Consider the following 144,179-nt stretch of genomic DNA (forward strand, 5'->3'; position numbering starts at 1 on the left):
ACACCTCCCTGCCCCTGTACTCAAATCCCCTTGCTATGAAGGCCAACATGCCATTTGCTTTCTTAACCGCCTGCTGCACCTGCATGCCAACCTTCAATGACTGATGTACCACAACACCCAGGTCTCTTTGCACCTCCCCTTTTCCTAATCTGTCACCATTCAGATAATAGTCTGTCTCTCTGTTTTGACCACCAAAGTGGATAACCTCACATTTATCCACATTATACTTCATCTGCCATGCATTTGCCCACTCACCTAACCTATCCAAGTCGCTCTGCAGCCTCACAGCATCCTCCTCGCAGCTCACACTGCCACCCAACTTAGTGTCATCCGCAAATTTGGAGATACTACATTTAATCCCCTCATCTAAATCATTAATGTACAGTGTAAGCAGCTGGGGCCCCAGCACAGAACCTTGCGGTACCCCACTAGTCACTGCCTGCCATTCTGAAAAGTACCCATTTACTCCTACTCTTTGCTTCCTGTCTGACAACCAGTTCTCAATCCATGTCAGCACACTACCCCCAATCCCATGTGCTCTAACTTTGCACATCAATCTCTTGTGTGGGACCTTGTCATGGGTGTCATTTTAGCCACTTTGTTTTGGATTAAGGAAGAGGTGTGACAGGAGCAGTAGCTCAGCAATCAGCAGGACCAGCAGCTGAGGCTATTTTAGAAGATGGCAGGTGAAATGGCTGCTTGTAGGAGCCCATACCCAGCCCACCAAGTTTCTAGGCCGAATCACTATTCTGGATCTATCTTGAGAGCCAATGCATCAGGAGCTTCTCCAGGAAGGTGACCTCTGAAGCCTCCTGCAACAAGACCTGTTGTCTACTGGACCAGGTGGCCATGTTTTGCAGTAACTGTCAAAGTCATCATAGCCCTTAACTTTTTGCCACAAGCTCATTCCAGGCCGCTGCAGGGGACATCTCCAACATATCCAAGTTGACAGTACACAGTTGCCCTGTCTGTCAAGCTCAACAAGCGCATTGTATATTGACTCCAACAGTCAATAGGGATTTGCAATAGTGCTGTCTTCCCTTGTGTCCATGGCATGATAAATGTGCAGAAGACCAACCAGCAGCCTTCATAAATAGGAAAGGCTATCACTCGATTAATGCAAAGCTCATCTCCGATCATAGCAACAGGATCTTGCAAGTTTGTGCAAAGTTCCCAAGCAAGTGTCACGACATGTTCATTCTGTGATACTCAACTATCTCCCAAAATTCAACCCTTCCAGGAACGTGGGCTGCTGGGGAAGAAGACATAGCCCTTACATACATGGCTCACGACACCCCTCTGGAACCCGACCACACTTGAACAATATAGGCAAAGCCATGAAACCAAAAGGATCATATTTGAGCACACTATAGCAAATGAAAGAGTTTCCCACATCATGGTGATATGCTCATCCTGCACAGCCTTGGCATACAGAGAGGCCTGCATTTGGAGGAGGCACAGCAACAGCAGTTGTCCTCCTTGGATGAGGAAGACCAGGGTGAAGGCAAGGAATCAGCAGAAATAGATGGATCACCTCAATGCCTTGCTACAAGAGATATGAAGGATGAGTTAACTGCATAGTGATTCCAAGGACCAGTTCATTCCTTTGCCCTGAAAACTTACACAAAGCCTCTCTGCATAACAGTTCTTGTGACCCCATTCACCACTTCATTAATACTGCCTTAAATAACATTGAAACTGTTCAGCCAGTTTCTATATCAATGACATACCAACAATATTGTAAAGTCCTTACACAATACCACAAATCCACATGAGGCACATTCTATGGACAAGGTCACTCTGTGACCTGCACCTTTATTCATAGGACCAAGAAGTGATGACCCTGCATGGTATCTCCCTTTATATACCTGGATGACCAGGTGAGGACTGTCTCCCACAAGTTCACCCACTGTGGTCAATGTGTGCATTTCTCAAGTATATACAGTATTGCAGTGTTGTTACATGAAGGTTACATACATGACATCACCTCCCCCCCAACGTCTTATTGGGATCACAGGTTAAGTCTTTCGGGGGTCTGCACTCCCTCGTGGAGTGCCGCAGTTGGGGCTCTGGCTGTTGAGCCTTGGCCTGCATGTCTGTCCCCTGTGGTGATTCCGGCCTGTCTGGGCTGACCGCAGGGAATGTGCAAGCTGCTGAATGTTCTTGTTGCTCGTTCACTGGCGGTGGTGTGAATGCCATCTCACGATCTTCCTCAGGTTCCTCAGAGTCCATACTGAATCTTTTTTTTACTTGGTCCAGATGCTTGCGGCATATCTGCCCATTGTTAAGTTTACCCCTCTTTGTCTATTACAGTACCTTCAAGCCACTTGGGCCCCAAAGTGTGATTGAGAACAAATATAGGGTCACCAATTTCTATACATCTCCCCCTTGAATTACGGTCATGGTACTCATTTTGGGACTGGCGCTTGCCTTCAACAATGTCGGACAAGACAGGATGAATGAGGGACAGCCGAGTTTTGAGTGTACGTTTCATAAGGAGCTCTGCGGGCGGGACCTCCGTAAGCGAGTGCCCTCAGGACCTATAGGCCAGCAGGAGGCGCGATAGGCGGCATTGAAGGGAGGACCTTGAATCCTGAGCATGCCTTGTTTTATGATTTGGACCGCACGTTCCGCCTGGCCATTGGAGGCCGGCTTGAACGGTGCTGTCCTGACATGGTTGACGCCATTACCCAACATGAACTCCCGGAATTTGTAGCTAGTGAAACATGGGCCATTATCGCTAACATGGATATCTGGCAAACCGTGGGTCGCAAAGACTGCACGTAGACTCTCCACAGTGGTAGATGTCGTGCACAAATTCAAAATGATGCACTCGATCCATTTCGAGTATGCATCAACCACGATGAAAAACATTTTCCCCATGAACGGACCCACGTAGTCTAGGTGAATGCATGACCAAGGCCTGGTGGGCCAGGGCCACGGGCTGAGCGGGGCCTCCCTGGGGGAATTTCCCAGCTGAACACACGTCGTGCACCTGCGAACACAGTGTTCCAGGTCTGAATCAATTCCCGGCCACCAAGCGTGTGACCGGGCAATGGTCTTCATCAGCACGATGCCTGGGTGCTCGCTGTGGAGTTACCTGATGAAAGCTTCCCTGCCCCTCTGGGGCATGACTACCCAGCTGCCCCATAGTAGGCAGTCGGCTTGGATGGAGAGCTCATCCATCCGCCTGTGAAACGGTCTGATCTCCTCAGGGCATGTTCCGTGTGCGGGCGCCCAATCCCCAGTCAGGACACATTTCTTAATCAAAGATAGGAGGAGATCTCTGTTTGTCCAGATTTTGATCTGGCGAGCTGTGATGGGGGAGCCTGCGCTGTCAAAGGCATCAACGGCCATGACCATCTCAGCCAGTGGAAGTCTGCTGAGTGTGTCAGCGCAATTTTCAGTGCCAGGCCGGTGCTGGATGGTGTAGTCAGACGCAGCCAGCGTGAGAGCCCATCGCTGTATACGAGCTGACGCATTGGCATTGACAGCCTTGCTGTCTGACAACAGGGATGTTAACGGCTTGTGGTCCGTTTCTAATTCGAATCTCCTGCCAAAAAGGTACTGGTGCATCTTTTTCACCCCATAGACACATGCGAGTGCTTCCTTCTCAACCATCTCATATCCACATTCTGCTTGAGAGAGCGACCTGGAGGCATAAGCCACAGGTTGGAGTTGCCCCTCAGCATTGTACTGCTGCAACACGCACCCAACGCCATAGGACAATGCATCACATGTCAGAACCAATTTCTTACAGGGGTTGTACAGGGTCAACAACTTATTTGAACAGAGTAGGTTACGTGCCCAATTGAAAGCCCATTCCTGACAGTCCCCCCAAAACCAATCGCAACCCTTACGCAGGAGCATGTGTAGTGACTCCAGCAATGTGCTTAAGTTCGGCAGAAAGTTCCCGAAATAGTTCAACAGTCCCAGAAATGAACACAACTCCGATGTGTTGCAGGGCCTGGGCGCTCATCGAATCGCCTCTGGTTTGGATTCGGTAGGCCGAATCCCGTCTGCAGCAACCCTCCTGCCCAGAAACTCAACTTCGGGAGCCAAAAACACACTTAGGTTTCTTGAGTCGCAGGCCTACCCGGTCCAGTCGGCGTAGCACTTCTTCCAGGTTGTGGAGGTGTTCCTCGGTGGCCCGACCCATGATGAGGATATCGTCCTGGAATACAATCGTTCCAGGAATGGATTTGAGCAGGCTTTCCATGTTTCTTTGAAAAATCGCGGCCGCTGATTGAATGCCAAATGGGCACCTGTTGTAAACAAACAGTCCCTTGTGCGTGGTGATTGTGGTCAGTATTTTGGATTCGTCGGCCAGTTCTTGGATCATGTAGGCTGAAGTGAGGTCCAACTTGGTGAACAGCTTGCCGCCTGCCAGCGTGGCAAAAAGATCCTCCGCTCTCGGAAGCGGGTATTGGTCTTGTAGGGACACCCGGTTGATAGTGGCCTTGTAGTCGCCACAGATCCTGACCGAGCCATCCGCTTTTATAGAAACATAGAAACATAGAAAATAGGTGCAGGAGCAGGCCATTCAGCCCTTCTAGCCTGCACCGCCATTCAATGAGTTCATGGCTGAACATGAAACTTCAGTACCCCCTTCCTGCTTTCTCGCCATAACCCTTGATCCCCCGAGTAGTAAGGACTTCATCTAACTCCCTTTTGAATATATTTAGTGAATTGGCCTCAACTACTTTCTGTGGTAGAGAATTCCACAGGTTCACCACTCTCTGGGTGAAGAAGTTTCTCCTCATCTCGGTCCTAAATGGCTTATCCCTTATCCTCAGACTGTGACCCCTGGTTCTGGACTTCCCCAACATTGGGAACATTCTTTCTGCATCTAACCTGTCTAAACCCCGTCAGAATTTTAAACGTTTCTATGAGGTCCCCTCTCATTCTTCTGAACTCCAGTGAATACAATCCCAATTGATCCAATCTTTCTTGATAGGTCAGTCCCGCCATCCCGGGAATCAGTCTGGTGAACCTTCGCTGCACTCCCTCAATAGCAAGAATGTCCTTCCTCAAGTTAGGAGACCAAAACTGTACACAATACTCCAGGTGTGGCCTCACCAAGGCCCTGTACAACTGTAGCAACACCTCCCTGCCCCTGTATTCAAATCCCCTCGCTATGAAGGCCAACATGCCATTTGCTTTCTTAACCGCCTGCTGTACCTGCATGCCAACCTTCAATGACTGATGTACCATGACACCCAGGTCTCGTTGCACCTTCCCTTTTCCTAATCTGTCACCATTCAGATAATAGTCTGTCTCTCTGTTTTTACCACCAAAGTGGATAACCTCACATTTATCCACATTATACTTCATCTGCCATGCATTTGCCCACTCACCTAACCTATCCAAGTCACTCTGCAGCCTAATAGCATCCTCCTCGCAGCTCACACTGCCACCCAACTTAGTATCATTAGGACGGGAACAATGGGGCTCACCCAGTCACTGAATTCAATGGGCGAGATGATGCCCTCTCTCAGCAAACAGTCCAATTCGCTTTCAATTTTCTCCTGCATCACATACGGCACAGCTCTGGCTTTGTGCTGCACTGGTCTGGCGTCCGGGGTGATGCGAATCACTACTTTGGTAACTTTGAACGTCCTGACGCCAGGTTGGAATAGCGACTCAAATTGCTGTAGGACCTGTGAGCATGAACTTCGCTCCACAGATGACACTGCGTGCACATCCCCCCATTTCCAGTTCATCTCAGCTAACCAGCTCCTCCCCAACAGTGCAGGACCATTGCCCGGGACAATCCAGAGCGGTAGCCCGTTCATTGATCCATTGTGTGTGACAGCTAACGTTGCACTGCCTAGCAGTAAAATGATTTCTTTGGTATACGTCCATAAATGAGTCTCAATGCGTTCTAGTTTGGGTCTGCTGGCTCTGAGTGGCCATAGCTTTTCAAATTGTTGAATGCTCATGAGTGACTGGTTGGCCTCCGTGTCCAGCTCCATGCGTATCGAGATGCCGTTTAATAGGACCTTCATCATCATAGATGGCGTTTAGGTATATGAGCTGTGAATGTTTGCCACATGAACCCGCTGAACTTCAGCGTCCATTGATTTGCCCCACGCGTCATCCTGCCTCACAGACCCCTCTTCTGGTCCATCCGCCTCGTAAATTAGCCTGCGCACAGGCTTCCTGCACATTCTGGCTAAATGGCCACTGAGGTTACAATTTCTGCAGGCGAACTGTTGAAACCTGCAAGTCCTAGCACCATGTCTGTCCCCACACCTCCAGCATGAACTGAGATTCCCATTGTTGTGAACAAAAGAGCTGTTACCAGGCATTCCTTGCTGATTGTCCCTTTGACTGCTCTTGAGCACCCTGTTAGTGGGTGTCAATGGCCCCATCCCAGAACGCATTGTCCACTGGGATGGCATAAATGTCTGTTCAGCCTGCCATTGTCTGTGTTGAAAACCTGTTCTAGGGTCTATTGCTGCCTGGGGTGTGTCAAACTGCCCTTGCCTGCCTGCTGGGCTCTGAGTCGCGTTTATGATATTGACCCCCTGCTCCATCGCCACGTTGGAGTCAGGGTTGCACGCGTATACTATCTTGGTTTCCTCCTCCCCCGCCATAAAAGTCTGAGCCAGCAACGCCGCCGCTTCCAAGGTCAAGTCCTTGGTCTCGATTAACTTTCTGAAAATCCCGGCATGACCGATGCTCTCAATAAAGAAATCCCTTAGCATTTCCCCCCTGCAGGCGTCTGTGAACTTACAGAGGCTTGCCAAACGCCGGAGATCCGCAACGAAGTCCAGTTTGCTCTGTCCTTCCCGACGTCGGTGGGTATAAAATCTGTGTCGGGCCATGTGTATGCTGCTCACCGGTTTGAGGTGCTCACTGATTAGCTTGCTGAGCTCTTCAAAGATTTTGTCCGCCGGCTTCTCGGGTGCTAGCAGGTCTTTCATGAGCATGTAAGTCTTAGATCCACAGCTGGTCAGTAGATGAGCCCTTCGCTTGTCGGCCGCTGCATCTCCCAGCCAGTCCTTCATGACAAAACTCTGCTGAAGCCTCTCAATGAAATCGTCCCAGTCCTCACCAACACAGTACCGTTCCTCTGTGCTACTGGTGGCCATTCTCATGGGTCGTTGATTCCCATTTCTCGTCGCCACTGTAAAGTCCTTAAACAATACCACAAATCCACACGGGGCACATTCTATGGACAAGGTCACTCTGTGACCTGCACCTTTATTCACAGGACCAAGAAGTGATGACCCTGCGTGGGACCTCCCTTTATATACCTGGATGGACAGGTGAGGAGTGTCTCCCACAAGATCACGCCCTGTGGTCAATGTGTGCATTTCTCAAGTATATACAGTATTGCAGTGTTGTTACATGAAGGTTACATACATGACAAATATAGATTCAGAAGCTGCTATCAAACCGCACTGCAGACCAAAGTGCCAAATGTAATAAAGGGTGATTAATTTAATGGTGAACATAATTACCTTGAATTCTTTTCTCACCCAAATGTTAACTTTATAAAAAGGTTTACTAGCTCTACTACTCCTATGAGGTGCTCCTCTCGTGGTCTCAGTGAAACTAGTAGAAGGCTGCTCGTGGCCAGCAACCTTTGGGTGCTTGCGCCTGTAAGGACGTGGCTGTAGACTGGTGAACCTTGGTTGCTGCAAGGCAAGTTAGCTCAGCAAATGTGCTGCCACTATGTCAGGTATTGGTTGAAGGGCTGGCAAAGGAGCAGACATGCTGGCATCCAGAGGGCAACACGTGGATGGGCACTTAAAGTGCCGTAACCTGCAGAGATACAGACCTAGAGCTGGTAATTGGGATTAGACTGGATGGCCAACGCGGTATTAATAGTAAGTACTGCAGGAAATCGAATACGGCCAGGGTGATCTGCTGGACTAGTTTCGATCGCCTGGATGGGTGGAAGAGGAATTTTCCCAGATTTTTTCTCCTTAAATTGGTCTGGGTTTTTATCTGGTTTTTGCCTCTCCCAGGAGATCACATGGCTCCAGTTGAGGTGGAGTGTAGAATGTTTCAGTATAAGGGGTGTCGTAGTTGTGTGAAGCGGACTGGTTGGGCTGGGTGCTCTTTGCCTTCTGTCATTGTTTATAGGTTTATATGTAACCTTCAGGGCTGCTGACCAAGGGCCGTGCGGCTCTTTGTCGGCCGGCATGAACATGATGGGCCGAAATGGCCTTCTTCTGCACTGTAAATTTCTATGTTTCTATCAATTCTACCAATTGCAGAACAGCAGAATTGACGAAGTAAGCAATGCCTTGAAAGCCCCTATCAATTAATTCACCAGTCTTTCCAAGGAGGAGCCCAGAATGTGGGTGGCAGCCATTTGAGCTTCCACTAAAGCTGAAAAGTAACAAACTTTTGTTGTGAGGGTTTGGCTACAGCATCCTTGGAGGTGGCCACAAGCTCCTGTCTATATCTGCTGAGAGTTGAAGAAAGAGCAAGATAGAATCAGGATGAATGGAAAGTCAAGTGGCTGGAATGTGAAGTGAGGAAGGAGTCCCGAGAGGAGTTGCTGGCTCCACAATGACTACCATGTGAGAGTGCTGTTAGTGCCGGGTATGAAGAACAGCAAAGAGGTGAGTGTGTTTGGAATGACAATGAGAGGTGGTACAATGCATATCATCTTAAAAGGGCAATCAAATTACTCCTAAGTCTACGGGGCTCTAAAGTGTAGAGTCCCAGCTCTTTGAGCCTACCATTGATAACCAAGCTGCTTCAAACCACAAATTAATCTCATGGCCTTCATCTGCTACCTGTCCAAAGTCTCATTATCACTCACCATGTGTGGAGCCCAAAACTGGACATGGTATTCCAAGTGCGGCCTAATGAAGGTCTTGTACAAGAACAAAGTAGTATGCTTTGTCTTAGTCAATTGTCCTATAAATACAACCCAGCATCCTATAAGCATTGGTCATGAACCTTTAGATATCTATGCACTAGAACGTTCAGATCTCTTTCTCCACTGGCTTTGGTACTTTTTCTTGAAAGGGTCCTGCGTCTCTTCATGCAATTTTCCATTCTTACCCCGACCTCTTCCATCAAAACTTCCAGGGAGACATCAGAAAACTTGGGGGCAGCCCTCCTAATCCTTCTGCTAATGATCCTTTTTCAGAAAATCTGACATCAGGGAATCGAACCTCCCATAAAGAGGCACATTGCGGTTTTAAATTGACCTCGGAGGACCAACCATATATTGCGCTGTGCAAATGAGGAGGCTGCCCATTTCTCAATGTTATCGAGAAGGCAGACCATCAATCATATTTAAATGAGACCTGGGAGTTTAAATTGTTTGGACCTCCTACTTTTGATGGTGTGCATTTTTGTCACTCATCCTGAATTGTACTACCCGTTAAAATTCCTCTATGAGGTAACGGAATTGGGACTACAACTGGAAAATTTAATCCAGTGTTTATAACCTTTGTCCATACATTTCCAAATATATTTTAATACTTTTGCCACAGGGTAATTTCTCAAATTTATATTTTGGTCAAATTCTGTGCCCATTTGGATGTCAATTTTGGGTAATAGAACTATCTTAACTCCCCCCCCTAGACTCAACATCAAACATCAGAACTGTCATATGAGTAGAGATTGGTTCGACTAGGCCTGTATTCATTAGAGTTTCGAAGAATGAGAGGGCAACATATAAAATTCTGACAGGGTTGGATAGACTGGATGCGGGGAGGATGTTTCCCCTGGCTCGGAAGTTTAGAACAAGGGGTCACAGTCTCAGGATACGAGGTAGGAAATTTAGGATTGAGATGAGGACACATTTCTTCACTCAGAGGGTGGTAAACCTATGGAATTTTCTTCCACAGAAGGCTGTGGAGACCAAGTCACTGAATATATTTAAGAAGAAGATAGATTTCTAGACACAAAAGGCATCAAGGGGTATGGGGAGAAAGCGAGTATATGGTGTTGAGATAGAGGATCAGCCATGATCATATTGAATGGCGGTGCAGACTCAAAGTGCCAAATGGCCTATTACTGCTCCTATTTTCTATCAAACACCATCACAATTAGGTGTAACATCATATGCAAAGTAAAGCTCCCTGCTATAGATCAACAATTTATCTCAAACCCAGCCTCAAGAGAGATCTTTACTGCACCAGTATGATTCTTCACAAGCTATCACTGTAGGTAACCTACATTTCAGAGGGGATGAATATTGAACTGTAGGCAGAAATGAATGCTATTGTGTCCTCTACGCCACAATCTCATAGCAACATACCAAATTAACAAGCAGGAAAAAAAAACAGCTGGTCCAAGCCTGCCTCACACCCATGATAGCTAGAGTATTATGATGAGACACTTCCTCCCCTCTCAGAGCCATGTAATCTCCCGGGTAATAATTTCCATCTCTATTGGTTCGGGCTGAATTTAAACTCGGATGTCAGAGAGGATTTGTCTATGCGGTAATTCACTCAACCATCCAGTTTGAATTAGTTCAGATTTCTGGCTGCACTAGTCCTGATTGTGAATATGTAATAGAAAAAATAAAAGTAGGTGCACAGCTTTCTAAATAATAAAGTGCATTTAGTGCATTGCAAGAAGATATGAATATTTATTTAAATATCATTGAATGTCCAGCATTTCAATTAATTAAAACAAAGTCCCTTAAAAAGCCACTAAAAACAAAAATATATTTACAATAGATGCACTTCAAACAAATAGTTTAACAAGTTTAATAATAATTGTTTTTTGCAACTTTGAACAAGTGTGCAGGGATTGATGTGTGAAAATAGCAAGCATAAGAACAATGTCATTCTGCAAGAATGATTGCCAAACGATTATATTTGGGTATTACATATTGCATGTACCATCCAGGTGTTAAAAGTGGACATTCATTTTGACCCTTGTCGCCTCTTGGAAATGCTTTCTTCAAAGCAAGGCAATTTCAAAGTAAAACAATTCTAATAAACAGTTCGATCTTGAATCGGTACAAAATAAGGAAACCATCATTTTGTGAAAGCAAGGGCAGCGTTTTGCACAAATTGTGCAAAAATTAGCTCCCGCATTCATAAATTGATACAATCTGCATTGGTTGAAAATTCATTTGCACTTCTAGTTAATCATGCTTATATGGTGAATTCTTGAAGTCTGACCAAGGTCAGCTGTTGCTTTTACTACATTTCTAATTTGGGAGCAAATGCGTATTACCCAGAACTGCCAAACATCACTCACTAAATGTAACAATCAGCTACTTTCGGGCCTTAAAATACGATGCATTTGACACGTCGCTCTTAAAAATAACAGCTTCACATTGCTTTACGATCATAAATGTCACTGATAACATTCTCCTTGAAGTCGGAACTTCCGATTATCGCGCAGGCATGCGGGCATTCCCCGGGGTTACACTGACATTTGCTGGTGCTGCTTGCTGGTGGTACTTGCTCTTGGTGCTGCTACTTCTGCTGGTGGTGGCGCTTGTTGTCCTTGCTGCTGCTTGCTCTCGTTGCCGCCGGGTTGTGGAGTCGGTACTACCACTGCCGACCCTGCCTTTGTGGAGGTGCTGGGTTGTGGAGTCGGTGTCGGGTGCGGTGCTGCTGGGTTATGGAGGTTGCTGCCTGCTCTCGATGCCAGGTTGAGGTGCTGCTGGGTTGTGGAGGTGCTGATGCCTGCTCTCGGTGCCGGGTTGAGGTGCTGCTGGGTTGTGGAGGTGCTGCCTGCTCTCGGTGCCGCGTTGAGGTGCTGCTGGGTTGTGGAGGTGCTGATGCCTGCTCTCGGTGCCGGGTTGTGGAGGTGCTGATGCCTGCTCTCGGTGCCGGGTTGTGGTGCTGATGCCTGCTCTCGGTGCCGGGTTGTGGAGGTGCTGATGCCTGCTCTCGGTGCCGGGTTGTGGTGCTGCTGGGTTGTGGAGGTGCTGCCTGCTCTCGGTGCCGGGTTGAGGTGCTGCTGGGTTGTGGAGGTGCTGATGCCTGCTCTCGGTGCCGGGTTGTGGAGGTGCTGATGCCTGCTCTCGGTGCCGGGTTGTGGTGCTGATGCTTGCTCTCGGTGCCGGGTTGGAAAGATGCCACCACCCACCCTGTCTTTGTGCCTCTCCCACTCGCAGTGCGCGGGCTACCCGGGTTACTGCACATGCGCAGTGCGCCTCCCCTGTCCTGACATGTCGCGAGAGCAGGCAGACAATCGAACCGAATCACTCCTCGGTAACGCGCCGCCGCTGACTTCCTTTCTGGGCCGAGTGTGTCGGGGGGAGGGGCGCTGCTGTTCTCGGGTGTTTGTTGTAAAAAAAAATCAATCCGATTAAAGAAAAGAGAGAATTAAAAAAAAACACCCACACACAGCCAGAGATACGCAGACGGAGAAGTTAAGAGCAGGCGATAAACCCCAGCAAGAGGTGTCTGGAGGCGAAGTGTGGACGAGGTGCTGTGTGTTTTTTTCTCTCTCCTCCTCCCTTGCAGCGGGCGGACGGATACACGGGGACTACTTTAAAGCGGCCGGTCCCTTCCATTTTCTCGGCTTCTCCGAGCGGACTCGGCAGCTTTTCCGGGTTCGCTTTTAACCCTGTTATTATCACCGGAAAAAAACACCGCAACCACCCCACCCCGCCCGCCCGGCAGCCCGGCACACCGAACATGGCTCTCAAAAGAATCCACAAGGTAAGCGGCGGCCCCTAGGCCGTTTATTGCCTGCTCTGTGTGTCTTGAGTGTATGTTATATATTTAATTACAGGTTCCCCCCCGGCTCTACACGGCGGTGGTGGTGGAGGGCGGCCGATTATTTGCTGAATTGTTTCCTCCCTTCCTCTTCCCCCAGCCGCCATTTGCTGTAATGGCCTGGCGCCCGGTACGGTTCGCTATGTTTGTGTGTGTGCCACCTTGCCCTGTGGGCACGTTTATTGGGCATGATCCTCCTTTTTATAGGTGTGGAAAGGAAGGAGGATTAAAAGAGGGGAAAAAAAACAGGCACCTCCGGGTGTGCGTGGATCCGCTCTCTCTTTTCCCCCTCCCCCCTCCTCCACCGCCCCAGACCGAAGGGAGGAAGTCGCGCACAGACAGACAGAGAGAGAGGACACGGCGGCGGCTGGGCCTCTTGTTTCCATTGCAGGTCACCCGGGGCGGAGGGGGAAGCTTGGGCGGCCGTGCCGTTTGAAAATGTCACGGTGCCGGGCCGCAAGCCCCTTGACCCCCCTCCCGAGGCCTTGGTTGGTGCAAGAAGGATGATTGCACTGACTCTTGGCAAGGCCCGACGGAGCCTCGCTGGTGATGCTGCGTTTCGGGAAGCAGGCCGAGGGCGATGGTTGCGGACACCAGGCAGGCCCCTGGGTGATTGAATGCTGACTCTGGCAGTGCATCCTGTTTCCATGTGCGCTGTTTGCTTCTCTTCCTTCCTTCCCCCCACCCCCATCTGTCAGTTTCACAAAATTCAAAAATCGATCTACATTCTTCCTGTCTAATTGGGAAGTGGAGGAAATAACTTAAATGAATAGTGAATTGAGTTTTGTTTTAATGTGATAGAGGGCTGAGAAAAAAATGTCATTGATTTTGGGGGAAAGCCGATCAAGTGGCGTTGGAGTTGCAAGCTTCAATTAGTGACGCCGTACGTTTAATGTTTAGATTCTACTAATTGAAAAATTAAAACAAACCGAATAAAAAATGAACTCGACGAAAAAGTTCAACTCTATTCTATAGCTAATGTGTCCTTGTCCCTACCTCCATTTTCCACTAGATAATACAGTTGGAAAGCAGAAGGCTACAGAAAGCTTCTGGTTCGTTTTTTTTTCTTGAACCAAACATTATTAGTGATAGTTAATAATAATACTTTGCATTTTGTAATTGAAAACGAAATCAGGATTTTTTTTTTTACTTCAAGATGTTCATGTATGTGGTAAATCTCTCAAATTGATCTCTTCTAAAGTATGATTGACTATCCATTGGCTATGAGAGTAAGTTAGGTTTCGTAACATTTTGTTTAATAAAAACCATCCAGCAGTTGTGTTTTAACACGCGATCTATTTCACTGTGAAATTTTGTTTGGTGATAATTGGACTTGAATTGCCTTTAATTGAGTTCAGAACTGCTGCAATAAGAGCTAAATTTTTTTTTTAAATGTGAAGTAAGCTGGTTTTGGATTGTGTTCTGCGAAACCTTTGATTTTTGACTGTCCGGTTGAATGTTTCTTTAAAATAAAATCTGGGTAAATGATGAGTTTTTGACTTGGTGAACTGTGTCAGTGTAAGCTGTGGCTCAGTGGGTAGCACTCACTCCTGAGTCAGAAGGTAGTGGGTTCAAGTCCCACTCCAGGAACTTGAGTGCATAAAGCTAGGCTGATAGTGCAGTGGATGAGATGCTAAACCGTGGCCCCGTCTGCCCCCTCGAGTGGAAGTAAAAGATCCCATAGAACTATTTTTGAAGAAGAGCTGGGGAGTTATCCCCCGGTGTCCTGGCCAATTTAAAAAAAAAAGCGATTATCTGGTCTTCATCACATTGCTGTTTTTTGAGAGTTTGCTGTGTGCAAGTTGGCTGCTGCATTTCCCATGTTACAACAGTGACTTTTTAATGTTCAAACCAGGTCAAAATGGGTTGATACAGAAAAGTTGCTGATGTTTCTAGTATATTAAAACACTCATTGTTACTCTGTTTGATCTGCACCCTAACTTTGCACCAAGTCCCATTCACCTATATTGGCTGTCCAGCAGCATGAATTTAAAATTTTCATTCTTGTATTCAAATCCCTTGATCCTCCTTACCTCTAACCTCTTACAACCCTTTGAGAACTTTGTGTTCCTCTTGTGCATCCTGAGTTTCTTCATCCTGCCATTGACAGGCATGTCTTCAGCTGTCTGGGCCCTAAACTCTGCAATTTCTTGCTCTGCTCTTTCTTTCTCTCTTGTTCCCCCCCCACCCGGGTGTCAAGCTCTCTGCTTTTCCACCCCCTCCTCCTTAAAACTTACTTCCTTTGACCAAGCTTTTGTCTGATAACGTGCTATGAAGCACCTTGGGACATTCTGCAGTGCCTTTTACATAATAAAAATGCAAGTTTAATCTAATCTAATCTAAATTGGTGCTTTCAGAACTGGCTAGTTTTGCTGGCTGCTACATAAAGTTCTGATTCTTTTTTGCAGTGGTTATTCCCATTGTTCAAGATCGTAAATGCAGTACTGAATTTTCATATCTTCTGCTGCTGCAAGCTACTTTAGAAGTCAAAATACTTTGCATTCACTTTGAGAATTTGTTGGTTGTGTCCCAATTGCAGTAGTATACAATTGTAATTACTATTGAGGGACACGAGCATGCTTTGAAGAGGGTGCAGTGAAGGGCAATTAAATTAATAGTTGTGATTAGGCACCTGAGTTTCTAGGAGAAGCTGGAAATGTTTACTCTGAGAACACAGGTAATCGTAACATCTCAAGTATTGAAGATCCTATGACGGACACAACCATCAATGTTTAACAAAGTCACAGATTGTATAGAAAATAGGCATAACCTTAAACTTAAGACGAGGGAGGCTTGGGGGCTGAAAATTGAGTTTTGATTGAACCCCTTTATGCAGTGGATGGTAAATGTATAGAATGGACTGTCAAGCAAAGCATGGGGGTTGCTGTTTTATATCCGCAAATTTGAAAGTTGGAAAATTACCTGGAGAAAAATTGATTTGTGGGTTATAATCCATATCATGGCATGATATTTCCTAGCCACAGGGACTGACCAAGTGACAATGGTCTCTTCTCATTCTGTACATTCTTGTGACGCCTTGTAGTTTAATGATCTCTTAGCAGCACCCATAACATAAAGGAACTATGAGTACATCTTTTTAAAATCAGAGATGTGTTCTTTTTCACATCGCATTAGGTCCCGTTCTCCCAGAACCCTCTGCTTGTTAAACTACATTGGCTCCCACTCCAGCAATGCCTCAGATTTCTGTTCAAATCTTCCATATCCGAGCCCCTCCCTCCTCCAGTCTGACAACACGCCGAGAACTCTTTCCAATTCTGGCCCCTTGTGCATCCCTGTTTTGCTTCGCCCCACCATTAGTTACTATGTATTCAGTTGTCTAGGCTCCAAGCTCTGGAATTCCCTCCCTAAACCTCCTTTTTAAGACATTCCTTAAAACCTACTTTATTGACCAAGCTTTTGATCAGCTGTCGTCTTATCTCCTTTTATATGGCTCAATGTTAAATTTTGTCTGCTACCGTCGTCGTGAAGCATTTTCCGACATTTGTTATAGTTGCTATATAAATGCAAGTTTTTAATAGATGAAGTATATATAATTGCTGCATTTAAAGTATTTAAAATGCCTTTCCATTATAGTTAAAAACACAATGTAATCTACAGTTTTTGCAGAATACTTAAGTGTGTAATGGCATATTTCAAATATCTTTATGGCGCTTTACTGTTACAAATGCACTTCAATTGTTCCTTTCAACTGTTATGGACACTAGAGTACATATTCCACTTGGCACTGTTTTATGACTTTGTAGTGAGTGGATTACAGAACTCTTGACCTGGAAGGAGTCTGAGTGCTACATGTTCCTGGGTTTAGCACATTCGGCTATGTTACAAGTATTTCCTTGCAAAAATGTAATGAGGTATTCTTGAATTTGGAAATGTATCTAGTCCTCTTTTTATATTTGAGGTGATTGTACATCTATTGAATGTTATAGCACTGAAGCTGTCCATTTAGTTCATAGTCTGTTAGTATATTTCTCCATGCGCCACAAAATCTAATCACACTTTTCAAGTGCTTCCTATTGTGTTCCTAACACAGATGAGGCTGCACACAGGGAAGTTAAAGTAACACTGACCTCAGTCTTTATTAAGACACTCCAGAGTGAGGAACAGGCCTTAGGGGCCGGCTTATATACAGTGCTGGGATCCCTTGGGACTTCAGGGGATGAGCTCCCTGGTGGCGGAACATGGGAGTGCATGCTTTACAGGAAGACAACATCACTCCCCCCACACAGTCAAAGTGAAAACTTTACAAAGTGAGGCTGTCGGGAGCCTTTCTTTCCCTGGTGGACCGCCTCGGTACAAATGTCTGTTCTGGTGTGTTGGCTGTGCCCTGGCTGGGCTGGCGTGTTGCTGGCCCTGCAGGGCTGCTAGGTGAGCCTGGCCTTGCTGGGCTGTTGGGTGTGATGGGTTCGATTTCTTGGTCCGGTGTGGTGTCGTTGATCCTTTGGGTGTGTGTTGTGGGCTCAAAATATGGTGTCTGCTGTGGGTTGCTCGGGGCAGTCTGTGAACCACAGCCTCGTTTGGTCTCGGTGCTTTCTGCAAATTTGTCCATTGTTTAGTTTGACTACAAACACCCTATTCCCTTCTTTAGCTATCACCGTGCCCGAGATCCACTTGGGACCATGTCCATAGTTTAGCACATACACAGGATCATTCAGATCAGTTTCTCGTGACACAGTAGCGCGACCATAGTTTACATTTTGTTGCTGCCGCCTGCTTTCTACCTGATCATGCAGGTTGGGGTGAACCAGCGAGAGTCTGGTTTTAAGTGTCCTTTTCATGAGTAGCTCAGCCAGGGGCACCCCTGTGAGTGAGTGGGGTCTCGTGCGGTAGCTGAGCAGTACTCAGGACAGGCAGGTTTGGAGTGAGCCTTCTGTGACTTGTTTAAGGCTCTGTTTGAAGGTTTGTACTACCCGCTCTGTCTGCCCATTGGAGGCTGGTTTAAACGGTGCCGAGGTGACATGTTTGATCCCATTGCGGGTTATGAGTTCTTTAAATTCGGCACTGGTGAAACATGGCCCGTTGTCACTAACCAGTATGTCAGGCAGGCCGTAGGTGGAAAACATGGCCCTCAGGCTTTCAACGGTGGCGGACCACAAACTTAGTGGTGCATCTCTGGGCGCGTTGCTCAACTGAGCACATACACTGCATTGCTGTACACAAGACTCTGTCAGAGTCGATACTGGGCCACCACACGTGGGATCTGGCTATTGCTATCGCTATATTACTATACCTGGGTGTGTGCTGTGGAAATCCGAGATGAGCATCTCCCTGCCCTTTTTGGGTAGCACTATGCGGTTACCCCATAACCGGCAGTCTGCCTGAATGGACAGCTCGTCCTTTTGCTGCTGGAATGGCTTGATTGGCTCTTGCATTTCAACGGAGATGCTGGCCCAGCTCCCATGCAGTACACAGTTTTTTTACTAGGGACAGCAGAGGATCTTGGCTGGTCCAAGACCTAATCTGGCGGGCCGTGACAGGTGATTTATCATTTTCAAACGCTTTCATGACCAACAAATCTGCGGGCTGCGCCACCATCAACAAGTTTGCAGGCTGTGCCATTTCCACCCCTGTGGTGGGCAATGGTAGCCAACTGAGAGCACCCGCATAGTTCTCAGTGCCTGGCCTGTGGTGGATGGTATAGTTATATGCTGATAGCGCGAGTGCCCACTTTTGTATGCAGGCTGAGGCATTAGTATTTATCTCCTTGTTTTCAGCGAGCAGGGATGTGAGGGGCTTGTGATCGGTTTCCAGCTCAAATTTGAGGCCCAACAGGTACTGATGCATTTTCTTTACCCTGAACACACACGCTAATGGCTCTTAATCATGCTGCAGGCCCTCTCTGCCTTAGACAAGCTCCTGGAAGCATAGACGACAGGTCCCGCAACGTTAGCTTGTTCTAGTACACACCCGACTCCGTACGACGACACGTCACATGCTAGCACAAGTCTTTTACACGGGTTATACAATACAAGCAGCTTATTGGAGCATAAAATGTTTCTGGCTTTCTCAAAAGCAATTATGTTTTTTTTTTCCCATACCCAGTTCTCACCTTTGCTCAATAACACATGTAGGGGCTCTAAAAGGGTGCTTAACCCCGGTAGGAAATTACCAAAATAGTTGAGTCCCAGGGCAGCTCCAAGACATTCTGTGGCCTGGGCGTGTTCCTGATAGCCTCTGTCTTGGCGTTTGTGGGCTGAATGCTGTCCACCACGATCTTTCTCCCCAAAAACTCCACTTTTGCCATGAAGACGCATTTCAACCTCTTCAGCCACAACCCGACACGATCCAGTTGCTGGAGACCTCCTCCAGGTTTTGTCGGTGCTCGGCGGTGTCCCAACCCGTGACCAATATGTCATCCTGAAAGACCACAGTGTGTGGTACCAACTTGAGTTGGCTCTCCATGTTTCTCTGGAAGATTGCTGCAGTCGACCGAATTCCAAACAGGCATCTGTTGTAGATGCAGTCCCTTGTGCGTGTTGATGCAGGTGAGGCCCTTCGAAGACTCCTCCAGTTCCTGCGTTATGTAGGCTGAAGTCAGGTCGAGCTTGGTGAATGTCTTGCCTCCTACCAGCATCGCAAATAGGTCGTCTGCCTTGGGTAGTGGGTATTGGTCCTGTCGCGAGAAACAATTAATAATTACTTTATAATCACCGCAAATCCTGACCGTGCCATCACTTGAGTACTGGAACAATCGGCCTGGCCCACTCGCTGAATTCCACTAGGGAGATGATGCCCTCACGTTGCAGCCTGTCCAGCTCGATTTCCACTCTCTCCTTCATGAGGTACCGCTTGCGCCTTGTGGTGAATGGGTCATGCCTCTGGGACCAAGTGGATCCGTACCTTCGCCCCGGAAAAGTTTGCAATTCCTGGCTCAAAAAGGGAAGGAAATTTGTTAAGAACCTGGGTACATGAGGCCTCATCGACATGTGCTACCGCTCGGATGTCATCCCAGTTCCAGCGGATTTTGCCCAGCCAGCTGCTTCCAAGCAGTTTGGGGCCATTTCCCGGGACAATCCAGAGTGGCAGTTTGTGCACTGTGCCCTTGTAGGTGACCTTGACCATGGCACTGCCCAGGACAGTGATAAACTCTTTGGTGTACATTCTCAGTTTTGTGTGGAGGGGGCTCAGGGCTGGTTTGAATGCCTTGTTGCACCACAGTCTCTCAAACATCTTTTTACTCATGATGGATTGGCTAGCCCCAGTGTCCAGTTCCATGGCTACGGGTAAGCCATTCAATTTTACGTTCAGCATTATAGGTGGACATTTCGTCGTAAATGTGTGCACCCCGTGTACTTCAGCATCTGCCTCCCCTCTCTGAGGCTTGAAATTGCTTTGATCCACCATGGACCGATCTTCCTCTGCCACGTGGTGGTTTGCAGGTTTTGCAGAGCTTGCAGCTTATTTGCAAGCTTGTTGGAGGTGCCCCATTGTTCCACAGCTCTTGCAAACATATTATTTGAAGCGGCACGAATAGGCTGAATGGAAGCCTCCACTATGCCAACAAGGTGTGAATTGCCTTGCATTCATCCTTTGTTGGGGATTCTGAGTCATCTGGGTCACCTGAGGCCTGCTGCCAGTTACAGACTCGTGGGTTCTGCCCTGTACATTTCTGCTCGCAAACACGGTTCCAGTTAATTTATGAACATTGCTAGCACTTGTGTGCTGAGATTTGTTTGGTATTATCACTGGTGGACATAAACGCCTGTGCTATCGCAATGGCCTTACTGAGGGTCGGTGTCTCTACAGTCAAAAGTTTTCGTAGGATGGTCTCGTGGCCAATGCCCAGTACAAAAAAGTCTCTGAGCATTTGCTCCAGGTAGCCATCAAACTCATTGTCCTGCAGTCGCCTTAGCTCGGCGATGTAGCTCGCCACTTCCTGACCTTCAGATCGCTGGCACGTGCAGAACCGATACCTCGCCATCAGCATGCTCTCCCTCGGGTTAAGATGCTCCCGAACCAGTGTACACAGCTCCTCATACGACTTATCTGTGGGTTTCACCGGAGCCAGAAGATTCTTCATGAGGCTGTAGGTTGGTGCCCTGCAGACTGTGAGGAGGAGCACTCTCCTTTTTGCAGTGCTCTTCTCCATCCAGCTCGTTGGCTACAAAGTACTGGTCTAACCGTTCGACATAGGCTTTCCAGTTCTCACCCTCCGAGAACTTCTCCAGGATGCCCACAGTTTGCTGCATCTTTGTGTTGGATTTGTATTCTCATTGCCAGTTAGTGTTCCTAACACAGATGAGGCTGCACACAGGGAGGTTAAAGTAACAGTGACCTCCAGTCTTTAATAAGATACTCTAGAGTGAGGAACAGGGGGGCCAGCTTATATACAGTGCTCCCAAGGGATCCTGGGATCCCTTGGGACTTCAGTGGATGAGCTCCCTGGTGGCAGAACATGGGAGTGCATGCCTTACAGATGCACAACACTTTTTTTATATTCTTCAAGTATTTAAATAAGTGCTGAACTTTGCTTCAATAATGGCTAATTCTAGCCACCTGACAAATATTTTCTAACCTTGTGCTTTAATGAAGAAGGGAATGAAGCTAGGCAGGTTGAAGGGGTATTTGTGGGGGAGCACTTGGGTGCCAGTGACCATAATTCAGTCAGATTCAAGTTGGTTATGGATAAGGACTAGAATAGGCCTGGAATAAAAGTTCCGAATTGGGGAAAAGCTAATTTTGCTAAATTAAGGAATGATTTGGCCATAGTGGACTGGAAACAGCTACTTGTGGGTAATTCAGTGTCGGAACAGTGGGAGGCATTCAAGGAGGAGATCCGGAAGGCTCAGGCCAAACACGTGCCCTTAAAGAAAAAGGCTGGGAAAAATAATTCTCGAGCCCCCTGGATGTCTAGCGACTTATGGGGAGGATTAAGGAAAAAAGGGACGCTTATGTCATACATTAACAGCTAAATACTTAGGGTCTTTAGAGTAATATAGAAAGTTAAGGGGCAAAATTAAAAAGGATATTAGGAATGCTAAGAGAGAGCACGAGAAATTCTTGGCCGGTAAAATTAAGGAAAACCCTAAGATGTTCTATAAATATAATGAGTAAGAGGGTAACTAAAGAAAGGGTGGGGCCTATTAGAGACCATGGGGGTAATCTTTGTGTGGCGGCGGAAGATGTTGGTTGGGTTCTTAACAAATACTTTGCATCTGTTTTCACAAAGGAAAGGGACAATGCAGATACTGCTATAGAGGAGGAGTGATATTCTGGATGAAATAAATATAGTGAGAGGAAGTATTAAGGGGCTTAGCAGCTTTGAAAGTAGCTAAGTCCCCAGGCCTGGATGAAATGCATCCCAGTCTGTTGAGCGAAGTAAAAGAGGAAATAGCAGAGACCTTGAGCATCATTTTCCAGTCCTCTTTGGATATAGACATGGTGCCGGAGGATTGGAGGACTGCTAATGTAGTACCTTTTGCTTAAGAAGGGAAAAAGGGATAGGCCAAGTAATTACAGGCCTGTCAGCTTAACCTCAGTGGTGGGAAAATTATTGGAAAAAATCCTGAAAGACAGGATAAATCTGCATTTGGAAAGGCAAGGATTAATTGGCGACAGTCAGCACGGATTTGTTAAGGGAAGATCGTGTTTGACTAACCTGATTGAATTTTTTGAGGAGGTAATCAAGAAGGTCGATGAGGGTAGTGCGTATAATGTAGTATATATGGACTTTAGCAAGGCTTTTGATAAGGTCATGCATGGTAGACTGGTCATGAAGGTTAAAGCCCATGGGATCCAGGGCAATGTGGCAAGTTGGATCCAAAATTGGCTCGGAGGTAGGAAGCAAAGGGTCATGATTGGATGTTTTTGTGACCAGAAGGATGTTTCCAGTGTAGTTCCATGGGGCTCAGTACTGGGTCCCTTGCTTTTTGTGGTTTATATCAACGATTTAGATTTGAATATAGGGAGTATGGTTAAGAAGTTTGCAGGTGACACTAAAATTGGCTGTGTGGTTGATAATGAAGAGGAAAGTCATGGGCTGCAGGACGATATCAATCTACTGGTCAGGTGGGCAGAGCAGTGGCAAATGGAATTTAATTGAGAAGTGTGAGGTGATGCACTTTGGGAGGGCTAATAAGGAAAGGGTATACATGTTAAGCAATAGGCCACTTAATTGTGTAGAACTCTTTTGGGAGGAAACGAAAACATTAAATCGTGGCCTCCTGATCTGGGGGACGCACCAAACATTTACACGGCTCTTTTTTGTTTTTTTGTATTTTTTTTAAGTTTTTTATTGGGCATTAAAAACACCGGCAATTAAAACAAATGAAACTTTAAAACGAAATCAAATTAAAATTTGGTTGCCGGGCGTGATGATGCACTCCAGTCCCTCCGGTGCCCACCTCTCGTGGAAGGCCGCGAGCGTACCGGTGGACACCGCATGCTCCATCTCCAAGGACACCCTGGTGCGGATGTACGCACGGAAGAGAGGCAGGCAGTCAGGTTGAACGACCCCCTCGACTGCCCGCTGCCTGGACCGGCTGATGGCACCCTTAGCCGTGCCCAGAAGCAGTCCTACGAGGAGGCCCTCTGACCTACCCACTCCCCTCCGCACAGGGTGCCCAAAGATCAGGAGTGTGGGACTGAAGAGCAGCCCCTTTAAATAATAAAACAGGGGCTGCAACCTTGTGCATTCGATAAAAACATGGAACAAAATTTCACGCAGTGAGCGAAGTCGACTGCGCCAGGACTCGAACCGGCAATCTTCTGATAACTTCGCGGTTATAATCGAAGTCAGACGCCTTATCCATTCGGACATGTGGCCTCTGCCTGTTTGTCCACAGATCCCTTAAAGTAGCAGGCCAACTGGATAAAGTGGTTAAGAAGGCATACGGAATGCTTGCCTTTATTGACGGAGGCATAGAATATAAGAGCAGGGAGGTTATGCTTAAATTGTATAATATTTTGGTTAGGCCACAGCTGGGGTACTGCGTGCAGTTCTGGTCGCTGTATTATAGGAAGGACGTAATTGCACTAGAAAGGGTGCAGAGAAGATTACTAGGATGCTGCCTGGAATGGAGAATCTCAGTTATGAGGACAGACTGGATAGGCTGGGTTTGTTGTCATTGGTACTGAGGAGGTTGAGAGGAGACCTCATTGAGGTGTGCAAAATATTGAGGGCCTGGACATAGTGAATAGTAAGGGTCTATTTCCATTGGTCATGGGGGCATAGTTTTAAGGTGGTTGGTGGAAGGTTTAGAGGGGATTTGAGGGGGAGCTTCTTTATACAGAGGGATGTGGGGATCTGGAACTCGCTGCCTAGAAGAGTGGTGGATGCAGAAACCCTCAGTACTTTTAAGAGATGGTTGGATGGGCACTTGAAGTGCCATAACGTGCAGGGTTACAGACCTAGAGCTGGTAATTGGGATTAGACTGGATGACCTTTTGTTGGACGGCGTAGATATTCCCTGCAGTACTTGCCATTATATCTACGCCGTCCAACAAAAGGTCGTCTGGGAGAGGCAAAAACCAGGCCAATTTAGGGAGAAAATAAATCTAGGAAAATTCCCCTCCGACCCATCCAGGCGATCGAAACTAGTCCCAGGCGATCACATGGCTCCGGTTGGGGTGGAGTGTGGATGTTTTCGGTGTCGCAGTTGTGAGGTGGACTGGTTGGGCTGGATGCTTTTTGCCTTTCCGTCATTGTTCATAGGTTTATATGTAACCTTTAGGGCTGCTGACCAAGGGTCGTGTGGCTCTTTGTCGGCCGGCGCGGACACTATGGGCCGAAATGGCCTCCTTCTGCGCTGTAAATTTCTATGTTTAATTCTTTGTGGATAGTTTTAAATTTGTGACTTCCTTACCATCTCACTGACCATTTTGGTACTAAATAGCTTCATGAGTCTTGCAAACTAAAATTTTGTTTGCTTAATCTAGAGACTTTTTAAATTTCATCATAGGCAGTCCCTCGGGCTCGGATGACTTCTCAGGTGACTGATGAACTCATTTTAAATGGTGGAAGATGCCTGTGTGTGAATTCTTTTGCACACCAACCACCACACCAGTGGCATGGGGATTGAATTCGACTGGAGACCAGGCTCCACCATATTCGGTAGGCATGAGCAAAGCATAAATCATACCCATCACTACAGGCTTGCTAGTTTCTTGTGATATTCTGTCCTTTCCTCTACAGCTAAATGACCTAGACCTTTTAAGGGATTACTCAATGTATAGTTCATCAAACTTGCATTTCTGCAAACTCATTCATGAAATTTCATTACTAAAATCTAAGGGTACTGGTGTGCTAGATTGGCTTCACCCTTCTGAGGAAGGGAAGGAAAAGTGATCAAGGTTCCGACTCCAAATTGATCGTGATCTTTCATAGATGTCATGAAGGGCGGAGTCAATGATGGTTTTGGAACCCAGGTTTAGCAGCTTTCTGATTCTTGCTGTTCAGGCTTGTGGTAAAGAATATCCATTTGAATGAGGTACCCGAGGGGTAAAGCCATTACAAATGGTTGAAGGAGAAAATAATGTTTGCAATGTCCTGTTTAAAATTTCCCTTCGGAGGCCCCAAGTGTCCCGTTAACCTCTTCTCGCCCTAATATGTCGGAATACACCACATGTAAAGGTGATGTAGCTGTCCTTGATGCAAAGTTTCTGCTCCTCTGATTCCACTATATAATGGCTTGATGGACATGGGCTTTTGCCAGTAAGAATCTGGGTGCTGTGTGTAATGGCAGCTGCCTGCTTTGTTGCTCCATTTTGTTCCTGGTTCTGTTTCATCTTTGAAATTGAAAATTCTCCCCTGTGGTGGAAAATCCTCTCGTATGCAACATGTTTGAGATCGTGAGAGAATATTCTTCACTCAAAATCCCAAACTCGCTGGAGTATCAAAGAAATGGTGTGGTAATTCAAGATTGGTTGTTACGGTGTGTTTTGTTCCATGTCACTTTACACTCTCGCCCAATCCTTGGTCTGCAAATATGTGGACAAAAGTAAGTGACTTTGGAGCAGCTTGAACTATTGAAACTTCCAAAATAGATTTGATGTATTTGAACATTTACAGTTCTGTTTGCACTACCCTTGGCCAAAAAGACTCTCGTGCGAGTTTAGGTAAAGTGCTACTCTGTATAGTTTGCTTCAACTGCCAATATTATCAAATTCTATCTGTTTCAAAACAAATACAGTTGTAATGCTTGATGCCAATTTGAGTTTACCTGACAGGTGAATAATGCAAAAGCTGTAAATCTGAAAGAAATTTTAGTTTGTGAGGCCTGCATCTGTAGGGTGTGTACCCTTGTATGTTTGGAATCTGTCATGGTTCTAGTGAGATCCAATGCTACAATCAAAACTCCTTCAAATCCATGTGAATTAAGTTGTCTTGCGCTAGTGCTGTCCTTTAATATTTCTGGTCCATGTGTGAAATTGTTTTGGCCCAGGAAATAGCAGGTATGTTAACATAGTAGGCAGGGTTTCCCAAGGCACATGACACTAATTCTGCTTGAATTGCTGTATAAGGTGTATATGAATTGCTCAGTGTGGGTTTTTTTTAAACAGACTTGTATGGAATTCATAAACCATGCTTTTATAGAGGTCTCATCTGATCTCTGAAATATAATCTGTAATGCTGTTGTGCTACCACTTTTGTATCTTTCGCTATCGTTTGTTTAGACATAACAATTGCCAAATAGCTTAAAATTATAAAGAAAAATACTTGCATTTATAAAAGTGCCTTTTATGACCACCGAACATTTCAAAACGCTATGCAGCCAATTAAATACTTTTTGAAGTGTAGTCACTTGTAATATATAGGGATAACTTTTGAATTTGAGATTTGCAAACTAGCGGTATCAAATCAGTTGGCCTGTTTTGCATCCCGTCTGATTTTTCCTTTCCATTTCATTGACTTCGATGGAAAGAGAAATCGAATGTGGTGTATAATGGGTGGCTGATCCAACACTGCCAATTTTCCACCCTTGCTGAAAGTTGCCCCCATTGTCTTTACTGTGGGGGAGGGGTGGGGGTAATGCCAATTTGTACTTTGTGAGCAACTGCATACAGATGAGGATCACTGTTGTTACTGGTCCTTTCAGGTCTCACTAAAAATAGCCTCTGCACCCAGTGCATTCTAGTGCTGTTGATTGGATTCTCAATGGCCTTTCTGTCTGGTGGAATATGAAGTGGTATTGTAATGCAGGCTACCAGAAATTTGATTTGCTCAGCTGACTTTGTGTGTGAAAGCTCTTTGTTAAATGGAATATAATATGTCCTTTCCAGGTGAGTGCAGTTTAATGGTCAGTTTGGGAGCAATTTCCCCCCTGGATCAGCACTTATGTCACTTTGTTTTGATTTCTGCAAAATATTTTGTAAAGTGTACTGTTTTAAAAAATAATTGAAATTTTCGGTTGGTTTTGCTGATTTTGTGTTTGACAGTGAAGAACCATACAGATGGTGTGATTTTTGTTTTTTTTTTAGAAGTTTGACTATCCATTCACACTGGCTTTTATTCAATTTGAATTTTCCATATTTTAAGAGCTTCAAAAATCCCAGAAAAGGATGTGCTGAAGCTCTTGGGAAAATAGGCTGGGAAGTTTCCTGCAGTGTTGAGCAATGGAATTTAATCACATCAATATACATTCTTTGACTTCGTGCAACAAAATGAAACTAAAAATGTTACCTCTAAGTATGTGAGCTAATAGTGAAACCTGTCGATTTTATCGTAGATTCCTGGCTTGTGACTCGTCATGATTGTAAACAAAATAATCCATTCTGAACTCCTAAACTGTTCGTCTTTTATTTTATTCCCCCCTGTCCATCATTGTTAAACGTGACTTGCAAATGGCACTAGAACCATAGATATTCACAGCACATATTTGGTCCCTTGTGTATGTGCTGGCTGTGTGCTAAAACAATCCAAAACTAGTCCCACTGCTCCAATCCCTCCATAGCCCTGTCATCCTCTGCATCAAATCTTTAACCAACTTTCCATTTTAAAAAAAAAAAGTTTCTGGCTCAACCACTCCATGTTCGAATAACTTCCTGAACAGACATTTCTCTTAATTTCCCTTATCACACTTAACAACAATTTTTGAATGGATGACCCCCTCATTGGGGTAAACAATCGGAGAAATAGTCATTCACCATATCAAAACACTTAGGAAAAAAACTCAATGAAATGTTCTCTTGGCCTTCTCTGCTCCAGTGGAAATAGTCCCAGTATTTTGTCAATTTTCCATCCCTGGCATTATCATAGTGAATCTATGCTGTACACTGTCTTTAATATGCTTTCCATAATTGGGCACCATGAACTCTAGCCAAATGATTGCCTATAGCACTTTATCATGTATTGTACACCCCTGAAATCCAAAATGCCATTGGTCTTTTTTTATGGTTTATTTAGCTGCATTTGCTCTTTCACAAAATGCATACGTAAAGGTGTAATAGGAGAGAATTGTTAACCAAGAATGCAACAAAATATATTAGAAATCAAAATGGAGCTCTGCAAATAATCATAGCTCTTGTCTTCTAAAGTGTCAGCCAGTGGATAGCGCACACTCTTGAGTCAGAAGGTTGTGGGTTCAAGTCCCATTCCAGGGGCTTGAATACATAAATTGAGACGTGACACTCCAGTGCAGTGCATTGTGGGAAGTGGTGTCTTTCGGATGAGATGTAAAATCGAGGCCTGTTCTCTCAGGTGGACGTAAAATATCCCATGGCACTATTTTTGAAGAGCAGAGGAGTTATCCCAGAAGTCCTGGCCAATATTTATCCTTCAATCAAAACACAAAGATTATTTGGCCATTATCACTTGCTATTTGTGAGGGCTTGCTGTGCGCAAATTGGCTGTAAAGTGCTTTGAGACGTCCGATGGTTGTGAAAGGTGTTATATAAGTGCAAGTCTTCCGCCCCGCCCCCCCAAAAGTTACAATTCCACAAGGGATCATCAATTTAAAGTTATTTATGAAGGAGAGCTTGGAAGACTAGAATTCTTAGAATACTCAAATATTGTGCATACAATGATTTTTGTGTTCCAGTGAAGCAATTCTAATGCCGAATAGATGCTCTCCAGCTTTTTGCTATGCATGTTGCCCAACGTTTCTCTGCAAAAACATATGATTACTTTCTAATATGTTTAGTGAACTGTACAAGTTGTTGTGGCAGTAGAAGGAAACAATTCAGAACAGCTAATGAGAAAATGTATTTTCCTTGTCCTCAAATGTTACAAAATGATGCAATTGGTGTGAAGAATCATAGGGCCCAAGTTTCCACACGATAAAAAACGGGCGCCCCTCCGAGCTGGGCTCCCGTTTTTCGCGCCTAAAAAAAAACTCGCAATTCTGGAGCGTTCTGCAGCTCCGTGTCTGCCTGGCGTGGCGCCCAGGGGGGCGGAGCCTACACCCGCGCCAATTTTGTAAGTGGGAGGGGGCGGGTACTATTTAAATTAGTTTTTTTTCCTGCCGGCAACGGTGCGCGTTGGAGCGTTCGCGCATGCTCAGTGTGAAAAAACATTGGCACTCGGCCATTTTTGTAGTTCTTTGTAGCTGTTTAATTTTTGAACATTATTTAAATAAAAGCACATTAGCACTTGCAGCCTTCTCACTGTCTCCTTCCCCCCTCCCCCGCGGGAACGAAACAGCTTTTAAATTCCCCCCCCCCCCCCCCCCTCCCCTCCGCGGGGACGAAGCGGCTGTTTAATTCCCTCCCCCCCCCCCCTCCATGGGGATGAAGCGACTGTTTAATTCTCCCCCCCTCCCCTCCACGGGGACGAAGCGACTGTTTAATTCTCTCCCCCCTCCCCTCCACGGGGACGAAGCGACTGTTTAATTCTCCCCCCCCCCCCCTCCATGGGGACGAAGCGACTGTTTAATTCTCCCCCCCTCCCCTCCACGGGAACGAAGCGACTGTTTAATTCTCCCCCCCCCCCCCCCCCTCCCCTCCCCTCCACGGGAACGAAGCGACTGTTTAATTCTCCCCCCCCCTCCCCTCCACGGGGACGAAGCGACTGTTTAATTCTCCCCCCCCCCCCCTCCACGGGAACGAAGCGACTGTTTAATTCTCCCCCCCCCACCTCCACGGGAACGAAGCGACTGTTTAATTCTCCCCCCCTCCCCTCCACGGGAACGAAGCGACTGTTTAATTCTCCCCCCCCCACCTCCACGGGAACGAAGCGACTGTTTAATTCTCCCCCCCTCCCCTCCACGGGCACGAAGCGACTGTTTAATTCTCCCCCCCCCTCCCCTCCACGGGAACGAAGCGACTGTTTAATTCTCCCCCCCCCCCTCCACGGGAACGAAGCGACTGTTTAATTCTCTCCCCCCCCCCCCTCCACGGGAACGAAGCGACTGTTTAATTCTCCCCCCCCCTCCCCTCCACGGGAACGAAGCGACTGTTTAATTCTCCCCCCCCCTCCCCTCCACGGGAACGAAGCGACTGTTTAATTCTCCCCCCCCCCCTCCACGGGAACGAAGCGACTGTTTAATTCTCTCCCCCCCCCTCCCCTCCACGGGAACGAAGCGACTGTTTAATTCTCCCCCCCCCCCTCCACGGGAACGAAGCGACTGTTCCCTTTTCTCCCCCCCCCTCCCCCCCGCGGGAACGAACGCCTGCAGAATTCTCCGTGCCTGAAGCACTTTCACACAGGTAGGAAGATGGTTTATTTAATCTTTTCTTTGCTTATAAATGTTTATTCAGGTTGGATTTATTTGGATAATATTTGTAGAAGTATAAATAAGGATTTATTGTAGAATTTAATGACTTCCCTTCCCCTACCCCCCCCCCCTCCCCCCCACCTCGTTCTGGACGCCTAATTTGTAACCTGCGCCTGATTTTTTAATGTGTAAAACAGGTTTTTTCAGTTCTACAAAAATCTTCACTTGCTCCATTCTACTTTAGTTTGGAGTACGTTTTCACTGTGGAAACTTTCAAATCAGGTGTCAGTGGCCGGACACGCCCCCTTTTGAAGAAAAAATTCTGTTCTGTTCTACCTGACTAGAACTGCAGAAAAAAAAATGTGGAGAATTGCGATTTCTAAGATAGTCCGTTCTCCACCAGTTGCTCCTAAAAAATCAGGCGCAAATCATGGTGGAAATTGATGGGATTGAAGGCCGATAAATCCCCAGGGCCTGATGGACTGCATCCCAGAGTACTTAAGGAGGTGGCCTTGGAAATAGTGGATGCATTGACAGTCATTTTCCAACATTCCATTGACTCTGGATCAGTTCCTGTGGAGTGGAGGGTAGCCAATGTAACCCCACTTTTTAAAAAAGGAGGGAGAGAGAAAACAGGGAATTATAGACCGGTCAGCCTGACATCGGTAGTGGGTAAAATGATGGAATCAATTATTAAGGATGTCATAGCAGTGCATCTGGAAAATGGTGACATGATAGGTCCAAGTCAGCATGGATTTGTGAAAGGAATATCATGCTTGACAAATCTTCTAGAATTTTTTGAGGATGTTTCCAGTAGAGTGGATAAGGAAGAACCAGTTGATGTGGTATATTTGGACTTTCAGAAGGCGTTCGACAAGGTCCCACACAAGAGATTGATGTGCAAAGTTAGAGCACATGGGATTGGGGGTAGTGTACTGACATGGATTGAGAACTGGTTGTCAGACAGGAAGCAAAGAGTAGGAGTAAATGGGTACTTTTCAGAATGGCAGGCAGTGACTAGTGGGGTACCGCAAGGTTCTGTGCTGGGGCCCCAGCTGTTTACACTGTACATTAATGATTTAGATGAGGGGATTAAATGTAGTATCTCCAAATTTGCGGATGACACTAAGTTGGGTGGCAGTGTGAGCTGCGAGGAGGATGCTGTGAGGCTGCAGAGCGACTTGGATAGGTTAGGTGAGTGGGCAAATGCATGGCAGATGAAGTATAATGTGGATAAATGTGAGGTTATCCACTTTGGTGGTAAAAACAGAGAGACAGACTATTATCTGAATGGTGACAGATTAGGAAAAGGGGAGGTGCAAAGAGACCTGGGTGTCATGGTACATCAGTCATTGAAGGTTGGCATGCAGGTGCAGCAGGCGGTTAAGAAAGCAAATGGCATGTTGGCCTTCATAGCAAGGGGATTTGAGTACAGGGGCAGGGAGGTGTTGCTACAGTTGTACAGGGCATTGGTGAGGCCACACCTGGAGTATTGTGTACAGTTTTGGTCTCCTAACCTGAGGAAGGACATTCTTGCTATTGAGGGAGTGCAGCGAAGGTTCACCAGACTGATTCCCGGGATGGCGGGACTGACCTATCAAGAAAGACTGGATCAACTGGGCTTGTATTCACTGGAGTTCAGAAGAATGAGAGGGGACCTCATAGAAACATATAAAATTCTGACGGGGTTAGACAGGTTAGATGCAGGAAGAATGTTCCCAATGTTGGGGAAGTCCAGAACCAGAGGTCACAGTCTAAGGATAAGGGGTAAGCCATTTAGGACCGAGATGCGGAGGAACTTCTTCACCCAGAGAGTGGTGAACCTGTGGAATTCTCTACCACAGAAAGTTGTTGAGGCCAATTCACTAAATATATTCAAAAAGGAGTTAGATGAGGTCGTTACTACTAGGGGGATCAAGGGGTATGGCGAGAAAGCAGGAATGGGGTACTGAAGTTAAATGTTCAGCCATGAACTCATTGAATGGCGGTGCAGGCTAGAAGGGCCGAATGGCCTACTCCTGCACCTATTTTCTATGTTTCTATGAAACTTGGGCCCATAATTTCTAGAGAAATGCATGTCCCCAACCATTAGAAAATTTTCACATCAGAAACCTTTTTTCTTGCTTTTCTGATCAGTAGGGATGGATCGATAAATTATGACCATGTGATGCTTTAAAATCATGCCATTCATTATGCAGAGTAATAGCTAGACTGGCCTCGAGTATAATGCTAACTGATTTGAACATGCATCAGCCCACATCTGTACAATTTCCCCACTAATAATCGCTAAAAAAACTTACTTTTCATTCATGTTCATCTGTTGTGGGAAGGGGGTAGAACTAGTCAGAGCAGAAATAGATATAGACAAATAAGTAAATTAGAACTTAATATTTATATTCTACTTTATGACCAATTAGGGTAGGGATTTTGTCACCTCCAAGTTGTGCAATTTAAACTTAAAACTTGGCTAGCCAACAGTTTTTTAAAAACAAGTTATTGCATTTGTATCTGGTCAGTATTGCAATGCAGAGACAAATAAGTTACTGAAATGGCGGGCGTTTGTTGTATTTTCTGTTGAAAGTTTAATTAAATTTTAAGTCATTAGATTCTCCAATAATTAATTGTAGATGTGATTGGGAAAGAAATGTTGTGATTTGGTTGGCTACAGAAAATAACTCTGTAATCTGACCTGACCACAATGTCAGTTATATGGGGCCCAAGTCTCGGGCCGTGCCTAGAACGGCGCAGCCCCGACCTGGACGCCCGTTTTTCGCGCCATAAAGTGCACCTTAAAAAAAAACTTAGATTCTCCGGCTCCCTGCTGGTCCTCTGGAGCCGGGCGCAGCTCAAGCTGTAGGGGGCGGAGCCAGGTCCCTGCACTGAGAACAGTGCCGGGACCTCTGCACATACGTGCATGTGCAGTAGCTCCAGGCGCCCAAAACTGTGTGAAAGGGGCCCGAAGCACGCAGCCCCTAGCCCTGGCCGAATGGTCTCACTGGGGCTGCGTGCATAAGGCTGCCTCCCACGCCCAGCTCCTGCTTCCTCTCGACCCCCCCCCCCCCCCCGACCCGACGAACCAACCCCCGGCCCGGCCTGACCTCCCGCTCCCCGGCCCGAACCAATCCCCGGACCGACCCGACGCCACCTACCTGTAAATCTGGTGCTGGGGACGGGCCCTGCCCGAAGTCTTGGGCCCGGCCCGTTCAGCCTTCCCCCCCCCCCCCCCCTTCTCCTTTCCCCCCCCCTTCTCCTTCTTCTCCTCCCCTTCTCTCCCTCTCCTCGCTGTCAGAAACACAGACACTGACAGACAGAGAGTGAGAGAAACACACATATACACACAGAGAGACAGAGATGGAGATACTGACAGACACACTTGGGGGGGGGGGGGCATTCCAGCACGCTGTTGGAGGGCTCCCAATGCTGCAGTCGGTAAGTAGAAAATGTTTTTTTTTAATTTTTTGATTTGGTTGATTTATTGATGTTTTTATCATTTATTATTGATGATGGCTCTTTATTTGTAAAACTGAAATGTTTGTAAACTTCCCTTTAAACCCCCCCATTCCCTACGCCTGATTTGTAACCTACGCCTGATTTTCTAAATTGTAGACAAGGTTTTTTCGAGTGTACAAAAATCTTCACTTGCTCCATTCTAAGTTAGTTTGGAGTAAGTTTTCACTGCCGAAACTTTGAAAACAGGCGTAAGTGGCTGGACACGCCCCCTTTTGAAAAAAAATTATCTTCCAAAGTGAAACTGTTCTAACTGACTAGAACTGGAGCAAACTAAATGACGAGAATTTGAATTTCTAAGATACTCTGTTCTACACCAGTTGTTCCAAAAAATTAGGAGCAACTGAGGCTGAAATTTAGGCCCATGGATAGGCTGGAGACTTGTTCTCCTTGGCAGAGAAGGTTAAGGGGAGATTTCATAGAAGTAATCAAATTTATGAGGGGTTTCGATAGAGTAGATGGGGAGAAACTGTTTCCACTCACTATCAGTAACCAGAGTACACTTAAGACAATTAGCAAAAGAACCTGGGGAGATAATGTTTTTATGCAGCAAATTGTGATCTGGACTGCACTGCCTGAAAGGGTGGTGGAAGCAAATTCAGTAGTAACTTTCAAAAGGGAATTGGATATATACTGAAAGGGAAAACATTGCAATGCTCCCTGTAATTTTATGGGGGCCAACTGGCCCTTTTAATTGGCTCCACGGCCCATTCAGAATTCCTTGCATGTGCGTTTTTTCTATTTTAAAAGCCAGCTCGCTGGCTCCGCGGGACCTTAAGACGGCCGTGCAGCTTCAAGGAACATTAGCTATGGGGAAAGAGCAGCAGAGTGGGACTAATTTCAAGGAGCTGGCACAGGTATGATTTGCACAAATGGCCTCCTTCTGTGTTCTGGTACAATGAAGGTTGGCACACCACCCAACACTACAGTTATGTATAATTAATATCAATGTGGAATTGATGGTGAATTAGAGTCCTCAACCCCAGGAAATAAACACTTAATTCCCTTATGTTAAGCACTAGAACGATTCTCGCCCAATAGCGGCTTCAAATCATACCAGATCAGATGTTCACAGTTGCTTTTGAATTAACTTTTAGCAATTCAATTATAACTGAATTAAATTCACTTTGCTAACAAGGTGGCAAGATCTGCTAAATCCTAATTTTGAAAATGAATACCTTTTTCATTTTGCGTGTACAAGGTGACTAAATGTTTGTTCTAGGAAATGCAGCGCTTTGCATTTCACTGTTGATGTTGATCACTCCCAGGTCACAGTGCGAGTAGACCACCCTCTTTCACCAATGTGACACCTCTTTCTCCAAATTTCCCACATCTGGTCATCAAGTGGCTTGAGGGAAAATCCCAGTTCGTGCTGAATTAGGGATGATTTTGTGCTGCAGAGCCATTCCCACAAGGAACTCTAAAATCATTTCACATGATCCTTACGGCCAGGTGAAAGTTTGACCAATATGTACCACCCAGCTTCCCTAACAAATATTAATGCATCATTTTTTAGGATCACAAACTACAGCTAAATCATTAATGATCGGAACATTCAGTAAAACTGCAAATGTGGTACAACTGTTCCACTATACCCATGCTTATCAAGTGACAATGGAAAGAAATGACAGAAAAGACATGAAAAGTTGGTGGCACTGCCCCATCTCGGGACACCCTAGCATCTTGCATCGTATTTTTCTGGATGTTCCCTGACCATGACGAGGTGTATCCTACACCGCAAATTATCCCTCCCAATACCATGACATCACCAAATCTTATCCCTTTATTCCATCGTCATTCCATCTCTGATCTGATGGGAGTTTTCATCTTTCCAGTTTTGTTTTCAGGATACATTTACTGATTGGCTGTATGTAGGTAGCTCTCGTGCAAGACAGGGCCTTTGCAGTCCCAATAGATCCTGCATGAACACTATGAAGCTTTCTATTTTAGGATCAGTACCAATAATTACAATTCTGCATGATTCTATAACCACAACACCCTAGAAGTAGAAATTTTCAGGCAATGCCACGATAAGACAAGAATACCTCTGAGTCAACAATGCAACACCGACATGCCAGAGTGTTATAGAATCCATGGAGGATTGTCAAACTGAATCAATTTCATCTGTATGCTGCTTAGATGCTGAATGTATTAAACTGGGGACGTCCAACACACTACCTGTAGGCCATAATCCAGCCCGTGATCTCCAGTTCCTGGCCAGAAAGTCCCTAGCAGTTCCCTTTCCTTCATTTGGGACTTGGCAATCTTTTTACTTAAATCCGTAATCTGCTTTGGTCCTCCAGGCCCAGTATAAAGTTAAAGCTCAAATTTCTAGGAGGACTTGAATCTTGTGCATGGTGGGCTTGAAACTTGTGTGTGGGGCTTGCATTTCTACATGATCATATGCAACTCACTCAATGGTTGCAAAGTGCATCTAGGCTCTTGATCCAAAAGGTTGGATGTTACTGCAGTAGACTGATCTTGACCAGCTCAACTGTAAATTCCAGCCTAAAATCCTTTTCCTGCAAATTTTGGGTTCTATTTGTTTCCCATCTTGTTGAATCAGAATAGAATTTTACTCTGTGTAATTTTTTGTTTTCTTTGCTTGATAGTTTAAGCTGCAAGTGATCCGAAGCCTATCATCCTGGAAGTCCTTCAACACCCCCTGTGGGCTACAAAGAATTTGAAATTGCTTGCAGGGCAGCTTAAATTGCTGATTTATCTTTTGGAATAATTTGAAACCCCTCCCTGCTGATTCCTGCTTTCTCAGATGCAAAAAATCCTTGGTCTGCGATTATAAGCTTTTCCATTTTTTTTTGTCTTCCACAATATGAAAAGTCAGTCTAAAATCAGCGAAGATATAGTGGGATATTCAGTTAATAGTCGTGCTTGTGGTCAAAGCATAAAGTTACATTGAGATGTGACTTAAGGTACTACACCCCTCTCCAGCTCCAGCTGACTCTCATCCTTCATCGATCACAACAGTTTGAATGCCCAGTCATATGATTTTGGATCTGGCTCCAGTCCATTCCTCTTTTTTGGTTAACTTTAACCTTGGGGTTTGCCTCTCAAATGAAGTTTGGGAACATCTGATCTTTCTAAACCAATCTGTGTGCACCTCCAAGGGAATCGTATTAAACATGGCTTATAGCCTGATCATTATGTTCATTTTGTGTTATCTTTACTGGGTAAATTATGGTGAGAAAGTTCTACCCCTCCATCTTTCTTAATAACCAATAAGTCAGTCTAGGACAATGATTATGCCTAAGAAGACCATTCATTTACGTGACCAGTTGAGGTCATCAAACACAATTTCACTTAAGTACTTGCCACTTAACAAAAGGGCCCCTTGACTAACCCACCCTTTATTCTGAAATTCCACCATAAAACTGATAAACCCAGATAGAGCCGAATTACTGCAGGGTTTAGAATGATACCTTCATTCTAATTGTCAGCTCTACATCCAAAGAGAGATCTTGTTTGAGTACTTAAGAATCTGAAAATGTGCATGTGTATTCCTTCAGTGAGGAATAATGGATTCTTAGAAATCCTACCTGTCTCATGTGGAATCATTGATTTCCGTATGCTGTACCTTCACTAATATTTTGCAGTCGATGCTGAACAGTTTATCTTGCTATTGTAGTAGGTGGCGCCCTCCCCGTTGCCAACACTGAAATAACACTACTGCATCTATTGAAGAATTACATCATGGTACTCTTGATTCCAAGGCTTTCAGTAATAATGGTTTAACTTCAGCAGGAATACTATGTTGAATTCTCCTGCATCCATCCAAGTCTAGTGTCCTCTATCTTCTATTGTTGGTTCCACTTTGGCTACTTCTATGGGTACTCCATTTGAACAAGTAGAGATTTGTCCAACATTGGAATCTGCAGAAGATGTACTCTGGGGCTACCATCTATGATTTAACTAGTACTGAAATCTAGCATTCATGAAAATCCTGGCTAATTTGAATCGAACTGTAGATCCCTTTACTGCTACTAATCACTGGATTTGCTGCACCTGTTTCTCTCCTTCGTATAAAGTTTGGGTTGAACAGCAATCGGTGACTTGGCCTCGAGGATCAAATGTAGGGCAAGTTCATACTTAATGGCCTAGCTATCTCGTGATAATCCAAAACTTGTCATTTCTTAACAGCAGGTCATGATCAGAAAATAACACAATCCTGTGAGGAGATGTTGCCCCCATATATTTATCGCAGCGCATCTGTGCCAAATATTAAAGATCCTTCAACTCGGTCCTTCAAGAACCAACCGACACATGATCTGTCACAATATTAAAATATCCATTTATTGTCATAGAATTTATAGCGCAGAAGGTGACCATTGGTATCTCAGGACTTTCTGGAAAATTAATACTTTAACCAAATCTGAAAAATGACCAATTACACCATGAATTTCCAGTGCCTGTGTAGCTGAGCTTGCACCTGCTTGGTTTCATTGCAAAGGAGGGTTTGAAGGTATGAAACCTAATGACGTGAGATGGTATTTATTTTATTTTTACATTGTGTGAATGTACAGAATGACTAATCAAAACTCATGTAATTTGTGACTGGCCTTGAGCTCAAGGTGAGCAGATTTATGCTTGCGAGACCAGGCTCCCTTCTAGTCCAAGCTGGACTGAATGACCCCTAACATGGTTTTCTGCTGTACATCCAATTTCTTCCCTATTCAGTGACTTGCCAGTATTGATTCTTGGCAGACACCCCTTTGTGCTCATCCAATACGAAAAGGAGTGGGTGTTTGCCGGTTTACCTTGGCTAATTTCCATTGTCTAAAGCACTCTGGTTCAGACACTTCTGAATCTTACCAATTTAAATTTCCTGGCTCTGTTCTGCAAATTTAATTCCTTGAGCACTACATTTAGTAGCATTTTTTTAACACGAATTGCATCAAAATCCTCCCATTTCAGTATTAATAGACTATGATCCTTAAATGCTTTTTAGAAATCTGGTGACTGGTCCTGTTTTTAAACTTGTTTCTTCAAAATTTTTAGATTCAAATACAAGGTGAGATTAATAGTGTAATAAGAACTGAAGGAGGATTACCTGGCCTATAACTTCCTGACTTAACCCTGCTTTCTTTTAAAAAAAAAAAAAAATTACTACATTTTTTTTGTCTTTCCATAGTGTTGGAAAATCAGCTGAGCCTCTAAAATTTTACCCATAACTTCTCTCAGAATCCTTTTGTAAATCAAATTTGTGATTTATCCACCTTTTAAGTTTGAGTGATTTTATTTTGTTCCATTTCTTGAATCATAAACTCCAGTAACTTTTCCAACGCTGCTGGTTCAATGATCCTAATAGCAACCTTTTGGTGACAAAGGTGCAAAGTATGTAGTGGGTATATCTGCTATTCTCTTGCTCCATTCCAAGCATTGCTGTTTTTATTTTGCTATTCTCTTCTTTCACATCTCCCTCTTTGTAGTTTTCCTATATATTCTTGTCCTGGTTTCACTTTTTATATACCCAGTAATGTTAAAATTTTGAACACTCCTTCCTTGGCTGCAATCATCTTTATACCAGCTGATAGTGTGATTAGTCCTGTACGTTTGGAGGGTTTTGAGTAGGGTTAGAACCCTGCATCTTCTGACTCTGAGGCAGGAATGGTACCACAAATCTGAAGGCTCACTCTACCCCCTTTGATGTAAAATAATAAAGAATAACACATACACCTTGTTTTTATTTGTAGGGTGACTACATATACAATTTCAATTCGAAATCTTTAAGCATTTTCAAAGTGACCAGTAATAATAACATGATGTGTGTACCTACCTTTCTCTTGCATGCTGTCTGATCTGTTGTGTTTCCAGCAACTTTTGTTTTCCAGACAAGTAAAACGTGCTAAGTTTACTTGTGTTTAAAAGAAGCAAGAGATTCAGCTGGTAAACTGAAAGTTTGGCATCTGTTAGAAATAACTCTTTATGGCCATCTCTGGTCACTTTATAAAAAAAAAAATCAGGTTTGAGTGCAAACCAATATGGTGGGTATTGTGTTTTAATCAGAGTTTAAGACTGAATATAACACACGAGTTATGCAGCAAACAGCAAAAACATACAACCGTGACAAGTAGCCTATACCAATCCGATCAGACAGATGATTGGCAGGGTTTTTCCTTTTGGAATTTGTCTTCTCTATCTGGTCCCTATCTTCAGGTATACTAATACAAGGCCTAGCCCTGTACCCCTTCATTAATGAGGCCCAAACCAGAGCCGTCTTATTTCAGTCGGTCTTACTTGCTTTATGCCCTCGGAAATTACTCCATTCTGAGATCAGTTTATCTTAACCAAATTCCTGCCATCCTAAGTGTTTCTATACTCATTAACTTTTAATCATCTTCGCAAGCAGTTCTGTTAAGCTAACTCCAATTCCTACTGTAGCATTATAACTTGATAGTAATAATATAGAGCTTAGTTGATTTTAAATTAAAGATACATAAACAAAGTTGAAATGTTAACTTGAAAACAACAGATAATGGCTGACATGGTGCAGAATGCTATAACATCCACTGGAAACAAACATTTGCGCATTCCAAGCATCTATCCAGCCTGAGGAGACTGTCTCCAGCCCCAACACAATCATGTAAACACAGCATTCTTCGCGTCACAGTTTCATTCGCATAACCATATGTTTTTAGGTCTCTTACTCGTTTCCAACACTCAGTTCTTAATGTGAAGGGGAGACCTATCAGAGGTATTCAAAATTGAATGGTTTTGATGGAGCAAGAGAAACTAGAGAAGGCCAGGAGGAGATGTGATTTCAGGTATTTAAAATCCTGAAGGGTTTAGATAGACTAAATAAAGAGAAATAGTTTTCAATGGCTGATGGGTCGATAACCAGAGGGCACAGATTTCAGGTGATTGGCAAAAGAACCAGAGGCGACATGAGGACAAAACCTTTTACGTAACGAGTGGTTGGGATTTGGAATGCACTGACCAATGAGGTGGTGGAAACCGATTCAATAGTAGCCTTCAATGGCTCTATAGTCACTGCAGTTTAGAAGAATGAGGTGATCTCATTTGAAACGTATAAAATTCTTAGAGGGTTTGACATGGTAGATGCTGAGAGGTTATTTCTCCTGGCTGGAGAGTCTAGAACTAGGTGTCATTATCTCCGGATTAGGGTTCAGGCATTTAAACTAAGAAATCTTCACTCGAAGGGTTGCGAATCTTTCAAATTCTCTACCCCAGAGGGGTGTGGCTGCTCATTGAGTATATTCAAAGCCAAGATCGATATATTTTTCGATTCTAGGGGAATCGAGGGATATGGGGATCGGGCAGGAAAGTTGAATTGATGTAGGTCAGCCATGATATTGAATGGCGGAGCAAGCTCAAGGGAGATGAATGGCCTATTTCTATTTCTTGTTATCCCTTTTCTCGTTTTTCTCCTTTGTCTCTCTCAAAGAAAGACTTACGACCACTGGACGTCTCAAAGTGCTTTACAGCCAATTAAGTGCTTTTGGAATGTAGTCACTGTTGTAATGTGGGAAATACGGCAGCCAATTTGCGCACAGCAAGCTCACACGAACAGCAATGTGATGACCAGATAATGTGTTTTAGATGTTGATTGAGGGGTAACTATTGGCCTGGATACTGAGTATAACTCCCCTGCTCTTCAAAATAGTGCCATGGGATCTTTTACGTCCACCTGAGAGCAGACATGGCCTCAGTTTAACCTCATCTGAAAGATAGCATCTTTGACAGTGCAGCACTCCCTCAGCACTGCACTGGAGTGTCAGACTAGATTCATGCAGTTACAGAATATGTGTCGAGAGTATTCTTTCCTTTTTGTTTGTTTGTTCTCCACTGCTGGCAACTAACACTAAGCAAATAATGACCCTGCATATTTGCCATCATTCTGGAAAGATGGGATGTTGGAAATTAGTACATGTAATCAATCTCTCGTTTATTCAGTAGAAAATCACCACCTAAACTGCATTTCTGCTAGTTAATCCATTTCAAATTTAACGCTGGTGCCTTTTTTGAAATGAAACTTTATGATCAATGGTCTACGGATTGTTTACAGATAAGTGGTTTGGACTTGCAACTGCTGTAGAAAATTGTGCTTGAATCATAGAAATTTACAGCATGGAAGGAGGCCATTTCAGCCCATCGTATCGGCGTTGACCGACCAAGAGCTCTCCAGCATAATCCCACTTTCCAGCTCTTGGTCCGTAGCCCTGTAAGTTGCGGCACTTTAAGTGCACATCCAAGTATTTTTTAAACGTGGTGAGGGTTTCTGCTTCTACCACCCTTTTAAACAGCAAGTCCCAGACCCCCACCACCCTTTAGGTGAAGACATTTCCCCTCATATCTCCTCTAAACCTCCCCCCAATTACTTTAAATCTATGACCCCTGGTTGTTGACCCCTTTGCCAAGGGCAACAGGTCCTTCTTATCCACTCTATCCAGGCCCCTCATAATTTTATACACCTCAACAATAAGGTCTCCCCTCAGCCTCCTTTTATTCCAAAGAAAAAAGACCTAACATCTCCAATCTTTTCTCAGTGCAAATTCTCCAGTCCAGGCAACATTCTTGTAAATCTCCTCTGCACCCTTTCCAGTGAAATCATATCTTTCCTGTAATGTGGTGACCAGAACTGCATGCACACAGTACTTCAGCTGTGGCCGAACCAGTGTTTCATACAGTTCAGCTCCTTGCTCTTATATTCCATGCCTTGACTAATAAAGTCAAGTATTCCATATGCCACCTTAACCATCTTATCTACCTGGCCTGCTACCTTCAGGGATCTCTGGCATCGGCACCTGGGAATCCCTGGCCCAAGACCGTCCAAAATGAAGGAATAGTATCCGGGAGGATGCTGAGCACTTTGAGTCTCGTCGCCGAGAGCATGCAGAAATCAAGCACAGACAGCGGAAGGAGCATGCGGCAAACCAGCCTCCCCACCCACCCTTTCCTCCAACCACTGCTCCATCTGTGACAGAGACTGTAATTCCCACATTGGACTGTACAGTCACCTGAGAACTCACTTTTAGAATGGAAACAAGTCTTCCTTGATTCTGAGGGACTGCCTACGATGTCCTGTATGCCACGGTCACTTTGTTCCTCTACACTTTTCAGTGTTATACCATTTAATGTGTATTTCCTTGCCTTGTTAGACCGCCCCAAATGCACTACCTCACACTTTTCCGGATTGAATTCCATTTGCCACTGTTCTGCCCATCTGACCAGTACATTGATATCTTCCTGCAGTCCACAGCTTTCTTCATTATCAACCACACAGCCTATTTTAGTGTAATCTGTAAACTTCTTATTCATACCCCCAACATTTAAGTCCAAGTCATTGATATATACCACAAAAAGCAAGGGACTTGGTACTGAGCCCTGTAGATCCCCACTTGATACAGCCTTCCAGTCACTAACCTCCATCAACCATTACCCTTTGCTTCCTGCCTTTCAGCCAATTTTGCATCCAACTTGCCACTTTACCCTGGATTCTGTGGGCTTTTTCCTGTCTTGACCAGTCTGCCATGTGGGACCTTGTCAAAAGCTTTGCTAAAATCCATATACCCTACATCATACACACTGCCCTCATCGACCCTCCTGGTTACCTCCTCTCAAAATTTAATCAAGTTAGTCAGACACGACCCTCCCTTTAACAAATCCATGCTGACTGTCCCTGATTAATCCATGTCTTTCCAAATGAAGATTTATCTTCTGGATTTTTTCCAATAATTTTCCAACCACTGAGGTTAGGCTGACTGGCCTGTAAATACTCAGTCTATCCCTTTCTCCCTTTTTAAACAAAGGTACAACATTAGCAATCCTCTGGCACCACACCTGTATAAGAACATAAGAATTAGGAACAGGAGTAGGCCATCTAGCCCCTCGAGCCTGCTCCGCCATTTAAAAAGATCATGGCTGATCTGGCCATGGACTCAGCTCCACTTACCCGCCCGCTCCCCATAACCCTTAATTCCCTTATTAGTTTAAAAAATCTATCTGTGATTTGAATACATTCAATGAGCTAGCTTCAACTGCTTCCCTGGGCAGAGAATTCCACAGATTCACAACCCTCGGAGAAGAAATTCCTTCTCAACTCAGTTTTAAATTGGCTCCCCTGTATTTTGAGGCTGTGCCCCCTAGTTCTAGTCTCCCTGACTAGTGGAAATAACCTCTCTGCCTCTATCTTGTCTGTCCCTTTCATTATTTTAAATGTTTCTAATAAGATCACCCCTCATCCTTCTGAACTCCAACGAGTAAAGACCCAGTCTACTCAATCTATCATCATAAGGTAACCCCCTCATCTCCGGAATCAGCCTAGTGAATCGTCTCTATACCCCCTCCAAGGCTAGTATATCCTTCCTTAAGTAAGGTGACCAAAACTGCACGCAGTACTCCAGGTGTGACCACACCAATACCCTGTACAGTTGCAGCAGGACCTTCCTGCTTTTATACTCCATCCCTCTTGCAATGAAGGCCAACATTCCATTCGCCTTCCTGATTACCTGCTGTACATGCAAACTAACTTTTTGGGATTCATGCACAAGGACCCCCAGGTCCCTCTGCACTGCAGCATGTTATAATTTCTCCCCATTCAAATAATAATCCCTTTTACTGTTTTTTTTTCTCCAAGGTGGATGACCTCACATTTTCCGACATTGTATTCCATCCGCCAAACCTTAGCCCATTCGCTTAATCTATCTAAATCTCTTTGCAGCCTCTCTCTGTCCTCCACACAACCCGCTTCCCCACTAATCTTTGTGTCATCTGAAAATTTTGTTACACTACACTCTGTCCCCTCCTCCAGGTCATCTATGTATATTGTAAACAGTTGTGGTCCCAGCACTGATTCCTGTGGCACACCACTAACCCGATTTCCAACCTGAAAAAGACCCATTTATCCCGACTCTGCTTTCTGTTAGCCAGCCAATTCTCTATCCATGCTAATACATTTCCGCTGACTCCGCATACCTTTATCTTCTGCAGTAACCTTTTGTGTGGCACCTTATCTAATGCCTTTTGGAAATCTAAATACACCACATCCATCGGTACACCTCTATCCACCATGCTCGTTATATCCTCAAAGAATTCCAGTAAATTAGTTAAACATGATTTCCCCTTCATGAATCCATGCTGCGTCTGCTTGGTTGCACTATTCCTATCTAGATGTCCTGCTATTTCTTAATAGCTTCAAGCATTTTCCCCACTACAGATGTTAAACTAACCGGCCTATAGTTACCTGCCTTTTGTCTGCCCCCTTTTTTAAACAGAGGCGTTACATTAGCTGCTTTCCAATCCATTGGTACCTCCCCAGAGTCCAGAGAATTTTGGTAGATTATAACGAATGCATCTGCTATAACTTCCGCCATCTCTTTTAATACCCTGGGATGCATTTCATCAGGACCAGGGGACTTGTCTACCTTGAGTCCCATTATCCTGTCCAGCACTACCTCCCTAGTGATAGTGATTGTCTCAAGGTCCTCCCTTCCCACATTCCCGTGACCAGCAATTTTTGGTATGGTTTTTGTGTCTTCCACTGAAGACCGAAGCAAAATAGTTGTTTAAGGTCTCAGCCATTTCCACATTTCCCATTACTAAATCCCCCTTCTCATCTAAAGGACCAACATTTACTTTAGTCACTCTTTTCCTTTTTATATATCGGTAAAAGCTTTTACTATCTCTTTATGTTTTGCGCAAGTTTACTTTCGTAATCTATCTTTCCTTTATTGCTTTCTTAGTCATACTTTGGGAAAATTTTAAACGACAGCAATCTTCTAGTTTTCCCACTAACCTTGGCCACCTTATACGCATTGGTTTTTAATTTGATACTCTCCTTTATTTCCTTGGTTATCGACGGCTGGTTATCCCTTCTCTTACTGCCCTTTTTCACGAATATATTTTTGTTGAGCACTATGAAAGAGCTCCTTAAAAGTCCTCCACTGTTCCTCAATTGTGCCACCGTTTAGTCTATGTTCCCAGTCTACTTTAGCTAACTCTGCCCTCATCCCACTGTAGTCCCCTTTGTTTAAGCATAGTATGCTCGTTTGAGACACTACTTCCTCACCCTCAATCTGTATTACAAATTCAACCATACTGTGATCACTCATTCCGCGAGGATCTTTTACTAGGAGATCGTTTATTATTCCTGTCTCATTACACAGGACCAGATCTAAGATAGCTTGCTCCCTTGTAGGTTCGTAACATACTGTTCTAAGAAACCAGAGAGGACGGGAAAATAAGAGCCTTTGCTATTTCCTCTTGCTTTGCTCAAAAGCCTGGGATGCATTTCATCCGGGCCTGGGGACTTGACCACTTTTGAAGTTGCTAAGCCCCTTAATACTTCCCCTCTCTGTTTATCTCATCTAATATTTCACACTCTTCCTCTCTCATTGCAATGTCTGCATTGCCCCTCTCGTGAAAACAGATGCAAAGTATTCATTAAGAATCATACCCATGTCTTCTGCCTCCATACACAGATTTCCTTTATGGTCTCTAATATGCCCCACTCTTTCTCTAGTTATCCTTTTGATCTTAATGTATTTATAAAACATCTTTGGGATTTCCCTGATTTTAATTGCCAACATTCTTTCATGCTCTCTCTTTGCTTTCCTGATATCTTTTTTAATTGCACCCAAGCACTTCTTGTACTCCTCCTAGAGTTTCTGCAATACCCTGTATTGAGTTTTCGGTATATGTCATAAGCTTCCCTTTTTTTCTTTTTCTTACCCTGTGTGTCCCTTGACCTCCAGTATATGGAATAGCAGAGACATGGATCACTATTTCCTGTGAAATACACATGTTTAAAATTCTCTACTTTCAATGACCATGCTGTTTTATTTGATGTGTTGCATCTGAGATATGGCCATTTTTTAAAGAAATATTTTTTGGGGGGGAAAACCATTTTTATTCAGCATAAATTTGGAACCAGAAAAGGCCTCAAACCACCTTCATCATGTACAGTCCATCCTATTGTAGTATCTACCTTGGGTAGTAAATGGGTGGATAACATTTCAATATAACTACCTTCTGATCTTCCAAAGGTATTGGACAAACCTCCAGAAATCGATTTTGTTCTCTTATTCAAATCCTGACTGGCTTCCCTTCACAGAGCAATTCCCCACTCCCATGCTCCAGCAGCACAGGAATTATTGTATTATGATTATTTGATCATCTTGGTACTTTGGGGGTTTATTTTCAAATGATCTACTTCCCCATTTCCTGTGCAGTGGATTACCAGAAACTTTAAATGGAGATGCATTGAAATACTATATAAGCAAGAGCATCTACCTTTATGCAACACCAGCTGTCTTCGTGAAAGAACGAGGAGTGAAGACTTAAGTTTTTTCATGTATAGAAAAAAAAATGGAATATCTCGTGGTATACATGCACATATCTGAAATTCACTGACTCCTCCAGGAAAAAGAAAAGTTTGCATTTATATTGCAGATTTCACGACTGTAGAACCTCCCAGAATACTTTTCAGCCAATGAAGTACTTTTGAAGTGTAGTCACTTGAAGTGTTGTAATGTAGGAAAAGGATTAGCCAATTTCCATGTATCAAGCTCCTCCAAATGGCAATGTGATGGCCAGATCATTTTTAAAGTTTTAGATGTTGGTTGAGGGATAAATATTGGCCAGGACACCAAGGAGAACTTCCTTATTCTTCGCAGTAGTGCCATGGGATCTTTTACATCTACTTGAAAGCAGGTGGGGCCTTGTTTTAACATCTCATCTGAAAGGTGGCACCTCCAACATTGCAGTACTCCTTCAGGACTGCACTGGGATGTTGAGTGTAGATTTTGTGCTCAAGCACCTGAGTTGCACCACCAGCATTTCATCTATGCTGATGCTTCAGTGCAGGACTGAGTGTGCTGCATTGTCTGATGCATCATCTTCCATTTTCAGGCCATCCTTTCTGCCTGGAGCTCTGTTTGGAAGGACAATGTGTATATTAGTGGGTAGATTTCACAGTTCAGGTGGTTATTAGAATATTTCATGGTCCTTTCATTACACTTTATTCTGATCCCACTATCTCATTGACTGGGTATTGTGTCCTTTAAGAACATCTAATTTGTTGCTGCTGTGAGTGTATTAAGGTTTCCCTGCAGATCAATATGCTTGTATGGTATGGTACTATAATTGTACAGGATAAATAGTTCCTTTGCATATATGTAGAATTCTTGCACCACTAATTATGGAATGAGTATAATGTGTTTTTTTTAATTATTCCCTTAGGAGTTGAATGATTTGGCCCGTGATCCACCAGCACAGTGTTCAGCAGGTCCAGTTGGTGATGACAGTAAGTACATTTTGTAAGTTGGTTAATGAAACTTTTTAAAAACAAATCTTTATTCTCTTTGCAGCAACACTAATATGACTTAAGATTTTTAAAATTCTTTTTGCAGTGTTCCACTGGCAAGCCACAATAATGGGACCGGTAAGTAGATGCTACTACTGTTAACCATAAGGAATGAGGTGGGAAATTGTACAATACTTCTAATTCATTTAAAACGATTTTGTTTTAACAGAATGACAGCCCCTATCAGGGTGGTGTATTTTTCTTGACCATTCACTTCCCCACAGATTACCCCTTTAAACCACCTAAGGCAAGTATACTTGTTTTGTTTGCATTAGGTATCTTTTTAATAATGTGAATGTGGATTTGTGTTGAGTAACTTGTGTATATATCTTGCTAGGTTGCATTTACAACAAGAATCTATCATCCAAATATTAACAGTAATGGCAGCATCTGCCTTGATATTCTACGGTCGCAATGGTCCCCAGCATTAACTATTTCAAAAGGTATTTGGATCTTTTTAGCTAAAAACTTGTACTAACTTAAAAATGAATGTTCTTCAAATCCTAACTTCTGGTCACAAGTAAACTGTTAATATATGTGGCTATAAATACTGTGGCAAATCAAATAACATTCTGCTGTCTTAAATCCTAAATTCATTTCATAGATAAAGCAGATAATTCCTGTTTGTTGCAACAAATGCTTCCTCTGCCAGAGCTAATGAAACATTTCACAGAACAAAGCTGTTACTTGAAGGAGTTTGTTGCTTTGCCCCACATTTTAGTTCAGATTTGCTTCCCAAAATTGCAGCTTGAGAAATACTCCTTTTAATTACCGATGCTATAATATAAAGTCCATCTTTGGATGACCGCTCATGAGACAAACTTCTTGTGTAGCTGAATTAAACTAGAAATGTATTGAGATTCAGCCAATAGTTATCACTACAAGTTATATTGTGGACTCGACCAGTGGTGTATAAAATCAAGTCTGTGGGCCAAATCTGTCCTATGTTGCATTTTTTGATCAATAGTCAGTACTTGCCCAAAAACTTCAAATTAGCATTAAACAAGAATTGCTGTGTTCTTGTTCAGAAGTTAAATTGGCACTTTCACGGGAAATGTATATTTGGCATGGTCAATTGTTGTGATGTCAAGTTGTGTTTGAATTGGTACTCCAGAGCATTTTGCCATTACTGTACTTGCATTCAATCCTATTGTCAGCCAGAATTATTTTTTTTTTTAATCTAGAAATCTGCTACAAATGCAGAAGTTCTTTAGTAGTTATGACTTGGAAGAAATGGTGCTTTATACTAGGGGAAGAAATTATGCTTTTAAGTACTAATGATGCTTGTAGGGTAAGATAACTACTGGAAAGTTACATTGCTGTTAAACAACTTGCTGTAACTGAGCAAGTCAAATTCTAGTACATGGAATTGAGATTTTTACTGCTGTTTTATGGATCACATTATTCCAACTTTTTTCCAATTTTAAAAACAGGCTTGCTGATACCATGCCAACAATTACCTCTGTTGTTTAGTTAGTTCATTGAGGAGACCTAGAGCTATTTTTTTGTGGCAGTAAGTGGAGCTGACTATACTGATGTGATAAAGAACAAGGAGTCTTGCCCACAAAGTCTCCTTTGCATCTTTGACGACTACATATCAGTGCTACTTGCTTATGTATTTACCCTTGTGTTTTCTTTACTGGGAGACATTTTTGCTCAAGACAAACTGGATCAATAGTAGACCCGTAAAAAGGTCCTGAATTTATTGGTAGTGAATGTTGCATTTAAAGGTACTTTGCAAGTGTTTTTTTTTTACTGATGTACAGTTTCTTACCATAGATCATTGATTTATTTTGCGAAGGGAATTGTATACATTTTTGGCAACCAGAGTAGGATTTCTTAGACTGCTGTGCAGAAGCTATTCTCTTGTACTTTATTGCTATATATCCTTTGTAACAGAATAGGGTCCTTTTGATTAGGGTAAGTTATGCTACTGCTGATTGAAAGCTGTAAATATGTAGAATTTAATGTAAACGATGAGGCCTAGTTATTTACATGGAAACATAGAAAATAGATGCAGGAGTAGGCCCTTCGAGCCTCCACCACCATTCGATAAGATCATGGCTAATCATTCCCTCAGTGCCCCTTTCCTGCTTTCTCTCCATACCCCTTGATCCCCTTAGCTGTAAGAACCATATCTAACTCCCTCTTGAATATATCCAATGAACTGGCATCAACAACTCTGCGACAGGGAATTTCACAGGTTAACAACTCTGAGTGAAGAAGTTTCTCCTCATCTCAGTCCTAAATGGCCTACTCCTTATCCAAAGACTGTGTCCCCTGGTTCTGGACTTTCCCAACATCGGGAACAGTCTATTCGCATCTAACCTGTCCCATTCCGTCCCGTCAGAATTTTGTATGTTTCTATGAGATCCCCTCTCATCCTTCTAAACTCCAGTGAATAAAGGCCCAGTTGATCCAGTCTCTCCTCATATATAAAATATATATATTATTAATTATAATATAATATAATATATATATATGTCAGTCCAGCCATCCCAGGAATCAGTCTGGTGAACCTTCGCTGCACTCCCTCAATAGCAAGAATATCCTTCCTCAGATTAGGAGACCAAAACTGAACACAATATTCCAGGTGAGGCTTCACCAAGGCCCTGTACAACTGCAGTAAGACCTCCCTGCTCCTAAACTCAAATCCCCCAGCTATGAAGGCCAACATACCACTTGCCTTCTTTACCACCTGCTGTACCTGTGCCAACTTTCAATGACTGATGAACCATGACACCAGGTCTCGTTTTCCTCTTTTCCTAATCTGCCACCATTCAGATAATCTGTCTTTGTAAATTTTGCCTCCGAAGCGGATAACCTCACATTTATCCACTTTATACTGCATCTGCCGTGCATTTGCCCGCTCACCTAACCTGTCCAAGTCACCCTGCAGCTTCTTGGCACCCCCTCACAGCTCTCACTGCCACCCAGTTTAGTGCCATCTGCAAACTTGGAGATATTACACTCAATTCCTTCATCCAAATCATTGATGTATATTGTAAATAGCTGGGGTCCCAGCACTGAGCCCTGCGGCATTCCACTAGTCACTGCCTGCCATTCTAATAGCCACTAGTATGTAATGGAGATGAAGTAAATGCTACACCAACTGCATCATGTGTAGTCTGGTTGCTTGGAATTCTGGTTTTAAAGATTAGGCCTTTTTAATATTTGGGCGAGACCTCATAGTCCTTTTCAAGAGCTACTGTTTAAATTATTGATGCAAATCACTAGTTTTTTTTTTAATTGTAGCATACAGTTCCTGTTGCCTTTTTCCTTGTATTTGTGATGTCCTGATTCCAGAATCATTCTTGCAGGTGAACATTTGCTCCCTATAAACCAAAATATAACCGTAAGCACACTATCTGGTGTTGGTGTTGTCTGGGTGTTGAACAGAAACCTTCGTTGTATTTTGTTTAATGGATTGAGTATGAGCGATTTTGGAATGCTAGTAGAAGCAGCACTCTGACCACGACTTGAGTTGTGCATTGCACAACACCTTTATTAAATAACAGAACTGTAACAATACACTATACAGTTTGCAGAATTCTACCTACACCATCCATACAAAATAGTGACATTTGCTAATTCTTGTTAATATTGGACCTGGACCATTCTAACACATGTATAAGGTTGCCAACTCTGGATGTATTTTCAAAAATATCTTATTTTTCTAACAAAGGGGAAGTGTTAATGAATAAAATGTGTGCAGTTGCTTTGTCACCACATTACAGGAAAGATGTGATTGCACTGGAAAGGTTGCAGAGGAGAGTTACAAGAATGCTGCTTGGTCTGGAGAATTTTGGCTGAGGAAAGATTGGAGATGCTGTTTTCTTTGGAACAGAGGTGGCTGAGGGGAGACTTGACTGAGATGCATAAAATTATATGGGACCTGGATAGAGTGGATAGGAAGGATCTGTTTCCCTTGGCAGAGGGGTCAACAACCAGGGGACATTGCTATAAAGTAATTGGGTGAAGAAATTTCCTCTCATATATTTCCTCCCAGAGGGTGGTGGGGGTCTGGAACTCAATGCCTGAAATGGTGGTAGAGGCTGAAAGCCTCACCACATTTAAAAAAAAAAACACTTGGTTGTGCACTTAAAGTGCTGTAACCTACATGGCTACGGACCAAGAGCTGGGAAGTGGGATTAGGATGGATAACTCTTGGTCGGCCGGCATGGACAAGATGGGCTGAAATGGCTTTCTTCCCTGTTGTAAATTTCTATGATTCTATAAAAACACTTTTTAAAATGCCGTTCTGATTTTCTCTCTCCCATGTTTGTTGAAATTTCTAGAAGATTAATCTTTAATTCCTGGAGACTAGAGAGTTGACAACCCTAAACATGAGATTTTGTTGTTCGCATGGAGTCTCCAGTTCTTATCTCTGGGCTCAAAAGCACTGAAGAATGTGTAGCTAGGCTGAGACATGCTTTCTGACACCATTTGCATTTTGACTAGGAGCAAAAGAATATCAATCTTTTTGAAAATTAAAGATGCTAATCATAGAACTGAAAACCAAATGTCTGCAGTCACAGGATCTATACCCTGGCATAGATTTCAAGTAATTGGGAGGAGGTATAGAAGGGACATTACTTTACCCAGAGGGTGGTGCGTGGCCTCCCAATCTGCGAGGGAACACCATCGCTGCACATCAGGGCTCTAAGAGGAGCACGCCACTGCAGGGTGCAGCACAAGCTGTCCCAGGAGGGCGACTGGATTGACGTCATCAAAATCCAGGTCGCTGATTGGAGCGTGAGCAGGACCACCGGAGGGGTCCAGGTACGACAGAGGAGCGGGGAGGTCGGGGTGGAGGAGTGGTGAGTCATCATGGCAGAGATGTGGCAGAGGAGTGGGGCGAAATAAAGGCCCAGGAGAGGCGAGGGCCCAGGGGCAGCATGGGCAGTCCACACTGATCTATGGACAGTAGAGTATGTGTGCGCATTAGGCCCATGCAGCAGAGCTTGGTCTCCAGTTGTCTTGGTTAACCCTTGCCACTGGACCAAGACCTAGCTCTGTCAAGCCCGTGTGGTAGCTGGTGTGCAACGACCACACCACGTTAAGAAATCCATGCACCGGCATCTTCCACCCTTCAATCTGTAGTTTGAAACCTCAAATGTCAGTTCCCTCATTGAAACACCTGTGAACTGGTCCCTTTTTGGTGTCAAAGCATGTCATCCTCGACACGAGGAACTGCCGAATACTATACCTTGGCACGTTGACAGATTTCAGTGGCATTACGCTGGAAGTGGCATAAGGTGATCTAGTGAATGTGGAGGCTGGTGGTGTGAAACATGAGGACAAGGGGGACCATATTGTGGTTCTGGGAGAAAGGGGCAGGAAAGGAGTGAGGATAACTGCAGGAAATAGGACCGACCTGGTAGAGGGCCTTAATGACCACAGCGGAGGTGAATCCTCTGTTGAGGAAAAATGTGTGACGTACATATGAGATGACCGCAAATAGCTTTGCCATTAACGGATATGATCAAACCAATTTGGCTTGTCTCACTTTCTCTCTCGGAGTGTGTATGCTGCATTAATGAATTTTGAGCTCTCAAACTTTTAACTAAATCTATAGTTTTGACCCTCAAAGTACCACTTTATTTTTAAATACGATATATACCGCCCCAGGGATCTGCTGGCACTTCATAGAACAGAATTGGACAGTACAGCACAGAAAGGTGATTCGGCCCATTAAGTCTGCCGGTTCTTTCGAAGATAAATCCATTTAGCCCCACTCCACTGCTTTTCCCCCATATCCCTGTGGCTTTTTCTCTTAGTATTTGTCCAATTCCTTTTTTGAAGGCTATGATTGAATCTGTATCTCTGGCAGTGCATTCCAAATCTTAACACTCGCTGTGGTTTTTTTTTTTAATTATTCCTCATGTCGCCTCTGGTTCTTTTGTCAATTGCCTTTAAATCGGTGCCCTCTGATTATCAACCTTCCAGCCATTGGAAACAGTTTCTCTGGTTTCAGAGTTTTAAAAATTCATTATTTTATACCGCTATCTAATCTCTTGGCCTTCTCTGCTCGAAGGAGAACAACTCAGCTTCTCTAGTCTATCCATGTAACTGTAATCCCAAAAAAAAATTCTAGTAGTTTTTTTTCTATATCCTATCCAGAGCATTCAGGTCCTTCTTAAAGTATGGTGCCCAAAATTGGCCATACTACTCCAGCTGGGGTCGAGCTAGTGTTTTTTATAGATATAGTGTAACTTCCTGGCTTTTATACTCTGTCTTGATTTATAAAGCCCAGGATCCCATATGCTTTATTAACTGTTTTGTTAACCTATCCTGCCACCTTCAAAGATTTGTGCACAAACACACGGAGGTCTCTGTTCTTGCACCCCTTTAAAATTGTACTATTTTGCATGTGTTGTCGCACCTCATTCTTCCTACCAAAATGTGTCCCCTCACAATTGTGTTAAATTTCATCCGCATGTCAGCGTATCCCACCAGCCTGTCGATGTCCTCCTGAAGTCTATTACTATCTTCCTCAATGTTGATGACACTTCCAAGTCTCGTGTCATCTGCAAATTTCAAAATTGTACCCTATATACACCCCCCCCCCAGTCCAAGTCTTTTTTAATTCATTCATGGGATGTGGGCGCCACTTGCAAGGTCAGCATTGCTTGCCCATCCCTATTTGCCCTTGAGAAGGTGGTGATGAGCTGCATTCTTGAAACACTGCAGTCCATGAGGTGAAGGTCATCCCACAGTGCGGTTAGGGAGGGAGTTCATGAATTTTCATGCTGACTCCTTTATTAGTCCGTGCTTGCCCAAATGGCTGCTAATTTTCTCCTGGATTACTGTTTCTAAAAGCTTCCCTGCCACTGGCGTTAAACTGACTGGCCTGTAATGTTGTGTATCTGTAAAGCATGCACTCCCATGTTCCGCCACCAGGGTGTACATCCCCTGAAGTCCCAAGGGATCCCAGCATCCCTTGGGAGCACTGTATATAAGTTGGCCCCGAAGACCTGTTCCTCACTCGAGTGTCTTATATTAAAGACTGGAGGTCACTGTTACTTTAACCTCCCTGTGTGCAGTCTCATCTGTTAGGAACATAATAACTGGCGACGAGTATACAAATCCAACGCAAAGATGCAGAAAACTGTGGGCATCCTGGAGAAGTTCTCGAAGGGTGTGGACTGGGAAGCCTATGTCGAATGGCTAGACCAGTACTTTGCAGCCAACGAGCTGGACGGAGAAGGAAGTGCTGCAAAAAGGAGAGTGGCCTCCTCACAGTCTGTGGGGCACCAACGTACAGCCTCATGAAGCTTCTGGCTCCAGTGAAACCCACAGATAAGTCGTATGAGGAGCTGTGTACACTGGTTTGGGAGCATCTTAACCCGAGGGAGAGCGTGCTGATGACGAGGTATTGGTTCTACACGTGCCTATGATCTGAAGGTCAGGAAGTGGCGAGCTACGTTGCCGAGCTAAGGCGATTTGCAGGACAATGAGTTTGATGGCTATCTGAAGCAAATGCTCAGACATTTTTGAACTGGGCATTGGCCACGAGACCATCCTACGAAAACCTTTGACTGTAGAGACACTGACCCTCAGTAAGGCCATTGCAATAGCACAGGCGTTTATGTCCACCAGTGATAACACCAAACAAATCTCTCAGCACACAAGTGCTAGCAATGTTCATAAATTAACTGGAACTATGTTTGCGAGCAGAAATGTACAGGGCAGAAACCACGAGTCTGCAACTGCCAGCAGGCCTCGGGTGACCCAGATGACTCCGAATCCCCAACAAAGGATGAATGCAAGGCAATTTACACCTTGTTGGTATTGTGGAGGCTTCCATTCATGCCGCTTCAAAGGGTATGTTTGCAAGAGCTGTGGAACAATGGGCACCTCCAACGAGCTGCAAGCTCTGCAAAACCTGCTAGTCACCACGTGGCAGAGGAAGATCGGTCCATGGTGGATCAAAGCAATTTCGAGCCAGAGAGGACGCAGATGCTGAAGTACATGGGGCGCACACATTTTCGACAATGTCCACCTATAATGCTAAATGTAAAATTGAATGGCTTACCCGTAGCCATGGAACTGGACATGGCGCTAGCCAATCCATCATGAGTAAAAAGATGTTTGAGAGACTGTGGTGCAGCAAGGCACTCGGACCAGCCCTGAGCCCCATCCACACGAAACTGAGAACGTACACCAAAGAGCTCATCACTGTCCTGGGCAGCGCCATGGTCAAGGTCACCTACGAGGGCATAGTGCACGAACTGCCACTCTGGATTGTCCCGGGCGATGGCCCCCACACTGCTTGGAAGGAGCTGGCTGGGCAAAATCTGCTGGAACTGGGATGACATCCGAGTGCGATCACATGTCGATGAGGCCTCATGTACCCAGGTTCTTAACAAATTTCCTTCCCTTTTTAAGCCAGGCATTGGAAACTTTTCCGGGGCAAAGTGTGATCCACAGAGGCACGACCCATTCATCACAAGCGGTACCTCACATGATGGAGAGAGTGGAAATTGAGCTGGACAGGCTGCAACATGAGGGCATCATCTCCCCGGTGGAATTCAGCGAGTGGGCCAGCCCGATTGTTCCAGTACTCGAGTGATGGCACGGTCAGGATTTGCGGCGATTATAAAGTAACTATTAATCTCTCGCTACAGGACCAATACCTGCTACCTAAGGCAGACAACCTATTTGTGACGCTGGCAGGAGGCAAGATGTTCACCAAGCTCGACCTGACTTCGGCCTACATGACGCAGGAGCTGGAGGAGTCTTTGCAGGGCCTCACCTGCATCAACACACACAAGGGACTGTTCATCTACAACAGATGTCTGTTTGGAATTCGGTCGGCTGCAGCGATCTTCCAGAGAAACATGGAGAGCCTACTCAAGTCAGTACCACGCACAGTGGTTTTTCAGGACGATATATTGGTCACTGGTCGGGACACCGTCGAGCATCTACAAAACCTGGAGGAGGTCCTCCAGCGAATGGATCGTGTAGGGCTGCGGCTGAAGAGGTCGAAATGCGTCTTCATGGCAGAAGTGGAGTTTTTGGGGAGAAAGATCGCGGCGGACGGCATTCGGCCCACAGCCTCTGTCTTGACGTCTATCAGGAACGCGTCCAGGCCATAGAACGTCATGGAGCTGCGGTCGTTCCTGGGACGACTGAACTATTTTGATAACTTCCTTCTGTGGATAAGCACCCTCTTAGAGCCCCTCCATGTGTTATTGCGTAAAGGTGAGAACTGGGTATGGGGAGATAAAAACAAGTAGTTGCTTTTGATAAAGCCATTAACATTTTATGCTCTAACAAGTTGCTTGTATTGTATAACCAGTGTAAAAGACTTGTGCTAGCATGCGATGCGTCATCGTACGGAGTTGGGTGTGTATTACAACAAGCTAATGTGGGGAAGTTGCAACCTATCGCCTATACCTCCAGGAGCTTGTCTAAGGCCGAGAGGGCCGACAGCATGATTGAGAGGCATTAGCGTGCATGTTCAGGGTAAAGAAAATGCATCAGTACCTGTGGCCTCAAATTTGAGCTGGAAAGCGATCACAAGCCCCTCATATCCCTGGTCGCTGAAAACAAGGGGATAAATACTAATGCCTCAGCCCACATATAAAGGTGGGCACTCGCGCTATCAGCGTATAACTATACCATCCGCCACAGGCCAGGCAGAGAGAACTGCGGGTGCTCTGTCGGCTACCATTGCCACCACAGGGGTGGAAATGGCGCAGCCTGCAAACTTGTTGATGGTGGCGCAGCCGGCAGACTTGTTGATGGTCATGGAAGTGTTTGAAAATGATAAATCACCTGTCATGGCCTGCCAGATTAGGACTTGGACCAGCCAAGATCCTCTTCCGACCCTAGTAAATAAACTGTGTACTGCATGGGAGCTGGGCCAGCATCCCTGTTGAAATGCAAGAGCCAATCGAGTCGTTCCAGCGGCAAAAGGACGAGCTGTCCTTTCAGACAGACTGCCTGTTGTGGGGTAACCGCGTAGTGCTACCCAAAGGGCAGGGAGATGTTCATCTCGGATCTCCATAGCACACATCTGGGTATAGTAATGATGAAAGCGATAGCCAGATCCCACGTGTGGTGGCCCGGTGTCGACTCTGACTTAGAGTCCTGTGTATGGCAATGCAGTGTGTGTGCTCAGTTGATCAACGCACCCAGAGCGGCACCATTAAGTTTGTGGTCCTGGCCCTCCAGACCATGATCGAGGATCCATGTCGACTATGCAGGCCCGTTTCTTGGTAAAATGTTCCTGGTGGTGGTGGATGCTTTTTCAAAAAGGATTGAATGTGAAATAATGTCGGGAAGCACCGTCACCGAAAGTCTGAGGGCCATGTTTTCTACCCACAGCCTGCCTGACATACTGGTCAGTGACAACGGGCCATGTTTCACTAGTGCTGAATTTAAAGAATTCATGACCTGCAATGGGATCAAACATGTCACCTCTGCTCAGTTTTAACCAGCCTGCAATGGGTAGGCAGACCGGGCAGTACAAAGCATCAAACAGAGCCTTAAACAAGTCACAGAAGGCTCACTCCAAACCCGCCTGTCCCGAGTACTGCTCAGCTACCGCACGAGACTCCACTCGCTCACAGGGTTGCCCCCGGCTGAGCTGCTCATGAATAGGACACTTAAAACCAGACTCTAGCTGGGTTCACCCCAACCTGCATGATCAGGTCGAGAGCAGGTGGCAGCAACAAAATGTAAACTGGTCGTGCCACTGTGTTACGGGAAATTGATCTGAATGACCGTGTATGTACTAAACTATGGACACAGTCCCAAGTGGATCGTGGGCACGGTGATAGCTAAAAAAGGGAGTAGGGTGTTTGTAGTCAAACTAGACAATGGACAAATTTGCAGAAAGCACCTGGACCAAATGAGGCTGTGGTTCACAGACTGCCCTAAACAACCCAGAGCAGACACCACATTTTTCGAGCCCACACCACACACACAAAGGATCAACGACACCACACCGGACCAGGAAATCGGACCCATCACGCCCAACAGCCCAGCAAGGCCAGGCTCACCCAGTAGCCCTGCAGGGCCAACACCACGCCAGCCCAGCGAGGGCACAGCCAACCCACCAGAACAGACATTTGTACCGAGGCGGTCCCCCAGGGAAAGAAAGGCTCCCGACTGCCTCACCTTGTAAATAGTTTTCACTTTGACTTTGCGGGGGGAGTGATGTTGTGTATCTGTAAAGCATGCACTCTCATGTTCCGCCACCAGAGAGTGCATCCCCTGAAGTCCCAAGGGATCCCAGCATCCCTTGGGAGCACTGTATATAAGTCGGCCCCTAAGGCCTGTTCCTCACTCTGGAGTGTCTTAATAAAGACGGAGGTCACTGTTACTTTAACCTCCCTGCGTGAACTCTCATCTGTGTTCGCAACACACTATTATCCATCTCCCCTTTTTTGAACAGGGGTGTAACATTTGCAAGTCTCCAATCATTTGGCACCTTCCCTGTGTCTAAGGATTTTAAATTTGTTCCTGTGATGTGGACGTTACTGGCAAGGCCAGCATTTTTTCCCACTGTTATCTGCCCTTGAAGGTAGTGGTCAGCCGCTGCCTTGAACCGCTACAATTCTGTGGTGAAGCTACTCCCACAGACCTGTTGGGGAAGGAGTTCCAGGATTTTGACCCAGCGACGATGGAGGAATGGCGATTATATTTCCAAGTCAGAATGGTGCGTGACTTGGAGGTGACTGAGTTCCCATGCGCCTGCTGCCCTTGTCCTTCTAAGTGGTAGAGGTTGTAGGTTTAGGAGGTGCTGCCAAAGAAGCCTTGGTGAGCTGCTGTAGTATATCCTGTAGATGGTACACGCTGCAGCCATGGTGCACCGGTGGTGGATGGGGTGTCAATCAAGTGGGCTGCGTTGTCCTGGATGGTGTCGAGCTTCTTGGAGCTGCATTCATCCAGGGAAGTGGAGAGTATTCTATCATACTCCTGACTTGAAGATGGTGGAAAGGCTTTGGGGAGTCAGGAGGTAAGGCACTCTCTGCCAAATACCCAACCTCTGACCTGCTCTTGTAGCCACAGTATTTGTGCAGCTGGACCAATTATGTTTCTGGTCAGTGGTGGCACCCCCCTGCTACTCTTGCTCCTCCCTTAGGAACTCCTGCAGCGATGTTCTGCAGCTATGATGATTGGCCTCCAACAACCATCTTTCTTTGTGCTTGGCATGACTCCAGCAAGTGGACCGGTTTCCCCTGATTTCCGTTGACTTCAATTTTACTTGGGGCTCCTTAATGCCGCACTCTGTCAAATGCTGCCTTGATGTCAAGGGCAGTTACTCTCACCTGACCTCTGGAATTAGGGTCTTGTCCATGTTTGGATCAAGGCTGTAATGAGGTCTGGAGCCGAGTGGTCTTGGCGAAACCCAAACTGAGCATCGGTGAGCAGGTTATTGGTGAGTAAGTGCTGCTTGATAGCACTGTTGTTACATTCCATTTTGCTGCTGATTGAAGTAGACTGATGGGGCAGTAATTGGTCTGATTGGATTTGTCCTGCTTTTTGTGGGCAGTTTTCCATTGTCTGGTAGATGCCAGTGATACAACTTGGCTGGAGACGTGGCTAGTTTTGGAGCACAAGTCTTCAACACTACAGCTTTTGCTGTAACCAGTGCACTTGGTTGCTTATCATGTGGAGTGAATCAAACTGGTTGAAGGCTGGCTTCTGATGGTGGGGACTTCCAGAGGTGGCAGAAATGGATCACCCACTCTGCACTTCTGGCTGGAGATGGTTGCAAACGCTTCGTGTGGTGGTCTTTGCCTTCCTTTGAGGATGGGGATGTTCATGGAATCTTCTCCCGTTAGTTGTTTAATTGTCCACCACCATTCACGACTGGATGTTGCAGGATTGCAGAGCTTTGATCTGATCTGTTGGCTGTGGAATTGCTTAACGCTATCTATAGCATGCTGTTTAACATGAATGTAATCCTGCGGCATCCCCAGGTTGACACCTCATTTTTCAGTATGCCTGGTGCTGCTCTTTGAACCAGGGTTGGTCCCCTGGCTTGTTGGTACTAGTAGTGAGGGATATACCAGGCCATGAGGTTACAGATTATGGTGGAACACAATTCTGCTGCTGCTGATGGCCCAGTTCTGAGCTGCTGGATCTGTTCTGAATTTATCCACAGTGGTAGTGCCACACAGCATGATTGAGGGTTCCCTCAGTGTGAAGTTTGTCTTCACAAGGACACTGAGGTGGTCACTGCTACCAGTACTGTCATGGGCAGATGCATCTTCGATTGGTAGATTGTTGAGGGCGTGGTCAAGTAGGTTTCTCCCTCGTGTGGTTCTCCCTCCACCTCCCACAGGCCCAGTCTGGCAGCTATGCCCTTCAGGACTCTGTCAGTAATGGTTCTACCGAGCCACTCTTGGTGATGGACATTGAAGTCCCCCACCTAGAGTACATTCTGTGCCCTGGCTACCCTCAGTACTTCCAAGTGGTGTTCAACATGGAGGAATACTGATTCATCACTTGAGGGCGGGTAGTAGGTGGTAATCAGCAGGAGGTTTCCTTGCCCATGCTTGGCCTGAAGCCATGAGATGTTGTTGGGTCCAGAGTCAATGTTGAAAATACTCACTCCCTCCTGACTATACTGCTGTGTCACCTCCTCTGGTGGATTTGTCCTACTGGTAGGACAGGATATAACCCAAGGATGGTGATGAAATCTGGGGGGCTGTTTGCTGAAGGGTATGATTCTGTGACTATGACTGTCGGGCTGTTGCATGGCAAGTTCGTGGGACAGCTCTGTTTGTGGGACATCTCTCCCAATTTTGGCACAAGTCCCCGGATGTTAGTGAAGAGGACTTTGCTGGGCTGGGTGTGCCTTTGTCATTTCCGAAGTTGATAACAGGTGGTCCGTCCAGTTTTATTTTCTATAGTGGTTTGGTACAACAGAGTGGCTTGCTAGGCCAGTTAAGAGGCAACCACATTGCTTTGGGCTGAGTCATGTATAGGCCAGACCAGGTAAGGACGGCAGATTTCCAACCCTAAAGGACATTGGTGAACCAGGGTTTTTACGACACTCCAATAGTTTCATGGTTACTGTTATTGATACTAGTGATTTATTCCAGATTTATTTAAGTAACTGATTTTAAATTCCTCAGCTGCCTTGGTGCTATTGAACTTTTGTCTCCAGATCATTAGTCCAGGCCTCTGGATTACGTGTCCAATAACATAATCACTGCTACCATGCCCCTCTTGTTGGATTGGAAGATTGTGGCCAGCACCTCTGCAATTTCTACCCTTGCTTCTCTCCGCAACCTAGGATGCATTCCTTCTGGTGACTTGTCTACTTTAAGTACTGTCAACCTTCCGAGTACCTCCTCTTTTATCTATTTTTATCTTGTCCAGTATCCTGGCAACCTCTTTGTTTACCATAGCTTCTGTAAAGTCTTCTTCCTTGGTGAACACTGATGCAAAGTACTCATTTTAGTACCTCAGCCATGCCTTCTGCCTCCATTTCTGATCTCCATTTTGGTCCCTAATCTGCCTCGCCGCTCCTCTGACAAACCTTTTACTGTTCGTATGCCTATAGAAGACCTTTTGGATTTCCTTTTCTGTTCCCTGCCAATCTATTCTTGTACTGTCCCTTCACCTCATTTACTTTTTCACTTGTCCTCTACTTTTTATATTCAGCCTGATTCTCCCTGGTATTATCAAGCTGAAGTACACCCCCTTTTCTTGTTTCACCCTGCACTCTTAATTCCTTTTGTCATCCTGGCTTTGGTTGCCCTCCCTTTTCTCCTCTTAGACTTTACCCAAACCATCTCCTCTTTTAAAGGTCACTGGAAACCCAGGCAGATTATTCCAACCTGGATATCCTGGCCAGAAAGGGGCTGTCTGGGTTGTTTCCTCCTCGTCTGCATCTTCCTCTTCCCTTTGCGAGTGAATACAGTAGAACTGAAATAAGAGTAGAATTCTGGAATTACTCAGCAAGTCAGGCAACATCTGGACCTCTAGACAGATGCTGCCTAATCTGCTGAGTATTTCCATCATTTTCTGTTTTCTCGGAGGCCTTCCATTACCATCCCAGCAGCTCCCTGCTCACTTTTTTTAAAAAAAAGTCTTAACATATATATTGCACCAAGCCAATAAAAACATTTAAAAATCCAGTCCAAAAGCTTAAATGCAAACTTAGCTGAAAGATGTGTGCATTCTTTTTAAAGGGTGCTGATAGCATCTGTCTGCTGAACGCTGGGTTTTCATGGTGAGCTTAGGACTCGGTGTAAAGGTCCAAGTTTGCTGAGGGAGCAGAAGCTGACTAATGCCACCCTCGCAGCCCTCACCAAAATGGCAGCAACAGAGTCCTGCGCCAGAGGTGGATGATAGTGGCAGTTGCCATTTTTAGTCCGGATCTATCCGGAATATCTATATTTAAGAAGGGGGATAGAACATGTCCAGGAAATTATAGACCAGTCAGCTTAACATCAATAGTAGGAAAAATAATGGAATCCTACTAAAGGAGAAAATATAATCTAGTCAGCATGGATTTGAAAAGGGAAAGTCTTGCTTGACCAACCTCATTGAATTTTTTGAAGACGTAATAGAGTAGACACTGGTAATGCAGATGATGTAATTTATCTAGATTTTCAAAAGGCCTTCAATAAGGTATCTCATAATAGACTTGAGGTCTGAGAATGCGGAGTCGGGACAAGTAGCAGAATGGAGAACTGGCTGGCTTCAAAATAGAAAGCTGAGAGTTGGGGTAAAAAGTAATTTACAGTGGCAGAAGGTGGGTAGTGGTGGTGCCCAAGGATCAGTGCTGGGATCTTTGTTGTTCACAATTTATATTCACGATTTAGACTTTAGAATCAAACACAATTTCTAAATTTGCAGATGACACCAAATTGGGGGCGAGTCAATACTGAGGAGGACTGCAATAAGTTACAGGAGGACATTAATAATTTGCCAATTATAGTCCAATTTTGCAGGGTTAAGTTCAACACAGATAAATGGGAGGTATTACATTTTGGTAGGAAGAATAGGGAGGTCACTTGGAGGGTGAGAATCTAGGTGGGGTCGAGGAACAAAGGGATCTCTGAGTACAAATTGCTAAAAGTTGCAACACAGGTTAGCAAACCAAGCACGAGTTTATTTCTAGAGGTATAGAATTGAAAAGTAGGGAGGTTATGCCAAGTCATCCTCGACTCTGAGAGACTGCCTAAGAATAGTATTGAACTTTGGTTACATATAGTTCTGGTCGCCATATTATGAAAAGGATATTAGAGGCACTGGCGAGGGCGCAGAGAAGATTTACATGGATGATATCAGAAATGCAAGGGTATACAGATCAGGAAAGGATGAACAGGTCTCCTGAGAGTGTGACCTAATAGAGGTCTTTAAAAATTATGAAAGGTTTTGATGGTGGATGCAGAGAATGTTTCCACTTGTGGGGAAGAGCATAGCTAGAGGCCATCAATGTAAGATGGTCACCAAGAAATTCGATAGGGAATTCAGAAGAAAAATCATTACCCCAAGAGTGGTGAGAATATGGAACTCGCTACCACGGAGTGGTTGAAGTGAATAGATGCATTTAAGAGGAGGCTGGACAAGCATATGAGGGAGATGGGAATAGAGGGTTATGCAGAGAGATTTAGATGAAGAAAGACCAGAGGAGGCTTGAGTGGAGCATGAATGCTGGCATGGACTGACTGCCGTGTTTCTGTGCTGTATAACCTATGTAAAGTCCTCCCATTGCTTCATTACTTTTCTGCCTACCAGTCTAATTCCCAATTTATGAAGGCCAGATCCCTGAAATTAGTCCTCCTCCAGGTAGGTGTTCTAGGACTTGCTTTGGTTTTTTAAAATTTTTATATCTATATAGGACATGTGCATAAGATGGATGGTGTAAAACTTTGGTGCAAAGTTAGGCATGGCAAACTGAGCAAAATACAACAAACTGAAGAAACTGTAGGAAGTCTTGGATGCAGTTCATTGCCAAGAATTCAAAGCATACCATTTGAAGATTAAAGGGATTGCACCCTAAAATGTAAGGCTCAGTAGATGGGTTTCTGGGTTTTGTACATAGCAGTTTTGAATATTAAAACATTTGAGTTGTTACTAAAGCCACAGTTGAAATATTGACTCCGAATTTGCTGAAAAAATAACCCGTGTGAACTATGCACACCGTTATTAATGTGCAAATCAACCAGCAATTTGTGGTGAGGAAGAGATGGTTATAAAGTGTGATGGGTAAAGTGAAGATTCATTAAAATTATATCTAGCATGAGAGGCTTTAAGTTCTGAAATTGTCGTTTTTCCAGCTGGAAGATGAAAGGCTAAAGCAAAATTATAATGGAGATTTTTTAAATGTATGAAGAATTGAGTTTGTAAATGGTAAGATTGGTACCACTGGATTCCAAATTGGTAACAAAATGGCAAGTGTCAGGATTTTCGCTAAGGATTATTAGACCAGGCAGATATTGAGGCAAGACTATAACCTGCTAAAAGAGACCTAGTCATTTTGAGAAGAAACTCTAGGGGTTCGGGAGATGGAATTGGAAAGTAGAAGGCTTCAATTCAACTAGCACAGGCACAATACTGCAATGTCCTGAAATTGTACTGTGATTTGTGATTTAGTGTTGTTGATGACAGTTGAGCTAACTGAATTTTGCAGAGCAAACAGTAACAAAATCTATATATGTTCAAATCCCTGTCGACACTAACATTTTGTTCCACAAGTTAAAGATTATTTACTTAATCTTTATGAATGTCATCCAGTTTAGTTTTTTTACTTTGTTTTACTTGTTGAGGATTGATATTTTACCAATAGTTTCATAAGTGCAGTATTAAACTTGTTATACATTTATATTGCCACAATAACCTATTTGGTTGCTATCTTTTTCTACTGGTGGAAAATAATGTACAAATATAAAAATGAACTCCATGCCATTTGCTTTAGATTGAGGTATTGTGCCTATTCAGTTGAAATTATTTTCTATGGGATGGATACAAGTATAAATGCCATTCTTTCAAAAATAACTTTCATATATTTTAATTTTAAAGTAATTTATTTTAGTGTAACTTGTACAGCTAAGACATGATGGAATTTTATGTCATAACTTGGAATTTGCACCTTTTTTTCAGTTCTTTTGTCCATCTGTTCACTGTTATGTGATCCAAATCCAGATGATCCCCTAGTGCCTGAGATTGCACGTATCTACAAAACAGATAGAGAAAAGTGAGTATGTTTCAGTTGACTTAAACTAGTACAAGCTATGCAAAGTAACTCGTGTAGTCCAGAATGGAGAATGCTGCTTTTATGAAACCAGTGTTCTAAGCAAGATGCATCATGGAAGTCTGTAATGAAACTGACCATAGCTTATAATTATACTCAAACAATGAGGTTGCTGATTCTGCTTGATTTAATCATATTGTCCTGTTACTTGAGATATGTTTTGGAGTATTGTCTAAATGCATATGGGCAGTTAATAGGCTTTTTAAAGAAAAAATAATTTCCAAATAAAGGGATAGATTAATCTAAATTGTTCACGTTCACATTTTTTTGTTCTGAATTGTCCACCAACCAGCTGGCAGCTGAAGTGTGTTTGAGATCGGAAACATTTTTTCACCCCTCTTGTCTGCTCCATTGAACCAAACTCACTTGAATGTTTCTAATGAATGCTAAACTGTTAATTGTAGTAATACGCCCAACTGTAAATTTGGTACACATTTGGTAATGTATGTAGTTCTAAATCAAGCTCAAACCTTTAAATAGTAACTTTCAAAGAGCAATTGGATAATATTTAACAGAAACATTTTCAAAGACCAGGGGAGTGAGACTAATTGCACAGCACTTTCAAAGGACAGGCATGATGTTCTCCTTCTGTGCTGTGATTCTATGATTTAAAAGTTCAAATAAAATTGCTGAAAACATTTTTGTATATTTAGTGCTTTTATTTTTCTTCTAGGTACAACAGAATAGCTCGGGAATGGACTCAGAAGTATGCAATGTGATTACATTAAAATGTTGACGAACCTCTTAAATACAGCTGGGGGAACTTGCAAAACAAATTTCTTTGGTTTCCATTTGACTGCTTTCTTTGAGCCCACGCCTCTCTCCCCTGTGCACATGTTCACCTGATCCAGCAGTGCTGCGTTGTTTTGTGTACATATTTGGAACAGCTGATAGAAATGCCCCTTTCTCAATTGTTTGAAATTCTGACTACTTACAAGCAAGTGTTAATGTCCAGTTCTTCGATCATAACATTTTTTGAGACTAAAAGCATTCCTAGTCATTGTAACAAGATTGTTAAAAATTCAGGGTTTAAGTGCTTCCGGGGATGGGAACTTTTTCTTTTATAAGATGTATGTTGGAATTCTTTTAAACTCATAATGGTTATGAATAATAGAATGAAGAACTTTAATTTGTTTAATGTTTTGCAGTTTTTATGCTGAAGAATGCAAATCTACATTCTAGTTAAATGTTGGGATGGAAAGTTGCCAGCATACTTGTGTCCTATGAAATTAAACAGCCATTTGAATTGTCTCCCTCAACAGTTAAATGGATTGGAGCTATTAGTTAGTCAGTCATTCAATTTTCCTATACCTTTTTGGGTTTATATTTGGCTTACAGTGAATGAGTAGCTAATAGCTCTAATTTTTTTTTGTTTTTGTTAACTAATCTTAGAAGCCTCATCTGGATGTAAGGGTAAAAATTCATGACCGAACTTGTGTATATTTAATGACCCAAAGGCTCTCCTGGAGCTTGTATGTTCAAAATGATTAATCTGTGTAATAAACTGATTACTAAAGTCATTAAGTATTTCTCTGACCAGGGTAAAAGACACATTGAAAGCTGCCATCCTCAGTAACCAGATCTTGAGCATGTGGCAGCTAAGATCGTAATCCACAATTGTGTTTTTATGATAAAATTCTGTTTGCAGTGGCTAACTTGCTAGAAACCTCCTATCTGAAGTCTGGTAATTATATGGTAGAAATTTGTATATCAACTGCTAAAAGTTGGTATCTTATTTTGAGTGGGCACTTGGCCTGTTAGGTTTGGCCACTGGATCTTTTCCACTATACTTGTCATTTTTTCTAGAAAATTGCATTAGAGATCAAATCAGGGCTCAATGCCTGATAAACTTGCATTGCAGATTTTCATAATGCAGTAACAGTGCATAATTGCACTTATGTTAAAGCTACATATTGAACTCGTATGGCGTGATCTGGTTTTATGTTTAAAATTCTGATCTGCATTTGAAGATTGACTTTTGCCATATGTACCCTGCATGTTCACCTATAATTCAATAGATATGCTATAGCTGTAGTGCATTGAAGTAGCTGTCCCTCAGATAAAGCTTCAACTTGAATTCTTGTGAACCTTTTTTCTATCCTTTTATTCTTGGAGGGAGGATCACTTTTTTGGGAAGGACATTGGATGCTTTTAAAATGTTTCGTTTCTTTTGCCCTAATAAATCTTAAACATTGTTCTTTTCCTAAAACTTTCATACCATAGAATGATGCAGAACAGCAGGTGGCCATTCAGCCCATTGTACCCGTGCTGGCTCTTTGGACTATCCAATTAGTCCCATTCCTCTGCCCTTTCCCCATTGCTCTTCAAACCTTTCCCCTTGAAGGATTTATCCCATCCGATTCCGTTTTGATAGTTATTATTTAATTTGGTAACACCACCCTTTCAGGCAGTGCATTCTAGATCATAACACGGTGTGATTTATTTTTTTTTAAATCATCTTGCCTCTAGTTCTTTAGCCAATTACCTTAAATCTATCTCCTTTGGTTACAGATCCTTCTGCAGTTTCTCCTTATTTACTTTCAGCAAAACCTTCATGATTTTGAACACCATACTCCAACGGGGGCCCAATGTGATTTATAAGTGTTTAGCATAATTTCTTGCATTTGTACTCTACGCCTCTGTTCATTAAGCCAAGAATCCATATGCTTTTTAACAGCCTTCTTAATCTGCTATGTCCTCCTGAAGTCAGTTGCTGCTATCCTCGCTGTTAACATTTGAGTTTTATCATCTGCAAACTTTTAAATTATGCCCTGTCTATCCAAGTCCAGGTTATTAATATATCATAAGAGCAGCAGTCCTAATCCTGGGGGGCACCACTGTATACTTCCCTCACTGCTGTCTACTTTCTGTCTCTTGGCCAATTTTGTATCTATGCTGCCACTGTCTGTTTAATCCCATGGGCTTCAATTTTTCTAACCAAGTCTATTGTGTGGTACTTTCTCAAAGGTCTTTTTGAAAGTCCATGTACACATCAATTGAACAACCTTCCCCATTACCTCATCATAGAACTCAAATCAAGTTAGGCAAACACTTGGCCTTCACAAACCATGCTGGCTGTCATTAACTAACTTATATTTTTCCAAGTGACAACTCTTTCTCTGATTATTGTCTCAAAGTTCCCCACCATAGACTGTTAGATTTGACACCATTCCCATATCGAAGGTGGAAGATTGTGGCCAAAGCTTCTGCTATCTCCACTCTTTCCCTCTGCAACCTAGGATGCATTTCATCTGGACTGTGTGACTACAAGTCTGAAAGCAGTTTCTAGAGGCCTCACTGCTCTGAGTCCTAGTCTGGAAGGTATATCTGCAGCTGGTGAACGTAAAGAATTGTTGCTGATTGTCGCACTGAAGGGCCCAGCACCAATTAGAAAGCTATCCTACCTAATCATGGCCTTTATGCATTTGCTCAAGATTGCAGACTCTCTCTAGTTACTCAGTTACCCAATAGATTCAGTGGCCTCTACTCTTTTCTGACCGAGACTTCATGTAGATTTCCATGAGCTGTTTTTGGATCCTCCAGTTTCCAATTGGCTTGAAGTTTATTTTGCAAGTATTTAATACCCCTGTTTAAGAGAATAAAACTGGATAATTCATTGAAATGGTAGATTTTACAATGGATCTTGTATGATGTCCAGCGGTTGAGGGTATTGCCATATAACCAGGCTGAAATCATTGATTTTTATAGACAAATGCTGATTAGTTTATCTCTAACCCCTTTTGTGTATGTGTACAAAAAAAATACAGGTTTATTTTAAATGTGACTTGTGGGTAAGGCTGTAAGTTACTTTTACACATACTGGCATTTTAAAGTGTTGCTATCAAATCCAAACCATTAAAGGAACATGGTCAATGCTCTTTTATTTTCTTGTCCTGTCTGAACAGTGAGTGCAGTTAACCAAACAAGTGAAGTTAGGGTACTTTAGTATGGTTAAACTTCTGTATTTTTAAATTTCAACTGTGTGGGTTGGCTAAATACAATGTCCACACTCAGCTCTGCAACTCTTCAAGTCGCAAAGTCATTTGCACTCATTGTTTGAACAGATATTCTTTTGGCCGAAATTGGTGAAGTTAATACAATCCTCTAATTTATGTATTTAAAATGGTTACTAATTTACAGACTTAATAACATTAAAATCTACTTTTGATTTCAGTCTCTTGGAAGAGAAACAAATCATTCCATTTAGCACTATTGGAAGAAAATGTGATGGTTTTGCTGTCTTTTTATGGGCACATGTTAATTCTACACCTTTCCATAAGAATGTAAGAACTAGGAGCAGGAGTAGACCATTTGGCCCCTTGAATCTGCTCTGCCAATTAATGAGATCATGGCTGATCTTCCTCAATTCCACTTGCCTGTACTATCCCAATATCCTTTGGTTCCCTTAATATCCAAAAATCTATCGATCTCTGTCTTGAATATGCTTTCACAGCCCTCTGGGATAGAGAATTCCAAAGATTCACAACCCTTTGAAGAAATTTCTCCATCTTAGTCCTAAATAGCTGGCCCCTTATTCTGAGACTGTGACCTTTGGTTTTAAACTCCCCAGCCAAGGGAAACATCCTTCATGCATCTTCCCTGTCGAGCCCTGTAAGAATTTTGTATGTTTCAATGAGATCACCTCATTATATAGGCCTAGTCTACTCAATCTCCTCATAGGACAATCCCCCCATCCCAGGAACCAGTCTGGTGAACCTTTCTTGCACTCCCTGTATGGCAAGTATATCCTTCCTTGGGTAAGGAGACCAAAACTGTACGCAATACTCCAGATGCGGTCTCACAAGGGCCCTATACGTCTTTACTCTTATACTCAAATCCTCTTGTAATAAAGGCCAACATATGATTTGCGTGCTCAATTGCTTGTTGTACCTGCATGTTTACACCATTACAAATTCCATTCCAGTACCTGTCTGCTTGTTTTTCGACTAGTGTTTTGATATCACCACACACCATGAACACATCTAGTTTAAAGTCATCTGGGCATACAGACCATTTTTGTGTTAACAGCTTGTGTATGTTCAAAATGTCATGGTGTTTTTTTTGTTGGTGGTGGGGGGATGGGGATGTGTAGATTAGCCTGGGGTAATGTGAAGTAGGTCGGCCATTTGCTAGTCAGTCAAGGAGGTGGATTGGGATGGAACAATGTGTGCATTTCCTTGGTTTTGAACTTTAACAGATCTGTCCAATTGTGAACTATTCACAAAGCTCAAATCTTGGTTCTCACACTCTTGTCTACTGTCAGTGGCTATATGGACATGGATTATTTTTGGGAGTAATATTGAAAATCTGACTTCGTATTTTGCATTCAAAATGTTTCAGTTGGTGCAATTCTTTGACCAGGGAGGAAAGAGACACTAATGGAAACACTTCTGATTTTATATTTTCTCAGCACCAATATCACAGCCATGTTTTCAATAAGACTTCCTTTATTAGTCTTTCCAGACCTTGATCATCTTTTGAAGAGCCATTAGTATCTAGCCTCAGTGGGTCCACTGAAAAGTGTTTCTCTACAACATCCAGCTGCAATGGGGCAACAAACTTGCTGCTCATTAGAAGGGATTGGGTGGAACACCTGAATTCTGTTCTGGATTATTGTTCATTACTGCTACTTTTAGATCGTTGTAAAGACAAGAGTTCAAACTTCAACCATTCCATAGAATTACCTGTACCATTCACCTTAATCACTCCATGGTAGCAAGCTCCACATTCTCACTACTCTCTGGATAAAGACGTTTTTTCAGAATTCCCTTTGATTTCTTGGTGACTATTATATTGATGGCCTCTTTTGCTCTTCCTCCACAAGTCAAAACATTGTGGGTGAAATTGCAGTTGGAGGCTTCCTTCGTACGAGCACCCCCGACCCAGAAAAAAAATCTATGGAAGTACCTGGTTGTCCCAGAGGAACGTAGGATCCTGGTCGGAGGCCTAGATTCGCTGCGCAGCGCATGGGACGATAATTTCGAGGTACGTACGTACGTACAAGCTGGAGTCGCCACCAATCACTATGCAGTATTCTCATTGATGATGTGTTTATGCGTGTTCCCATTGCTATCAATAAGAAAGAAAACCCTAACACCGAAACACAGTGTAATAAATGTTTTTTAAAACAAAACACCATTTAAATTTAATTGAAATTAAATGTTTTACAAGAAAAAGTTAGATTTTTTTTAATGTGTTTTAATTAGTGTTAAACATAAACTTGCCTTAATGGAGAGGATTTTTAAATATAGAAATGTGTTTAAATTTAATTTTTATTAAAACTGAAGCTGGTTTTTTAAAAAAACTTTGTGCCTGCTTTTACCAAGCGTAAAAGTTTGAAGGACATTTGCTGGGCATGAGTTGGGCAAATAACCCAATCTCTGCCACACGAATTCTCCCGGGGAAGCGGAGGATCTGTCCTTAGAAATATTGACAGTTCAGAAAAGCCGGTTTTTGGCGCATGTGCATCGCGCCCCAAAAACCGTCTCTTGCGAGGCCTCGCCGGGTCCGTGCGCACTTTGTACTGACCCGGCGAGGCTGGAATTTTCAGCCCATTCTCTGTGCCGCCTCCAATCAAAACCTTTCAAATTATGTCATCCCTCAGCCTTCTCTTTTCAAGAGAAAAGGGACCCAGCCTGTTCACCCTTTCCTGATGGGTGTAATCTCACAGGTAGCATCCTTGTACATCTTTTTTGCACTCCCTCCAGTGCCTCTCTCCTTTTTTATAATATGGCAACCAGAATTGAACACAGTGCTCCCAAGTGTGGTCTAACCAAGGTTCAATACAATTTAGTATAACTTTTCAATTGTCTCCCTCTAGAAATAAATCCATGCTCAACGTTCCTTCCAAGCTGTGCAGCTGTCTGCCGATCCTGCGCAGCTTACAACCAGCTTTTCCAATGTGAAATTTCGCACATGCGCAAAATTTAACGAACCACGCAGCCCGTTAAAGGGACAGTACTCCCGAATTTGAAATTAGGGGAGCAATGCTAGTGCTTGGGTTGATTTTTTTTTTTTTTAATGGCCTTATTAACCTGCTTGGCTACTTTGTGGTTTGTGTATTTGTATACCAATACCTTTGCTCCTCTACCACATTTAGATTATTTTCCAAGTAATAAGTGACTTTATTTTTCTTGCCTAAATTCACTACCTCACATTTAGTGGTGTTGAAATTAATTTGTCAATTGTATGCCCATTCTGCAATTTTATTAATGTTACCTTGTAACTTGCAGTCCCCTTTTCCCCCCTCCAAAAAAAAATTTTTGCAAATTTAGACATTTTTGATTCCAAAGTCTGTTGTTTAATATAATATAAATTATGAACAACATTGGTCTCAGCACTGATATTTGTGGGGCCCCACTTTCCACCACCTGCCACTATGAATAGTTACCCTACTCCTACTCTGTTAGGCTATCAATTCTTCATGTCCCCTGACTCTGCATGCTCTGACCTTGTTAGTCTCTGTGGAACCTTTATCGAAGGCTTTTTGGAAATCTAGATAAATTATATCTACTGCATTGCTCTTGTCTACTATCTTGCTGTCTCGTCAAAGAATTCAATGAGGTTGGTCAAGGAAGACTTTCCCTTTTGAAATCCATGCTGACTATTCATTATTTTTGCTTTCTAGATGTTTTTCTATTTTTCCTACCACTGATCTGCTCTATAGTTTCCTGGAAATGTTCTAGCTCCCTTCTTAAATATAGGTATTGCATTAAGTATCCACCAGTCCTCTGGCACTGCACTTTTTTCTAACTACTTATTAAATGTGTGTAATAGTCTCTGCTAATCTGTCCAAACCAGTGGCTTTATTCTCTGACTGATTACTGCATTTAATGAGAAACAATAAATAAACTAATGATTTCTAATCTCTGCTTCTGATGTCATGTCCACCTGATCTGTCTCCTTGGTAAATACTGAAGTGAAGTAACTTTAATATTTTGCTATTGCAGCCTGTGATTTTATCCTGTCCATCCCTTAGTGGCCCTATTCTCATTCCAATTTTCCTTTTTTATTTGAGCCTGTAGAATATTTAACTATTTTGTTAGAAGGTTACCCTTGGTAGAATCATTTTGTATATTAATTCACTTGGTTCTCCTTTTCAACCTAACTGTCCTTTTTTTCCACCTTACACTCTGCACCCCCCCCCCCCCAATCCATTTTTAGACTCCGATTTATGTAGAAATATAGGGCCCAAATTTCCCCATGAGTTGCACTTTTTTTTTGGTGCAACTTGATTTTTTTGGTGTATCTTTTTAGTTGCAAATATGGCCATTTAATTTGTGCCAGTGTAAGTGAGTTAGGTTTTGTTAGGTCAGTTTTTTTTTCAAGAGAGCATTCCCAGCCACTTACATTTCTGCCAATTTGGCCAGAAAAAAGTTGCACAAAACTAACTTGGGGCAGCGTATGTGTCCACTTTTGTCCGCACAGAAAGGCCCTTACAGTTAAGTAATCGGTGCAAGTAACTACATTTAAAACACCACCAAGCACCAAACAAAGCACAACGTAATAAGCAATTAATTAACAAAAAATAGAAGGAACCCTGCACCTAAAAGCACAAATCAATCAGTAAATAACACACAAAAAATAAAAACCCAACCTTGGGGAATGCAGCAGGAATCGATGAGGTAGCCCATTCGTCCAGGGCTAGGGACGATGTGCTTTTGGCCCCTCCCACACAGCCTGCAGCGTGCATTTGTTGAAACGGCCTGCCAGGAGCTACTGCACATGCGTGCAGACTCCAGCCAAATTTGGGCCTTTAATCCTGATCATGTCTCTTCACTTGTATGTACCCTCTGTACAAGATCCAGTGGAATTGGAGAAATGAATCTTTCCTAAAATGATGTCTACTGTTGCATTGCTTGTCCATCTATTTAGGAGGGCCCCATAACTCACTGTTTTCAGAACTGAAAATGTTACATTGAGTACAGCTGAGCAGAATAACGGTGCTGGAGCTGTTGATTCAGAATGGTAAGGAGTAAAGCTTGAGGCTATAATTTTGGTTAGTACACGGACCTACTATTCATGTTGGTCCACTAGTAACTACCTGATGTGTGAAGCTCCAAACCTATGTTGTGTAAGAACCTGAGCTACCAGCAAAGGAAAATTGTGTTTTATTTGTGTTTTCCCCCTCCAGACTGAGATACGGTTCTAGTTTTGAGTATGAATAGGTTGCTCAGCTAACATGGGGTGGGGCTAGCATCCATTTGTCTTTTTTTTTTAAGTGCATTGTGTTCTAACCTGCCGACTTCAATTCTTTAGATCACTGCATCGGTATGATTACCAAGTGAAGCCAAAATTACCTATTGCCTTCCACCCAAAGGACTGAATAAATTGTGCTTGCAGCTGAAATCAAAAGGGTAGTGGGTGAGGAGGAGAGAAGAGAGCTGCGGCTGGGCTAATTAACTACATGCATAACCGCCAAAAATGTATATGGTGACTGCAAGCTTTCATGTTATTACTTTCATGTCACACCAAGCTACAAGATGAATTTGAATTGTTGAGTTGGGCTTTGATTTTCTCTGCTTCAGGTCCTCCTGATATGATCGTCTGCTGCCCATGTAATACTAAAGTATTTTCATTTTGGCTCAATTTAGCTACGGTCCTTTTTATTGAATTACCATAATGTTGGCAGTGACTGTTTAATTCCTGCTGGCTTGTGTGGGGAAAATTATCAGAAGCATTTGAGGTAATTGAGGTTTTTGATTTGGATTTATAAACCTGAAAAAGTATAATGAGCACTTAATACAATAAATTGGCTTAGATAAAGAAAGAGGTGGTCCAAAATGTTGCTGGTAAAGAAAGTTACTCATACTAACTTTGGGAAGGATTCTGACGGGGTGGGTTGGGTGTGGGGGGAGTGTTCCCGGTGTTGGATGGGTCCAGAGCTGGGGGTGGCTGTTTGAGGCTGGGATTGGGAGAGACTTCTTCACTCGGGGTTGTTGGCCTGTGGGGTTCCCTGCCGCAGAGTGTTGTTGATGCCAGTTCATTGGATGTGTTCGGGAGGGAGTTGGATGTGGTCCTTGCGGCTGGGGGGGGGGGGGGGGAGGTGCTGGAGTGGGTGATCAGCCATGATCTTGTTGAATGGCCTACTCCTGCATCTATTTTCTATGTTTTAACACTGATGAGTCAGTGACATCATTTTACATTCTCTGAAAAAGGTCGATTTTATATCTTGCTGTCCAGAACCACACCTAGGTCATAATCATTCATTCATAATGTACTGCACTGACTCACAGTAGGCAAACAACATGCTCTTATGAAGTCTCCCTCTGCAGCGATAATGTTGATTGCATCACTGAAGCTGAATCTCAGCCTGTAAATTTTGTCTTTGATAGGGCATAACCCAATTGCCTATTATTCATGTAGTTTAGGGTGACTCTCTAATTGTGGGTGATTTTTAAATTTCAAAACTGCAAACATTTGCAGAACAGCACCAGAAATGGGGACAAAAATGCCAAACAATTGCTCCAAAAACAAACAGTTTGCAACTAGGCCAGTAGTACTAGAAAGTAGTAATGTCACCAGTTTAACTTGCTAAAGCTGGAGATTAATGACTAAAAGCAGACTGGTTGAGAAGGGCACTCCTGAAAAATAGACCACTCTCTACCTTCGAGATTGACTCTTGAGATGTAGGGGTTGTTACATGAAGAAAGATTGGGCCTATACTCATTGGAGTTTCGAAGACAGAGGTAATCTTATTGAAACGTAGAAGATTCCTGGGCGGGGGGGGGGGGGGGGGGGGCTTGACAGGGTAGATGCAGAGAGGATGTTTCCACTTGTGGAAGAATCTAGAACTAAGGGGGCGTAGTTTCAGAATAAGAGGTCGGCCATTTAAAACTGACATGAGGAATTTCTTGAGGGTTGTGAATCTTTAGAATTCTTTACACCAGAGCTGTGGAGGCTGGGTCATTGAATATATTTAAGGTGGAGATGCAGACTTTTGAACAATTTGGAAATTGAGGGTTATGGGGAGTGGGTGGGGAAATGGAGTTGAGGCCAGGATCAGATCAGCCATGATCTTGAATGGCAGAGCAGGCACGAGGGGCCCAATGGCCTACTTCTATTACTTGTGTTATATATCTACACTGTAGCAAACCTTGTAAAAAATAAATAAGATGCCTGATTCTCAATCATACTGAAAACAAACCAAACACTTAATACAATGCTAGGAAGCAGCCATATTCGTACAGATACCTTTAAACCTCACTGGGGCACATCTGTGCAAATGAAATGTGGGTCTACTGACATCTTTTAAAGTTCAATTATTTTTAAATCTGAGTGTGTTGGGCAATGAATTCATGAAGCATATCCAGAGTTAAGTAATTAGCATTCGCAGCACTATTCTTTTGAATAGTTCATTAAAATAAAGTCTGGGAAATTGTGTTGTGCTGTCAGACTTACTACAACTCAGCTCCTCCAATAGTTCAGTCGATAAAAGGACTGGCCCTGAAATTCTGTGGCGGTTCTCCTGGTCTCTTGTCTTAACTCTAGTGAAGGAAGAGTAGAGAGAGAAAAACTGTACCCTTCAGGTGAAAGACTAGTAGAGAGAAACTGTTCCCATTGGCAGAAGGGTTGGGAACCAGAGGATGCAGATTTAAGCTGATTGGCAGAAGAACCAAAGGTGATATGAGGAGGGGAAAAAAATTTACGCAAGGAGTGGTTAGGATCTAGAATGCACGAGCCGAGAGGGTGGTGGAGGCAGATTCAAATACTGCTTTCCAAAAGGGAATTGGACAAGTACCTGATGGGGGGGAAAAATTGCAGGGAAAGGGCAGGGGAGTGGGATTAGCTGACGGGCTCTTGCGGAGACCTTGCACGGGCTCGATGGACCGAATAGCCGCCTCTTGCTGTAACCATTCTATGGTGGAACCCCCAAACTAAGATCTCTCGATTGAGTTACAACAGGAGACCAAGAGAATCCCATGAAATTTCGGGACCACTGCTGCAGTACCAAGAAGCCGATCATAGCCTTGAAATTCTGCAGGGATTCTCCTGCGATCTCATCGTAACTTCAGCGGGAGCTCAGCAGAACCCTCACAGAAGTGACGTAATGACAATTAACGTGCATTTATAAAGTGCCTTTCGCATAAGAAAACATCCTATAGCGCTTCACAAAAGTGCAAACAGACATATTGACAACTGAGTCAAAGGATATATTGGGTTGGGTAATTAAAAACTTGGTCAAAGTATTTGAGGCTCCAGTGTCGGGTCAATGCCAGTATTGTAGCTGTACTGGAACAGCTTGGATAGAGACGCAGCTAGTTCTGCAGCACAAGTCTTCAGCCCTACAACCGGGATGTTGTCAGGGCCTATAGTCTTTGCTATATGCAATGCACTCAGCTGTTTCTTTATCACATGGAGTCAACCAAATTGGCTGTCTTCTGCAATGGTGGGGACCTCAGGAGAAGGCCGCGATGGATCATTTGCTTGGCATTTCTGATTGCAAACGCTTCAGCCTTGTCTTTTGCACTCGTGTGGTGGGTTCTGCCATCATTGAAGATGTTGGGGGGGGGGGGGGGGGTGTGGAGGGGATATTCATGGAGCATTGTTATTCTGGTAGTTGTTTAATTGTCCACCACCATTCATGACTGGATGAGGCAGGATTGCAGAGATTTGATCTGATCCGGTGGGTGTGGGATCACTTAACTGTCTATAGCATGCTGCTTCCACTGTTTAGCATGCATGTAGTCCTGTGTGGCAGCTTCACCAGGCTGGCACCTCATTTTTAGGCATGCTCTTCTACATTCCTCATTGAACCAGAGTTGGTTCCCTGGCTTGATGGTAATGGTAGAGTGCGGGATATACTGGGCCTTGAGGTTGCAGATTGGGGTGAAATACACTTCTGCTGCTGATGGCCCACAGCACCACATGGATGCGCAGGTTTTGAGCTGCTAGATCTGTTTTGCAACTATCTCATTTAGCACGGTGGTAGTGCCACACAACACGACAGGGTGTCCTGTGAAGATGGGATTTTGTCTCCACAAGGACTGTGCGGTGGTCACTGCTGCCAATACTGCCATGAACAGATACATCTGTGACAGGTAGATTGGTGAGGACTAAGTCAATGAGGTTTTTTCCTCGTATTGGTGTTCTCTGCCTGCCGCAGGCCCTGGCTGCATGGATGTCCTGTTTTGAGCTGTAGGATCTGTTCTGAACCTATCCCATTTAGCATGGCGGTAGTGCCACACAATCTATTGATTAACCTGCTGTTATTATGCTCCAATAACACTCTACATCCTGAAATTCAGAGACATTGAGGTAGATTTAGTCCTTGCCTGGGTGGTAATGTGCAAAGGTCGCCCACCTGTTTCAGAACTCACCTGGAATTAATGGAATGACAATTGGGCAGTTCTATAAAAGGCAAGTCATTTACCACCACCGAAAGGGTGAAGTTAAAAATCTAACCCATTGTGTTTATTGCTTTTCTTTATTCACATCGCCTTGGAGGAGAAATTGATTATCACCCCATTTGGGGGCAGTAACTTTTGAGAGGCGGGAAACTTGGCGCCAGGAACTAATGTTCCCCCCCACCCCCCACCGCCCCCTCAAACAATTGGGTTTAGCGCAAGTGCTCCACTTCCTCCTTGGAGCGTTAATGGGGTGTACGCTTCAGAAGCACTACACACTGGGCCGAGTGGTGTTGCTGCATTCGAAGGGCTTTTTCCTACCTTAAAGGTAAGGGCCATCACTGCAGGCTCTGTAAATAAAGATTCACCTACCTGGACCACCTAGTAAGCAGAGGACCTGTGCAATAAGCCCGGCTGAGCGATTGCAGGAAGGACCCCGCAAAAAAAACAGATGAAAACAAAAGTTTTTTTTAAACTCTCCTCTCATTTAATTATCACCCTGGTAGCGGCCATCCGCCCGCTCCATGCCTCCTGCAGCTGCCAGTTAGCAAAGGTCAATTTCGGGCCCAGGACGATCACCCAGGCACTAACGGGAGGCACAAATGCACTGAATTTGTAGGCCTTTTTCTGTTGTGGATATAATTCCGTTCAATATATAACATATAATACTCTTGTAGTATAGTCTCAACCACTTGAAACCACATTTTCCACCAGTCTAGGTAGAGGTTCTGCAGTCCTTTATTTGGCAGTATCTAAGAAAGGGGATATAAATTTGTCTTCGGCGATAGTGTGGACCCAATACTAATGTATACCATGTAGTCTTCAAATGCTGTATATAGCCTGTCTTTTGCTTTAACCTTTCTTAAATATTCTCGCTACTGGTCACTTTTGGTTTTCTATACATAATTATTATCAACCTCTTGATGTTTTTGACTTCACTTTTGCTTCTTGGCATATGATGCCTCCTAGTTTTTATGTTCTGTCCTATACTTTCCTCTTTTTGTTTATTTAGCATTTTACCAGTTAGTGTCGTTCCTGCAGTCAATGAATATTCTGCAGTGTTTCTTTCACTTTTACATTGCTATACCTTCCTGATTCTTCTATTTTAGCATTGTAATATGTAGCCTTTACTTATTTTATGGGCTGCTCCATATTTTTTTTATTATCTTGCATTCAGATCAAACAAATGTTTTTCCACAGAGCATTTTTGCCATGTCTCATCAATAAGTAGTAACACACACTCCGGCATTCCCTTTCCTGTTCTAATTTCAGTTTCTCTTTTTTTTTTGTATGCTGTGCCTTTACGGGAAAACTCCTGTATTGCATCTTTTATATTTTTTCATTCAGCCGTACACTTATTTTTTTTGTCTTCCAGCTGGCCTATAACTTTTTTTCTATTTCCTTTACCAATTTTCTATTTCACTGGCTCTTGGGCAGCACCTCATACTTTTAGATGCTGCAGCATCCCATCCTGTCTGCATTCTTAAAGGCTGCTCGTAAGGAAAAACTGCACCTCAACACTCCCAAAAACTGCCAGCTCCACTTAATACTCTCCGCTATTCTTTCCAGCCTATTCTGCTATATTTAAAGAGTCATGGGGCATGGCTAACCCCTCCACCCCATTTCCCTCCATTACACCCCCCCACCCCCACCCCAAATAATCGCCACTGTAATCAGTATGTTAAGAGCTGCTGTATGGTATCTGATGTGCAAGCCACATCAAGGTGGCCAAGTAGTGTGCTCCAACTAAAGGTTGATGTTTTTTTGATCATTTTTGTACTTTTGGGGGTTGAGTCAGGATTTCTCCTATGATTACTCAAATCTGTGCACTGTAAACATGGATTTCTCAGTAGGAATAATTTTTTTTTGACATGAGGGAGAGGATGACGATATGCAATGGGAATTATTGGAGACTCTTGGAGTCAGGCACCGCCAAAGGTATCCCTTCCCTACACGGACACTCACTCACCTGGGTCCACTCACCTGGGTCCACACACCAAGAAAGTCTTACTTGGGCATCCCAACAGCACAGGGAGGGTGAAGAAGGAGGATGTGGCTTGCAGCCAGGACCAAGAACACAAATGAAAGCCCAACACTTAATAAATAACGGTTGACTCACCAAATAAACAGCTTGCATTTATAGAGCACCTTTAATGGTAAGGTGTATGAAGGCAATGTCAGAGTATAGGACTTAAATGGCTGAAGGCACAGCTGCAAATCGTGGGGCAAAAAAAGGCTGGGAGAGGGGTGGAGATGGGTGATGATTCACAAAGCCAGAATCAGGACTGTAGAGTTTGGGGGTTGTCAGGCTGGAGGAGATTAGAGAAAGGGAGGAGCGAGGCCATGGAGGGTATTAAACATGAGGCTGAGAATTATTAATTGGGATGTTAGGCTTGAGTATTTAGGAAGGTTGGCATGACATCAACATTTGACCTCAGTGTATCTGGCCCTAGATTATGGAAAGAACATTAAGTCAGGATTCCATCTGATCATCACTAACTAGTGACTATGGGAAATTCTATGGAGGTAATTTTTAACTTGGACAGTAAGCTGATGGAGCAGATCACCCACTCATTCAAGAATCTACCTGAATTTCCTTTCTATTATCGAACCTATAAGGCTCTGATATGGACAATGACCACTTGGCTCTGGCATCTATTGAACCAGAATCTGTATCAGCCATTGCATTCAAGACGAGACAAAAATGGGGGAAGGGAGAATTCTGTTGACAGTGCTCAGCGATTGTGTTAATTCTATCTCTACCCCTTCATATTACAGCAGAACTGCAGCATAGGGAGATGGGATTGAATAAGGCAATTTATTTGTGCCAAAATCTTAGCATGAAATGTTCTCTGGTATATTTTACTAAGTAACCTGGTGCCATCTTGTGGCATATTATATTCTGTACCATGTACATCTTTATTCTCATTATTGTAACAAAATCCTAGAGAGATCTAAATAATCAAATCATAGAATGACACAGCGCAGAAGGAGGTGTGTTGCAAACTTTCTCTGTCAAATAAGAATTAATCTGCATGCCCTGGATCATGAGAATTTCTTAATCATACTAATAAATAGGAATGAAAAAAGTGCAGTATATATAAAAACTATTGGCCTAGAAATGCAAGTTGGCTGCTTCCCGTGGGCGATTGATTGGAAAAGTTTTTTTTAAAAGATGCGTACCTACCTGTTCCTGCTGCGCCCACGAGAGATCCCGGTCCTGAGGCCTTCACTCGCTGCACGTCGGAGTGCGTGCATGTCGGGACGTCTAAGTTGGAGCTGCAGTCACATGGTTCTGTGCAACCAATCGAGGTACAGTATTTTCTCATTCATCATAAAGGGAACTCCGTAAGTTGGAGTTCCCATTATTATGAAAGAGAAACAGCCCCCAAACACCCAAAACACTAAATTTAAAAAAAAAATAGAAAAACTACACCACTTATTTAACATTAATTTAAATTAAAGTTATTTGTCAAAAAAAATATATTTTTCCGATTTAAAAAAAAAAATTAATTATGGTTTAAAATAAACTTACCTTAGTGGGCAGGGTTTTTAGCAATAAAATATGTTGTTTAAATTTTATTTTACAATGTTTTTGTGTGTTTTAATGCAGGCTATGCACCTGCTTTTATTAAGCGCAAGAGTTTTCAGGACATTGGGCAAGATATGGGCAAATACCACAATCTTGCCCATGCGAAGGTCCTGGCTGCCGAGATGCGGAGAATCTGTCTGACAGATCGGAAAGACCGGTTTTCAGTGCTTGCATGTTGAAAATCGGCTTTTGCGATGCCTTCCTGGGTCCGTACACACTCCGTGCGGACCCGGGGAGGCCGAGATTTCAGGGTCTTTATGTTCTACCTTACTTGAATGCTCCTTATATGATTGATCAAACATTCTTATGTAGTTTCCATTTTAAACTATTGGGTAATGATTTCCTCTGTGCCAGGTGCAGCAAAATCTTAAACCCAGCCTTCATAATTCATTTATGATTATTCTATACCTAGCATTGGGCACATTCTTCTATTATGGTTAAAATATAGCTAAGTAACTTTAAATAAAGTGCTAGTGTATCTCGACTGTTACTACTGTTCTTTGTTACTATCATTCAGACTAGTTTGATGTGCTACTCCAGTCAGATTGGTCACATTCTAGAGATGTGAAAAATAACATTGTGTACAATTCACTTTGGCATTTTCAGAAAGACAAAGGAGCAAACAACCAAATGTAAGACAAATCTTCATTTTTATGTTGGCATTGAATTCACCGTGATTTCCAGGCAAATCAATGGCAAACTGATATTTAAGCCCCTGCATGGGGACTGAGAGCAGAGCATGTATAACAAATAATGGTGCAACAAATGGGGCTTTCGGAACTATGGTGAAAGCTAGTTCTGAAGAGAGAGATGAAAGACCACAACCTGGATATTAACGGGAGATGCGCTTATTTGTATTGTGAAAATGGCCGCCCTGGTCCCCTTGGAGGATAAGCCACACCCTGAAGTTTCACTGGAATGTGTAACTGGAATCGCCCATCCCAAGGTCTCACTGACTTTGTAAATTGTAACTCGATCCACTTTAACTTCCTGACAAGACAGAGCTCCCCAGAAGACAGCAAGGGCTAGCCAAAGTGCCTTACCCCAGTCCAAGTACAACCCTCCCCCAGCCGAATTGCTTTAACCCAGTCCAAGTGCATCCCTCCCCCAACCAAAGTCCTTCCTTACACCAAACTGGGAAATTCAGAAGACCGCTATATCAGAGAGTGCCCAGCTCTTGCCCTACCTCCGTTAATCCCGGAAATGGACAGGTTAGGATCGGGTTTCAGATTGAACATTTTAATTTTGGGTGTTTATAATTCATTGGAGGACCTTGGGTTTTTTTACCGCTGCTTCTTCAGGGCCTACCGCCAATTTTACATGGTGCTGCTCCTGCTCTGGTTATATCTTGGTGCTTGTAGGCCACCTCTTCCATTAGAGGAAGAACATAAGAATTAGGAGCAGGAGTAGGCCATTCAGCCCCTTCAGCCTGCTTGGCCATTCAATGAGATCATGGCTGATCTTCTAACGCAACTCCACTATCCCCATATCCCTTGGTTCCCATATTGATCTCTCAAAGATTGAGCCTCCACAGCCCTCTGGGGTAGAGAATTAGAGATTCACCACCCTCTGAGTGAAGAAGTTTCTCCTCATCTCAGTCCTAAATAGCCGACCCCTTATTCTGAGACTGTGACCCCTGGTTCTAAGACTCCTCAACCAGAGGAAACATCCTCCCTGCATCTACCCTGTCAAGCCCTATAAGAATTTTGTATGTTTCAATGAGATCACCTGTCGTTCTTCTAAACTGTAGAGAATATAGGCTTAGTCTACTAAATCTCTCCTCAAAGGACAATCCCCCCATCCCAGGAATCAGTCTGGTGAACCTTCATTGCACACCCTCAATGGCAAATATATCCTTCCTTATGTAAGGAGACCAAAACCTGATTTATACTGTGCCATACATTGCCACTACTGTTTGGGGACCTATAAACAACTCCCACCAATGTTTTCTGCCCCTTGCTGTTTCTTAGCTCCACCCAAACTGATTCTACTACTTGATTTTCCGAGCTAAGATCCTTTCTCTCTACTGTCTTTATCCCATCCTTTATTATCAGTGATACCGCTCCTCCTTTTCCATTTTGCCTATCTCTTCTAAAAGTTAAGTATGCTGGAATATTTAGTTCCCAAACTTGGTTACTTTGCAACCACGTCTCCATAATGGCTATTAGATCAAACTCGTTAATTTCTATCTCCGCTATTAATTCATCTATTTTGTTGCGAATGCTTCATGCATTCAGATATAGTCCCTTTAGCTTTGGCTTTTTTTCTATTTTTCCCTGATGACTCCTTAGTCAGTAATGCTTTATTCCCTTTGTTACACTCTATGACCTTCCTGACCCACTCCGCTTATTTTCACCCAAAACACTGCCCTGTTCTAGAGCCTTGACATTTCTCTTGCTTTTAAATGTACTCTTTCCTGAACCCCCCCTCCCTCCCCCAACTCCCCTTCATTAGTTTAAAGCCCTGTCTACTGCCCTAGTTATTCGATTTGCCAGGACACTGGTTCCAGCCTGGTTCAAGTGGAGTCCATCCCAACGGAATAGCTCCCTCTTTCCCCAGTACTGGTGCCAGTGCCCCATGAAGCAAATCCCTGCCCCCCCACACCACTCTTTGAGCCATGCATTTAACTTTCTAATCTGCTTATCACTGTACCAATTGTTGCGTGGCTCAGGTAACAGTCCAGAGATTATTACCTTTGAGGCTCTGCCTTTTAATTTGGACTCGAACTCTTTCAGCAGAACCTCATTCCTAGTTCTATCTATGTTGTTGGTTCCTACGTGGACCACAACATCTGGATCCTTCCCTTCCCACTCCAAGTTCTTCTCCAGCCATGAGGAGATGTCTTTAACCCTGGCACCGGGCAGGCAACACAACCTTTAAAACTCCCAGTCGAGGCTGCAGAGAACATTATCTGTCCCTCTGACTATACTGTCCTCTATCACAACTACATTCCCTTTCACTCTTCCCACTTGAATGGCCTCCTGCACCATGGTGCCATGGTCAGCCTGCTCATCCATCCTGCAGGCTTTCCTCTCATCCACACAAGCAACAAAAACCTCATACCTGTTGGATAAGGGAAAAAGCTGAGGCTCCTCCAGCACTGCACCTTGGGTCCCTTTACCTGCCTGAGTCGCTTTCACACCCTCCTGCCTTTGACCACTAACCAGACCTGCACCATGACCTAATCTAAGGGGTGTGACTGCCTCCTGTATCAGTGTCCAGGTAACTCTCCCCCTTCCTGATGCCCTGCAATGTCTGCACCTCAGACTCCAGCTCAACAACTCTGAGTTGAAGTTCAAGATGCAGGCACTTACTGCAAATGTGGTGGTCCAGGATCACAATGCTCCCCACAAACTCCCACAACTCTTTTCGGGGGGGGAACAAAATAAACATTAGATCAAGTCCGTTTCCCCCCCCCCCCGATCTGGGGGACACTCCAGACACTTTTAACTGTCCCCTTTTTTAAAATTTTTTGTTTTTTTGTTATTTTTTTGGGGGTGGCATTAAAATTATATATTTTACAAGTGCCCCCTATAAAAGGGGAGGGGGGCACTAAAAACCCGGCAATTAAACTTTAAAACATATAAAATCAAATTAAAATTTGGTTGCCAGGGGTAACTATGCACTCCAGTCCCTCCGGCGCCCACCTCTCGCGGAAGGCCGCGAGCGTACCGGTGGACATCGCATGCTCCATCTGCAAGGACACCCTGGCACGGATATACGCATGGAAGAGAGGCAGGCAATCGGGCTGAACGACCCCCTCGACCGTCCGCTGCCTGGGCCAGCTGATGGCACCCTTGGCTGTGCCCGGGAGCAGTCCTACGAGGAGGCCCTCGGACCTACCCGCTCCCCTCCGCACAGAGTGCCCAAAGATCAGGAGTGTGGGACTGAAGTGCAACCAGAAATTGAGGAGCAGCCCCTTTAAATACAAACTCTCACATACTGCAGTTGTGCACACCACCTGCACTGCCATCCCTATGTGACCTTGTTCTATTTAATTAAATGTAATTAAACTTGTATTTAAGTAACTCAGTTTACAGTTTAGTTCCTTGACTTCTTAATTGATCTGAATTAAGTAATGGATAATTACATCAAATATCTACCTGTAACACAAAGCACTACCAATAGTGTGGGCAAAAAAGCTGCAACTCCTTCCCCCTCTTCTCCAAATTCCCACTCTTTCCAAATTCCCAAATTAAGCACTCTTTAAGTCCACCCTGTGCTCTGACAAACTGTTGACTTTTATACTTTGACTTTTACTGTACCTAATTTACAAGTGTTGACTCAGCTCCCCTATCCCCTGTGATTAACACCTATTCAGCACTAACATTTATAGCTGACCAACAGTTAACTGCCAATGGCAGGCAACTTCTGTTAACTACAGTTTTAAAGTTCTAGGCTTAAATCAAAATGTTAAACTACATTTCATTTTTTACTGCTTCTACTTACCCAATACTTAGCAGAAATTCCCACTCTTACCTTATTTCGCAGGTTTTTAAATGTATAGTTAGAAGAGAAGAGTTAAGAGTATGTGAGTGACATTGACACTTCCTTCCATATGACTGCATGCATCCCATATAATGTGGCATGGAGGTGCATTATCCCTTGAAATGAAGTGTCATTGAAGATTCGCATTAGCTCTTTGGGAGACAAAGTTGCCAGAGTGGTTTTGAGTAAAGAAAGTGCTTGAGTGTTTGCAGAGATTGCTCTTTGCAGAAGTAAATTCCCTTGAGAAAGGGGATGCTGAGAAAGAAAAGGTATGAAAGGTAAGGAGGTGAGTGAAGGCTGTATGAGTGGTAGAGAATGTACATTGGCAGGCATACTTAGACTCACATTAGCTCCCCTTAAGGTCATTGAACCCCTTTTGTCACTTGGGGTGAATTGCACTGACTGACTCTCACCTCCACGCAGAGTCTGCAGTACCTTCTTCTTCTGGAGCTTCCTGCTCTCACTGTCCAACAGTTTTGCTCTTCTCGTCCTGACTTCTCCCAAAAGGACCTCTAGCGATGCATTTGAGAATATGGAAGATCTTCCAGTTAACCACTACCCTCTCCAAAGCTGCTGCTACTTCAGCCATTTTTGCAGAAACGTAGTGCTGCCTTTTAAAGGTTGCACTAGAACTATGGGCTGTAATGTGTGGTCTCTACAGGCGGGTCCGAGTGAGAATGTGTAAAAGGGTTGCGAAAGTGGTAGATGACTAGAGAAGGTGGCAAAAGGATGGAGATAGGGAATCATGGGAAAATAGCTGAAGAAATGGTCAAGATACAGACAACTGCAGAATCAACAGAAAAAAAAAGGGTTACCAAGAGTTGAAGTTGAGGTTAGACACGGGTCATGAGAAAGCCCAAGGCAGCACAAAGAAAGAAAGCAATTCTAGATAGGAAGGGAAAAGTAATAGCTTCTACTGATAAGGAGGAAGAGAAACTAATTGGGTTCTTTACTGATAAGGGAAGACAGTGTAGCAAAGCTATAACTAACCTACCTGACACCAGCCCGAATTGGGAGACTTTCTTGCCTGCTATTGGACGTACTCGGGGGGGGGGGGAGGAAAGAGGGGGGGGGAGGGGAAAGAGGGGGGGGGGGGGGGGGAAAAGAGGGGGGGGAGGGGAAAGAGAGGGGGGGAGGGGAAAGAGAGGGGGGGGAGGGGAAAGAGGGGGGGGAGGAAAGGGGGGGGGGAGGAAAGAGGGGGGGGGGGGGGGAGGAGAGGAAAGAGGGGGGGGGGGGGGAGGAAAGAGGGGGGGGGGAAAGGGAGGAAAGAGGGGGGGGGGAAAGGGAGGAAGAGGGGGGGGGGGGAAAGGGAGGAAGAGGGGGGGGGGAAAGGGAGGAAGAGGGGGGGGGGGGAGGGAGGAAAGAGGAAGAGGGGGGGGGGGAGGGAGGAAAGAGGAAGAGGGGGGGGGAGGGAGGAAAGAGGAAGAGGGGGGGGGGAGGGAGGAAAGAGGAAGAGGGGGGGGGGGAGGAAGAGGAAGAGGAGGGAGGCGGGAGGCAGAAAGGGATTGGATAGATCAAGTGCTAATCAAATGTGTTCTGTTTTGAAAATGTATATCTACTGTGCTTTTCGCGCTGAAAAGGGGCTTATCCAGGGGAAGGTAAATAGGCTCTGATTGAGAGTGTTCCTTTGTCTTGACAAGTCCCGGCCGGAGAATCTTCAATAAAGGTCCTTTACAGAAAAGGCAAGGTGTTCGTGTGTCAGTGTATTCGCTGAAACAGATTGAGGGAAAAAGAATCCGTATCAACATTTGGTGTCAGAAGTGGAATCTCAACGGACGGCTGCCAAAAGTTTGAGAATTAAGAGCCAGACTCGCCTTGGACGAGACTGGAGGAAAGTGGCCACTGGAGTGAGTACCCTTTAAAATACCACTTCAGTTTCCTTCAGTTCCAAAAGTCTGAGGAAAGTTTGGCCACTCGCTGGTTCTCAGGTAGCATCTGAACAAGATCCAGGTCAATCTGGCAAATACCTTTTAACTTAGGAAATAAGTGTCCAAGTCAGGTACGACGTCGACTTTGTATATCACTTGGTCTGTCTAGGCGCTGATTGGACTTAAATCGCGCGGCGGCACAAACCGCGCGGCGACGCGGAGGGATAGGGAAATAGATAATCGCGCGGTGACGTGAACCACGCGGCGACGCGGAGGGATAGGGAAATAGACAATCGCGCGGCAGCGCGAATAGGAGAACCACGCGGCGATGCGGAGGATAGGGAAATAGACAATTGCGCGGCGATGCGAATAGGAAAACCGCGGGGCGACGCGGAAGAAAAGGGAAATTGTGTAGAACTAAATTGCGGGGCGACGCGAGGAATTGTGTAAGGATAAAAGGAATTGTGTAAGGATAAAATTGGGCAATCATGGATCCAAAAATAGAGCCGGCCAAAGAAAAAAATTTTAATTAATAAGCTTTGTTGAATGAAAGACTTTTGTGAATGTCTGTTTTTGAATGAGAGTACTTGTGTGATTTTTTGACTGCGGAATGAATTTTTATCTTTGCATGTTTTTTAAAAGCCTGTTTGGAGAGGTGATGCAGCTGTCTATTCATTTAGGCTCCTCCCACTTCTCCAAACCGAGTGAAAGTTTTTTTTCAACCCTTTGTAGTGTTGTCCTGTATGTGGGAAGTTTCAAGACATTTTAAGTTGGGAACGCAGGTGTGGATATATTCGGATGATAAGTTACGGAGCTAGGAAATGCACAAAGGATAGGTTTGTTGAGTAAAAGATAAAAAATACATGGTCCTGGTGGTTGATAAAAAAAAAAAATTATTTGACACGCTCACTTGTCGAAAGAAAACATGCAATGATTGATTACATTGGGTTGAAAGACATAAATTTAGTCTAGGAATGAGATTAAAAAATGCCTTTTTTAAAAAAAAAAAGCTTCTAGCTCAAAAAAAAAGTTTTAAATAAAGATTGAAATTACAAAATTTGAATTGGGATTTTGAGATATTAAGAGAAGGCACAGCAAAATACTCGGGTGGATTCAAAAAAAAATTATTATATTAAATCTGATCTCTTAAAGAAAATAGGAGATATAAAACTAAAAGGTTTGGAAACAATCTAGAAATACCTTCAAGGATCAGGTCAAACTCCTGGGCGAGTGGCGAGCTATCTGTGAAGGTGTAAAAGGGACTTTTGAAAAATGTTAAAAACAGCAAGCTTTAGCAGTTTAGAAGAGACATTGTAACGACCTTGAAACTGGAACAATTGAGATAACGAAAAGCAGCCCTCTCAGCCTACATGCCAGACTCCCCTCTAGTTATGGAAAAGATGGGGGAAAAAAAGATGCAATCTTGAAAGAAAACAAATTGAATGAATTTGAAAGAAAAAGTGTCTTCGATTGTCTGATGATTTTAAATTAACAAATTTACCGAGACACGAGCCCTCTGTGTAAAATACAAAACCTAATTTGAAGAAAGGAGATCTTAAAAAAAAAAAAAAAAAAACGTAACGTACTAAATAGGTGCTGAAAGGGGAAAAAAAGTGTTCTGAGATGGAAAAGGACATAACTTACTAAATACTAGCTGATATTTTGCTGTGAAAAAGATATTGGCTTAATTGAAAAAATTTTGGAAGGGGTAAAAGACACTCTCCATTGATAATGATTTTAAATTATGAGAAAGTTCCACTGCAGTTTGAAAAGATGAATCACTTCTGTCAAGTTGGCAGGAAAATGTCACTAAGTTAGGATTCTCATTAATGGAAGGAGGACATGTTATACCCCTAGATGTATTAAAGAAAGAGTGCGCGCATGAAAAACGTACCAAGAGCTCCACTCGGACCTCTGAAAAGGGTATTGATAGACTATGTAGTCAAATGGTTGGCCTTGCATTGACCGAGGCTGATGACGAAATTGAATTTCAGTAAACAAAATAGCTATTAAAAATGTGTGGTCTCGTTTTAAATCAATTTTTTTTTTAAAAAATCTTTGGCAAGTACTTGAATTAGAAGTTTTTTAAAAAATTGGAGTTTAATCTAAAATGCTGTCTACCCTGATGAGAAGACTTTTATTATGACAGCTTTACTAATGATTTCTGCTGTTTTAATGGATTCCTAATTTCTAAGCAAGTTTTGAAGGCACAAAGACTTAAAAAAAAAAAAAAAAAAGAATTTTTCGGATGATTACGCGAAGTCACGTAATGACATCAGGCTTTCTTACAAACCTGTAAAGGAGTTAACCCTTTCCATTGACAGCTGTTTTATACTGGACATTATTAATTTGGATTTCTTAATAGAATAAAAAAGACTCACCTAACAGGAAATGGTGCGATAGTCAGAATAAAAATAAAAACAGAACTAGCCTATGTAATAATACTCGCCTGATACAAATAAAAGAAAGATACTCAAACAAAACAAATTCAAGAGTTAAAAGCTAAGATAAATAAGCTGGAAGAGATTTAAAAAAAAATGGGACCAGACGGATAGTGCAGTGCGCAGCCATAGCACCATCACCTATGGCAATAGAGCCAATGTACCCCACGGTGGGTAAGTGTAGTCTACAAACCCAACCTAACTTTACCTCCGATTTCACAGAGTGACCTTGACATGCATGGATAAAAGATGAGTAGACCAGAACCTAACACCTGGTGACGACCAGGCTATCTGTTTAAAATTTGCAGATAAAACACTCACCGAGATGGGACCGCAGCGGCTACTTCGACTCTGGAGACTCAGGATACTGGGGACCTTGAGGCCCACGCAGGCACTGGATAATACAGATGGACTACGAGAGATATAGCACACGCAGGAAAGACACAACTACATGAAGTAGCTTTGTTTAATTTGACTGCCGAAATATGCATCCCAGCAGCCAAGGACTGGAGCAAAGACAGAACTTATTTTAACGCATGGCTATGTATAGTGTATTAAGTAAGGTTGTAATGCAGCAGGCTGCCGATGCATGGGCGCCAGTATATTCCGAGGACAGGAGCAAGTTCATCGGACCAAAAGGGGAAGGGCGCAGAAATCCAACTGGATGGAATTTCAGTTCCAGAAGCTCATGCCTGGGCAGACGAAGCTGCAAAACAAACAGCCAAATCCACCCCGCAAGAGAAACAGAGGGGTGGGAACAGAACGGAGCAAAAGGGGGGTGGGACCCCAGGATGTTTAGGGAAACTGGCTAGTGGGATAAAATAAAGACCCAGGGAGGTCTCTGGAATATAAGGTATATATCCTGAAGCATAACATGGAGAAGCCGGTATTGATCATGCGCAGCGCAAACAAGAAGGAATGCAACCTAAAAAGGGGGGCTAGTAATAAAAGAATCTAAAGAAAGGATATAATTTGGGGTGCGTCAGCGACTACTTATCTTAAATCTAATGGATATCATTCTTCCTAGCTTCTGTGGGAATGAAACTATAAGTCTATACCAGAACCTGGCACAACAGATCCTCGAAGGCCCGGAACCCACTACCCTGAGATTTAATGTCAGAAATGGAACAGGGCAAGGTCAAAAAAAAAAAGGAATACTGGAAACACTAGGGGCAGAGGTTATGCGACAGGGGTTATGACGATGAATTCCATAGGCCTGTATGCAATATACGACCAGGTTAACAACTTAATGGCGTAGTCTTGAGTGGTTTAGTGGGGAGGGACTTGGATAACCAAGCCCTACAAGAGTGGTTGGGAGATGGCACGGAAGGGGAACTGTTACAAGTGGCCCATACATTGCCGAAATGCCAAGACAATAAAATTGATTCACGGAATGGGGAAAGATATAAGTAAACGATTACAGGCTGAGATAGTTTGCTCCGGGTATGGGGCCTGGATATTAAGTGAGGTACAACATAATTTGGAGCAACTCCAGAATGGAGACATACCAGATTAGATTCCGAACAGCATACTTAACAATTGGACTCTCGATTTAAAAAAAAAAAATGAATAACATATGCAAGGTACGAAGGAATAGTCACGCATGGGTGCCGAAATTCAGATGTATTACTGGGCGGGTGAATATGATCGGATTTATGTTGTCCATACCACAGATCGATAATATTGGTGAAGTGAGAAACCAAACTCGGTTACGTTACCATCAGCCTGCCAGACGGGTGATTAAAATTAACAACAGTACCAAAGGCATTGATATAACTGACTGCTATAAAATTAACCAAGTGGTTTTATGTCGAGCTACGCCACGAATGACGAATGATGATTACAGATTCCACCAAACAAACGGATGCATGCTGAGTATCACTGCTCTCGAACATGATCTTGAGACCATCGCTGCCCCGCAAGGGAACGGAGAGTGATGCGTGAGCACGGGGGCAGCCAACTTAACCATTAAGACCAGGGGAGGAGTCACCCCCTGTGTCCTCATTACTCCTAACGTCTGCTTCAGACCCAAGGGAAAAATAGACATAGACGGATATCATATACATCCCGAGACGACGGAAATCATCGATGGAACAATCACGGATACCCTCCGAGAGGGGTACGAAGAGGCGGTATGGGAACCGCAAGGCAAACAGATACCGGAACTAAATGAGGAACAATTATGTTTGGTGCAAGGAATCCAGAATCAAAGACGACAGTATGTCCGGCTGATGGAAGAAATAGACAACTTACAGAGAGACACTAACGCAATGCTGGCTGATCAGCCCTGGTACTCAAAGCTGTGGGACATTGGACTTAATATTCAAATTCACCCATGGATAAGAATAATATCACATGTACTTGTAGTAATACAGGGTCTGGTTCTGATGGTCATGATGGGATTAACATGTGCATGAATTAAACAGGCCAAACGATAAGTCAGGGCACGCACTATGATTAAGGCCATAAGGGATGAAAATTTAAGCAGTCCTACAGGAAGGACTTACCTTATATAACTCTGTGGGAAGGTTTCAGGAAGTCCCGAAGCTTGGGAGATGGCCACCCAGGTGAACGAACCTAACTGGAACTTGCCTACAGGGAGATAGTTATCGGGAAATATGGCCAGCTTGGCGTATTGCCAAGGGCCAAAAGGGGGGAAATGTAAGAGAAAAATTTGGCATTAGGGGTACCAGTGGGACAAGGGTTAAAGTGCTGGTTCCTGCACTGACCCATAAGGAGGTAAAAGGTCTCTCTTCGGCCTTGTACCAAGGCTCCAGAAGTTATCAAGTCAATAATATTATGACAGGATACGATGTGAGAACCTAAACAGACATTGATAAGACCTTGCGAAGAGGCTCGAGGCGGACTCACAGACAACAAGGAGGATCAAGAAAGAGAGTGCGCACGGTTAAACACGATACTCTTGGAATAAGCACCAGGGTTATCATGGAATGATAAAAGGGGGGAATGAGAATGTGTAAAAGGGTTGCAAAAGTGGTAGATGACTAGAGAAGGTGGCAAAAGGATGGAGATAGGGAATCATGGGAAAATAGCTAAAGAAATGGTCAAGATACAGACAACTGCAGAATCAACAGAAAAAAAAGGGGTTACCAAGAGTTGAAGTTGAGATTAGACACGGGTCATGAGAAAGCCCAAGGCAGCACAAAGAAAGACAGCAATTCTAGATAGGAAGGGAAAAGTAATAGCTTCTACTGGTAAGGAGGAAGAGAAACTAATTGGGTTCTTTACTGATAAGGGAAGACAGTGTAGCAAAGCTATAACTAACCTACCTGACACCAGCCCGAATTGGGAGACTTTCTTGCCTGCCATTGGACGTACTCGGGGGGAGGCAGAAAGGGATTGGATAGACCAAGTGCTAATCAAATGTGTTCTGTTTTGAAAATGTATATCTACTGTGCTTTTCGCGCTGAAAACGGGCTTGTCCAGGGGAAGGTAAACAGGCTCTGATTGAGAGTGTTCCTTTGTCTTGACAAGTCCCGGCCGGAGAATCTTCAATAAAGGTCCTTTACAGAAAAGGCAAGGTGTTCGTGTGTCAGTGTATTCGCTGAAACAGATTGAGGGAAAAAGAATCCGTATCAACACGAGGGGCCCAAGTTTCCACACGTGCCTAGAACGGCGCAGTCCCGACCTGGACGCCCGTTTTTCGCGCCACAAAGTGCGCCTAAAAAAATCCTCGGTATTCTCCACCTACCTGCAGGTCCTCTGGCCCTCGGCGTAGCCAGCACAAGCTGTGGGGGGGCGGAGCCAGGTCCCTGCGCTGAAAACAGTGCCGGGACCTCTGCACATGCGCGCTACAGTGGGCACGCAAGTGCAGTAGCTCCAGGCGCCGAACTGTGTGGGAGGGGCCCGAAGCACGCAGCCCCTAGCCCTGGCCGAATGGCCTCACTGGGGCTGCGTGAATAAGGCTCCTCCCACGGCCAGCTCCTGCTTACCCCCCCCCCCACAGACCAGACTCGACACCCGCTCCCCCCTGCCTCCGGACCAGACCCGACACCCGCTCCTCCCCCCTCCCCTGCCTCCGGACCAGACCCGACACCTGCTCCCCCCCCCCCCCCCGCCTCCGGACCAGACCCGACACCCGCTCCCTCCCCCCACCGACTGACCCGACCCGACCCGCACTCCTGTTCCCGCTCCCCGCCTCCCCGACTGGACCCGACCCGACCCGCGCTTCTATTCCCGCTCCCCGCCCCCCCGACTGGACCCAACCTGACCCGCGCTCCTGTTCCCCCTCCCCGACAGGACCCGACCCGACCCGCGCTCCTGTTCCCCCCCACCCCACCCCCACCCCCCCCCAGCTCGTTCCGGATGCCTAATTTGTAACCTGCGCCTGATTTTTTTAATGTGTAGAACAGGTTTTTTCAGTTCTACAAAAATCTTCACTTGCTCCATTCTACTTTAGTTTGGAGTACGTTTTCACTGTGGAAACTTTCAAATCAGGTGTCAGTGGCCGGACACGCCCCCTTTTGAAGAAAAAAATTCTGTTCCAAAGTAGAACTGTTCTACCTGACTAGAACTGCAGAAAAAAAATGTGGAGAATTGCGATTTCTAAGATAGTCCGTTCTCCACCAGTTGCTCCTAAAAATCAGGCGCAAATCATGTGGAAACTTGGGCCCGAGGTGTGCACGCACGCGCAGGGGCCACGCAAGTTTCGGAATCTTCTTGACCGATCCAATGCATCCCCGGGAAAAGGGTCTCTGCAGGTGGAGAGTTGGGCTATTTGCCTAACTTCTGCCCAGTGAATGCCCGTGAAATTCTTACGCCTGGTAAAAACGAAAGGCCTGCTTTTACCAGCGTAAGACTTTTAATCGACAGAAAAAAACATTTTTTCACTAAGTTATACATTTAAAAACCTGTGAAATAAGATAAGTTTATTTTTAGACCCTTTAAAATAGGTCAATTTATTTTCAAAAATTTAATTTTTGTTTTAAATAATTAAATGCCATTTTGATTAATTTTATATATGTGAAATTTTTTTTAAATTATTTTAAGTGTACATATATTTTTGGGGGTATTCCCATTCGTACTTATGGGCTTTCCGTACATATGAAATCCCCATAAGTATGAATGGGAATCCCTCTTCTTGCATTGGTTGGGCCGGACTATGTGATCCCAGGGACGCTTGCGAATCACATGCACCCCTGGGATATGTGTGCCTCTACGTAGGCTTATGCATAGAGGCCCAGGAGTGCAAGTATCCAAATTTCTGGGACCATCGTATAAGTGCGTAGATTTTTTGCAGTTGGGCGGATTCCTCTCGTGGGAAGCCTCCGACCGCAATTTCAGGTCCTTTATTTCCCTCCCACCCAGCAGTATCAGGAGTAATATTTCTGCTTCAAACCTGTCCTGCATATCAAATGAGATCATTGGGAGAAACTTGCAGAGGGTTAGAAGTGGATTCACATTGATGGCTGGCATTACTACTCTGCTGCTGTCTCCCCTGTGGGAAGAAATCCAGGCCCTGGTGTCAAGGATCTGAGTTATGTGGAAAGGCTGGTGAAATTAGGGCAAGTGAACCTGGAAAGGAGATCTCTTGAGAGGTGATCCTTTAGAAGTATATAAGACAGGTAAGGGAATGGAAATAGTAAAACCAGAATATTACTTTAAATAATGAGTGTAGGAAAAATGGGCAGAGGCACAGACTAGTACAAGGTTAATTTACGAAGTTAATTCTGCATCACATAGAATAATGAGGGCAAAAACCCTGGAACCATTTAAGAAGCAATTGGATGCTGCGGGGGGGAGGGGCCGAATTTGAATCTTTCTGGATGGATGAATTCGGATAGGCTAATCGCCTTTCTCTCTTGTGATCACAGCCTGAAACAGCCTGTCTGAAGTTGATGTGCTGCTGCTGTTCACGCTCCTTCTCTTGCCACTTCTTCAGGAGATGGGCAGCTGCTGCTCATGCTGGCTGGCACTGGCGTGCATCGTTACTTGCCAGCTCATACAAGCAGCTGTGAGAATTTCCCAACTGTCGACATTGATATTACATAGCTAAAGGTTGTGCTGACCAGAGCTGTTAATAATAGTGGCTCTATATATCCTATTTCTTTATTTTTATCTTGTTTTTTTTTTAGCATTTAAATAGTAAAAGTATAGTCAAAAGAAGGATGGGGTCGATTAGGGATTAAAAAGGAGATCTTATAAAGGCGGAGGGCATGGCTGAATGAGTATTTGCATCTGGCTTCACTAAACAAGCGGATACTGCCAGTGTCACAATAAAAGGGGAGGTAGTCGAGAAATTGGATAGAATAAAAATAGATAAATGGGAGGAACTTGCCAGTGCTCCAATTGGAAAAGTCACCCTGTCCGAATGGGATACAGCCTAGGTTACTGAGGAAAGTAAGAGTGGAACTTACAAAGGCTCTGGCCATAATCTTCCAATCGTCAGACATAGGAGTGGTGCCAGAGGACCGATGTGTTGCAAATGTTACACTTCTGTTCAAAAAAGGGGAGAGGGATATACCTGGTAATTACAGGCCAGTCAGCCTAAGGTCAGTGGTGGGGAAACATTTAGAGACATTAATCCAGGGCAAAATTAATTGGCACAGTAAACGAAAGCCACCACCGATTTTGTTTTGGGAAATCGCATTTGACTAACTTGATTGAGTTTTTTGATGAAATAATGGAGAGCATTGATAAGGATAGTGAGGTTGATGTAAATTAATTTTCAAAAGGCATTTGATAAAATAGTACCTAATAGACGTTGACAAAATTGAAGCCCACGGATTAAAGGGACAGTGGCTGTGTGGATATTAAATTGGCTGAGGACAGAAAGCAGAGATTACTGGTAAATGGATGTTTTTCAGACTGGAGGGAAGTGTGCAGTGGTGTACCCCCCGAGGGTCAGTGTTGGGACCAGTGTTTTTTGATATATATTAATTACCTGATATACAAGGCATAATTTCAAAGATGCAGATAAGACAAAACTTGGAAATGCAATAAACAGTGAGAAAAATAGTAACAGATTTCAGGAGGACATCAACAGACTGGTGAAGCGTGCAGACACATGGTAGATGAAATTTAATGCAGAGAAGTGTGAAATTATTCATTTTGGTAAAAGAATGAGGAGAGGCAATATGAACTAAATGGTACAATTTTAAAGGGGTCCAGGAACAGAGAGTCCTGGGGGTGTATGTAAAGTCTTTGAATGTGATAAGATAAGCTGAGAAGGCTGTTAAAAATGCATTCGGGATCGTTGACTTTATAAAGAGGCATAGAGTACAAAAACAAGGAAGTTATGCGAAACCTTTTATAAAACACTGGTTAGGCGCCAGCTGGCGTATTGTGTTCAATTCTGGGCATCACACTTTCAGAAGGATGTCAAGGCCTTTGAGATTTATTACAATGGTACCAGGGATGAAGATTTCAGTTACGTCGAGACCAGAGAAACTGGGGTTGTTCTCCTTAGATTAGAGAAGATTAAGGAGAGTTTTGATAGATGTTCAAAATATTGAAAACTTTTGATTGAGTAAGTAAGGAAAAAACTGCTGCAAGTGCCAGAAGGGTCGGAAACTAGAGGACACAGATTCAAGGTAATTGGAAAAAGAACCAGAGGCAACATAAGGAAAATAAAATTATGCAGCGAGTTATGATCTGGATTGCACTGCTGCCTGAAAGGGTGGTGGGAGCAGATTCAATAACTTTCAAAAAAGAACTGGATGAATACTTGAAAATGAAAAGTTTGCTGGGATATGGGGAAAGAGCAGGGGAGTGGGACTAATTGGATCGATCTTTCAAAAAGCCGGCACAGGCACAATGGGCTGAACGGCCCCCTTCTGTTCTATATCATTCGATGATTTTACTTCCCTTCACCATGCATCCTTTCCTAGTTGAGAGGGCAAACTGGGTGCAGGTGAACAAAAGTACCTTGAGAGGCTTCATTCTCTGAACTTAATTGCCTCTCTTTGTGGAGAAATATCTGTTTCCTCTTGAAAGTTCTTAACAACAATTATGTATTTAACAGAAATTTGACCTTAACTGGTATCAGCACTTAATAGAAGTATAAAGTTAACTCACGTGGAATAGACTCTACCATAGGGTTGTATATTAAAGATTGGTTTACAACCAGTTATTCTGTTGAAATTAATCCGTCAACTAATGTTGTGCTTTTATATGGTGATTAACCACACCATGTTATTCAATCTACATTACATTATACTGTACAAGTAACTGAGGACGACAAGACCTCAGATTTTACCTCTGAACTCCTGCATATTGTCTCCTTCTCAGTCCTATTAGCTATAGTATGGAAATATAATGGTTGTTAAAGCCTGTTCTTCAAAGATGTTGGAACCTGTTGGGTCAGGAAGTCTTGTTTAAGGGAAGTTGCTTTGCAATAAACAACTACAACTGTTTACATGAATAGTCTGTCTTCATAGGATTTGGGAATAGTTACGACATGAGATCTTATTTATCACCATGTACCTTTTGATGTAGGCAAAATATGGTGTATAAAGGAGCTTGGTTTTTAAAATCATTCAGAAGGCTTAAAAGATACAAAAACTGAAAAGCCACTCTCTGATCTGGGTTGGGTTGATCCCTCAACGTGAGTATCAATAAAGTCTGTTCCGTAAATTACACTACGAAGTTTCTTGTGCTTACTCAAAATGTGCTGTTGTGAACCATAGAGAGAAGGAGGTTGGTTGCTAACATCTACCTCCATTCCCTTTCCAAAGTCCTTGAACATTTTATCATCTCCCAGATTAGTGGCCACCTTTCAAACAACTCCATGTTTGAAACTCTCCAATAAGGTTCTGTCCCTGCACCGCACTGAAACAGCCCTAATCAAAATCACAAATAACATCCAATGGACTGTGACCATGGTGCACTATCTCTCTTCTGACTTCTCGGCATTCTTTAAAACAGTTGACCACATCATCCTCCTCCAATGCATTGCTTCCGTTGTCCAGCTGATTTAGATTTTCCTCGCTTGGTTACACTCTTACCTACTCAAACATAGCTAGGGTATCTCCAACAATGGCTTCTCTTCCCACCTTGGCACCATTACCTTTAGAGGCCCCAAGGATCTATCCTTGGCCTGTCCTTTTCCTCATCTACATGTTGCCCCACATCATCTGAATACATGGGCCTGGAAACTTTATTGCACTGAGCCAGATTTGTAGGTGCAATCCCATATGGTGTACCTGCTCTTGCGCACCAGAGGTGCATTGCCGACATATTGGATTGGGCTTCTCCATAGGCATCCAGAGAGTATGTCAGACCTATTTAAAACAATTAATAAAATATTCTCCTGTGCCTGTTGTAGGACCCTTTTTCTAATATTGGTCTGCCTGATTCACCATGTGCTGAAATCACCAGCAATTCATGTCCCTAATACAGGAAGGACCCTTCAGCAGTGCAATTTAAAGGACTCATCCATTATTTACAAGATAGTTGCTGGTTTGTCAGTTAACTTGTGGGCATTTTTTAATTGTTTCTGACCAAAAATTTAATTCTGCCTGGGTAAAGGACTTAATAATATCACAACCATAGAATTGTAGAATCATACAGCACAGAAGGAGGCCATTTGGCCCATCATGCCTACTCTTTGAATCAGCTGTTACATTAGTCCCACTCCCCTGGCCTTTTCCCAGAGCCCTGCAAATTTTTCCTTTTCAAGTATTGAAAGTTACTATTGAATATCCTTCTACCACTCTTTCCGACAGTGCATTCCAGATCATAACAACTAGCTATGTAAACAATATTCTCATCTTGCCTCCTGGTTCTTCTGCCAATTACCTTAAATCAGTGTCCTCTAGTTACCGACCCTCCTGCCACTGGAATCAGTTCCTCCTTGTTCACTCTATGAATACCCTTCATAATTTTGAACACCGCTATTAAATCTCTCCTTAACCATCTCTGCTCTAAGTAGAACAATCCCAACTTCGCTAGTCTCTCCACATAACCAAAGTCCCTCATTCCCGGTACCATTCTAGTAAACTTCCTTTGTATCCTCAAGGCTTTGATATCCTTCCTAAAGTGGGGTGCCCAGAATTGGACACCGTACGCCAGCTGAGGCTTAACCAGTGAGTTATGTATAATTTCTTTGCTTTTGTACTCTGCCCCTATTGTAAAGCACAGGGTCCCATATGCTTTTTTATAAACAGCCTTAGCAATTGTCCTGCCATCTTTGAAGATTTGTGTAGATGAACCCCCAAGTTCCTGCATCCCCTCTAAAATGGTATTATCTAGTTTATATCGGCGCTCATTTTTCTTTCCAAAATGCATCACTTCTAAAGACTCACTAATCCTTTATTATAACTGACACCATCTATAGACTGTTTGGGCCAAACAGCTTGTTTCTGTGCCGTATATCCTGTCAAACACTGAGTGAACTAACTGTCAGCATCCACGCCAAGAGGCACTGAGGCCACAAAAATGGACTTGCCACTTTGAATTAAATCATCCAATCACGCACTAAAGATAAAAGCAACATATCTTGAAGCGATTTAAAAGAAATGATATATTAGAATTAGGATTGCTGTTAAGAATTTGACCTTTTCTTCCCAATTTCTAGATTTATCTGAATACCTTGATTGGATTAATACATTGTGATTACTCCCAGGTTTCTGGTGTTCTCTCATTGTTACTTCAAAACACAATGATTGATCATTGTTGTAGATTCTGATCTGAGTCACCAGGTGGAGCTGCCACTACACTGTTAGTCCTCGAGTTGTCTCTGGCTCCAAGGCCCCCCAGAGCATCGTGTTTCTGCCTTTTGTGCTCGGCTGATATCTGCTGATGACAATTGCCAGTCCCCACCGGATGAGTTGGTGAATTTTCCAGCAGTATTGCATAAAAGATGATTAGTCACAGAATGGTAGGGCAAAATATATTGGTGAAACAGGCGTGATTTTAAAATGGGTCTTTTCATGACCTCTTGACTATCCCACATCAGTTAATGTATTAAGATCAGGAGATGTTGTAAAATGTGGCTTCACTGTTTCAATCCACACAGATTGCTCATGATGTTGAACCAAGTGTAGTCTTCAAGTGAAGCAGAGTTAGGATAATTGGATCAGGATCTGCAGCTGTAATTCAGTCCCCATTTTAAAATCATACATTCTGTCCTTATTTTTATATTTACACTATAAATTCCGTTTGTCCACATTTGCAATGGACTATTTCCACTCCCGTTTCTGCCGTCTAGATCACCACTGTCAGCTTTGATCTGTAAATTGAGAATAAATGGGAGTTTGAGACAGATGGAGAAGGCCTGAAAGCACCATCCAAGTTCATCTATTTAGAAAGAACTGCTATTCAGTATCCAACAAGCATTCTACTCAGAGCTTCAACACAGCAAGCGAGCCCGAGGTGGGCAGGGGAAACACTTCAAGGACATCTTCAAAGTGCAACATCCACCCAACGACACCTGGGAATCCCTGGCCCAAGTCCGCCCAAATTGAAGGAAAAGCATTGCGTCTCATCACTGAGAGCAAGCTGAAGCCAAGTGTCGACTGCACAAAGAGCACACGGCAGCCCAGGTACCTCACCCACCCTTTCCTTCCTTCAACCACTGTCTGTCCCACCTGTGACAGAAACTGTCGGTCACGCATTGAACTCTTCAGTCACCTAAGAACTCATATTTCTAGCATGGAAGCAAGTCCTCCTCCGAGAGACTGCCTAAGAAGAAGAGTTTTGTATATAAGTGCAGAAACCTTATCAAACCTCAACAGCCATTGACATAGATCTATAAACTAAATAAGTGTTATCAACTAAATGCTTCTAATTTCTTAATAACAAACTGAAATCATTGCAAATAGAATGCTAAATTATTCACCTTCATTGATTTAGTCAGGTTAAGGAACAGAGAAAGAGTAGGCCATTGAGCACCTCAAGCCTGTTCTGACATTCTGTTAGATCATAGCTGATCTGTAACTCAACCCCACTGCGCAATGGCTTTGCTCAATGTCATGTGATACCTTACCTAACAAAAATCTATCAATATTGGTCTTGAAAATTTCAATTGACCTAGCATCCATAGCCTTTTGGGGGAGAGTGTTCCAGATATCTACACTTTGTGTGAAAAAGTGCTTTCTGATTTCACTCCTAAATGGCCTAGCTCTAATTTTAAATTTATGTCCATTTGTTCTGGATTCCCTTACCAGAGAAAATAGTTTCTCTGTATCTACCCTTCATGACTCCGTTCATCATTTAATAACTGAACCTTCTAAACTCAAAAGGTATACAAGCTCAATTTATGCAACCTGTCCTCATAATTTAATTCTTTAATCCCTGGTATAAATGTGGTGAATTTGGGCTGTACTCTTGCGAGGCCAATATATCGTTCCCTGAGCTTTGAATGCAGTACTCCAGATGGCATCTGAGCAAATCTTTGTACAGTTGAGGCATAACTTCCTCACTTTTATATTCCAAACCCCTTGAAATAAAGGTCAACATTACATTAGCCTTTTTGATTACTTCTTGTACCTGTGCACTAGCTTTTTGTTATTTGTATACAGGGACAACCAAATCCCTTTGCTCTTCCACAACTATTTGGGGCCGAAATTGCCCCTTTTTATAGCCCCGTTAGTGCCGCTGGGGGCGTTAACGAGCCGAAATGAATTTATCGCATTGTCAAGGGTGGTGATAAAGCCTTCTGGGAAATTGCCCCGGAGGTTTGGGAGGCGCTGTCCCGGTGGCGCCACGTCCTGCGATTAGCACCCCGCGCTGGCACATGCCCGGTGATGACATCATCGGCATGCACACCGACCCCTCACCGACCCGTGTGATCCCTTTGCGCCCGCGAGGGAAAATACCCCACGGGCCACGAGGCAGGCATGGGCTGATGTCAACGGCAACTTTGCGGCGGCGAAGCTGGCGGGCATTCACCGCCGGGGTGTCCCTTAAAGGGGAGGCCTTTGGCACCCTGGGCTGCCATTTTATTTTGTCGGTCGACACTTGCGTCAGCCCGACAATGGCACTTCTCGCATCGACTGGGCCGCCATCATGCAGCCCGGCACTCCTTTTTGGGAGCCCGGCCGCTGGCCCGGTTAAATGAGTCCCTGGTGGACCAGTGACTGGCCACTAAGATGCCTGCAGAGTGCGCAACAGCCCGCCCCTTTAAATGAAGGGGATGGGAGTTGTACCGCGTAAGCACTACGTGGATGCTCAACGCAGTGCTGTGCTCCCGTCCAGGGAGCGCCCCTCCAAGGAAGCAGGGCACTGGAGATAGCGCTCCACTTCTGTTGAGGGGCACATGGCCCAATTCAATGTCGGGGGTGGCACTTCCGGGCTGGATGTTAACAGTCCTGTCCCCGGAAGGTTACCGGCCCCAATCTGGGCGAGAGGCAATTTCACCTCTTAGTCTCTCACCATGAAGAAAATATTCTGATCTGTCTTTTCCGGATATAAAGTAGATGACCTTAGACCACAGTTTTGACCACTCACTTAGTTTGTTTATGTCCCTTTGTAACTTTGTGCTCCCGTCTACAAAACTTACTGCGCTTTCTAACGTAATGTCATCTGTACACTTGGATATGCATCTCTCTCTTCCTTCATCCAAGTCATTGATATATATGGTAAAGGCTGATGCACCAGTACAGATACATGGTGAACACCACCCAATCAGAGAATATTCTCTTTATCCACAGTCTTTGTCTCCTAGCTCCCAACCAATTACCAATTGAGTAGATTGAGCATATACTCTCTCGAGTTTAGAAGAATGAGAGATGATCTCATTGAAACATATAAGATTCTGAGGGGGATTGACAGAGTAGATGTTGGAGGTTGTTTCCCCTGGCTGGAGAGGCCAAGACTATGGGGCACAATCTCAGGATAAGGGGTCGGCCATTTAAAACTGAGATGAGGAGGAAGTTCTTCACTCAGAGGGTTGTGAATCTTTGGAATTCTCTGACCGAAAGAGCTGCGGATGTTGAATCATTGAGTATATTCACGGCTGAGGTAGATAGATTTTTGGACTTGAGGGGAATCGAGGGATTATGGAGACATTGCAGGAAAGTGGAGTTGAGGTCAAAGATCAGCCATGACCTTATTGAATGGTGGAACAGGCTCGAGGGGCCGTATGACCTACTCCTTCTAATTCTTATGTTCTTATCAACCTTTTTAAATGTAATTATCATTCAGAGGTTGCTAATCTGTATATTAAAAATGATATGTTCTGTCATCTTTCCATTCTAAAGTCCAATACCAACAGTACCAATGGGTTTTCAATATTAATTGTGTCCACATCTGGTGACTCCTGCTTGGTCGCATTTTTAATAGACTCACATTAAAAGGAAAAACCTATGGGCTAGATTTTCCATTATTTTGGCATGCATAACGCCCACTTAACGTCCATTTTAACGCTGACATGAGGTGTAACACCCATATATCGGCCATTTAGTCACAAAATGGAAACTGACGCCCATTTATCGGACACTTATCACCGAACGTTACTTTCGGCATGGACGTAACACCGGGAAAAAATAATACCGCACTCCCATTTTTTGGGGGCAGAATCATCAGAATAGGCGAAACCAATGCCCATAATATCGCCCAGCATTACTTTCATCGCATAATTAACGCTGAAATTCAATAATACCGACCTCCCACTTTTTTTTGTCATAAAGATCACATTTGCCGAAACTAACGCTCAGTATATCGCCCAGCGTCACTTTCACCACCTCGCACACACCTCGCCCACAATATCGCTCGCCCAAAGCACCGCTCTGAAAAAGTGGAACTGTTCTGAACTAATCACAGCGGTGTGGACGGCATTTTTCAAATCGCAGGTCACTTCATTGAAAAGGCTGCTTCAACTTCGGGGGAGTTTGGATTGACTCTGGAGTTCTCAGGTGAAGTGACCATCTCAACAGACATCTTTTCAAACTGTGGACCATTGGGTTTTACTGTAGGTGTCTTTTAATGTTGAAATGTATTTCTTGTGAACAATCGGCATCATACTTTTATTGAAATGGGGCCAACCATTTCTCAGCCTGCAATGATTACTACGCAGATGCTGCAGAGTGCAAATGGCACAACGTTTAATGCACAATCTAAGACGTGTCAGACTGAGGAGGAGGACCAGACCATATACACCCCGCACTTACAGGGAAAAGCGGTCTTAACTTGACGTATCCGAGAACACCTGCCTTTGGAGACTGCGCTTCCACAAAGTGATGATCACTGAAATATCAGGGCAGATCCCGAGCCTGCCAGCACCTTCAGGACATCACTGTCCGTCGAGGTCAAGGTCACCGCGGCACTGTCGTTCTACATGTCCGGATCCTTTTGCGCCTCCGCGGTCGACATTTCCCCTCTTGCTGCATTAGACAGGTCACGGAGGCCCTGTATGCATGTAGGATGGACTTTATCAGCTTCCCCATGACCATGGAGGCTCAGGCTGACAGGGCTGGAGCATTCTACCGCATTGCTAAGTTCCCCAGGATGTAGGGAGCAATACAGTGTACTCACATCGCCATGCGGGCACTTTCTCGGGACCCAGAGGTTTTTTGCAACAGAAAAGGATTTCACTCTTTGACGGTCCAACTAATTGTCAACCACAACCAGATCATAATGGCAGTGAATGCCAAATGTCCAGGCAGCTTCGATGAGGCTCACACCCTGCGTGAGAGCGCTGTCTCTGACATGTTTAACAGTCAGCCACAAGGACAATGCTGGACGCTTGGTGACAAACGATATGGCCTATCCACCTGGCTGATGACCCCTATGTGTGACACCCACACCGAGGCTGAGACACGATACAACGAGAGCCACAGAGCCACACGCAATGTGGTCCAGAAAACAATTGGTGTGCTTAAGCAGCGCTTTAGATGCCTGGAGCAATCAGGAGGGGAGCTACAATATAACCCTGAGCAAGTAGCTCAATTTGTGGTCGTGTGCTTCATGCTGCACAACCTGGCTATCAGGAGGGGACAAGAATTGCCAGAAGGGACTGATGGTCCACCTCAGGAGAGAGAGAAAGAGGAGGATGAGCGGCTGGATGCTGACCTCGGGCCAGGCAAGGCTGACTATGCTACCATGCCCACGCCCCCTCCAGACCGCAGGAAAGGGCCTGTGGTGGCTACGTAAATGCAAGACTCTTACATCAGGAGCTCATAAATGAGCGATTTGCCTGAAAGGAAGTTGCTGTTATTGGCAAAGCTGACACACTGCTGTGTGTGTGCAGCTCAGACATCAATGGTGGACATCATCTTGCTGCCAGTTAAAGTTTAAGTTGATTCAAGTTAAGTTTAATTATATCCTTTCATGTTAAGGAATCACCAGTGTGTAATGGTCCAGCTATCTGAGACAATGCGCAACAAGGTTATGTTGAATAAAAAACATTTAATACGACCATTGGTTTGAAATCATAAGTATCACAGGCAAAAACACCCCACCCCCACCCCACTTTTTCGACTATTGACATCAATCAACTGGTCAACATGTCCAGCAACACAGAACACAAATACAAACAAGGAGGGTGGCCCCCTCCCCCCCCCATACATTACAACAAATTGCATACACCAGATGGAGATATAACAAAGCCATCACCTGCAGACATGCCCCTCACTATCCTTCTCCTCTTCTCCCTATTTCTACCCCTTCCCCTCCTCACTCCACGCCGCCTAGCCGAGGAGCTCTTTCGGTGGTGCCTCATTTGGGGAGGATGAAGGCAGAGCCGGTGGCTGCACGGGTACGGGAGCGGGGGGTACCGATGTGGGAACATTCTCGGATCCAGAAGCAGGATCTTGCTGCTGCCTCTCATCTGTTGTTGGCACTAGGGGTGCGGAACCTAGGAGTGGAGTGCCACGCTCTGGGATCACTGGGGGGCCTGTGCCAGCAGTGTTCCTGGCTATCGCCTCCAGGGCCTCTGCCATCCATGGAATGTACTCAGTCATGGTGCCGGAGATGCTGGCCAGCTGTCGCGATATGCCCCCCAATGCATTTAGGATCTGATCACCTATGTCTACAGTTCTCCTGGACAACTGTACCATCTCTCCGCTCTCATCTGATGCTCGTGGACCAGACCTGCCGCGTTCGCGGGGTCGGTGCCGTCCTGGGTACAAATGGGGTGCCCTGTGGCTAGGTGCTTGGGCCTGGTACCTCCAGAGTGGAGGTGGGAATGACCAAAGGACCACTAGATGGCCTTGAGGTGGAATGCCTTCTGGAGCCTGGCGATGCAGGTTCTTCGAAATCCGTGCTCTCATCCATAGAAAACAGACCCAGCAGATTGACGGGCGTGCATCGGAGCTCCTCGGCACCAGATGTTGGATCGTCCACCGAGTCTGGCCCCGCGCCCCCACCTTCTGGCCTCTGTGGTCTTGCCTTGGGACGCGTTGCTGGCTGAGCTGCAAAACACCAGTAAGGTTATTAGAGGAGAAGGGGGTGCTCGGGTCACAAGGTGAGTCCAGTGCTACACACCGCATATGCACGACAAAAGCACCACCGCTATCAAAATCATCACGGACATCACATTTCATGACCATCAACACATTGTGCATTGCAATAATTCTCATGAGGCCAGCATTATTTATAGGACAATTTTAGAAACCATCTATCATATATTATTGTTCGGATATGAGTGGGTGTGGCATCAATTGACTTTAGATCACGCAATGGTGTATACTTTACTCACATGGCATCACTTTAGGGTCTGCAGATGTTTGCGTGGCCATCCGGGGGTTGCTCCCCCACTAGTGTGAGCACCCGCTCCTCCATGTCAGTGATGTCGCTGGTGACTGGTGGTCCCCCATCCGTTCACCTCTGCTCGGACCTATTCATCGATAGCTTCTTCTGTAAAAGGTAACCGGACGACATAGCATGAGATCATTGCGTGATATCGTTGCTGGGTACTGTCACAGAGACTGATACAACACATAACCGACAGATATAATCATGATTATTCTGATAATTATCATTCTTTACCTAAAGACGTGCACCGTGACCGCAGGCTTTGAATATAACATTCCCGGTAAAAGTGAAAGACCTCACATCTGATGATAGTTACTCATGAATCTTACAAATCAAATTATCTAAATATATAAGTAAATATAAATAAATGTAATACTTACTCTTGCAGATCCGACAAGGTCGTTCCATCGTTTGCAGCATTGGTTGCCCTCACGCACCTCATTGGTCGCCGACGAGACCACCTGTGCTATCTCAGCCCATATCTTCTGGCAGGCCTTTGGGGTGGGCTTCCCACACCCTCCCTGTGTCAAATCATCCCAGCGTGACTCAACCTCCTGCAGGAGGGAGGCATTTGCTTCGTCCGAGAACCTCCTCACTCTTTTGCACCCTCCAATGTGCTCCTCTCCCAGCTCACTGCTCTCGCCAGCATCAGTTTCCACAGCGTGCTGTGTCACCTCCTCCTCTCCCTCCATTATAGGGCAAATTCGGTCAAATATGTGGCTGGTAACAGCTAATCTTTTTTTCCCAATTTGCTATAAAGCCTTCCTCCTAAAGTAGCCACACCACACGCACACACCTTCACTCCCTATCAGCTCCCTCTGGCTCTGTCTCCTCTTATGTGCATGACTCCTGACCTCCTGAATCGCGGGAATCGAGCATTGCCATGCCGTTGCTAAGGACGGTGACACTTTACGGCAGAAGGTCAGAGAGATTTAACGCTAACGTCCATTTCATATCGCTCGCGATAACGCCCAATTTTTAAAATGGAGACTAGGGGCTTTGAAAAGAGCGACAAGCAGACAATCTGAAAACCGATTTTTACTACCCATGCCAGAAATAATGTCCATTTTTGGGCGATCTGCACAAAATCTAGGCCTATGACTTTTAAAAAATTAATTCACCGGATGTGGGCATCGCTGGCAAGGCCAGCATTTATTGTCCTTGAGAAGATGATGGTGAGCCACCTTCTTGAACTGCTGCAGTCCGTGTGGTGAAGACACTCCCACAGTGCTGTTATGGAGGGAGTTTCAGGAATTTGACCCAGTGATGATGAAGGAACGGTGATATATTTCCAAGTCAGGATGGCGTGTAGCTTGGAGGGGAACTTGCAAGTGAGGGTGTTCCCATACGCCCGCTGCACTTGTCCTTCTAGGTGGTAGAGTTTGCATTTTTGGGAGATGCTGTCAAAGAAGCATTGGTGAGTTGCAGCAGTGCATCTTGTAGATGGTACACACTGCAATCATGGTATGCCATTGGCGGGAATAAATGTTTAAGGTGGTGAAGGGCATTAATAAACTTGCAGAATGGGAATATAATTAGCAAATGAAGTTCAACACAAATAAATGTGAGGTATTACAATTTGGTAGGAAGAATAGGGAGGTCACTTGTTACTTGGAGGGTACAAATCTTGGTGTGGTGGAGGAACAAAGGGATCTCGGAGTACAAATACACAAATCACTTAAAGTTGCGAGACAGGTTAGCAAGGCCATTTAAAAAAAAAAGCAAGCCAAGCACTAGGTTTTATTTCTAGAGGTATAGAATTGAAAAGTAGGGAAGTTATGCTAAACCTGTATCGAACCTGCATACAGTTCTGGTCGTCATATTATAAAAAAGGATAGAGAGGCACTGAAGAGGGTGCAGAGGAGATTTGCATGGATGATACCAGAAATGTGAGAGTATACATATCAGGAAGGAATGAACAGGCTGGGTCTACTTTCTCTTGAAAAAAGAAGGCTGAGGAGTGACCTAATAGCAGTCTTTAAAATGATGAAAGGTTTTGATAGAGTGGATACAGAGAGAATGTTTCCACTTGAAGAGAAGAGCATAACTAGAGGCCATCAATATAAGTAGTCATCAAGAAATCCAATAGGGAAGTCAGAAGAAACTTATTTACCCAAAGAGTGGTGAGAACGTGGAACTCACTACCACAGAGAGTGGTTGAAGTGAATTGTTTTGATGCATTTAAGGGGAGGCTGGACAAACATATGAGGGAGAAGGGAATAGAAGGTTATGCTGATAGATTTAGATGAGGAAAGACAGGAGGAGGCTCAAGCAGAGCATAAATGCCAGCATAGACTGGCTAAGCCGAATGGCCTGTTTCTGTGTCATATATCCTATGTAATGTAATCCTATGTAAAGGATGGCGTGCCAATCAAGCGGGCTGATTTGACCTGGATGATGTCAAGCTTCTTGAGTGTTGTTGGAGCTGCACTCATCCAGGCAAGTAGAGAGTATTCTATCACCCTCCTGACTTGTGCCTTGTAGATGATGGACAGACTTTGGGGAGTCAGGACGTGAACCACTCGCCGCAGAACACCCAGCTTCTGACCCGCTCTTGTAGCCACAGTGTTTATGTGGCTGGTCCAGTTAAGTTTATGGTCAATGGTAACCCCCAGGATGTTGATGGTGGGGGATTCAACAATGTTAATGCATTGAACGTCAAGGGGAGTTGGTTAGCCACTCTCTTGTTGGAGATAGTCATTGCCTGGCACTTGTGTGGCATGAATGTTACTTGCCACTTATCAGCCCAAGCCTAATATTGTCCAGATCTTGGTGCATGGAGGCACGGACTGCTTCCTTATCTGAGGAGTTCTAAATGGAGCGGAACACTGTGCAATCATTAGCAAATGTCCCCAGTTCTAACCTTATGGTGGAGGGAAGGTCATTGATGAAGCAGTTGAAGATGGTTAGTTGCAGAGCCATATTTTGGCCACTAGGTGGCAATGTTTGCAATCAGATTTGCCATCCTTCATTTGAAACATTTTTTCACCTTTTTTTGGTAAATATTTTTAATTCCCAAAAGAAAGTTTTAAACAGAATTTTAAACATTGAAATAGTACATATTTCATAATAGTATGTTTAAATATATCAATTGAATTGCCTGTTTTGTCTTTTAAGACCTTCATTGAAGTTTTTATTTAAAGGCATCAGCCATTCCACAAGCTTCTGACTCAGGTGAGAGAGCTCCCACTGAGCCATGGCTAACACCGGAATCTGTGCATTCTGAGCATGTTCAGGTGGCAGAATTTTACTAGCATGCAACATTTGAAGGGTGTGTCTTTCGACCTTGTGAAAACTTGGGAGTTTCTACGATTTTTCCAAAAGACTTTGAAGGAAACTGAAGATTGGATTTGCAAAGCTTTATTTCAGGCAAGTGATGAACTTTTATAAGAATATTACAGTTGTGCTCTTCTGTCATGTATTATGACTTCCTCACAGAAAAACAGAAGCAGCACATGTGGACAGTAGCAGCTGTTACTGTGTAAGAAACAGTAGCATGATTTGTACCAGCTGTTTGTGAATTTTGTTGCTCGTTAGTAAAGAATGCAGAGATTGTTTCTAAAGAATAGATTTTATTTTAGTCAATCATTGCTTTTGGTAAGTATTCACTTCAAAATCTCTCCTGAACAATTGGTACACTTTAACTTTTTTTATATACAAACTTAGAAACTGTATAACTATTGAACCTTCAATGTCTTATGACATAATTAGGTTAAAATAAATTTAAAGTTTATTAAAGATTCTAAAAGTTGACAAACTTACTACTCCTCGTGCATACTGGGAATACATTTCCGGAAATTGTGCATCCCCAGACGTGAATTTCTGCCCATTAATTTTAACAAGTATAAAATTGACATTTAACTTCTTGAAGGCAAGAACCTAAAGATAGGAACTAGTTCATGAGAAGGAAAATGGTTATGTGGGTAACTGACATCGGTACTTCACAATGGGCCAATGGCAGTTTGAGCCACATTCTCCTGGACCCCATCTCCCCAGGTTATTCGACACTGCTTTTACAATACTTCCAAATCCTAGTAACGCCCAGTGTTCCAAAACTCTTTCCTGAGTCCTGCTGGACCTCAAGATCTCCCTCCTCAGGTTCTTCCTCCCTTTCAGTGCTCACAGATTGCTAGACTGCATTCCTAGTGCTGCCTAATGCCATAGTTAATACTGCATAACCTTCCCAATGCTCTCAGACCTTGAAAACTCCTTTCATAATACCCCTAGGCCCCAGGATACCTCTTCCAATTATGCCAGATCCCAGTAACTGCCCTAGTGTTCCTAGAATCTCATTCTACAATGTTCCTAGAAGACCAGGAGGCATCTCTCAGTAGTTCCAGACCCTGGGTACCCATCTTAAAGTACAGCTAGACCCTAATGCCACAATACTGCCAGATCCACCTCCACTTATGCAAAAGCAAAATACTGCGGATGCTGGAAATCAGAAATAAAAACAGGAAATGCTGGAAATACTCAGCAGGTCAGGTAGTATCTGCGGAGAGAGAAACAGAGTTAACGTTTCAGGTCGATGACGCTTCGTCAGAACTGGAAAAAGTTAGAGATGCATTAGGTTTTTAATCAAGTGTAGGGGCAGGGAAAGGAGGGGGGAGGGGAGGAAAGGATAGAACAAAAGGGAAGGTCTGTGATAGGGTGGAAGGCAGAAGAGATTAAGGGGCCAAAATTGCCCCTCCCCTTAAGGCCTGTAACCACCGCAAATCGGCTGCCACGCTGCGGAGTGGAGTGGCCGCCGACTTTTCGTGGAATGGCTGCTGATAACCCACTGGCCTTCCAAGGTTTTCTGGTGGTGACCCGATCACCCCCTACCGCTCCACTGCTGCCGATCCGTGTTAAGTGGGTCATCACCGTGTGCACCAGCGATCTAACCCCCAATGGCAACATTCCCCTCTGAAAATCTTCGGTTCGGCCCGCCCGGCAGAGCCAAAACCAGTTTTTTCCTGGTGGTCCAGTGAGGCTGTAACCTTCTGCAACAGCAATGCAGCTTCCCTTAAAGGGGAGGACGCACTGCCACTGCTGCCATGTTTTTGTTGGCCGACTGCCATGTCGACCCGCCAATTATGCCCCTGGGTTCAGCCAGGCCAACAACAGGTGCCAGGCTACTGACCCTGCCAAAACCCTCCCCAGTGGCCCACAGGGCCGAAGTTTTTAAATCACAGAGACTCTCCCCTTTAAGCGAAGGGGAGAGCCGTGGTGATGCGGCACTGTGATGACATCATCGGCGGTCACTCCAAACCACCCCCAACTGCTGCCCCTCAGGTGCTCACACAGCCGCATATCTGCCTCTCTCGTGTAGTCACCGCTCCCATTGAGAGCGACTTCCGGATCCAAATTTTAAAAACCAACAAACGCAATTTCGCTCAAGAGGCGAGCTCAACCTCAGCTGCGGTTAAAAACCATTGAAAAGGGGAACATGCGCCCCGTTTCGGGTGGGGGACAATTTCTACCCCTAAGAGACAAAAGGGATGATGGTGCAAGGCAAAAGGAGATGGTAATAGGGCAAGTTAAGAAACAAAAGATGGGTCTAGACAGTGTGTAAATGGGAAAGGCAGAATCATCAACAGCTGCCATGGGAAACAGAAAAAAACAGAAAAAGAGGAAAAAATAGGGGCAGAGGTTATAAAGCTGTAAAGTGCCTAAACAAAAGATGAGGCGCTGTTCCTCGAGCATCCTTGGAGCAGTGTAAGAGGCCAAGGATGGAGAGATCGAAGTGGAGCAGAGAATTAAAGTGACAAGCGACTGGAAGTTCAGGGTCACGCTTACGGACTGAACGAAGGTGTTCTGCAAAGTGGTCACCCAATCTGCATTTGGTCTCCCCAATGTAGAGGAGACTGCATCGTGAGCAGCAAATACAGTATACGAAATTGAAAGAAATACAGGTAAATCGCTGTTTCACCTGGAAGGAGTGTTTTGGGCCCTGGACAGTGGGAAGGGAGGAGGTAAAAGGGGGGAGTGGTGTTGCATCTCCTGCACTTGCACGGGAAGGTGCCGTGGGAAAGGGAGGGGGTATTGGGGGTGATTGATGTCATGTATGTATGCTTGGGTTTGCTAGCCACCAGGTGGTGCCGGTGTCGGAGGTCATTGAGCTGTGCGCACGTGTGTGCGGTCCAGGTATAAAAGGCCAGCCATCTTGTAATGTAATCACTTTGGGCCCTAATAAAGTAGAGCCAGGTTTGTACCTGTTCGGAGTTTACAGTATTCAGTCTATTGAGTTATTGCATACACAACATTTGGCGACGAGGTAACAAGAACCTGCGCATACAAAAACGAGCACAATTGGAATTCTGGAGCGATTCGTGGACGGAGAAGATTGAGCAGACTTTGTAGCCCGCTTGAACCAGTACTTCGTGGCCAACAAAATGGAGATAGAGGCAGACGCAGTTCGGCGCTGGGCGGTCCTCCTCATAGTTTGCGGTCCGAAAATCTATGGACTCATAAAGAATCTCCTCTCGCCCTTAAGTCCAACGGACAAGGACTATGAAACATTGTGCGCTCTGGTACATGACCATCTCAAACCAGATGAAGGCATCATCATCTCAAGATATCGAATCTATACGCACGTTCGTTCTGAGGGCCAGGATGTATCGAAATTCGTTGCCGACCTAAGACATCTATCTGGACCGTGTAAGTTCAAAACTGCATTGGCAGACACGCTGCGGGACTTCTTTGTAATCGGCATCAACCACGAGGTGATCCTGCGTAAGCTACTGGTGGCGGAGACGCTGGATTTGTGCAAGGCCATCACGATTGCCCAATCATGCATGATGACAGACAAAAGCTTAAAGCAGATATCATTGAAAAGTTGGAACTCGGCAAATACTGTAAACAAGATAGTATCGTTGTTTGGCAGAGCTGCATATGGCAGTGCCTACCCGACTGCATACGCAAAACTTGTGGCTGCTCAAAGTCTGCCAACGGAATGAATCCGATATCACCGTGTTGGCGTTGTGGGGGAAATCATCAGCATCATCAGTGTCAGTTTAAACAGTATATTTGTAAAGGCTGTTCGAGAGTGGGGCATCTCCAGCGCACGTGCCCGCAACTGAGCGAGCATGCTGCAACACATTACGTGGAGGATGCTGACCAGTCTAGCGCGGATCTGGAATTGCAATCCGAGATATCAGAGGAGGAAGTGTATGGACTGTATTCGTTCCTAACAAAGAGCTAACCGATAATGATTAATGTAAAACTTAATGGTGTGCCGGTATCGATGGAATTAGACACGGGTGCGAATCAATCAATAATGAGCCAGAGGACATTCGACAGGTTGTGGGATACTAAGGCTGTGAGGCCTAAGCTGAGTCCAGTCAATGCCAAGTTGTGTATGTACACTAAAGAACTCATAACAGTGATTGGCAGTGCAGTAATCAAGGTGTTGTATGATGGTGCGGTTCACTATTTACCATTATGGATTGTTCCAGGCAATTGTCCAACGCTATTCGGCAGGAACTGGTTAGAAAAAATCGAATGGAACTGGAATGAGATCAAAGCATTGTCGTCGTCGGAGAATAATCCATGTGCTCAAGTGCTGAGCAAGTTCCCCTCGCTGTTTGAACCAGGCATCGGCAATTTCACGGGAGCCAAGGTGCAGATCCACGTGGACTTGGATGCAAGACCCGTCCATCATAAAGCTCGGGCAGTTCCGTACATGATGAGGGAGAAGGTCGAAATCGAACTGGACAGACTCCAGCGTGAAGGGATCATATCACTGGTCAAATTTAATGAATGGGCTAGCCCCATTGTTACCATGTTGAAAAGTGATGGCACTGTCAGGATTTGTGGTGACTACAAGATTACGATCAACCGAGTTTCGAAACAGGATCAATACCTGTTACCGAAGGCTGATGACCTGTTTGCAACGCTAGCCGGGGGTAAGTCGTTCACAAAACTGGATCTGACATCGGCCTACATGACACAGGAGCTGGTCGACATGTCGAAGAAACTTACGTGCATCAACACTCATAAAGGACTGTTTATCTACAACAGGTGCCCTTTTGGAATTCGCTCGGCTGCAGCCATATTTCAGAGGAACATGGAGAGTCTACTGAAGTTCGTCCCCAGAACCGTCGTGTTCCAAGATGACATGCTGGTCACAGGTCGTGACTCCGCCGAACATCTGAACAACCTGGAAGAGGTTCTACATCATCTGGATAAAGTGGGACATAGACTGAAACGCTCAAAGTGCATCTTCATGGCACCGGAAGTTGAATTCCTGGGGAGGAAAATTGCTGCTGAATGTATCAGGCCTACAGTCTCGAAAACCAAGACCATCAAAAATGCACCCAAGCCTCAGAATGTGACGGAGCTGCGTTCGTTCCTTGGTCTTCTCAACTACTTCGGTAATTTCTTACCTAGATTGAGCACCTTATTAGAGCCACTGCACATGCTGCTAAGAAAAGGCGACAACTGGGTTTGGGGTGCATCTCAAGATAGAACTTTTGAGAAAGCTTCTAATCTGCTTTGCTCTAACAAATTGCTGGTTCATCATGATCCGTGTAAGCGTCTAGTATTGGCCTGTAATGCTTTGTCATGTGGAGTTGGTTGCGTGCTCCAACAAGCTAATGAGTCGGGCAAATTACACCTGTTGCATATGCTTCAAAAAGTTTGTCAAAGGTGGAAAGAGCCTACAGCATGGTAGAGAAAGAAGCACTAGCCTGTGTGTATCGGGTTAAAAAGATGCATCAGTACCTGCTTGGTCTTCGGTTTGAACTGGAAACAGATCACAAGCCACTCATTTCATTGTTTTCGGAAAACCACGGTATCAATACCAATGCATCGTCCCGCATCCAGAGGTGGGTGCTGACATTATCTGCCTATGATTATGTCATTCGCCATAGACCTGGCACCGAGAATTGTGCCGATGCATTGAGCCGTCTGCCGTTGCCCACACCGGAGGTGGAAACATCACAACCGGCAGACCTACTGTTAGTCATGGATGCTTTTGAAAGTGAAGGAACCCCTGTCACGGCCCAACAAGTTAAGATCTGGATCAGCCAGAACCCGATATTATCGGTTGTGAAAAGTTGTATCCTTAGTGGTGATTGGTCTGCCATACCCAAGCAAATGTGTGAGGAGACCAAAGCTTACATCCGTCGCAAAAATGAACTATCCATTCAATCAGATTGCATACCTTGGGGTAATCGTGTTGTTATGCCCGAAAGGCAGAGAGAAATTTGTGCATGATCTACATAGCACGCATCCCGATATTGTCATGATGAAAGTCATTGCCAGGTCTCATGTATAGTGGCCTGGAATTGACTCTGATCTGGAATCATGTGTGCATCAGTGCAACACTTGCATGCAGCTTAGTAAAGCACCAGCGGAATCGCCGCTGAGTCTGTGGTCGTGGCCATCTAAACCATGGTCCAGGATCCACATCGATTTTGCAGGTCCCTTCCTGGGAAAGATGTTCTTAGTTATGGTGGATGCTTATTCCAAGTGGATAGAGTGTACAATCATGTCATCCAGCACATCCACAGCTACCATCGAGAGCCTTCTTGTCATATTTGCTATGCATGGTCTGCCTGACATCGTTGTAAGCGACAACGGATCTTGCTTCACCAGTATAGAGTTTCAAGAGTTCATGAAACTCACTGGTATCATATGAGATCAGCACCATTCAAACCCGCATCCAATGGACAAACAGAGCATGCAGTCCAAACCATCAAGCAGAGTATGAAACATTGAAGGTTGGCATGCAGGTGCAGCAGGCGGTTAAGAAAGCAAATGGCATGTTGGCCTTCATAGCAAGGGGATTTGAGTACAGGGGCAGGGAGGTGTTGCTACAGTTGTACAGGGCATTGGTGAGGCCACACCTGGAGTATTGTGTACAGTTTTGGTCTCCTAACCTGAGGAAGGACATTCTTGCTATTGAGGGAGTGCAGCGAAGGTTCACCAGACTGATTCCCGGGATGGCGGGACTGACCTATCAAGAAAGACTGGATCAACTGGGCTTGTATTCACTGGAGTTCAGAAGAATGAGAGGGGACCTCATAGAAACATATAAAATTCTGACGGGGTTAGACAGGTTAGATGCAGGAAGAATGTTCCCAATGTTGGGGAAGTCCAGAACCAGAGGTCACAGTCTAAGGATAAGGGGTAAGCCATTTAGGACCGAGATGCAGAGGAACTTCTTCACCCAGAGAGTGGTGAACCTGTGGAATTCTCTACCACAGAAAGTTGTTGAGGCCAATTCACTAAATATATTCAAGAAGGAGTTAGATGAGGTCCTTACTACTAGGGGGATCAAGGGGTATGGCGAGAAAGCAGGAATGGGGTACTGAAGTTGAATGTTCAGCCATGAACTCATTGAATGGCGGTGCAGGCTAGAAGGGCCGAATGGCCTACTTCTGCACCTATTTTCTATGTTTCTATGTTTCTATGTTTCTATGTAACTCAAGGTTACTGCAAACTCGCTTGTCACGCATATTGCTTAGTTACAGGACAAAACCGCATACGCTTACCGGGGTCTCCCCTGCTGAACTATTGATGAAGAGGTTTCAAGACCAGGTTCTCTCTTGTCTACCCTGACTTGAATAATCGTGTCGAATATAGACATCAAAGTCAGCAAGGGTATCAAGGGTACTATGTCACGCGACATTTCTATCAATGATCCTATGCACTGAATTATGGTCAAAGTCCCAAATGGATCACTGGTACTATTACGGCCAAGGAGAGTAACAGAGTATTTATCGTTAAGCTCAAGAATGGGCAGATATGCAGGAAAAATGTCGATTAGATAAAGCTGCGGCACACGGATGAACCGGAACAGTCTCGGGAAGACACAATCAGTGACCAACCAGCCTACCCTCAGTCCTCAGAGGACTCCGCTGTCATCAATGAATCTGGACTTTCAATCACTGACATGGTCAATGAATCTGGACTTTCAATCCCTGACGTGGTCATTGCCACTCCCATCAGATACCCTGCCTCCAGTCATAACAGACTCAGAACGCTCGCCCAAGGCTGGAGTTGAACTGAGATGTTCAACTCAGGAGCGGAAAGCCCCGGACCATTTCAATTTGTAAAAAGACCGTTACTAATATCTTAAAGAGGGATATTGTCATGTATGTGTGCTTGGGTTTACTCGCCACCAGGTGGCGCCACTGTCGGCGGTCATTGGGCTGTGCGCACGTGTGTGCAGCCCAGGTATAAAAGGCCAGCCATCTTGTAATGTAATCACTTTGGGCCCTAATAAAGTAGAGCCAGGTTTGTACCTGTTCGGAGTTTACAGTATTCAGTCTATTGAGTTATTGCATAAACAACTATTTGAGGAGTGGACCAGGGTGTCACGGAGGGAGCAGTCCCTTCAGAATGCTGAAAGGGGAGGGGAGGGGGAGATGTGTTTGGTGGTGGGATCACACTAAAGGTGGCGGAAATGGCATTAGATGATCCATTGAATATGGAGGCTGGTGGGGTGAAAGGTGAGGATAAGGGGAAGTGAGGGGAAGGGGTGAGAGCAGAAGTCAAGGGCCATTTCAACCACGGTAGAGGGGAATCCTCGGTTGAGGAAAAAGGAAGACATATCGGAAGCACTAATATGGCAGGTGGCATCGTCAAAACAGATGAGACGGAGAAACTGGAAGAATGGAATGGAGTCCTTACAGGAAACGGGGTGGAAGAAGTGTAGTCCAGGTAGCTGTGGGAGTCAGTGTCTATCTCCAATTCTGATGAGTCAGTGCCCCTTGTGATACTGCTTTGCATAATACCCCCTGTTCTTATTCAATCTCTGACTCACTGTGAGCAGTGCCACAGGAGACCAACTAGTAAGCTGTAATCTGTACTTGTCCATGCAGTCATTAGCTCTATCTTTGGTCTCGGCCAGCCAGCTGGAACAAGAGTCTTTGTGGATCCCTACCTCATCTGACCCCTGTAAGCTGGGTTTCACTAAATCTTGGCTCTTAGTGCAGCCATTAGTTGGAACATATGATTGTGAGGTACTCGGTCTCAAAGGGGAGGAAAGGTGGGGGAACAGTTGGAACATTTCATTGTAAATTGCTCCGGCCCAGAGGGGAAGAAAAGCAAAAAGGACAACTCTGGCATTGCAGATTGGCAGATTATGAAGTGGTATGGCTGCTAAAGGGTAAAAACAAAACACAGTGGCATAATTACACAATCTGTGCATTTCTGCAATTGTCCTCAGCTGTGAATATTTAAACATGGTCACAATGATGCTAGATTTATATTTTTTAAACGGATACGTGTTTTTAGATCTAAAGACATCGCAGCAACACCAAGAATTCCTGATATTTTACTGAGTTCCACCGAATCTGTTGTAAATAAATTAATTATCAGCCTTTGCTTTATTATTATCTATTGAACATATCTATCTCAACTATTGATTATTCAAATGTTGCTGTCCAGTCTGAGGCAAATAGCATTGTTAACACAGCAGTATTCAAATTTCACTTCATTTGTGTTGCTATAAGTTACATTATTTAATTTGGAATATATAACATAACAGCACCAAATATCAACAGCCTCAAGATTATTTCGCAGAATCATAGAATGGTTACGGCAAGGAAGAAAGCCATTCGACCCATCGAGCCCATGCCGACTCTCAGCCAGTCTCACTCCCCTGGAGAGTATTTGGAGAGTTCATTGGCATACACCCTTCAGAACGCTGACAAATGTCCAGCCATAGAAAATGTATCTTGGTGTATGAGGATAAAGGAACTAATAACATTTATAAGTATCCAGTAGCTGTTATTTACGCAGTTGAAGTAATCTGTGAATTGTTTACCATTGACACACAAATTCATTTTTACGTAGAAGCAGGTTTCAGTTTGCCAGGAAATTTGTTTTTCAGTTCCTCATTTTGCATGAATGCCACTGCCTGATGACACTTGAATGTGGTGCTCGGTCAAAGCTGGACGTTCTCCTCTCAGCAAAGTGTATTTTTTTCATTGTCGTAACCACCAGGTCCCCTTGGTGGTCTATAACATATTTTATTTAAGATTATTGCTGAAGGCAACAAGCTGAGAGCTTTTTGAATGGAGTCTGGATGGCCCATTCTAATGATCAGACACTTTGTTATTATTGCGCTAGCTGACAGATCATCAGATAATCCCAATTTCCCTGTTTAATCATGAAACATTTCCTTTTATGTTAGGGATAAAAAGAAAATATTGTAACGGCTGTTCTGCCAAAGCCCAGGACCATTCTACAGTGCTACTGATGTCCAGGTCCATTCCTTGTGCTGTTAGAGCAAAGGACAACCTCCAGTGCGGTTAAACCCCAATTAAACCCCAGTTAAAGGGGAGGGCCGCTGTGCACACTGCAGGCCCTTTGCTGGCTACCACTGGACCACCAGGGAAGCGCTCAGCTGGGCCAGTGGCTCGACACCCAAAAGGAAGTACCGGGCTGCATGATGGCGGCCTGGTCGATGAGAGGGCCGCCACTGTCAAGCTGACTGAAGAGTTGGTCGACATAATAAAATGGCGGCCCGAGGCTCCCTGGGCGATCGACGGCGCCCTACGAAGCTGGCGCTGACATCGGCCTGTGCCAGCCTCGTGGCCCAGGGGCCAATTTCCCCCACAGACCGCAACGGGGTCGGCGTGTACGGCGACGACATCATCACCTGTTGCACGCCAGCCCGAGGCGATAACGGTGGGGAGCGGTGCTACTGGCACTTCACCCCCAAAATCTCAGGGGCAATTACGCCCGAGACTCTACCGCCACTCGCCCCTGGATGAGAAAACCATTGCGCCCAGTTAGCGCTTCTAACGGGGTGCAACAAAGGGGTAATATCGGCCCCTAAGTATATAGGTAAAGAAATACATTCATTTACAGTTTTCATAGAATAATGGGCAAAGTTATAGAATTCAAATGCCCAGTCAAAATCCCATGATATTTGACTCATTCAGTCATGACAATTAAATGGTAACGAAGTTATCGTCTGATTCACTGTAAGCTATATCATGGGAGATCTGCCCATATTTAAAATTCATTTTGAAACTTTCTAAAGACTGAAATAACCTCAAGTCCATAGAAACATAGAAAATAGGTGCAGGAATAGGCCATTCGGTCCTTCGAGCATGCACCACCATTCAATAAGATCATGGCTGATCATTCACCTCAGTACCTACCCCTTTCCTGCTTTCTCTCCATACCCCTTGATCCCCTTAGCCGTAAGGGCCTCTTGAATATATCCAATGGACTGGCATCAACAACTCTCTGTGGCAGGGAATTCCACAGGTTAACAACTCTCTGAGTGAAACTTACCTTTAAGTGATTACATACTTTTAAATCTGTGGTCTTTCAATTCAAAGGGTACTAGGTGCACAACTGACCTAGTCATTAATCTCCATTTCTGGCTTGACCACATCAAGTTGTAACCATGCTTCTCTCTCCTCAGCACAACTGCCTATTGCTCGGAGATCACCTTGAAGTCAAGGACACATCCAGACACCTGTTCTCCATGACCTACTGCCTCCTGGCACTTCCACCCACACTTCAAACATAAAATTTAAGAAACTGCTGTTCCAACATTTTTTTACTTGTTCTTATGTTGGCAAGGCCAAGTTTATTGTCCATTCCTAGTTGACCTGAAGCCGTGAGCCGCCTTCTTGAATTTATACAGTTCCTAAGGTGGTGATGTCCCCACACTAGTGTTACCCAAACGGGCGGTGAGTCGACAAAGCGATTGCCTTGTGTATCGATCCCCACTAAAAGTCACTGATGAAGAAGTTGAAGATGGTTTGGCCGAAGATACCCTGAGGATTGCTTTAACAATATCCTGAGGCTGTAATGATTGACCTTCAATGAGCACAACCATCTTCCTTTGTGTCAAATGCTCCAGCCACTGGAGGATTTTCCCTTTGACCTCCGCTGACCTCAGTTTTGACCGGGCTATTTGTTGCCATACTCAGTCCTTGATACTTAGCCGTCTTGATGTCGACGGCAGCTAATGATGCTTCTCCTCTGGCTTTCAGCTCTTGTGTCAAATTCTGGTTCAAGGCTGTGACAAAGTGAGCAGTTTATTGGTATGTAAGTGTTACTTGATAGAGCTATTAATGACTTTAATAGCTCTATCAATCTAGTAATCACTTTACTGATGATTGTGAGGTGATTGATAGAACTGTACTTGGTTTGGTTACATTTAACCAGTTGTTTGTGGATGGAACATACCTGGACAATCGTCCAGATTGTCAGGTAGATGCCAGTGTTATAGCTGTAATGGAACAGCTTGGCTAAGGGAATGGTTAGCTGTGGTAAACAGGTCTTCAGCACTTTAGCCGGAAGGTTGTCAGGGTTCACAGGCTTTGCTGTGTCCAGTGCAATCAAGTCCTGATGAATCACAATGTCCTCCTGTTCAACATCAGGAAGCCATTTTCTTCAGTCACCATCATAAACTCCACTGCCTTGCAATGTCTCCCTTCTCCTCAGTTGTCAGGCTGAACCAGACCTTTCACAATCTTTGCATCTTATTAAACCCCAATCTTTAAGTCACACAACATTCTATGTAGGAAAATTACCCTTGAAACGTATAACTGAATTCTGACAAAACTGGGTTAACATAAACTTGTCCTGCAAAAAAAGAGACAAAGGAGCCCCACACAGTTAAACTCAGATGCTTCTAATTAGATCCAGATGTTTCTAATTTTGCCTCGAGCCACAGTGTTGTAAACACTGTCAAGGTTGCAAACCCAATAGGCTAATTGATGGGTCACAGTGTCTGCATAAACCACCGTGAAATAAACAGAAAGGCTTTTAAGAAGACATTAGTGTCAGAAGATGGCCTTCTGGTCATCATTTAGGTGCTGGAAATTTGGTCACTAAAATGTTGATCCAGTAAATGGACCTGTCTTACCCTAAGGCAGAAAGAACGGAATTAAGAGAAGGACACAAAGAACACGCAGGGTTGAACAGGAATCGAGGTGTAGATTCACCATTGGGGCTTTCTGGAAGCAAAGAGGCCTGAGCCTCATTTGAATCGCACCAATGAGCTGCCAATAAATGGGCGCATCGAGGCAGCTGCCAGGTTTTGGGCTACAGAAATATTGGCCGGATGGGACGATGGCAGCAGCTGCAGGTAACTCCTGAGGGGAGGACGAAGGTGAGAACGGGGAGTGGGGAGGGAAGGGGGGGGCGAGGGCGTGCTCGGGCTGACAGTGGTCCGCAGTATTTTTGTGGGGCCTGAAGGAACGCTCCTGCTCCTCCCGGCCCCACAGAGTTAAAGAGACTTACCCCCGGCATCCTCTTCACAACCGCCCGGTACTCTCCTAAAATGGAAAATGGGGTCCTATATATGTCATAGGACCATGATTTGCATTATAAATGATCCTACCGCCTGGCTCAGGTGAGCGCGCTGGTCACTCAGTGGTATGGCCAGGAGAGAATTGCTGCAGCCACAGTGACAACAGCAACATAGCGGTAAGTCTTTGCCCACCATTTTTAGGTCACTACTGCCCCATTTCTGCCGGGCCAGGAAGATTCAAAATTCAACAAAGCATCTCTTAAAAACCTTCCATAAATGTGGTAGGAATCTTTGTAGAAAAAAACCAGAAATGTAAATAGATATTGTAGAGAATCTTTGCAGCAATTCTGTAGAAGCAGATAAAAACTACTAAGAATGAAAGTTGTTAGATTAAGAAATGTTAAGAGTTTAATCTGATAGAAGTAAACTTGTAAAACATAATGCAACTGTATTTAGTAGATTATGGCCTAGAAATCAGATTGTGCCCAAAAATGGGTGTTCAGCGACATTCACCTGCATTGCCAGTTATGGTCAATTCAGGTGAATGGGGAATAAGAGGGCTGATTTAGTTGAAGCATTCCTCGATGAGCTTGTCTCTGAGGGCTTGGGCACATAGAGGCTCTGGTGGTCACTGCCTCTCCTTCTTTTCCTCCTCTTTCAGTACTTGGTGATGGTGGAGTTGTGGAGCGTGCAGCAAATGATGACAAATCTGGATATTTGCTCAGGAGTGTACTCGCCGACCTACATTGGCTCTCAGTTAAACAACACCTCAGTTTTAAAGTTCTCATTCTTGTTTTCAAATCCCTCCATGGCCTCGCCCCTCCCTATCTCTGTAACCTCCCGCAGCCCTAAAACTCTCCGAGATCTCTGCGCTCCTCCAATTCTGGCCTCTTGAACATTCCCGATTTTAATCACTCAACCATTGGCAGTCATGCCTTCAGCTGCCGAGGTCCTAATCACCCGAATTCCCTCCCTAAACCTCTCCACCTCTCTACTTCTCTTTCCTCTTTTAAGATGTCCTTAAAACCTATATGTTTGACCTATCTTTTGGTCATCTGTACTTTTATCTTCTTATGTGACTCGATGTCAAATTTAGTTTGATAACGCTCCTATGAAGTGCCTTGGGCATTTACTACATTGAAGGTGGGATCCAGACAACAGAAGTCTTTCTCGAGCACGCCAGTTGTTAACTCAATGATGTTCCTTTTGGTAGCACGGTTCTCATAGGTGTGCTCTACAGCTGTGCATGCATTTCTAACTGGAGTCATAAACCATGTCCTTACCCAAAAAACAGCCCATAACTTAGCAGTCTGGTTGGAATAAGCAAAGATCAATTCACTCATCTGAATGTTAAGCCAGGATGGTTCATATTCACACTGCGCAGAGCAAGGGAAGAAACTCACACACAAAGTGGAGAGGGGAGGCAGACATTTTTATGGACAGGCATTCTGGTGAATCACTGAATTGGGAAGAAGTCAGAGACACAGCCTTTTGCTAGGAACACAGAGAAAAGGACAAGGGGACACAGAAGCAGTCAATCAGTCAGCTGAGTCTGATGAGAATTTGCTTATCTCGAGCTCAGAGCCAATCAGAATTAAAAGACTGACTAGGAAACATTAAGCAAGCCCACTAATAGGAGAGTGTGTCTATTTTTTATTAGTTCTTTTGTTCTCAAGGAAGGTTCTGTGGTTAGTTGAATCAAGGTGAGGTTTGATAATGTCTGTTACTCTATAAATTCACATGCTGTCTGCAAAATAAAGCAGTTTAACGATTTGTATCTGACCTTGTCTCGCTATAGTGTTTCAGGCTGCCTTTGGAAAGATTGGAGAAGTGCAGATGAGGCCATCTACAATAGACACAATATCCAGGTCCGACCTCAAGGGGGTCTTACTGTTGCATCCATGGGTTATGCTATAATTAAATATTAGGCAGAACCGGCAGATTCCTGAATGTAAGATACCCGGACTACTTACGGGAGTGAGTAGCATAGCTATACCCAAGAGAATAGATGCGGCAAACCTGAAACTTGTAACGTGAGGACATAATTCTAATCAATCTGCCATCTATTTCACCTCTACGTAAAAACTTGTTATGAAGCCCCATATTTTAAAATTAAAAAAGAACAAAGATTTTGATGTCAAAAGTGGAAACAATCTTCATGAATGGAATAAACAAAATATATATTAGGCAGCAGGTATTTTCAGACAACAAACAATTTGTGGTACAGTTTATTAAAATCTATGCATTTTGAGAATAACTCAATGTACACTGTGCTAAAACTTATTTCCCATAACTAATCTCTTTCTGGTATGCATTACAGTACTTATTTCACTTCTATTTTTATTTCCCGAGTGTCAGCTGTGGCTCAGTGGGTAGCAATCTCACCTCTGAGTCAGAAGGTTGTGGGTTCAAGTCCCACTCCAGGGACTTGAGCACATAAATCTAGGCTGACACTCCAGTGCAGTTCTGAGGGAGTACTACACTGTCGAAGGTGCCACCTTTCGGATGAGACATTAAACCTGCTCTCTCAGGTGGACATAAAAGATCCCATGGCACTAGTTTGAAGAAGAGCAGGGGAGTTATCCCTGGTGTCGTAATCAATATGTATCCCTCAATCAACATAATAAAAACAGATTATCTGGTCATTATCACATTGCTGTTTGTGGGAGCTTGCTGTGTGCAAATTAGCTGCTGTGTTTCTTACTACTATAGTGACTACACTCCAAAAGTAGTTCATTAGTTGTACAGCGCTTTGAGACGTTTGGTGGCCATGAAAAGTGCTTTATAAATGCAACTCTTTCTTTCCTTTATCCATGATGAGACATTTACAGCAGTTACATTTAATAAATTCAGTCAAGAAGTCACCTGTGCTGCTCGTGAATGGGCCTGTACTACTACTACTACAACCAAATCTCTGCCCATCAGCTCAGCAGTGACGATGGGGTCGATAAATTAGTGTTACCCCTGTAAATTATTCAAACAAAAAATATTCATAAAATCAACAGAAAGAGACAAAGTTCCCTCTCAAAGTTGGAGAGTTAGCTCTGTTTTACTGTGTACTTTAAAACTTTTGGTGTACTGGTAAAGATATCGAAGTTTAATAAACCTAATTCCAATGGTGGGAGAAAACAAATAAAAAATGTTAATATAGTAAATGGAAATGCTCATTTTAATTTTTTTTTTAAATCTATTCGTTCTTGGGATGTGGGTATCACTGACAGCATTTATTGTCCATCCCTAATTGCCCTTGTGAAGGTGGTGGTGAGCTGCCTTCTTGAACCGCTGCAGTCCTTGTAGTGAAGATACTCCCACAGTGCTATTTAGGGAGTTCCAGGATTTTGACCCAGCAACAATGAAGGAACGATGATATATTTCCAAGTCAGGATGGTGTGTGACTTGGGGAACTTGGAGGTGATGGAGTTCCCATGCACCTGCTGCCGTTGTTCTTCTCGGTTGGTAGAGGTCGTGGGTTTGGGAGGGGCTGTCAAAGACGCCTTGGCGAGTTGCTGCAGTGCACCGGTGGTGGAGGGAGTGAATGTTTCAGGTGGTGAATGAGGTGCCATTGGCAAGCGGGCTGCTTAGTCCTGGATAGTGTCGAGCATCTTGAGTGTTTTTGGAAGTGCACTCATAAAGCAAGTGGCACTTGTGGCAGCCTTACCCATGCACTTCCTGCACTGTGCCTTGTAGGTGTGGAAAGGCTTTAGGGGATCAGGTGGTGAGTAACTTGCTGCAGAATACCCAGTCTCACTTGCTCGGCGATGGTAATGCCATTGAATGTCAAGGAGAGGTGATTAGACCTCTCTCTTGCTGCCACTTGTGTGGCATAAATGTTACTTGCCACTTATCAGCCAAGACCTAAGAGAATAGGTGAGGCAAACTTGAAATCTGTAACAGGAGTTGTAACAAGCTGTGTAATGGTGGTGCAGTGGTAAGCATGGTTGCCTTCCAAGCAGTTGACCTGAGTTTGATTCCAATCGCATCTTTACTTTATACACTAGTGAGAAATTAGATTGGCTCAGAAGATCAAGTTGTAGAATCAGTTTAGGTGGAGATAAGGAATAATAAGGGGAAGAAGTCATTGGTGGGCATAGTCTATAGGCACGCTTACAGTAGCTACACTGTTGGATGGAGAATAAATCAAGAAATAATGGAGGCTTATATAAAAGGAACCGCAATAATCATGGCCGATTTTAATCTTCACATTGATTGGACAAATCAAATTGGCTAAGGTAGCCTTGAGGAAGAGTTCATGGAGTGTATCTGGGATAGCTTCCTTGAACATTATGTTGTGGAACCAATCAGGGAGCAGGCTATCTTAGATCTGGTACTGTGTAATGAGACAAGATTAATAAATGACCTCCAAGTAAAGGATCCTCTAGGAATGAATGATTATAGCATGGTTGAATTTCAAATTCAGTTGGAGGGTAAGAGAGTTGGATCTCAAACCAGAATACTAAGCTTAAATAAAGGAGACTACAAAGGTATGAAGGCAGAATTGGCTAAAGTGGACTGGGAAAATAGATTAAAGTGTAAGACGGTTGATGAGCAATGGCGGACATTTAAGGAGATATTTCATGACTCTCAACAAAAATATATTCCAATGAGAAGGAAAGACTTTAAGAGAAGGGATAACTATCTGTGGCTAACTAAGGAAATAAAGGATGGTATCAAATTGAAAGCAATGGCATACAAAGTGGTTAAGACTAGTGGGAGACCATAGGATTGGGAAACTTTAAAAAACCAGCAAAGAATGAGTAAAACAAATAAAGAGAGGGAAGATAGATTATGAAAGCAAACTAGCAAGAAATATAAAAACAGATAGTAAGAGTTTCTACAGGTATATCAAGAGGAAGAGAATGGCTAAAGTAAATGTTGGTCCCTTAGAGGATGAGACTGGGGAATTAATAATGGAGAACAGGGAAATGGCAGAGACTTTGAACAAATATTTTATATCATTCTTCACTGTAGAAGACACTAAAAACATCCCAATAGTGGATAATCAAGGGGCAATTGGGAGGGAGGAACTTAAAACAATCACTGTCACTAAAGAAGAAGTACTCAGTAAAATAATGGGACTAAAGGGGGACAAATCCCCTGGATCTGATGGCTTACATCTATAAGCATTGCGCAGACCCAGGAAGATATTAAAGGATATTGGATAAAGTGCTTACGCCAGAAGGTTTTTATTAAAGAACATGCTGGATGGACACTGTACTGTTTCCCAAAGATTGGGAGTTTTGAACATATTGTGTTTCATTGTTTGCTGAAAAGAAGACAGCAGCCTGTTTGTGTTAATGTCTGGCGCAGACCGAGGTCTCTGGGCAACAATGGCCAGGAGAGAAAACTCATCCCAGGCGATTGGCAGGATTGTTCAGAAATGGGAAACCTCTTATCCCAAGATCGGTGCGAAGCAGGAACCAATCAACGGCCATTTACGCCGTTACCTGGATGAGATGGCCCTGAAAGGCGGGAAACCATCAACGGCCATTTACGCCATTACCTGGATGAGATCGTTCCGAAAGGCGGGAAACCGAACAAAGAGCTGCCATTAAGTCCCAGGCCCAGTGAAAGCAGAAGCCATCAGGAACCATCAACAGAATACACGAATGTAAGATCTAGGATGATGGGCCATTCAGACAATCACCCCAGACAAAGGAAATACTCTTATTTTGGCAGGAAGAAGCATCGACTGTAACATATAAAAGAAGGCAGTTTTTTGCCATTTCTCTCTCTTCTCTCTTTGGTTCAAGAACTGTGCACTCTGTCCAGGATGGAGAGGAAACCCACCAATGAGGAAGCAAGAGCCTCACTATTCTACCTTCGGAAGGACCCTCGAGACTAGGATCTGAATGCTGCAACGGCGACAAGGAATCGGAAGAGAAAGCTTTCCCCAAGGAAGAAGCAGCAAGTAAGCCAATGGATAATCTGGGTGAGCATTATCCAAGCTCACGCACCGTTAAGACCATTGAATCGAGTGTGAGGGGGTGTCGTGTGTCCCAAACCAAGCCTTAGGGGTTTGGTGGGGAGGTGCAGCATGTGATTATAGTGTGTGTAAGGTGGAATTTGTTGGACGAATCCAATTATACTCTGTACATTACTGTAGTGTGTTGCTTTTTAGTCACTTAATTCGTGATAGGGGCCTGTTGGGCGGGCCAGTTTTTGTACTGTTGGACTGTTTCGTTTACGTCATCAGGTGTTACTTTTACTGGTGTGTTGTGTGTGTTGTGTGTGTATTGTGTGTGTGTGTGGAACCAAATAAATTATTGTATGGTTGAGGCTGAAAGACCTGTCTCTGTTCAGTTTTCTCTTCCCACAAATAATTCCCATACCTAGAACCGTAGGCTGGGGTGATTCGAAACCACCAAGGCAAACCACCTACACATCCTAGAATCTTAAAAGAAGTGGCTGCAGAGATAGTGGATGCATTGGTTGTAATCTACCAACATTTCCTGAATTCTGGGGAGGTGCCAGCGGATTGGAAAACTGCAAATGTAACACCCCTATTTAAGAAAGGAGGGAGACAAAAAGCAGGAAACTATAGAACAGTTAGCCTACCATCTGTCATTGGGAAAATGCTAGAATCCATTATTAAGGAAGCAGTAGCAGGACATTTGGAAAAGCATAATTTAATCAAGCAGAGTCAGTATGGTTTAATCACATTTGACAAATTTGCTGGAGTTCTTTGAGGATGTAACGAGCAGGATGGTTAAGGGGGAACCAGTGGATGTGGTGTATTTGGATTTCCAGAAGGCATCCGATAAGGTGCTACTTAAAAGGTTACTGCACAAGATGAAAGGTCATGGGGTTGGGAGTAACTATTTGTAATGTCTCCCTTCTGCACATGTGTCTCCTGACGCATCTGCAGAAGCGAGTTAGGACAAATATCACCAACTCCGCGGACCCCCCGCCCCAGCGCAATTCTCACTAACCCTTTTCTGCGCATGCATCCAACACCACGCAGCACCGAGAGAGAGAGCCTGGGGGGGGGGGGCGAGAGAGAGAGATGGGGGGGGGGTGGCGGGGGAGAGAGAGAGAGAGATGGGGGGGTGGCGGGGGAGAGAGAGAGAGAGAGAGAGAGAGATGGGGGGGCGGGGGAGAGAGAGAGAGATGGGGGGGGCGCGGGGGAGAGAGAGTGCCGGGGGGGGGTGCGGGAGAGAGAGAGATATGGGGGGGGGGGGGGCGGGGGAGAGAGAGTGCCGGGTGGGGGGGGAGAAAGAGAGAGAGAGAGAGAGAGAGCTTGGGGGGAAAGAGTGTGGGAGGAGGGAGAGAGAGAGAGAGAGAGAGAGAGAGACACAGGTGGTGGGGAAATCGAAGGGGAGAGAGCTTGGGGGAAGAGAGAGAGCCCGGAGAGAGAGAGCGAGCTTGGAGGCGCAGGGGAAAGAGAGAGAGAGAGAGAGAGAGAGTGTGGGGGAGAGAGAGAGCTGGAGGATGGTGAGTGAGAGAGCTTGGGGGAGAGAGAGCATCTGTGGGGGGTGGGGGAGAAAGAGCCTGGGAGGTCGTGGGGGGGGGAGAGAGAGAGAGAGAGAGCCTGGGGGAGAGTGAGAGAGAGCTTGGGGGGAAAGAGTGTGGGAGGAGGGAGGGAGAGCGAGAGAGAGAGAGAGAGAGAGAGAGAGAGACACAGGTGGTGGGGAAATCGAAGGGGAGAGAGCTTGGGGGAAGAGAGAGAGAGCGAGAGAGCTTAGGGGGATTGGGGGGCGCGGGAGAGAGAGAGAGTGTGGAGGGAGAGGGAGTCTGAGGGGAGGGTGGAAAGAGAGCTTGGGGGGAGAGAAAGAGCGAGCCTGCGGGGAGAGAGAGAGAGAGCTAGAAGGGGGAGGGAGAGAGAGAGAGAGAGCCTGTGGGGGAAGAGAAAGAGAGTATACACTATTCTTGTACCACCAGAGGGTACAACTGGTGGAGACCTCGGGGTCACCTGTACACAACAGGTAACCAGGTATAAAAGGGAGCTCACCATGCTGTACCCTCACTCAGGAGCTGCAATAAATGGACTAAGGTCACCACAGTTCAAGCACAATACCTTGCCTCGTGGAGTCATTATTAGAGTGCTTACAGACACAATAACTGGCGACGAGATTACGAATTTCCACGCGAAAAATGGCTAACCTTGGCACGTTTCAACAATTCGCCGATGGGGAAGATTGGGAGGCCTTTGTGGAAAGGCTTGAACACTTTTTCATTGCGAGCGACCTGGCGGGAGACACACCGACCTCGCTGGCTGATAAGCGCAGAGCTATCCTGCTCAGCAGTTGTGGACCCACCGTCTATGGCCTCGTCAGCAACTTGCTAGTTCCAGAGAAGACAATGACCAAAACATATGCGGAGCTTGTAACGATGATACAGGAACAGCTCAAACTTGAAGAGAGCTTCCTCACAGCCAGACACTGTTCTACACTCACCAGCGGCCCGAAGGCCAAGAAATCGCAAAATATGCTGCAGACCTCAGGCGATTGGCTGCACCATGTGATTTTGGCGACCATCTCACCGAAGTGTTGCGGGACATTTTCATTATTGGAATCGGCCACGAGGGCCTTCTCCACAAGCTGCTCTCTGCAGACACCTTGGTCACCCGGCAGAAGGCAATTAACCTGAGCCAGGCGTTCATGATCTCGGCCTGCGATTCCAAGCGGATGACTCATCCCCAGAACTCTAACCCGGCATGTTATGTGAACCGACTGGCGCCTTTTAGGGGCAAGGCTGCTCTCTCAGGGTAGAGAGAACATAACCCCGAGTCCCGCAATCCTGAGTCCGCCACATGGGGCCAACCGGCCAGCCCCATGCTGGCGCTGTGGAGGAAATAACAGGGCCCACCAGTGCTGCTACAAAGACTATACTTGCAAAGGCTGTAACATGAAGGGCCACCTCCAGTGAATGTGCAAGAGAAATTGTACTCACCGAGTCGATGAAGAGTTGACCGATCATCTGGACTCCAGCAACGATGAAGAGAGAGTCCATGAGGCAGCTCAGCCCCACGATGAGATGTACGGAGTGTTTACCTGCACCACCGAGAGCACGCCGTTGAAAATGGAAGTTTAAATCAACGATGTTCCAGTCACGATGGAGGTGGACACAGGGGCGAGCCAATCGCTGATGAATCAGGCGGCCTTTGAGAAACTTTGGGACAATCTAATCGAACGATCTAAAATGATCCCGATCCAAGTGAAGCTGCTCACCTACACAAACGACACCATCCCAGTCGTTGGCAGCGTGGATGTCTAGGTGTCCCATGACTGCGCGATGCACAAGTTACCTTTGTGGATCGTTGCTGGTGATGGTTCAACGCTGCTAGGAAGAAGATGGATGAAACAAATCCATTGGAGCTGGGAGAACCTCCAGCCTCTGGTGATCGATGTCCTATGCGGCCCCAAATTTGGATCCAGCACAGCACCCGAGAAACCCGCCACTCAACTCGACTGCGTGGAGACGGCCCAGGCCCCTCAACCCAACGGCGAGATGATCCAGCCCAAACGATCCGACCTCACCCACCACGCTCCAGTGGCAGGACTCCGGAGGAAGAAAATCAGCGCAGAAAGCAACTTCCCTGTTTCCGTGGCAGAACCTGGAGAGTAAAGGATCACCGCAGCCTACCTCGTGGAGAGAAAGAAGGTGGTGCCCGCACCACTAGGCGAAGCGCCTGAAGTAAAGATGGTGGCGGCCAGACCACGAGGGACAGTGTTGATGGAGCAACACGTGATGCCGAGCAGCGAACCGGATTGGGGTAAAGATTGCAAGGCCCTTTTAAAGGAGACTGGCAACCTATCACAACATTAAAGGGACAGTTCCACTCTTTATACAGCGATGCCGGTGATACACATGTAAACGATGTAATTGACAAATGCAAGTATGTAAATGTAACTAACCATGTTAAGTCGGGCGATTGCGGTTGGAACCAATGTATTATGACTGCAAATGAAGTAATGATGTGTGATGCCGGGTTCTACATGTACGCCGACAAAACCAAGGGCAACCTCCCATCGGAAGCACCCTGGTCCAGCGGGTTACCCAATCATGTAGCCTGAGCCTCCGGGACCAATGTGATGCCCCAGGGAGCGTGGCCACACACAGAGGGAGCATACCAGCTGCAGGGCCAGCGATCAGCGGATGGCAAAGGCACCACCTACCGGTACCCTGCCCCTGATCGGCTCTACCTCTCTGGCTCAGGGCCAGTACCGGGAGCAAGAGGCTAGCACCCTCAAGCTCTCCCAAAGGGACCTGGGATGACCAGGCTCCCACTATCGCTGAAGGGCAGCAGGGAGACACCGCAGCCCTCAAAGGAGGACAGGGAGGCCACACACTCCTGTGGCTCTGCCCATCACTAGGCAACGGCAAAGGCCCTGAGACTCAGCCAGGTGAGCGATTCGAGCCCACCCTGCTGGCAGGGGGCGCAGCGCCGCCATAGGACAACCTGGACACAGTCCGGTCACTCTGAGACTAGCATCCTCACCCACCTGCACCTACACAACCCAGGGGCAAGACTGATATCATGTATGTACCTTACCTGTAAAATGTACTTGTTCCACTACTGCAGAACCCAAACAGTGATGTAATTAACCCTATTTTGTTTGTTCTTTCTTTCTGCAAATGTATGCACATGCAGGTGTTGAGCCACACACATGGTCTATGTATGGGGGGGGGGGGGAATATGGATGCATGTAGCCATGGGCACACATGGATCACACTCAGAACCCATTCAACCCCCGCTGCAACCTCAAACCATCCACTGCTGACCATTTCCCAATGTTGTGGCAATAAGGACTTGGGGGTCAACAGGGAGAGAGCCAAGCCAAAGCATAGACAAGGTGCACGGGCTTTGAGCACTCAAGTCTAGGGCCAGAGCACACAATGCAAAGGCCAGTGGCACACGACTTAGGGGAGAGTGATGTGTATGTATAATATAAGTATACTCCCTGTACACTCAATGTACAATTACATGAGACTATTGGATGTACCTTCACACTGTATACACTATGCTTGTACCACCAGAGGGTGCAACTGGTGGAGACCTAGGGATCACCTGTACACAACAGGTAACCAGGTATAAAAGGGAGCTCACCATACTGTACCCTCACTCAGGAGCAGCAATAAATGGACTAAGGTCACCACAGTTCAAGTACAATACCTTGCCTCGTGGAGTCATTACTAGAGTGTTTACAGACACAATTGGAGGAGAGCTTGCGGGGGGGGGGGGGGGGAAGAGAGAGGGAGAGGGAGAGGGAATGGGGAGAGAGAGAGAGAGCCTGGGAGAGAGCGCAATCATTTGGGGGGAGAGAGGAAGAGAATTTGGGGGGAGAGAGCCGGGGGGGAGAAAGGGAGCCTGGGTGGGGAAGAGAGAGAGCTTGCGGGGGAGAGGGAGAGAGAGAGAGCTTGTTGGGGGGGGGGGTGTGGAAGAAACACAGGCTGGGGGGGGGGCGGCAGATCGGAGGGGAGAGCGAGAACTCTGAGAAGACGGATCAAATTGTGCCAACCCCCTGGTGCGTACAAGCTCGGTGCGTGTGTTACAAGGGAGATTGTTAGGGTGGATGAAATCCAGAAGTCACAACACTGTCACTATTCACTTCATACCCAACGAACCTATTAACAATCCGCACACAATGCCCCATCTATGGGGGAGGGAGGGAGGGATAGTAATGGACTTCAGCTGGGGGAGGGATGCACTTGCGCTGAGGTAAGGGACTTTGGCTGGAATTTGGTGGCTTTTGGGGAGATCTATCCTCTGTGGCTTCTGAAGTCAAAATGGATCGATTTACAAATTGGAAAGTCAGTCAGAACTTGGGCTGGGCGGTTCCAGTTACACATTCCAGAGGGACTTCAGGGTGTGGCTTATCCTCCAAGGGGACTAATCATCAATAGGTCAGGTGAAAATGGAGAGCCAATCAGAGAAACGGCTGCATTTCAGTTAGTACAAATAGATGCAGTCTATATTAGCATGGATAGAGGATTGGCTAACGAACAGAAAACAGAGAGTCAGGATAAATGGATCATTTTCAGGTTAGAACATAAGAACATAAGAATTAGGAACAGGAGTAGGCCATCTAGCCCCTCGAGCCTGCTCCGCCATTCAATAAGATCATGGCTGATCTGGCCGTGGACTCAGCTCCACTTACCCGCCCGCTCCCCGTAACCCTTAATTCCCTTATTGGTTAAAAATCTATCTATCTGTGACTTGAATACATTCAATGAGCTAGCCTCAACTGCTTCCTTGGACAGAGAATTCCACAGATTCACAACCCTCTGGGAGAAGATATTCCTTCTCAACTCGGTTTTAAATTGGCTCCCCCGTATTTTGAGGCTGTGCCTAGTTCTAGTCTCCCCGACCAGTGGAAACAACCTCTCCGCCTCTATCTTGTCTATCCCTTTCATTATTTTAAATGTTTCTATAAGATCACCCCTCATCCTTCTGAACTCCAACGAGTAAAGACCCAGTCTACTCAATCTATCATCATAAGGTAACCCCCTCATCTCCGGAATCAGCCTAGTGAATCGTCTCTGTACCCCCTCCAAAGCCAGTATATCCTTCCTTAAGTAAGGTGACCAAAACTGCACGCAGTACTCCAAGTGCGGCCTTACCAGTTGCAGCAGGACCTCCCTGCTTTTGTACTCCATCCCTCTCGCAATGAAGGTCAACATTCCATTCGCCTTCCTGATTACCTGCTGCACCTGCAAACTAACTTTCATCATCACGCCCGGCAACCAAATTTTAATTTGATTTTACGTTTTAAAGTTTAATTTGTTTTAAATGCCGGTGCTTTTAGTGTCCCCTTCCCTTTTATCAGGGGCACTGGAAAATTGTGATTTTAGTGCCCAAAAAAAAAAAAAAAAACTCAAAAAAAACCAAAAAAAGGAAAAAAAAGGGCCTTGTAAATGTCTGGTGTGTCACCCAGGTCGGGTGGCACAATTTAATGTTTTATGTTTTGTAGGTAGACTCTAAAAGAGTTTCATGCACAAAGACCCCCAGGTCCCTCTGCACCTCAGTATGTTGTAATTTCTTCCCATTCAAATAATATTCCCTTTTACTGTTTTTTTTCCCAAGGTGGATGACCTCACACTTTCCGACATTGTATTCCATCTGCCAAACCTTAGCCCATTCGCTTAACCTATCCAAATCTCTTTGCAGCCTCTCTGTGTCCTCTACACAACCCGCTTTCCCACTAATCTTAGTGTCATCTGCAAATTTTGTTACACTACACTCTGTCCCCTCTTCCAGGTCATCTATGTATATTGTAAACAGTTGTGGTCCCAGCACCGATTCCTGTGGCACACCACTAACCACCGATTTCCAACCTGAAAAGGACCCATTTATCCCAACTCTCTGCTTTCTGTTTGCCAGCCAATTCTCTATCCATGCTAATACATTTCCTCTGACTCCGCGTACCTCTATCTTCTGCAGTAACCTTTTGTGTGGCACCTTATCGAATGCCTTTTGGAAAGCTAAATACACCACATCCATCGGTACACCTCTATCTACCATGCTTGTTATATCCTCAAAGAATTCCAGTAAATTAGTTAAACATGATTTCCCCTTCATGAATCCATGCTGCGTCTGCTTGATTGCACTATTCCTATCTAGATGTCCCGCTATTTCTTCCTTAATGATAGTTTCAAGCATTTTCCCCATGACAGATGTTAAACTAACCGGCCTATAGTTACCTGCCTCTTGTCTGCCCCCTTTTTTAAACACAGGCGTTATATTAGCTACTTTCCAATCCACTGGTACCTCCCCAGAGTCCAGAGAATTTTGGTAGATTATAACGAATGCATCTGCTATAACTTCCGCCATCTCTTTTAATACCCTGGGATGCATTTCATCAGGACCAGGGGACTTGTCTACCTTGAGTCCCATTAGCATGTCCAGCACTACCCTAGTGATAGTGATTGTCTCAAGGTCCTCCTTTCCCACATTCCCATGTTGGGAAACAATAACTAGTGGGGTGCCACAGGGATCGGTGCTGGGGCCTCAACTATTTACAATCTATATTAATGGCTTGGATGAAGGGACTGAGTATAATGTAGCCAAGTTTGCTGATGGTACAAAGATGGATGGGAAATCAAGTTGTGAGGAGGACACAAAAAATCTGCAAAGGAATATAGACAGGCTAAGTGAGTGGGCAAAAATTTGGCAGATGGAGTATAATGTGGGAAAATGTGAGGTTATCCACTTCGGCAGAAAAAATAGAAAAACAAATAATAATTTAAATGGAGAAAAGTTGCAAAGTGCTGCAGCACAGAGGGACCTGGGGATCCTTGTGCATGAAACACAAAAAGTTAGTATGCAGGTACAGCAAGTAATCAGGAAGGCAAATGGAATGTTGGCCTTTATTGTAAGGGGAATAGAGTATAAAAGCAGAGAAGTCCTGCTACAACTGTACAGGGGATTGGTGAGACCACACCTAAAGTACTGCGTACAATTTTGGTCTCCTTATTTAAGGAGGAATGTACTTTTATTGGAGGCTGTCCGGAGAAGGTTCACTTGATTGATTCCTGGGATGAAGAGGTTGACTTATGATGAAAGGTTGAGCAGGTTGGGCCTGTACTCATTGGAGTTCAGAAGAATGAGAGGGGATTTTATTGAGACATATAAGATAATGAGTGGGCTCGACAAGGTAAATGCGAAGAGGATGTTTCCACTCATGGGAGAATCTAGAACTAGGGGGCATAGTTTTAGAATAAGGGGTCGCCCATTTAAAACTGAGATGAGGAGACATTTCTTCTCTGAGGGTTGTAAATCTGTGGAATTCTCTGCCCCAGAGAGCTGTGAAGGTAGGGTTACTGAATATATTTAAGGTGGAGATAGACAGATTTTTGAGCAATAAGAGAGTAAAGGGTTATGGGGAGTGGGCAGGGAAGTGGAGTTGAGACCATGATCAGATCTGCCATGATCTTATTGAATGGTGGAGCAGAATCGAAGGGCCAAATGGCTTAATCCTGCTCCTATTTCTTATGTTCTTATGAGACTTGTAACAAACCTGAATGTTGTAACTTGTATCAGTCTGCCATCTATTTCACCTCCATGTAAATGTTTTTTAATAGAAACTCAAATTAGGCCTGGTTATAGAGCAGGATTAGGATAGATATGTCCAGGTAATAAACAGGGAATATACAGGAGACAATAGAGGGAGTCCAGATTTAAAGTCAGAGGTCTCGTGGTGGGATAAAGTTGATGTAGGTAGGGTGGAGTCAGCTTGGAGCATTGACAAAATTGATGTCCAAGTTCAGGGACAGGTGTGGAGGGTGAGTGAGTCTGAAAGCTATTTGAAATGTAGAGTATAGGAGGATGTACTGCTGGAGGTATTTTCACGGGAATGAAGATCCAGGAGGTGTGCAGAATCAATCACTGGGCGAAGTTGCAGGTCACCATAATCATAGAATCATAGAAGTTTACAGCACAAAAGGAGGCCAACAAGAGGCTATCCGGCCGAATCCCACTTTCCAGTTCTAGGTCCGCAGCTCTGCAGGTTACAGCACTTCAAGTGCACATCCAAGTACTTTTTAAATGTGCTGAAGGTTTCTGCCTCTACCACCCTTTCAGGCAGTGAGTTCCAGACCCCCAAAAACCCTTTGCGTAAAGAAATTTCCCCGCAAATACACTCTAAACCTTCTACCAATTACTTTAAATTTATGCCCACTGGTTGTTGACCCCTCTGCCAAGGGAAATGGGCCCTTCAATCCACTATATCTAGGTCCCTCATAATTTTATACACCTCAATGAAGTCTCCCCTCAGGCTCCTCTGTTCCAAGGAAAACAAACCCAGCCTATCCAATCTGTCCTCATAGCTAAGATTCTCCACTCCCGGCAACATCTTCGTAAATGTCCTCTGTACCCTCTCCAGTGCAATCATGCCCTTCCTGTAACGCTGTGACCATAACTGCACGCAGTACTCCAGCTGTGGCCTAACCAGTGTTTTATACAGTTCAAGCATAAACCACCTGCTCTTATATTCTATGCCTCGTCTAATAAAGAGAAGCATTCTGTATGCCTTCTTACCCACCTTATCCACCTGGCTGCTACTTTCATGGATCTGTGGACATGCACTCCCAGGTCCCTTTGTTCCTCTACACTTCTCAATGTCCTACCATTTAATGTGTATTCCCTTTCCTTGTTAGCCCTCCCCAAATGCATTACCTCACACTTCTCTGGATTAAATTCCATTTGCCACTGTTCTGCCCAACTGACCAGTTGATTGATATCTTCCTGCACTCTGCAGCTTTCTTCTTCATTATCAACCACACAGCCGATTTTTGTATCATCTGCAAACTTCTTAATCATACCCGTATATTTAAATCTAGATCATTGATGTACAAAAAGCAAGGGACCTAGCACTGAGCCCTGCGGAACCCCACTGGAAACATCCTTCCAGTCACAAAAATACCCATCAATTATTACCCTTTGCTTCCTGCCTCTGAGCCAATTTTGGATCCAACTTGCCATATTGTCCTGGATCCCATGGGCTTTTACTTTCATGACCAGTCTGCCACGTGGGACCTTATCGAAAGCTTTGCTAAAATCCATATCCATCTACATCATACGCACTGCCCTCATTGACCCTCCTGGTTACCTCCTCGAAAAATTCAATCAAGTTAGTCAGGCACGACCTTCCCTTAACAAATCCTTGCTGACTCTCCCTGATTAACCCGTGTCTTTCTAAATGTAGATTTATAAGAACATAAGAAATAGAAGCAGGAGCAGGCCATACGGCACCTCGAGCCTGCTCCGCCATTTAATATGATCATGGACTCAGGTCCACTTCCCTGCCCGCTCTCCATAACCCCTTAACATTTAAGAAACTGTCTATTTTTGTCTTAAATTTATTCAATGTCCCAGCTTCCACAACTCTCTGAGGCAGCGAATTCCACAGATCCACAACCCTCTGAGAGATGAAATTTCTCCTCATCTCAGTTTTAAATGGGTGGTCCCTTATTCTAAGATTATGCCCTCTAGTTCTAGGCTCCCCGATCAGTGGAAACATCCTCTCTGCATCCACCTTGTCAAGCCCCCTCATAATCTTATACATTTTGATAAGATCACCTCTCATTCTTCTGAATTCCAATGAGTGGAGGCCCAACCTACTCAACCTTTCCTCATAAGTCAATCCCCTCATCTCTGGAATCAACCTAGTGAACCTTCTCTGAACTGCCTCCAAAGCAAGTACATCCTTTCGTAAATATGGAAACCAAAACTGTACGCAGTATTCCAGGTGTGGCCTCACCAATACCCTGTTCAACTGTAGCAAGACTTTCCTTCTTTTATACTCCACCCCCTTTGCAATAAAGACCAAGATTCCATTGGCCTTCCTGATCACTCACTGTACCTGCATACTAACCCTTTGTGTTTCATGCACAAGTACCCCCAGGTCCTGCTGTACTGCGGCACTTTGCAATCTTTCTCCATTTAAATAATAACTTGCTCTTTGATTTTTTTCTGCCAAACTCACACTTTCCAACATTATACTCCATCTGCCAAATTTTTGCCCACTCACTTAGCCTGTCTATGTCCTTTTGCAGATTTTTTGTGTCCTCCTCACATTGCTTTTCCTCCTATCTTTGTGTCGTCAGCAAACTTGGCTATGTTACACTGGGTCCCTTCCTCCAAGTCGTTAATATAGATTGTAAACAGTTGGGGTCCCAGCATTGATCCCTGTGGCACCCCACTGGTTACTGATTGCCAACCCGAGAATGAACCATTTATCCCGACTCTCTGTTTTCTGTTCATTAGCCAATCCTCTATCCATGCTAATATATTACCCCCAATCCCGTGAACTTTTATATTGTGCAGTAACCTTTTATGTGGCACCTTGTCAAATGCCTTCTGGAAGTCCAAATACACTACATCCACTGGTTATCCTGTCCTTCAGGATTTTTTCCAATAATGTTACCACAATTAAGGTTATCCCTTTCTCCCTTCTTAAACAAAGGTACCACATTAGCAGTCCTCCAGTCCTCTGGCACCACACCTAAACCCAGAGAGGACTAGAAAATGATGGTCAAAGCCGCTGCTATTTCCTCTTTTGCTTCGCTTAACAGCCTGAGATGCATTTCATCCAGGCCTCGGACTTATCCACTTTCAAAGCTGCTAAACCCCTTAATACCTCCTCTCTCAGTATGTTTATTTTATCTAATATTTCAAACTCCTCCTCACTAGCAGTGTCTGCATCACCCCTCTCTTTTGTGAAAACAGACACAAAGTATTTATTAAGAACCAAACCCACATCTTCCGCCTCCACACACAGATTACCC

At 44.5% G+C, this 144,179-nt stretch overlaps 1 protein-coding gene across 1 annotated transcript; it reads left to right on the plus strand.

The window, feature by feature from the left end:
- The first annotated feature begins 12,193 nt into the window (after positions 1–12,193).
- ube2d2 (ubiquitin-conjugating enzyme E2D 2 (UBC4/5 homolog, yeast)) lies at positions 12,194–67,871 on the plus strand. The gene is made up of 7 exons (XM_070878502.1): positions 12,194–12,608; positions 47,996–48,059; positions 48,166–48,197; positions 48,289–48,366; positions 48,457–48,562; positions 66,201–66,294; positions 67,025–67,871. Exons 1-7 carry the CDS (start codon positions 12,585–12,587, stop codon positions 67,068–67,070), a joined length of 444 nt encoding a protein of 147 aa, XP_070734603.1. The 5' UTR covers positions 12,194–12,584; the 3' UTR covers positions 67,071–67,871.
- Positions 67,872–144,179: the final 76,308 nt, after the last annotated feature.

The sequence above is a fragment of the Pristiophorus japonicus genome, chromosome 4 (genome assembly GCF_044704955.1).
Source record: "Pristiophorus japonicus isolate sPriJap1 chromosome 4, sPriJap1.hap1, whole genome shotgun sequence".
NCBI lineage: Eukaryota > Metazoa > Chordata > Chondrichthyes > Pristiophoridae > Pristiophorus > Pristiophorus japonicus.

Coding starts and splice junctions, on each gene's coding strand:
- ube2d2 (XM_070878502.1), top strand. CDS start 12,585: ATGGCTCTCAAAAGAATCCACAAG. Junction 12,609..47,995: donor CTCTCAAAAGAATCCACAAG/GTAAGCGGCGGC, acceptor TTATTCCCTTAG/GAGTTGAATGATTTGGCCCG. Junction 48,563..66,200: donor AGCATTAACTATTTCAAAAG/GTATTTGGATCT, acceptor CCTTTTTTTCAG/TTCTTTTGTCCATCTGTTCA.